The sequence below is a fragment of the Embiotoca jacksoni genome, unplaced genomic scaffold, assembly GCF_022577435.1.
Source record: "Embiotoca jacksoni isolate LCO1_2020_lvr unplaced genomic scaffold, fEmbJac1.0.p SCAF_22, whole genome shotgun sequence".
Lineage (NCBI taxonomy): Eukaryota > Metazoa > Chordata > Actinopteri > Embiotocidae > Embiotoca > Embiotoca jacksoni.
In genome coordinates this window covers 7,876,112-8,012,633 of record NW_027185363.1, presented here as the reverse complement: position 1 = coordinate 8,012,633, position 136,522 = coordinate 7,876,112, and the positions used below count along the sequence as shown (strand labels likewise).

Below are 136,522 nucleotides of genomic sequence, written 5' to 3'. Positions count from 1 at the left end.
GAAAAATAACAGTTGGGTCTCCTACATTTACAGAGAAAGTGATGTCAGCACCTTCAACATTATTACAATCATTGTCATGATTGTTGCTTTACATTTACAGATGAAAATCAGATTCTCTGCAAATATATAAAGCAAATTATAGCTATATAGCTGATAAATGCCTAATTCAATCATGCAAAATGAAACGGATATAGTAACGAAAAAAAGAAATAAGTAGCACCAAAGTAGCCTAGATGTTGGGAGCTTGTCAAAAAGGAGGAATGTGTCAGTTTTTACCTGCACAAATTTTTCCTATGGCGATTTAGATCATGAAATAAATGACAAAACAAAAACCAAAATCTGGCACGCTCAGCTGATCTAAGAAATCACAAATTCAACTTATTCCACTTTGAAAAAAGGAGAAATATTGTATTGTTTTTTTCCTAAAGGAAAGAAGGGCTTGTTTTCCTGCCTTCATCTCCTCATCATCCTTCTCTTCAGGGGTTACTGGAGGTCCCTTTGGGGCCCTCAAACCACCCCATAGCCCCCCATTGCGCTGCGCCACCAGGCCTTATGTGTCCCATCCACTGAGACTCCCACCATGTCAATCTAACTAGCTCGACCAGGCTGCCTGTGTGAATATATGTATGCCGCATCCGTGTGTTCGCGCAGGTTTAAATCCCTCTCGGGGCTTCACATAGAGGCTGGTGAGGAGGGGTGGAGGGAGGAGGGGTGTTTCACGCCCACGGGGGTTCACGGGGCGGCGTGCTGCAGTTTAGCACGGGGTCAAACGTGTACACGCACCCCTACATTCATGCAGCTCATTAAGCTCTGTGGAGAGAGCGAGCGAGAGAAAGAAGTAAAAAGTGAGAGAGAGAGGGAGCATATGGCCCGGCTCTGTGTGGGAGGTGAAGGACAGCAATGGGGGGAGGGAGGGGGGGGGGTGTATATATTGTGCGGAGGTACATTTTCAATCTGAGACGTGGTGTCATAATTAGTGTTTCTATAGGGATGAGTTGCAGAAATGACAACCATCCTCCCTGAAGTTGAGAAAAGTTTGACAGACAAACACAAATTCATCTTTATATATATTTTACTTTGTGATATATTATGGTAATTTATTGTAATCAGGAGCGTTTTCCTGCAATGTCTGAATATCTGAGCACCAGTCAAGAAAAATGAAAATAATGTTCCCCGCCACGTCGGCAAGCATCCTGAAATTTTGTGCCATTCCCAAGCCCCAGATGGTGTGGGATGGGAAACGTTCCCCCATTAAATTCCTAATAATCATTTCTCCTGCGGAATCGGGGGTGGTGGCAGCGGGGATGGAGGAGGGCTGGGTGCGAGTGTGTGTGGTTGTGTGTGTGTGTGTTGGACGAGGGGGGGGTGGCGGGATGAGAAGTGAGGATTGGGTTGGTGGGTGAGGGGAGTAGAGGGATTTGGTGTTTTAATTAGACAGATTTAAGGAGCTGAACCCCCCCCCCCTCTCAAAGAGTGTGTGTGTGTGTGTGTGTGTGTGTGTGTGTGTGTGTGTGTGTGTGTGTGTGTGTGTGTGTGTGTGAGTGAGTGTGAGCGAGAGAGACACTCAGATCCATTTGTGCTTGTATTCTGTGCATGTGGTTGCACATGTGAAAGAAATTACACATGAGGAGAGACGCATGTGTGCGTGGATGTGCGTGTGTGCGCGCGCGCGCGTGTGTGTGTGTGTGTGTGTGTGTGTGTGTGTGTGCGTGTGCGCGCGCTGCAGGTCACGGCAGGGCTGATGCTGCAGCAGAGGAGGCCTGACACTCCAGTACTACGGGCCAGGATCTCATTAACGTGTCAGATTGGTGGATCAGTCTCTCTGGCAGCCGGCCCGGCCTCTCACAGGAAGTACTTTCTCTCTATCTGTGAACTTGGCACTGAAAAAGGTTAGGCAGGGTGGGAGGGAGGGAGATGTGGGGGATATATTGGCCTGGAGGAGAGAGGAGAGGAGAGACAGAGGCATTAATTATAGTATTTGGTCAGATTGGATAAATATTGGGTGAAGGATTGTGGTTTAAGAGCCGCTTTTATCCGTCGGGGAGTGGAACCGCATGAGTTATGAGTAGTAGCGCTGATGATCTCCGCGGAGCAAGAGTGGCAGACCGACGCCGGCAGTTGCACTATTTTGGAGGTGGAGATATGCTAAGCATGTGACAGGAGCATCTGTCACTACATCACCTTTGTGCTTTGTGCTCTTTGTCTAGGGGTACTCTGGCTGGGCGTGTGTCAAGTGTGTGTGTGTGTGTGTGTGTGTGTGTGTGTGTGTGTGTGTGTGTGTGTGTGTGTGTGTGTGTGTGTGTGTGTGTGTGTGTGCGGCTACAATACGACAGAGTGTAGGATGGGTTTCGGAGCAGGTGGGAAACATACAGGGGTGTGATCCTCTGACACCCCAGCAACACCCTATTTCAGGGTAGACACAGAGAGACGGGTGCTACTGGGTGAAGTGGTTTCGATTGCCTCGACTGTGAATGTGAGCATCTGGTGGGCACGACTACAGCGTGATCCGAGATGGAGGGATAAACCAGATAAATTCACGCATAAATGGGCATACAGGCGGCTAATAATAAACATGGATATGTGTGTGTGTGCCCATATATATATATCAAATCTAGCTGTCTTTCTTAACTCTAATGTCGTATCCGTTAAAACTTTTGCACTCCCTGAAAAGAAAACCATGATTCTCAAAACAACATGTGTTTCTCCCAAATTCTTTTGTGGCTTCTTTCACATGACAAAAAAAAAAAAAAAAAAATCATAAATGTATTTTTTTTTTTTAATTTTTTTTTTTAAAGATAATCAAGTAAAGTATTGAGTTGAATCTAGAGGAAAAAAAATTCAGCAGGATGCTCGCCGTTTTAAAACTTGCATGCAAAATACAGCAGCCAACTGTTACACGCAATCAAACATCAATGTTTCATAATAATCTGGTTCTGCCATAAAAAAAAACACTCTTAACTGCTTAAATGTTAGCGAATAAATCTCACATTTCACAAGCAGCTGATCATACGTTGTCAGATTTAACCGAACTGGTAGAGAGCACACACTGTGGCTGAGAGGTTATGACAATGTTTTCTTTCTTTGTTTTAAATTCTCCTTTCAAGGGTAATTTAAAGTGTCATCTACAGTCAAATAAAAGAAGATTACTACATAGAACTATATCAAAAAATGTATTTGTAAAGAAGGCACACGTTCCTGTTTTCTAAATTAAGAACTGGTATCTCTGGCAACTGATGCAGGTCAGCTCCAGAGGCCTTTCTAAAGAGCAGTGTTTGGGAGATATCTATAATCTTGACGTTGTTGAGGATGAATTTCATATGGAAGAAAGCAGTTTTGTTTTTTGGGGTCTGTATGTTGAATTGGCTCTTGAGTGAGGAGACTTATCGTTTGGGAAAGATTAATAGAAAACGCGAGGCAACCTAACAGACAACACTGCACATTTCTTTCAGGAAGAGGACACTCAAATAAACGAATCAGTCAATAGCTTACAGACACAGCTCCCATTCTGTCATTTCAAACACATTTACACAACATGCTGAGTTTTACACTGGCACTGCTCGCTGAGAAAGTGAATCGGGCCGACGTCGGCGAGGGAGAGCAGGCTGCTCAAACAGAGGGGGAGATGTGAAAGTTTGCTGCATGTGATTTGTGTGGTCGAAGCGAGAGGCGGATCAGTTTGTTTGAATGGATGGTCATAATTTCTAAATACTTCCTTATCAACATGAATTTGTTGTATTGAGATGTGTTTTTTTTTTTTTTCCGTACTTTTGTGTTTTCCGTGTGCCACTGTGTTACAATGATCATATGTGCGTGCTGAAAATAGAGGAGACACCGAAGAGGTGAACATCGACAGTGAGACGCCTGTGAAGACACAATGCTGAAGCTGGTGTTTATATGAAATAGTTTTTTCAACATTATTTTAGGGAGATGAAGCTGTCTCTCTAAACTGTTAGTGAGTCGGCGACGGTGCTTTGCTGGACAAATAAAATGTTGCACTACTCAGTATGAAAACTGTAAATTCAGAATCTTAAAGAACACACTGAATTTAAAAGGATTGGATAATTAGAAAACTCAATTATTGCTCTATTTATTGGTAATGATACAATTTGAAAGCTCTTCTTGTTATTGCTGAAGAAAAAAAAGATAATATTCCAGCTGCTTTTACAGCCTACTGAAATGTTGTAAATATAAACAGAGATAGATAATAGAGATAGAGCGATAGATAGATAGATAGATAGATAGATAGATAGATAGATAGATAGATAGATAGATAGATAGATAGATAGATAGATAGATAGATAGATAGATAGATAGATAGATAGATAGATAGATAGATAGATAGATAATGGGGGTGATGTTACACCACCATCTCCCACATTCCCATTTGGAAATGAGAAATCACGAACATTAAACATGTAAGAACAAGTAGGAACTTTCTCGGCTCATCTAGACTAATTATATAGCGCTTTGTGAAGAGTCATTAGGTACATAATTAACTATCTATTAGTATGGAGAAAGAATCCATTCATAATATCTACACTAAAAGGACTTACTGCTCTTTGTTAACTCATAACGTATTGTTTCATAATCACTCCTCCTCGTGATTAATACGAATCTTGATCGACCATCAAATATCACTTGTGTAGATCATTTCAGACGAGGTAAGGACTACGCCGACACCTTTCACTGTATGCAGTGAATGCAAAATGAGTCCAAAAAAAGTCTCATTCTGAAGTAGTTCCCTTCCCTGAACATTCCCTGAATGTATTTGTAAAATAAAATTTGGTACACATGCATCAGCTGGCAAAGAGCATCAACAAACAACAATGTGTATCGGCGAAATCCAATTAAATCGTTTCAAATGAATGAGAACACTCTTATGCATTTTACATCGTAACACATGCAGATGCACAATGGGAGAGGGGGGGTTGGAGGGGGTGTTGTGGAGGTTATGACCATAAAAAATATCCCAACCTATCAGGAGACTCATCTTATCAATGTATGATCTCGCTGCTGTGGAATATCTTTGAGTTTCTTTTTAGTATTCTAGTCCATTCTGCGCCATCACCAATCTGTCCCATACTGCCTTTCAAGCATTTCCTGTGGGACTCATGCTGTGTTCGCAAGGCCTCTCTCTCTCTCTCTCTCTCTCTCTCTCTCTCTCTCTCTCTCTCTCAGACACACACACACACACACACACACACACACGCGCGCGCGCGCACACGCACATACGGTGGTGACTGCAGAGGGAAGTGAGCTGTCTGCGGAGGGTTGGATTCTTGGTGCCGGTCCAAAAATGTGTCACTCGGGACACGCATGGCCTGCTGGAGGCAGGAATTCTGTCGCTAATGGGCCCCGCAGCCGTCGGCACCACCTGGGGATATGGGAGACGGGATGGATGGATGGGGGAGGACTGAGGAGGTTGGGAGGGAGAGGAGAGGAGAGAAGAGGAGAGGAGAGCGAGTGTATGCGGCACAATGTGTTGGTAACAAACAGGAGGACGTGATATTGAGAGAATTCTATCTATCTATCCGTGTCTATCTATCTATCTATCTATCTATCTATCTATCTATCGATCTGTGTCTATCTATCTATCTATCTATCTATCTATCTATCTATCTATCTATCTATCTATCTATCTATCTATCTATCTATCTATCTATCTATCTATCTATCTATCTATCTATCTATCTATCTATCATTTATAACACTTTATTGTTCGGTCAGCTATAAAACCAGCCTGTATATAAAAAATGTTTTCCCAATCTGCAGCAATAAAAAGAAAAGCTTCCTAATTGTATTAGACATCAACCAAGTTGTTCGCCTTCAGTATGTTCTTTGAACTTGTGGAATTAATGTATTTAGAAGGAAAAGTCAACATTTTTTCCCTGCCATGAAAGGCAGCTTATAAAAAATGTGAAGGCATAAACAGGCAGGGCAGGTGTTGACGATGCAAATGAAACGGATGACAGATGGTGAGCCTCGCGATTGCTCGCTGTGCAGATAATGGATGGAGGTAATCAAATTCCTCTGAGGCTTTGGGACTTTCTTCAGAACTTTCCCATCAATTGCACCATCAAACGGCACCATCGTCAAATATAGGCCCCCGCTACCTCAAAAGAAAGGTTACAAACAAGTTACACGATTTTATTTTATGATATTTACTTGGGCAACTTTCGAGTCGAAAGTGGAAAATAGACTTTTCTGTTGATGTTTGCGGAGACCACAGGCAGAAAGACAGAAGATCCACCCGCAAGGTAGATCCTCATCTCTCAACGGCAAACGCTGGGGTCGTTTTATCTTCATCCATGTGGTAAAACGGGAGTGTGTGTGTGTGTGTGTGTGTGTGTGTGTGTGTGCATGTGTGCATGTGTGCGGTCTAGTCGGAGATCAGATGACAAGTTTTCAGAATCCTCTGCTATAGAAAAGCAACACTCGCATCAGCAGGCCAACAAAGCCAGTCTGCAGGGGAGAATCTGCTGTTTCCATCCTTTCATGTTCTGTGATCGAAGCTTTCATAGATGTATTCGCTCGAGTTGTGAGTTGTTCACAAAGGAGGATCATGAAACCAAGCATCTGATCTGTATTTTTCATATTCTCACTGGAGGAAAACAGGCTGCCTTTTCTGTAAACTTGCCCGTCAGTGTGGTGACAGCCATTTGATTTTCATAGGGCGCAGTTTGAAGGTCAGTTTAATGGTCCGTTTGTGTTTTGTATTCGTCTTGCTTCAGTGGAAGCAGCAAAACAAAGAGGGTCAGACAACGCAATAAATGTTTTTTTTTTTTCTTTTTTTAACGAGTAAAACATGTCATTAAAGATGCAGTAAGTCTTTCAATGAGCCTGAAATCTATTTTATCGCACAACTTATTGTCTAAAGAATCTATTAAAGCATTTCTGGAGAAACTAATTTGCAAACTTGGCTTCGCTGTTATCAGTGTGGAAGACAAACAGTGTTGTGTCAGACAAGACTTGAAAATGCCAATTCGGTATCTGAAAATCATTTTCCTGTCACAACACTCAAGAGCAGCATATTACTGCAACAATTCTCTTTCACACTTCCAGCTATGATAACAGCTTCAAGTGTCACACATATGTCTGCAGAAAAAGCGTAGGAGAAAGTATCACAAAGGCAAAAGGAAGAAAGTATGCTGAATATCACAAGTTTTTAATATCAGGTGATGCTGTTTTTTTTTTTTTTCTAAATGTGTTAATTGCGCCTTCAGAACAGCGCACCATATTGATTATGCTTAAAGTTGTAAAGCCATTTGCTTTGCGGTTCCTTTTTTTTTTTATGTTGGCAGGATAATGCTACTGGTACAGCAGTTTTCTGACAGGCTGGTGACGAACATGCTGGGAAGTGTCCGTTTCTAACAGCGTGCAGCGGCTCTTAAAGGAAAAAAAAACAAACAAACAAAAAAAACCACGAGAAAAATCCTGTACAAGCTTCCGTTAAATAAGTTTTCCTTTCGTTCACGGCCCGATTAGATCAAGGGCACCCACAGCCAAGTGAGTGTAATTAACTTTTCCGAACTCATTTGGATAATCTTTCCCTCGGTTACCTTAGCTCGTGTGAAATTCCCAATTAACTATATATCCCGACAAAATCACAAAACAGCGCCATGTGAAATTACTTAATGGATTCCTTTGTCTCTGACTGGCACAGATGAGGCATGAGAAAGGCACATGTACGGCGAGCATATTAGTTAGGCGAGCCCATGTGATGGTGCCCGTTCACGGCTGACGGAGCGTTGGTATCCTCGGGCATGGCTGCCAAGCTGCCAGTCTGTGCCGTCACACCTTGCTGCCTTTAAAGATTGCCCTGCAGAGACGGGGAGGGGGTACGGAGGGCCTCACGTTTTTAACAACGCACAGTCTGGCGACCCAGGAGGGTTTACGACTCGGCATCGGTGCCAAGAACTGCCCACCAGAGAGCGACGGGTTGGGTGGGGGAGGGGGAAGCGAGGCGATATGGGTGTAGACGCACACACACGCGCACACGCACGCACGCGCACACACACACACACACACACACACACACACACACACACACACACACACACACACAAAGTCGGGCCTCTATCAGTCACATTCCCACAAGGTATGCGTGTATGAATATGAACGCTTCTCTATATCGGTGCGTGTTTGTAGTGTGAAGAGAGACAGCTGGGACCAATATTGGGGTGTATAACCAACAAAACTGTATGTCAAATCAATTCATCAAGCTTTCTCTGTGACATGTTAAGAGAAAGAGGAAAGTGTGCGCACATAAGATGTAGCCCTAGCATCAAATACACACACACACACACACACACACTTTGCCTTTTCTCAGTAATCCACACAAATGGCAGTGGATGGCAGAATGTAAATGAGCTGGTTATTACACAGCAACGTTCATCAAGCTGAGCTGGAAAGACTTCAATGGCCCTGATGAATATGCATGCAAATTTGTTAATTAAGTTAATTATTCTGCTGAAAATTCATTTGTCTTCCCAAGGACATTTCTGCGATGATTTTAACATGTTTCCACCATTAGTCATGCACGGTGCTATTGAAAATCACTTCTGTTCACCTTTTGGAAAGTTGCGGCCAAAAAAGGAGGATAGAACACCTACAAATGAGGAGGAGGAGGGACAAGACAGGTAGAGGACAACATATCAGGGGCGTGGAGTTGTGGTCGGAGGTAGACGGCAGCTGGTGCAGCCCGAGGATAAGGAAGGGGAAGCCAAAAAGCATCGTCTGTAGGATATTAGCTCAGTGGGTAGAGCATTGAGGAGTCGGTGCCAGTTCTGGAGGTCCAGTTCTCATCGGGACCATCCAAGATAAAAATGTTTTTATTCCCGCTAATCCAAAGCATTTTGAGGTAAAAGGTACAGCATGTTATGTGATGTTATATGATGCTACGTTGCTTTTCTTAGGGTCTGGACAAAAAAAAAAAAAAAAAAAAAAGATCTTTGATGTGGAAATCGGGGTTTCTGGAGGGCTTTGGTATTCAGTGGTCGCAATGGACGGCAAAGTGGGGAGTGTGGTGGTTTAAAAATGATGCATTTTCACATCATTTTAGACTATTAACATTTAAATATTTGCTCAGCCTTCCACAGTCAGTCTGTATGCCGAAGCCAGCTGGACAGATACAGATGAATTTCTATTCTTATCGTACCCATACTTTTATCGGTCCAATTTTTTTTTTTTTTTAATGCTCTTATTGCTTCTTCTTCTTCTTTACTAAATGGTTGTCATTTTTGAAGACAATATTTATATTTTAAATATGACAACATATTGTTTCCACAGTTAGAGTAGCAACAGTAATGTTTACAACAGCAAAGTCACTAAAAAACTAAAAAAACAAAAAACATTACTTGAAAGAAATCCAAGAAAGTCAGAAAAAATATATACAATATTCTACAATGAAGAAGACAGACATCAGTCACTAGCGAGAGCCAACCGAGCCTGACATCCTCCACCGGTTTGTAAACTGACGTTTTTAAGCTTCGAGTTCGGCATCTTTGGCTGTCGCCATTTTATTATTTTGGAGCGAGAAGTGACCATATTTCGAGGAGCTGGGTAGGAGCGAGCAGCATATCCAACTACATCTGACACTAGGCCTGTCCACCTATACCGGAAACCTAATTACACAACCAGGCATGTCAATCAAACCCGATACAACCCAAAAATAAATTTAGGCACAACCAAAAATAAACCGCATTATGAGCCCTGATAATTAATTAATTATGGAATAATTTTCAGATGAACCACCAGAAGACTAATCAGCAGGAGTACATTTACCAATTAACTGCATAAAGACGGCATAAAGATATACTACTAACTTTATACTCCGCTCCAGTGTCCGGTCAGCTCACACACACACACACACACACACACACACACACACACACACACACACACACACACACACACACTCTCTCTCTCTCGCTCACACACACGCTCTCTCTCTCTCACTCACACACACACACTCTCTCTCCCTCACTCACACACACACACTCTCTCTTGCTCACACACACACACTCTCTCTCCCTCACTCACACACACACTCTCTCTCGCTCACACACACGCTCTCTCTCTCTCTCACTCACTCACACACACACACACACACTCTCTCCCTCACTCACATACACACACACACACACACACACACACTCTCTCTCGCTCACACACACGCTCTCTCTCTCGCTCACACACACACACACACACACACACACACACACACTCTCTCTCCCTCACACACACACACACACACACACACACACACACACACACACACACACACACACACACTCTCTCTCTCCCTCGCTCACACACACACACACACACACACACACACACACACACACACACACACACACACACACACACACACACACACACACACACACGCTCTCTCTCTCTCGCTCACACACACTCTCTCTCTCGCTCACACACACACATGCTCTCTCTCTCGCTCACACACACTCTCTCTCGCTCACTCACACGCTCTCTCGCTCACTCACACTCTGGCTCGCACACACACACACACACTCTCTCTCTCTCTCTCTCTCTCTCTCTCTCCCTCTCTCTCTCTCTCTCTCTCGCCACACAGACAACCTACGCATTTGGCATAGTTTTGCTCTGGTCATTTGGCTTAGGCACTGTGAAAAAACACAGGCGCTGATTATACTCTTTGACATACACTTAATGAGGTAATTAAATACATTTACATGACAATCTTAATTAATGGCCAAACAAAACTGCATACAGTATGTTATGATATGTTATACTCACTATACTAGTTTCCAATCAAAACAAGTACAGATTGAATAAACAACCAAACAAAATCCTCTCCTGGGAATAGAGCTGATTCACCTCCAATATGCGATGTATGAATCATAGGTTATGGGACAATATCCTACATTAGCTCTTGTTATGCTTATTGTTATGTTTTCATACACGAAGCTGCAAAGCAACATTGGACTAAAACATGTCATGTAATACAACTTTTAATAGGGCGCATATCCAAGCTGTAATATGCTATGCTAAGCAAAATGAATAAATAAAAAGACTGCAGTCGGGTGAAATTTCCTGTAAACCAGAGAGAGGCCCTGATGTTTTGTATTATAGCTAACTTCATTCATAAAAAAACAATACTGTCCTGTTTCTCACTTGCATACAAAACTTTGAATGGCCTTGAGTCTCCTTATTAACCGCTAATGAATTGTAACACAAATTATTAGCATACGGTAGGTATACTTGACCCTTCTCTGAAAATCTGCACACTGTAATCAACCCAACCACTACAGCGACATAACGTGTCACTCCTGCAACAAAACCCGCCACTCATATCTACCCATTATGTTTAAATACTTCAAAACAGAAGGAAAAACCAAACATCACACTTGTATCAATTTCAGAAATAATGATCCTCTATTATTTACTTTCGTAAAAGGTATCAATAAGGAAAAGAAATGTCACTTTTTGCGCTTGAAATTTTACTTTTACTTTCCTTGCAATAAGAGTTATAACAATAATCCTCTTCAACTGGGAAACAACACAATCCAAGTTTATCATTCATCAAGAACGCTCATGAACACACACACAAGTCAGCGGATATTAAAATCCAAACCTCCATTGCGGGACTGATTTGACACAAACGAGCTGAAAAAAAAAAAAAAATACCCTGAAATTATTTCATCTTTTCACTCAAAAGAGAAAAGAACATAAAAAAAAGTGTGGGTACCTTGGTTGAGAGTAAATCCAGCCCGCAGCTTGCAGCAGTATGGTGAGGAACAAGATGGCAAACAGCTGTGCCAAGATGGCTGGTCTGTCCAGGCATAGTACAAAGAACTCGCACACTTGACTTGGTCGCTGGTAGACCTCCAGGGTTTCCACATTGAAACAAATGAACTAAAGCCTGTGGTGCTAGCTGGGTTAGCTACACAGTGGCTAAGAGTCCATTCTATTTGCTAATGAATGCCAACAAACCACGCGTGTTGGCAAATGAGCTTACGTACTCGCAAAAGATATGCTGAAGGGGGATTCTGGCAAACGCTCTCGAGCAGATAATCGAGGGCACCAGGTACAGTACATGCTTGAAGGCACTTCCGGTTTTATGCTGCCTACGTTCGCGCCCATCTCCGTCAGCCAATGAATGTCCAGTATTAAACTGCCTCTCAAATACTACTTCCTGTTACCGCCACAATAAAGCGTCACAATAAAAACAACATTAACTGCGTTTTTCTAAACGTAGGCTATTTATTCCACCTCTCCTGAAGTAGCACTTTTAACAATATTTATGATGTATCCTTTAACCTTATTCAACTTTCTTTTAATGTCAACTTTATGACAAAGCATGGTACTTTTAGCCTGGCTTAACAAGTACAGTGGAATTTTTTTTTTTTTTTTTTTTTTAAACACTTTTGAACAAACAACAACAAACTTGATCCTCTTAATGTCCTATAAAACTGACATGAAAAAAAAGATCAGTCACATCATTAAGTAGCCTAACACCCTTTATTGAAACTTTCATTTAAACTTCTGACATCTGGGATATGGTGTGGTCTTTGCTATTTAAGTGTGTTTAAGAGGTTCATAGGCAATACGTTCATTCATCTAATTTATCAATGATTTTTTTTTTAAACATTGTTGCTGCTGTCCAAGGCCCTTGTCTTTGATATTCCATGATATTTCCATACTTTCCACACTTGCTGTTACTTGTGTGATGTTGTGTACACAATTAATGAGATTATACTACACTATCATTACAAACAGTTGGCATGATACTGTATATATTGTACTGGTTTGCTGGGGATACAGTAGGATATCTACTGGTTGATTTTTCAGGCATATTCCAATGTTATGTTTCTGTTGCAAATGTAACATTATGCTATGCAATTCTATGCTAGTTTTACATTACATTAAATACAAAATAAAATGAAATCACTTTAAATGAGCAACATTAAAAAATGAAAGTTGCAAAGTAAAAAAAAAAGTTAATTTAATTTTTGCATGAAACATCATGACACACTATGTAATATACATCAAATAGCCAGCCTTACAAAGGCAGCTAGGCTTAGTGTGAATATCCAGATGTTTGATTTGTTAATTAAGTCTCCATGGTAGTTAATCACTGTGTTTTTCTATCTGACAACAGCAGGTGAGTAGAGGAGGATGACCCTAAAATATAGAGATTTGATGATGTGGGATATGCAGAGACAGGTTGATTTTATTCATTGTGGTTAGAGTTTGAAAACTCACCAGCAGCCAAAAAAGTTGGTCAAAAAACAAAAGAAACAACTATAGGACTTTTTACTTGGGACTAATAACTCTTTGTGAGAGCTGTCTGTTTTTTTTTGTTGTTGTTGTTTTTTGTGGCTGACATTGAAAGTACATCTCATTAAAACTAATAATATGGCACTGTTGTACTATCATGAAACAAGCAGCATGAAGCCAATACCCATATCCCCTCTAGTGGAGAACTGCAGCCTTGCATTGGCAAAATACAGGCCAAGATGATACATGAAAGATGGAAGCCTAACACATGTATATTTTTAAGAGGACTTCAAAATATTTCACCCTTCTGAAATCGTGATTAATTTAAAGTGTGTGTGTGTGTGTGTGTGTGTGTGTGTGTGTGTGTGTGTGTGTGTGTGTGCATTAATTTGTACGGTAAGTGTCTGATAAACAGTGGATCGAATCCTTTTTCTTAGAAAATAGAATATTCCCATGACAAATTTGATCAGGATTAGGTGCATTAGTGAAATGTCATACATGCCACTGTGTTTCATATGAGGATTAAGTCATCTATATTTGTTCACAAAAAACAGTTGTTTGTAATGATAAGGCTGACACACTCAATCGATTTGCACGCATTTCCCTGACAGTCCAGATTAACAAGCAATAAGACTTTATTAGCAATATGCACCAAGTACGCACACATTTAAGCATTTGCAAGGCATCAATTAAATTCACATATGGTTGGAGTAATTATCGTTACAGATAACTGAAATTAAAGGGGAGATATCGATGTGATAAAGGAGGGTGAGTTGCCCTGGAGAAAAGAAGAGCAGAGAGTGAATGTTGGGGCCAGGGAGGGCTAGTAGCAGAGACTACATGAGAAAACAACAACAGCTGTTTCGCTCATGGCTAAAAACAGGATTGAACAACAACATCATTTGCTAAGAAAATGATCTGTGAAAAGAGATTGTATTAACTCAAAGATAAGAAATTGGAAGAGTTAGATTGTCTTTTATTCAGGAGCTTTTTGGGGTACGTTTTGGATTGTATTTTTCTAGTTTGGTTTTTTACTCTGCAGTCTGTGATGACGTTAATTCTGTTGTTTTCTCTGCATATTTAAAAAAAAAAAAATCCACAAGCTGATGCTGCACAAGGTAAATTGTGATCTTTCAGAGGTTTGATCACTTCCTTTTTGGACTGAACAAATTTTGATAAGTTCAAATATTGTTGGAGAACACTCCTGAATGTAGTGCAGGATATTTGCATGTCATACGTGCAATGCGGGTTTGAATCTACTATGTTTATAGGTCACTTATATTACAGACTCAATAAAGCTCATTAGTATTGATGACTTGTACACACAATTTTATCATAAAGCTACAGCATCAATTTATATCTGCTAATGCATACACTCACACTACACACAGATCATATTTCGGCACTAAACCCTCTCCCAGTGTCTGCCAGAAAATGTGTGAGCACGCTCGCGACTGCTCTGCCCTTGACTTGTATCCGTTCATCCAAGCGTGCTGGATGGTTTAGTTAATTAAGCTTAATCTAGCCCCAGAGACAGATATGAGTGCTGTTACAGAGGCCCACTGAGCTGTCCCCGTGCACTCTTCTCTGGACCCCCCGTGGAGCCATCAGGGCTTTGCTACTCAACCATGTTCAAGTACACTGACAGGGCTCTGGAGAAACACATTACATGTAATAAAGTTAAAAGATTTGGAGCACAGCAAAAGGGAGAGATAGTTCCTGTAATATTTTCATTACTGAAATGTAATAGTGTTGGTATTTCTCACGTATGTAATATAAATGAAAAGTAGCCAAAGTGTGATGTTGATTCAGACATACTCAATACAAAATCAATTATGTGTTGTATATTATATCTTACTAACCCTGCAGCTAAGAACTAATTTGCTCGTTTTGTGTCATCTAGACAAGGTCTTTTGAGAGGGAAATACTTTTCTGATATCTTGTCCAGGTTAATATGTAACAAAAAAAAATTATATAAATTAACCACACTCACAATAGCTTAATTTGCAGTTACAGTGGATGCATAGAGGATCATTGCCTCAATGAACTGGTGCTTACACATATGAAGACAGAGAATAAACATAATTGATCAGAAATATAACATTCAATGTGCAAATGATGCTCTTTAATGTTCAATTTTATGAGTAAGAATGTTTTTTACGAATGTATTTGTTTCGCTTTATTAGGCCTGATCTGTAATGTTTGGTCACATAAATGAATATGTGAAACATAAGTAATTTGTTTGTAATTCAAAACAATAGTTTATTCAAACTACAATTATTTTTTAACCATTAGATGGAACATTAGCACCCTTCATCAAATGTTGATATAAATGGGGGCATTTGGGGCATATTAAAAGAGATCTTAATCTGTTTGTGTTCTGTTTGCATTTTATTTAGACATGGATTATGCCTGTAAGATATTTTTTGACTGACATCAAAAGCAGACTGTCTTTCAAAACACTTGCAACTTCAATTATCCACTTACTGAAACACACGTACTAAAACATCAGCAATAATTACATTGACATCAAGACACAATATTAAAATGATTAAACAAAATAACCATAAATCACAGTTTCAGAATTATAATCCTTTTTTACTATCACCGGCATTATCACCATTCATTTTTGTTGCCGCCTTGTGGATTGATTTCTTCAATACAGTTTAATTATTACAACAGTGTGATCGAAAGTATTGATTTCAGTGAGAATAATCACCTCCGAGAACGTACATTTGTTTTCATTGTTTTGGAGTTGTGCTGTTTTTTTATTGCTTGAGACAAAGTTGAACTGTGAAAGTTTTCAACTCAGATGCAGTTCTTCCTTTTTCTTACAAAGCAACATTGCAGTAACCATCAGATATCACCTTTGCTGCTAAACGTGTTTGACTATCTCTAATAAAATCTAGTTCCTTCCCACAAATGATTCATCATTTTTTTTTGTCTCTGTTGCAACTGACAGCTTACTAAAACCGAAACAAGGCACAGAAATTCCTCCACATGTTCAAGTGGTACCCTTTTATCTTTGCAAAAACAAAACAAAAAGTCAGGATGGTTTTCATCAGTGTGATTGTCTGCTTTAATGTGAGCTCCAACTGTGAGCATGTCTAACTACTACAATAGTAACCTCGACTGTGTTAAAGGTCAAGAGAAAATGTAAATGTCTAGACTTCTTTATCACACTCAGGACATTTTTCACCACTCTAAAAACTGGTGAGAGTGGGAAATATCAGCCCTTAAAAAAATATAATTCATAGCAATATCAAGCTCAATTGCTACCCCTCTTACAAGATTCGTCTTCTGATCAAATCTAGAAACAGTCTCCAGTTTAACAAAATCATGGGTCCCAGTTGGAAATAGCATACATAATAGCTAGCGTTTGTCTGAAATCAAGGACACACAGCATGAATTACAGTAACATAACTGTAATAATGGGTTGATAGCTATAGGACTGTAACTGTTGCATCGATCAGAATGCAGAGGCAGATGTGATTCCAATCTTCGTTATTACATATTATTGTGGGTGTGGTTGTTGTGTGTGTAAGTCTGTGTGTGAATAAGAGTGTATAATTGTGTGTGTGTGTGTGTGTGTGTGTGTGTGTGTGTGTGTGTGTGTGTGCAATAATTGTGTGGTTCTACAAGAAAGCAGGAACAAAGAAATATTAGCACACTGGTAATACTTAACAGAAGTAATGAGCAGGGCAATCACATCACTCTAGCGACCATTATGTGCATCCAGATCAGTTCTTACCGAAACATACTTAACACATAAATACACACTTAAAGCACAGAACTTTGTATCACCCGAACATACTTAGTGGTCTCTCAACGCACACGTGTATGATTGACACAGTGAAACTCTGGTGACTCTGTCCTGCCTACCAACTCTCTCTCACCCACCTATCGCTGCAGCAACAACTTAGCCACAACGAGCGCATGCGTTACAGGCATGCCCACAACAAGGGCTTTGATTGGCTGATTCTTTCAGTCCGTGTAACTACTAGTGAAGTCCTTCAATACAATGACAGATATAGCAGTGCAAATTCACTAGATCTCCAGTACAGAAAGCCTCCTCGTGACTTGGCAGGCCCACTCCCCAAAGATCCATCCAGGCTGCAGCAAAGGTTACAAACTGAGTTGCAGTAAGAGGTTAGATGGTCCTCCAAGCTCATTGGAAAAGAAGGAACTGCAACAGGAAGCTTGTTTCCAGACATGCTGATGTAGAAGACCCGGGTGGTGGACACAGCAGTATAGAGAGGAAATGATTGAATGATGACTTGATACTGTCACAGCAACATTTTGGATATCCAGCTTCACATACTATGGCACAAGATTTCGTTAAAAAAAAAGGGGACGTTAAAACAGTTAGAGTTTAACAAAACTTTATTTTCTATATCAAGAGCAAAGCAGTAAAAAATAATCATACAAACTAACTTGCTTGAGTTTTTTTTTTTTTCACATACCCATATTTTACTTGCCATCTTAAAAATAAAAATAATAAGTAAAAACAGATCCACATAATTTTAAAGAAATGTGCAAAATAAATAAAAAATAAATACAAACTATGTGACATGAAATTATTTACAGTCTTTAATTCCATGTTTATCTATTCATTGTGCATCTCTAACATAACAGCAGAGTTTTGTGCTGTAAAAGCTACATTCTGAATAACAGATGTGTTCTGGCCGTTGCCTCTCCCCCCATTCTTCCTACACACATTCTCACAATGTAAAAGGCGCAACAGATATCCCCGCAACTCTTGTGAGAGCATATACAGCAGAGGGTTCATACAGCAGTGAGAATAGGCAAGTATACGAGAAACATTAAGAGTGACGTCCAACCTCTCTTGTGCCTTACAGCCCTCGGGTGTATATAAAGCCATAATGAAAAGCAAAATATTATAGGGTCCCCAGCAGATGAAGAAGGCTGCGACAATACACAACACCACAACTACAGTCCTGTACCTTTTTCTGTTTGAAGCCTGCAAAACTGTCTTGAGGATGGCAGAGTAGCAGAAAATAACAATGGCAAATGGAAGGAAGAAAAGCAGTGACACTTGGAGATAATATCCCAACTCAACATCAGGTTCATCAGGAGGAACACAGTCGGGCGTGTCGAAAACGTTCTCCACCTTTGTTTTGATAGCATCGCTCAGGCATGCAGCAACACTGATGATCCAGGCAGCTATACAGGCACCAATTGCGCACCTCTTCCTCCTGACACAGTTGCTCGGCCAGTTGCGCAGCACCACTGTCATAAAACGATCCACAGTCATGGCGGTCAGGATAATGACACTGCTGTACAAACCAGCAAAGTATGCCGCAGTCACAAATTTGCAGACAAAGTCCCTGAAGACCCAGTGGTGAAGGTGATTGACGGCCCAGAATGGAAGAGTAACAGTGAAGATCAAATCAGAGCAGGCCAGGTTCAGGACGAAGATATTTCTGACATCTTTCAGGTTCGTGTAGATGGCAAGAACACATAAGAGGAGACCATTGCCTATGGCACTGACGATGAAGATCAAGAGGAAGAAGACACCATTGATAGTTGAGAAGTCAGACCAGTGACAAGCATATACCACGTCACCACTGCTGCTCTGTCCTTCATTTGCAGAGTTGTTTGCCATTGTAAATTTTCTGTGAAATATGAGCACAAAACTAAAATTGTCAAAGACTGAATATATTTCTACATAATTACAGGAATTTGTAATTTCTTGTAGGATATCTAAAACATGGAGTAAGAAGTGTAAATGTAGGTATTGAGGAACTTACCACGAGTCTCAGCTGAGGGTGAACTGAATTGTCTTGAACGGTGCAGGAGTGGCTGTGATATATATACAAGAGGTAAAAAAAAAAAAGAGTTCCTCTTTTTGGTTCATATTTGGCAAGATGATGTGTCATTGAAAAATATTCAAAATAAGTTTGTTGACGACCTACTTGTCATGACAAAATCAAAACTAAAAGTGATATGCGAGGGCTGGGTGTGGACCCAAGAGCAGACAATGAGGCGTAGAATGAAATGGAATGTTTGATTGAAAACAGGAGTTGTAGATAAAGCGCGATTGTGAAATCCGCAGACTCTTTTGAAGTGAGGCTGCATAGGCAGGGGAAGACACAGAGGTCCTCCAGGCTGAAGTGAGTCCGAGTGTGTGAGGGTCACTGGGAGCAGTAGGCTCGACATTGACGGTGATCTCCGTGGATGAATGCAGGACTTACAGGTCGGAGTTGACTGTTGACCTCCGTGGGCCGACACAGGACAGCAGGTGAGAGTCAACAGTGGGATCTCCCTGGATCTCCGCAGGACATCAGGCAAGTTGAGGGGACTGAGGGGACAGAGGGAACAGAGCAGACAGACTGCTGGCAGGCTGCTGAGGCAGACAGACAGAAACTGAGGTCAGAACCAGACGAGGAAAAAAATGAGACTCAAAAACCTGCAGTGTAAGCATGGTACCGGTTCTGACAATGCTGGAGTGCAGAATAATTTCCTTCCTGGAGGTGAGGAACAGGATTGACAGCAGCTGTACGGGCTGATCAGGGGAGTGTAGGTGTGAGGTGTCTGGAGGCAGGCAGTGGAGAAATACACACTCTCCACACACAGACCAAGACATAAAGCGTATGGCAGACAACAACAAACAGGGGAATGACAGAACACACAAGGAGAGGAGATCGGAGGGAACCAAAGTTAACACACACAGGGTCAGACAGGGATCCTGACACAAAGTAAATGAAAAGTAATACTTCAATAAATCTAAATATTTTTTCTAATAAAAATAAATACGGTTGAATACTTTGCTATATGGATGTCAGCTTTTTTAGAAACAACAGAGGCTCCACTAATCAACGACAAAGTACATTTTTTACAACGTATTTAATTGTAAAGCATGATGTTATGTGAAAATAACACAATAGCAAAATACTCAGTATAAAGGAAAATATAATGAAAATGAATTTAATGTGAACATATAAAATAACTCATTGAAAAGTGATTCATATAAAAATATAAAACACAGTTAATCAAAGTGAATCACATGCATGTATGTTATATCTAATACAATTTACAGTATAATCAGTTGATAAACATGATTTTAAAACCACACACCTGCTACAGTCACACCCAAATAGAAATAATACAGCAACACAGTTCGATTGGAAAGGAGGCAACTGCACTTAGTTACAAGATGAAAACTGGATAAAATTATGGATTACAAGTCACTTCTTACACTCATTGTAGCAGGTGAACCTTTCCACTAATTGGAAGGACCCCTCTCGGCTCAGCAGTCTAAAAATACCATTTACATGTGGCAGCAGGAATCGAGCACTACTGTCAAGGGTGGTTAATCGATTTACTTTGACCTATTTGCCCGCTTGAGCCAGTCTACATTCTCCTCTTAATGTTTTTTTTTTTTTTTTTTTTGTCTTTTCAGCATTTTACTAAATCAGCACTTTCTGAGACACTCAAACCAGCCAGTGTGGGCCCAAGAAGTGAAAGTCTCAAGTCTCACATGTCTTCCCCATTTTTAGCCTCAACTACTGAACCTCTTGTCTGCATGCCTTGGCTACTGAGTATAGTTTGACAACTATGCAGGCTATTGAGTAATTGTGTGTGTCTGTGAGGCTGCACTTAGGCTTCGAGCTAAATGCCAACACTAACCATTGCAACAATACTAATGTGTTGCAGGTGTAACATTTACTGTGCTCAAAGTATTTATTTGGGATCCTCAGAGGTAGCTACTTTATGTTCAACACAAAATTAGTGAATGTTAACATGTTAAAGTAAAATAGTGAAATCGTAAACGTAGTACGCTACCGGATCTTGGCATGGAAAGTTGAGCATGTTAGAAGGCCAGACACCCACCAAAGGAGGTTTTGATAAACTGGGGGTAAAAAAAAAAAAGGGTACAAAAAGCTACCACAATGACAGTAACATGTAATTTAATCCAATATTAATACTTCTACCAGCTTGTTTGTTTGCATCTGGTTTCACTTGTTAGCAAAGTGTTCCGGGGTGACCTGATGGCTGAGTAGTTTAATGCACAGGCCTGTAGCTACCACACAAGTAGCAGCTGAGGCCTCACCTGCCCTGCTCTCTTCCCTTCATTTCTCTACCGCATTATTGAAATAAAAACAAAAGGCCCAAAAAATTAACAATTCTCCAAATGCACAATACAGAGAAAACAGTTGTTGTACACAATTCTAATTGTTTGACTGCATTACCTGGCTGCTTATAAATACAATTCAAATGGAAGGCTGTAACTTGAATGCAGCATTAGCCACATTGGACCATGGTTGACAGGAAATTATGTCCGTTAATGGTATAAAGATTTCGACAGACAGCTACAACTTTTCGTTTTTAGTTCATTGCACAATTGCACAGGTAAATGTGATTTTAAATGAGGTTTTCCTCTCTACTGCTACCTTTTGCGAACATCGTCTATGTCGAGAACTCTTCACCGTTCATCATTGATGTGATTGTGTTTCGGTTTTGCCTGCTGCGGATGCTGTTGTTGTTGCGGCCCCAGTTCTTCAGCATTTTCTTCAAGTGGGTTTTGAATTTAACCCCCACAAACACGTAAAACACAGGGTTAAGGCAGCAGTGTGAAAAAGCAAGAACTTGGCTAATGTAAAGAGCGTAATCCAGTCTTTTGTGAATTTCACAATTTTCAGCGAACATTCCTGATGAAACTTCTGGTTGGGGCCATAAATACTTTGACTGTAGAAATATTACTATATTGTAAGGTACCCAGCCAACGAAGAAAACAACCATGAGAATAAAAATGAGTTTTATCGTTTTGTTTCTTCTTCTTTGGGCAGTAGGACGCAGCAACCTGTACACGATCTGAGTATAGCAAAAAATGAACACCAGCGAAGTCAGAATAAAGAGGACATTTTGCTGGTAGATTCCCCACAAGCTCCAGTAAGAGTTGGCATATACACAGTAACTTGAGTCCTGGACTTCGGTGAAGACGAAGGCTGGACTGGCAACCAGGATACTCACTACCCAAATGATCACAGATGCTACGACGCTGTGGAGGCCTGCGGTGGACACAATGTCAGACAAAGGATTCATGACAGCTACATAGCGGTGAGCGGTCATCATGATGAGGAGGAAGCCGCTGCTGTAGAAGCCAACGTAGAAGATGAAGCTCACTATTTTGCATGCAGGCTCCCCTAAAGTCCATCCGTGCATATGGTAGTGGGCCCAGAAGGGCAGACCTGCGGTGAAGAAGAGATCCGATACAGCCAGGTTCAGGATGAAAGTGTTGGTGAGGGATTTGAGATTCTCGTACTTGACCAGAATCACAAGGACCAGGATGTTACCAAACAGACTGAGGATCACCACGATGGGGAAAAACACGGGAGTGACGATCGCTTGAAACGGCATGATGCTTGTTTTGTTGCACAGTTCACTTTCATAATCCTCATCATAATCATACATTGTGTCATTGATGAATTCAGGGGTCAATTTAGTTGTGGCCATTTTCCTCCAGCAAGAAGAGCAAATCTAAATATTTAAAAAGACTGTGTTAGACAGATGAATCAAACAGGTCACTTTACACAGTCTTAAACATTGGATGACAATTACATTGCAAAACTTTATTAAAAACAATTTCTATATTATATCCTTTTCCTTGACTCAAACTTAAAACAGACTTATTTTTTGTCAAGACTGGTGCATGGGAGCAGCGTCAGCATTGTTATTGTAACCCTAGAAATACAATCAGAATTTAATAAAAATTTTACCACAGTAAATCCTGAATGATGCTAGAAATACTGTATGCAACTATATTGCAGCAGAAACCTGTTAATTTTACCAGTGAAAATGAACACAGAGAAAACAACAGGGAAAGAAAACTATCATGTGGAGGAACAGTATTACAAGTCAAACCTGTGGGACTCTTTTCACCTGATCCAACAGGAACAGGCTAGAATATGTCTTAAATAGTTCAGGCTAGCTAACAGCTGATGATCTTAGAGTTAGATTTCAGCAGCATTTCATTTTAAAGACAAAAAAATGTAAATGCCATTATTAGGATTTAACTCTGCCCCTTATAACCTTACTGATTTCAGCTTGCTGCTGTGAATACTTTTCAAATGCACAATAAAATAAAATGTATCATGTTAAAAAGATTAGTTTGTTCACTGAATGAGTCCTTCAAGTCTGACAGGATTTAAAGATTTTTGGTCAAAACAGTGATTAATTAGCCTATTTTAGGAAGTCATATGAAACTTAATGACATCTGATGACTGAGTTACTGTTTCATTTGGACTTCCGTCTGTACTGATTTGTCAAACAAAGATAAATATAAATGACAAAAGATTTTTTTTTAAAGATATTTCTTTTTCGCTTAAATTATACTCTCGTTAATTTTGGTTTTATTATATTTTATTAAATAAAAAGTCTACTTTACTCTAAAGGGTTTGTGTGTTCATGTCAGACAACAATGCACAATTATAAAAATAAATGGTATTTATTTGGCTTTTAAACAATTCAACAACAAAAAAATATCTTTCAAAACAGTGTTCCCATTACTCTGGATGATCTACAGGTCTTAATGTAAACAGTTTAGGGACAGTTTTCTTTAACAGCATCCATGAAAAGATATAAAAGTAATCTTTTACAAAATGCTAAACACAGTCAACTTTAACTGCTTAGTTGTCAAAAATGAGAAACCCTAACTTCGACAGATAATTGAGAAACATGGAAGCATACTGTACCTGCACAAAGGTAGGATACACCTCAGTCCTTCACACAAATAACAGTAAAAACTTGGCGAACTGGGATTTCATCTTAAGTATCAACCATAAAGGTGAACAGAAACCCACCATCATTTTCAGTTCATTACAACAGTTGAAGGACAGGGTTTCAGTTAGGATCTGACTTCTCGTCAACTTTTGTTTCATACACTAAGAAATCCATTTTAGAAGAAACCATTTTGTGAGACTATCAGCTGAATATCTATAACTAACTATAAACTATTTTAATTTCTCAGATGTTGTCCTGCAGCATACCTGCAATATGACTTTAGGTTCCAATAAAGATTGGACTATACAATTGGGTTAAGGGCCTTTTGTTAATGATGAAAATGTAGACTATTTGTTTGAATAATTGATTAATCTTTTGGTCAATAAATTATTATAAAAAGGTGAAAAGCACCCAGAATTGAACGTGATGTCTTCTCTGCAATACAAATTTTGTAAACTGGAACGAATGAATATTTGTCACATTTTTTTTCTAAGATATATTCTTATTAATCAACAGCTAGTGAATACATATTACCTAAACATTTCATAAACGTTTCATCTCATGGCAAAAAAAGAGGAACATTATTTAAAAAAAAAAAAAGCATTGGAGGAAAGGATGTAAACACACAAGCAACAAATTTAAAAAAAAATTCACATTAATAATGTGAACAAACAATGTGTGTACAAAAATCTGTAATCCCTCTTGAACATAAACTGTTCACAATATCATTTCATATATTTAACCCACATTTAAACAGGATTTAAAGGCCGAGAATTCCTGCTCTTTCACCAAAATGTCCTGTTTATGAATAAGTAGGAAACAAATAACATGAACAGAGTCAATAATGAAAATTCCTGTGGGCCTGTATATTTTTTTATAATTAAGGTATTTTTGCATTCATTTTGATATTTCTAGCCCCATGACAGTGATGATAAAATCACAAACACCAAAAGCAGCTTTTCCATATCAGTTGCGATTCAGATGTCATGAATAATCTTAAATAGGTTATCTGAGAACTTTTTTTTAAATTTACTATATCTTGATGTTTTAATTTTTTTTATTGTCTTTTTGTTTTATTTAAATATTCAGCTATTCCCAGTTTTAATTATTTAATGCAACTTAATAAGAAATAAAATACTATTCACAAATTATATTAAAACAAAAAACATATAGCCTGCATGGAATAAAAAAAAAAAAAAAAAAAAAAAAAAAAAAAAAAAAAAAAGATAACATAAAAAAATAGTTTTATTAAGGCTGTGAAAAGCTACTGTGTCAAAACCCGTCTGGGAACCAATTGTGGCTTTGACTGAATACAATAAAATAAAGTAATATATTCTAAAACCGTAGTTTAGCTATATAACTACTTGTATTATTTTGTATAAAAGTATAATTATTTTATTTATTCTCTCTCTCTTTTTATTTATTTATAGGTTTACAAAGCAAGACACGTCTCAGCTTTCTGTTTGTTTACCATTTGTCTCTCAGCCAAACTTGGATTGACTTCAGTTTTTGGAAGTGCTTAAGTAGCGGATTGGCTCGTCAATCATACACAGAGCCCGCCTCCCAAGACAGCAAGTTTCTGCTGCATCACCCACAAACAGGACACTCCGGCTAATTTTACACATCAAGTACGTAGATTATGTTGTTATTTATCTAACGTTAAGGTGTTTATCTTCATTTACAACCAACTTGCGATGATTTATTTTTTTTTAACAGAAATGGAGATGAAATAAGCCCAGAAAGCGAAGAGCTAAGAGCAGGTGCAAGTCCTCTAGCGCTCGCAAGCTTTTGACAAATCGGATGTTTACGTCGCGGTTTATTGCCTTTAAAAAAAAAAAAACCATTTAAAAGTGATATGACCGAAGTTCTCTGGTCTGTTATGGAAACGGTAGATAAATATAGATAAACCTCGTGTCTGACAAGGACGCTGTCGCTGCTACAAACGGCGATAAGGATTTCAGCTGTCGTGATGCTGGACCTTCTGTAACAGCACCAGATTTGTCTGCTTTTAATTAGCCTGTCCGGTTTCATCAGTGTGTCATCTTAACTAATTCATAAACTAGTTTGTGTAATATTTAGGTTTATGTGAAAGGATAATGTAAAAGTCTTCTTGGGTTGTGCTGAATGTCACACTGCATTTGTAAGGGACGCTTTTACATCAGGGTGAAACTATTTTAGGGCAGTGCTTGTTTTCGCGTTTACCTCGTTTTGACAGTCACATGCTGTAATTCATTATTTTTGGAGGGTATATTCTTCACACCTCGCTGTTTAAATTACGAGGACATGACCGAAGCATGAAAAATAACCTTCTTGTCTCCTATTTTCTTTTTTATCCTACATGAAGAATATCCTGATTACATCGCCTCCCCCCCCCCTCCACCCCCGTTCTCCACCATGGCCTCCTCCTCTTGCTCCTCAGTTGGAGAAAAACAACTGCAGAGGATAATCAGAGACCTGCACGGTAATTAAGCTGTCCACACAGTCACTACAAGAAATCTCAGAGTGCCCCTAAAAGCTGTGATTAAGGGGCCAAAATTGACAACATTGTGAACATGTATTTACGTTTACAAACTTAGGCCAGTGTTCTAATCCTACATTAAGCCGTCATTTTATTTTCATTTATTTAATTTAATTTGATTTTCCCTTTCTAACACGCACACAAACAGCACTACTGTTCACACTACGCACGCACGTAGCTCTGTTACGAAATCGGGCACAGACCAGGCAATCCTGCACCTGCAGTGATTATGTTTTTCATTTATCTATTGATTTATGCAATATACATATAAGGCTATTAAGAGCTAAATAAAAGCGTAAATAATTAGAATGGTCTCTTACTTTTTCTCACACATACATGTTTTTTTTTTTTTTTAGCCGGTGGGGGCAAAAGTTGCTCCCCAGATACTTTTTATTTTATTTCCTACAGCGTGTGCAAATTTTTGGTTTGCTCCTTGTGTTTATGCAATAATATGATATTTGTGTGTGTATATTAATACTGCTCTTGCTTTGTTCTTGTTCTTTGCTTTAGATGCTGTGCTAGAGTTGAGTAAAGAACACACAGACTGTGCTGAACCCATAACTGACGACAGCGCCAACCTGCACAAGTTCTTCTATAAGCTTGAATACCTGCTGCAGGTATGTTTTCATATCAAAACGAGTAACATTGACTACAACAAAGCTCTATTATGACTATTATTTATAGTTTTATCAGGGTGGTTCAGTTTGAATTTGATGTTTTCTTTTATCCATTAAACTGGGGATTGTTTTCTGCACTAATTGATAAACAGTTGGGTCTATAAAACATCTGAAAACAATGAAAAATGCCTGTGAATGTCCGTGAATTTTTTTCTCGGGATCGATGTGAAATCGCAAAATGTTTTGTTTCGTGCAAAACCAAAACATATTTAGTTGTGGCACAAGACAAGGAAAGCTGGAACTGTAAAATGTTTTTGGTTGATTATCAAAATAAGAATTCTTTGTTGATTGTGAATGGCACCAGCCAGGTCATCTTCTTGTCCACCTCAGCCCCATTTCCAGCCTGACACTTCTTGTCCGGGTGGTGACCCAGGTGCTCTGTGGATTGTCTGATCACAGATTAACCCATGTTGACTGGCTTGGATAGGGTTGAACATTAATCAAATAACCATGCTCACTGGTTTGAAAGAGGTATAATTGCTGCATTTCTTTTTAGTGATCGAATATATGACATGACCAGGGGTTTTGAGTAAGCATTGTTTTGCTGCGCAGGGTGACATGCTAAACGAATCAGGAGTGCTGTAGACCAATCTTTTTGGGTTGTGAACCCTTAAAATGCAAACCCTTGTCACAGGCTAAGTGTATTCATGAGTTACGAGTTGTTCCTTCAAGTAGATTTTCCTCTACTTGGATTGTTCCATTTTTTTGTGACTTACAAGGTAAAACTTTAAGTGGGAAAAAAAGCAAAGATTTGAAAAAGTAAATATAAATTTGCAGAGCAGAATTGTTTTGTTTTTTCCTCTGCTATTAATCTTGAGATTTATCCCGAGGGGTCCTGAGATGAATGACAGCTTTAGCCAGACATAAGTGGCACAAGGATGACATCATAGGAATTATGTTAATTACAAACTGAACCAAAGTCCCAACTATAATAGTTGTAAAGCCGTGTTGTGCAATCCCTGCTACAAAGGACATCGTTTGGTAATACAATGATAAGGTGGTTTGTGTTTCTTAGTTTGACCAGAAAGAGAAGACAACATTTCTTGGCCAGAGGAAAGACTACTGGGATTACTTCTGCGACTGCCTGATTAAGATCAAGGGAGCTAACGATGGCATCCGTTTTGTTAAATCCATCCCTGAGGTAATCCTCCTCTGCATCACACACATGTAGCCCAGCCTCAGTGCCTCGGCCTCGGCCGCCATGGCGTGCCACACACAAATACACAATGACTGGATAACCATGTAACTAATCTCCTGGTGAGTCCGGTACAGTTAGATACAGTGCTGCTAATTCACTTGCTGTCTTACACCTGCACTGACTCGTCCTCACTTTCTATCCTGGGAATTCACAGCGGTGAGCTTCACACCAGAATAACTGTCTTTGATTTAGGCCTACTTTGTACTATATTCCATGTGTTGCTTGTTTAACCTTCAGAGTGCCTGATATTTGAATTTGTTGTGTTTAAAAACATTCAAAGAGTACTCTAGAGGGAGATTTACAAATTAAACATTTTCTGTAGTTTTTGCCTTGTGGGATATTGTCACACACAAAACATGTTGTTCTTTCAAACGTGGCTGCAGCTAGAATTTTTTTTCATTGCCAATGTATCTCCTAATTATTTACTTGATTACATGTTTGGCCTATAAAATCTAAGATAATGTTCAAGAAATGTCTTTGAGAATTTGGCACAAAACAGGCATCTTCAAATTTATTGTTTTGTCAAAATTTGTTGCCCAATTTTTTTTTTAAATCAGCGATTCATGATGTCCGTTATAATTTTGAAGAAGGGACATTTTATTGTTTTGTCCAACCAGCAGTCCAACAGTTAAATGTATTATCATCTGTGACCCAAAAACTTTAAACATCACGTGAGAAGCTGTAACCAGCAGATCTTCAACATTTGTTATTTTAAAAACTGAATCGTTGATCAAGATATTCAATTCATTTCTTTAATAATTACTTTTGATCTATTTGATCAAGGATCTCAACTGCACTGCCACTGTTCCATTCATTATGGAAAACCCTGCGATAAGTAAGCTGTATTTTAGCATGAGAAATTTAATTAATAAGTAAGCCCTGATTCATAAACATAGGAAGTCCACATGTCTCCTTCTATGCTAATTAAGTCTGATTCTTTAGCCAAACATATCTGTGGCTTAAATTTTCTTCGGGGATTTAAAAGTCGGGTTTTCTTCAGAAGTCACGCAGTTTAGTCAATAACATCTAACTGCTAATTAATTGTTGGAGACCTTCGGTATTCTTACTTAAAATATTACTTTTGCTCCTCTTTCACTCCTTTTTGTATCCCGTCCATGGGTCACAGACATGAAGAAGTCTACAGCTGGTGTCCTTATGGTAGATCTGTGTGTGTGTGTGTGTGTGTGTGTGTGTGTGTGTGTGTGTGTGTGTGTGTGTGTGTGTGTGTGTCTGTTGTCTTACTTAAATCCCTCCATCTGTCAATGTGTTGCGGTGTCTGGGTTTAGACGTAGACATCGTACATTTTGTGCTCTACATGTATGCGACACCGGATGCAAAAGGGTCCGAGCGCAAAGCAACTGCCTTTGCTGTTGTCATTTTCCTGTCCGTCGCCTATTTGTTTAAAAAGCGAATGTGCATGCACTCATCTGAGCACCCAGAGGCTTGTTGGTCTGAAAATGAGGTGTGGTGTTGGTGCGTTGCTGCTATTTTGAGGTAGCGATTGCGCGTTTGAACAACAGGAACTTGGTCTTAAGTTAATGCCGCAGTATTTTACCGTTATTTTAAGGGTGCGTTATTAAAATGGTAACATGCAACTACATTGGTACAACGTGCACACTCTGCTTATTTACACACATTACACATATGCAGCAGCGTATAACCACGCAAAAGATGAAGAATAAATGGATAGAAAGAAGTGTCCTTTCTGACTACAGCAAATCCACCATTATCATAACAATCCACCAAGGTGTTAGCACACCTGCTTCTTAAAGGGAATGGAAGATGACACTGATTGATGTTTTTCAACACATCTACGATGAATTACGAGACTCATTACCACCCCTTATAAACCAATCACCTTTCTTTGTGCTCAAATTATCCACCGTTAAACTAGCAGAAGGCGGTTTGGACATGCATTTAGGACATCTAAATGAACGTGAACCATGTTTTTTGGACTGTGCGCTTAGATTGTTCAAATATAGCTCTCTAAATGTGAATAATCTAAAATTAGGAATGGGGAACTATAAAACTGTTCAATCATTTAAGTCATTTCTAAAATTCTTCTGCTGTTACACTCACAGAATGTATGCAGGGAGGATGAACCATATTATGTTAAACAATCTGACCTGTTTAATACTGTAGACTTGAAAAACATGTCAGCGGTAAGACAACATGGCAGTGATGTGTGTCATATCCATGTTAGCGCACACATGAGTGTATTTTTGTGCCTCCTCAGTTGAAGACATCGCTGGGGAAAGGAAGGGCCTTCATCCGCTACTCGCTCGTTCACCAACGTCTTGCCGACACACTGCAGCAGTGTCTTATAAATCAGAAGGTCACAAGGTCAGAGGTCACGTTTATACACCTGATATCTGTTGTTTTGAAGTTGCATAGATGTGTCTTGTGTTTTATGGCAGGGAGGGACTCCACTGTTTATAAGTGTCCTTTCTTTGGAAGTGAGACTCTCTTCCTGATTTATGTTTTATTTCTCTTTTTGTTGAAAACACAACTACTATTTAACCAAACCGTAGATGACTCCCAACACGTCTCACTTCCTGTTTCCTACCAGAGCAAATGCCAGTTTAATTTTGGTTTTATTCTACTTTTATTTAACCGAAGGCGTCTTTTATTGCCATAGCATTTTGAGAAAGTTAACCAACATGGGATAGGAGGTGAAATTACAATACCTTCTGTCCTATACTGTTGGCTTTTGATATTCTTTAAACGTGGTTATGTTATAGACGCTCTGCTCAGGTAAAGCATCACTTGCTGTACATAACCAATCACGCGCAATCTGAGAAACATTAACTACCGGATTTACATTATTTCAATTGAAATATATGTATTTAGAGGTGTCTGTTAACATTTTGATGAATAAGCTTATTTGCTTTCTACCAAACAACCAAAATAAGGCATACATGAAGAGATGTAACCTAACCAGTCAAAATCACGACAAAGTGTTGCAAAAATGACCAATATGAGACAATAAATGATCACAGAGAAACACCAAATGACCAGAAAAACACACAAAGAAATGCAAAATGAGACCAAATGTCCCAAATATGACACAAGAGATGCAACACAACCAAAATGTTAAAAAAAAAAAAAAAAAAAATGCCAATAGAGACGGAAAATGATGCAAGATGCACAGTTATAGTCACAAAAAACTAAAAGATTTGTCGACTTGGCTTTAAGTCTATCTCATATTTTATCCAATTTATGTGTGCGGGGAGCCAACAGGAAGTCAGCCAGTTGAGGTCTCGGATGCACATGCTGTGAAATGACTTAACTTGAGAAAGAATCCAATCGTGCTATTATTTAACTTCTAGATTTATATGAGAATTTACAGTGTCTGCCGTGTAGAGTCTACCTCAGGTTTGTATTTGTGTCCTTTACAGTATTGTGTTCCATGTTTGTTTGCAGTGACTGGTATTATGCCCGTAGTCCCTTTGTCAAGTCTCACCTCACTGCTGACATAATCAACCATCTTTATGAGCTCAACCAGATCCAATTTGATGTGGCGGCCCGAGGTTACGACCTTGATGCGGATTGGCCAACATTTGCAAGGTAACCCACAGTCATCTGTTTACACTTTCACAACTTTTGCAGCTTTCTCAAAAACACAAATAAAAAGTATAATTCTTCCCCCCTTTTGGAAATGATTAGTAAATTGATCTTAAGGAGACCTAATGTAATTAGAAGTAACACACCGCTTTAGTGCAGCTAATGTAAAATGATGGTGAAGAAGTACTGCGTATTTCACAACCTGAGGTAACACTTAATTATCTTATCATCCTGCACATTCACAGCTCTTTTTTTTTTTCCTTCTTCTCTTACATGCGTGTGTATAAATTGTGTGCGCGTGTGTGTGCGCGTGTGTGTGGTTACGTGAGCATGTGTGTGGGTACTGATGGTGTGTGAGTGTTAATCTCAGTTCCTGACCTTTGTGAATGTATCCCTTCTTTCTAATGAATTCTCAGTCACTCCACAGGAAGTAGACCATTATTTCAAAGCACAATGCGTGTTGTGTTGTGTTGTGTTGTGTTGTGTTGTGTTGTGTTGCATCACATTATTTTGACTGTTATGTGAATATATGTAAACAATATAATGCAGTGCAGCAACACATGCGACACCATTAACTATGGCCTGACAAAAGTTGAATGAATTTGTCCAAAGAGGATTTAAGTTTTAAAAGCAGTTTTTCTTTTAGATATCATTGAACAGGATCATATCAGACAGTAAACCTCTGTACATTTTGCAGTTTCTTTTTAGCAAGTGCTTCAAAGGAAATATTTGTTCTGCCTGTCATTTCTCAGAAGTAGCCTGAAATTATGTCCACACACGCACACACACACACACACACACACACACACACACACACACACACACACACGCATGCAGCAAATCTTCCAGACATAGGTTTACTCAGAACACAAGTTGCCAACTAATATTTCAGAGAAGTCTGCAGAAGTAGATTGAATCATTGCTGTATATGTCGTTTATTTTATAATTTAGTCTTAATTTCAACTAATAAAACTCTTTACTCCTTTTAGCTGTTTGAAAAGATAGATTAAAGGTGATTAATCACTTCTTATAAGGTCATTTTGCAATGCTTTCTTTGAGGAAAAACGTTCACATGACTGTATTGATAACATTTTAGTTTTGGTCTCATTAAAAAAATTCCCCTCGGGGATTAATAAAGTAACTACCGAACCTAACCTAACCTAACCTAGCTTCCTAATAATCTTTTAAAGAGGCTTTTTTTTTTTTTACATTGTCTTTATAAGTTCTAATGAAAGTTTAAAGTGCGTCTATGTAGTTTGGTGCCATAATAAAGGAAAGGCAGTCATTGCACATGCAGAAATGTAAACATGTCTATCTGTGCAGTTGTAAATTACAGGCAAGGATCTGTGTAAATTACATTTTTATTACTGAGGTCATCATGGATTTCATTGTATTGAGAAGTGTTTGTAATTTTCTCTTCCCCTTCTATGTACATGAGGGGGCAGACAATTAGAAACACCATCTAAATATAATGCAGTGCAGAACACCACCGCACTGCTAAAACACAATTAAATTAACTCCTCTGAGAGTGTTAACATCAACATTACTGGCATCATAAACTTGTCCTCTTTGGCCAGACAATTGGATTGGATTGTTTTTGGCTGTACAGTTGTAGCTAATAAGATGGCTACAGAGTGAACTGTAGCTTTCTAACAAACAGATGGATATTTACAGTACTTTTAAAATGAATTGTCAGCAGTGTTTCTAATCAAGGAAGTTATTCTAGAAATCAACCACAATGAAACATCACTCTGTTACATTCTGAAATATTGCATCATTTAAAAAAAATCTTTCCTCATAACTGTGAAGCGGTTTGTATTTGTACATTTTGGACATGATCTTGGTTTCCCTGCAAGTCTTACCAAACTACTGTTTTCTTTAAAATGATGAAGACATTATTGCTTTGAAATAAAGTAGAGACTCTTTCATAGTCTAACCCAGGTTTTATTTTCTGTGTAGATTGGTGGCTAAATGTTGACCTTTATCTTCTTTATCTTGGTTTGTGACCCTGATATTTGGTATTTCTTCATGTCAAAGGCGAACATTAGGAAGTGGCTCACCGGCTTACCTGTGGAAGCCTCCCAGTCGTTGCTCCAGCATCAACAGCCTGGTTAGCAGCTATTCCCACTCTCAGGTACAGAAATACTGCTATACATATTCTGTAAAGATAATCTGAATGTGACTGATACAGTATTTACAGCACCTGACCGGACCTCTCTTTCTACGCATTGACCAGGCACAGGAGTTTCTCCCAATCCCGGACTTGAGTCACAGTCTGCTTGGTGAACTGGGAGAACTGGAGGAACCTTCTCCCTGCAGCATTGCAGAGAATCTGCGCATCGAGCTCGACCAGTCGGAGCTCAGACAGCGGGAGCTTTTGGTACGGGTTCAGGAGTTGGGCAAAGAGGCTGCTGAGCTGAAAGGTGTCGTTAAGGACCTTCAAGGCCAGTTGTTAAGTCAGAAGTCTGGTAGTGCGACATCTACAGCAGCCCAAAGTAACCAAGAAACAGGCAATGAGGAGAAAATAAATCGCCATCATACCTGCAGGGAAACAACAAGCAGTGAACTTCAAGACAGACTTGCAGCTGCTGAGAACAAAAATATGGAGCTTCTCTCCAAGTTAGACGAGGCTCTTAAAGAAAAGGGGCAACAAACGGCGAGCTACTGCGACTCAGCCTGGAAAATCCAGGAACTCCTGGATAAACTCAAGACTGCAGAGGAGGAGCGGTTGGAGGCAAAACGAGAGGCTGAGGACAGAGCCAGGCACTCCGAACGTCTGTCACAGGAACTAAAACTCAGGGAAGAAGAGCTGAGGAGCAGCGAGGAGAAGCTGGTGGAAGTAAAAGCCGGAGCCCATGACGAACAGGAGGAGGCGCTCGGGAAGTTGGAGGAGCTCCAAACTGCAGTCGGACGAATTCAGGGAGCGCTGACATTAAAAGAGAAGGAGACGGGGAACTTGAGAGCCCAGCTTCAGGGTCTACAGGCCTCTCTGGAGTGCAGGGAACGGCAGGCAGAGGAACTGAGGAAAAGACTGCAAGAAAAGAGGGAGGAGGTGGAGCAGCGTTGGAGCACGAGTAGTAGCCAGAATGAGGAGCTCGAGAGCCTGATTTTGGATTTAAGAAAAAGTCTGAAAAGCAGCGAGAAAGAGCAAGCGGCGAGTTCAGAAAGAATCAAACATTTAGAAGAGCAGATTGAGAAGCTACATGTTGCGAAAGAAACTCTGAGCTCTCAACTCAATGACGACGTCAATTCCTGCGATGAAACCGAGAACGTCGAGGACTCCAAAACCCAATGCAACAATCTCATGGAAATAAACACAAAACTGCTCCAATCGGTTGAGAAGAGTGAGGCGAGCATTACAGAGCTGACTGAGAGCAGGGCTGTCTTGTTAGAGCAGCTAGCTTCTTTGAGGGCCTCCGAGAAGCACTTGAAAGGGATAGTAGAGGCTGCAAAGATGTCTGTGGAAGACCGGGAGAAGAAGCTTGTGGATGAAAACCTACATTTGGAAGAGATTTACCAGAGGGCGCTTCTTCAGAAGGAAGAATCAGATGCTCAGTTAAAGAAGCTCGAGCATGAAAATGGGAAGCTTCTAGACGTTCAGTCCTCGTTGAAGAAACAGTTGGTCACAACTCGACAAGATTTGGACTCACTCACTACCAAAGCTGAAAAGTTGGACACGAGCCTCACAGCGTCCCAGAGAAGCCAAGCGGAGTTACTTGAAAAGCTGCAGGAAACTGAAGAGAAGCTGAGAGAGCAGACTGTAAAATGTGGTCGGCTTCAGGCTCAAGCAGACGAGCTGGAGAGCAGGACAGGAGAGATGCATGATGAAAAAGGAGCCGCAGAGAGCAACGAAAAGATGCAGAAGCTTCACGATGAACATCAGACTTCCTCAGTGGAGACCAAAGAGGCCCCGATCAGGCTGGTTATTGCCGAGGCTCAGCTGGAGCTCAACCTGAGGGAGGCAACCAGGCTCCGGGAAGAGCTGGTGGAGCTCCGGGCTCAGCTCCTGGCAGGGACTGAGGAGAGGATGAAAGTTCAGGCCCTGCAGGAGGTGACGGAGGCCTCCAGAGAGGACCTGCGCGTTTTAGCAGAGCAACTGAAGGCCCAGGTGGAGGAGCTGAACCGCCGGCACGTGGACGAGATTCTGCGATCTCGGGAGCGCGAGGAGGCTCTTGTCCGCGAGCGTGACGGTGAGGCGCAGGCGCGAGCGGGTCTGGCTGCGGAGGTGACGACCTCCAGAGAGGAACTCGATAAACTTAAGCGTAGATATGAAGCCTTGTGTCTGGAGCAGAGTGATTCGAGGGAGGCGCTTCACAGAGCCCACACGGAGACGGCGGAACTCGGTGTCCACGTGTGCATGCTGAACGCTGAGAACGAGGAGGCTCGCCTGCGCTGGGAGGGCCTGTCAACTAAGCTGCAGGAGCTGGAGGAGGAGGCGGCGCAGGAGGCAGACCGGCTGAATACCTGCATGGAGCAGCTGCGTCAGGAGAACCAGGAACTCCGCTGTCAGCTCCGTGACGACGAGGGTCTGTTGGCATCCAAGAATAAACTGCAGAAAGAGCTGAGCAAAGCCCACCAGGAGGCCGAAGCTGTGCAGGAGACGAGCGAGGAGGAGATTCAGGGACTCGGGTTCCAGCTCAGCAGCCAAGCCCTGAGCCACGGAAACCAACTACAGGTCAGACATTAACAGCTCAGCTAAACAAATGTGGCGTGTTTACATACACTTCAGCATGTTCCCTTTGTCTTCCTGCCCTAACCAGTTTCTTTTACTTCTCTGGTTACTTCAGTGCATATAAACATATACTGCTTAATTGCATCACTTTCCTCTTTTTTTTTTTTTTTTAAATACTCAAACTGTTGATTTGTAAATTTGCTACAATGTCTGATTTTTAATCATGTACTCAAAGTGCGATAAATTTATGATGAATTTTTTTTTCAACCAGAGCGTGAATCAGGAGTTGGAGGGAGTGAAGATGCAGCTGGTGAGCGAGCAGGAGAAAGTTGTCGGGCTGGAGAACAAACTCAAACAGCTTGAGGTGAGAATATAAGTCGCTGCGTAAAAAGTTTGGTACACTGACACAGGCGGGTACGTCGACCCCTCTGTCTACATGAATCTGCACAGATTCCTATTACAAGACTTTGAAGTCAGCTATAAGGAGGTTTTGTGGTCCAAAAATTTGCTTAAAAAGAAACGAGACCCTTTTTAACTGTCGGTGTCATCTCGGCTCGGCTCGACTCTACTCACCTTCTCTGGGTTTCCTTTGGGTAAAAGTTATGTAAAAGTACTTGGTAGTCTTTTTGCCATCATCTCTGTGGAAGTTCCAAGCTGAGCTGATATTAAAAAGTGAGATGAAAACACTGCAGATTGACCAGACGTCAGCATGAAGTCACTGCATCACTACATGCCATTGTAAACTCGCCAAGCTACTGGAGCAGCTGCAATTTTTAAGCAAAGACGTTCCCCTTTCTATGTCTAACGGCTACATACCGAGAATTAAGAACAGTATCCCCTCCATATCCACTATTGCCTCTGCGTGCAGTGTTGAAGATGACATTACGGCAGTTTCATGTGACATCAATATAGTAACACGAGGTTACTATCTGCAGTGGAAAACAAAATCTAGAAAAAGTACCTGGGACCAAAAGTGAGTAGAGCTGGTACTGTCAGAGGTGCTAATGAGGCCAAACTTAAATTCAAAGCTAACAGGCATGGTTTAAAATCGACAAGTTACTGTCCCAGAGTGGCCACGTCCACGTCCACGTCAACATCTCAGACCGACTATAAATTTGCGACTCACTGTCTGATCCAGATTGTTCTCTGACAGACTGAGGAGTTTTGCATAAAATAATTTAGTGTCCAAATGCGAAACGCTGATTGACAGACTGAAGATTGTAATTGCTGCTAAAGGTATGTCACTCACTTCAAAGGCCGTTTTGTAAAGATCTGTTTTCTAATTATCAGTAAAGGGACTTTCTTTCTGTTGATCAGCATCCCAAAACCAAAGTGTTGAGGCGGTCACTTACTTTACGTCCAACGTGGTTTTGTACGAGGAATGAAACCTGTTAGCTGTTAAACATTGGCCGCACTGCAGACAACATTGGAAGGCGATGCCGTGACAAAACGCACGTAGAGTATGTGCAGCTCCATCCGCATTGTCGTGTCTGGGATTTGATAAACGAAAACACAAATTCCAGTTCCATTGTGTATATTGGCAATTGAAGTAATCATAATGTTATGGTCACAAGCATAATTCACAAAGAACCAGAAATAATGTCCTGATTTGCTGTACTGATTGCAGGCTGAGAATCAGAGATATTGCCAACAGATTGAGGAGAAAAACATCCAGATGGCCGAGTCTGAAAATCTCATTCAGCAGAAAGAAGACGAGATAATCCATCTGATAGGGAATTTATCAAGGTGAGATACTGTATTCATAATCACACATTCTGGACTAAATGAAAGCTCTGTGATGAAACTTTCTTAATCTTGTGTTCTTCAGATAAGAAAAAAAATACAAATTCTTTTTCTACAATTTTGGCATTTGTTTTCTTGTTTTTAAATATCTGGCCCAAAAAAATATTTGCATGGAAACAATCAAAGCCACCTGAGATTCTCCATGTTTTTTTGGACGTATAATGTATTGGCTGGTGTTTTGTCCGATTTGCAGGACTGAGGAAGGTCTCGCAGTGGCTCAGCGGGCCTGTCATGAGATGGGTGAAAACCTACGGAAAGTCACACAGGACAAACAGAGCTTCGATCTTAAGACAGCTGCTGAACTCGACGATCTTTACCGTACCAAAATCAATTTGGAGGAGAGGCTTGTGGAGCTCATCAGGTACAAACAGCCTTCCTGTTTCCACCGATTTTCCCAGATCTGTTCAAATTCATTTGCTTTGCACCTTTTTTGTCTGTTTTTCTTGGTATTTGTTGCAGTAAATGGTATTTGTACCTCCCGAGCAAGATGGAGACACATTGTTTTTGCCACTGCCTAAAGTCCTCAATTGTTTTCTCTACGGTGTGATTTTGAGGGTTATATACTATTACACTAGTTTGTGCTTTCTGCAGGGAGAAAGATGCACTTTGGCAAAAGTCAGATGCCCTGGAGTTTGAGCAGAAACTGCGGGACGAGGAGACGGAGCGAGACGTCAACTACTGCCTGGGCTGTCGCACCGAGTTCAGCTGGTGGTTCCGCAAGAACACCTGCAGGTCAGATTATCTTCTGTTTAATGAGCAAAAATACATATCAACCAATAAAACTGCTCTTAATGCTTCTACTCGCCACTTTTTCAGATTGCTAGAGCTCATTCTTTGAACTTCTGTTGTTGTTTGTTAGAGTCCGAGAGCAGCCGGTTTACACTCTGCAACACAACACTTACTTACTTTATTCTGTAAATTGTTGCCACATATGCAAAACACGTTGAGAGAAATGAAGTCAAGACTGTTGTCAAAACAAAAACCAACTTGACATGCAGTCAGATAAATGTCTAAGGAACTGTGACACTGATGTTTTTAATCCTTAATTTCACTTCTCATTTACACTTCACGTTAAATAAGGCAGCCTGCCCTCTGTTTTTATATTTATATTTGGAAGGGTTCAACAGTTAGTTTAAATATTTTGTTTGTTTACCCTGTAAGTTTGCTGTTGTACACGTCTGCAGTTTTAATAATAAACGGTGCAATCAATTTGAACTTGGTGCTTCACTGCATCATTTATGTGTTTACATTGAGTGTGAAAGCAAGAAAATCTGCTGAGGATATGAGAATTTTACAACATTTTGAGAACGGTTATTGACAAAAGCTGCTAGACAAAGGAAAAGAAACAACTAAAACAACAGAATATTAAGTCTGTTCACAAAAACAAGACATTGATGCATCATTACAGTAATTTACTCCTGTCAAATTTATTTGTGATTTTACTTTCGCTTCTCTACTTTTACATACTTACTTTCACATTTGCTTCTCTACTTACAGTCTGAGACACGGTACCCCGTAACACTGTTTAAAGACTCTTAGAGCAGAGATGTCGAGATATACCTCAAGGTCAAAGCTGGAAACTAAAGTACTTTTGCTGTTTAGGTCTTTTTTGCTTTGGTGCCAATTTCAAAATGTACCACCAATGGAAAAAACTTCCGAAATGGACTTTTTTTACACGGGCCATTTAACATAAAATGCCACTTTTTTATTTTGTGCATGTGTTCATGGTTTACCTAAACATGAACAGCTACTATTCGTACTAAGTCATCTTCTCTACACTCCACTGCGATATATTAAGTCATTTTTACCCACACTGTCAATCTCAATCATGTTTTGTCTTCTCCCAGACTGTGTGGGCGTCCCTTCTGCTACTACTGCTGCAGCAACACAGTGAGCACCCTGCAGGGCGGCAACAGGGAGCGCTGCTGCAAGGACTGCTACAACCAGCACAGTGCAGTCATTGAGCGCCACCCGCAGGAGGAAGTGACTAACAGCACACCCGGGACTCCGTTCAGCCGCTTGCTGCAGGCTGGCAGAGCTGTGACGGGTGTTTCAGGTTGATGCACAATGTTACACGCACACACACACTCTCTGACACTAATGTGTCAAAGGTTTAGGTATTTGCTGTAAATTGGGGATGTGTTGGCACACGCAGTCCTGTAGGAGTGGAATATAAGGTCCAGTCATGAACATGTGGCTGATGTTTATTTTCCAGGAGCAGATGAAGGCGAGAAGCAGGACGATGGTGTTTTTGACATCATCACAGAGGAGGAAGTGAGCGGCGTCTATGACAGCGACTCCCTTTCTTTTGCCACCGCCAGCTCTCCCGGCCTCGGACAGCAGGGGGCAGCACAACTGTACGTATCTCGTGCCGTCACTGATGGAAAAATTGAAACTGACACAGACACAGCAAAGAGCAGAGATTATAAACCACAACACGGCAGATTAATTGCAGCCACCAAAACAGATTTGTTGTTAACACGTTTCCTTTACAACGTGCTACGTCTGAAACTGTTTAGTCTGTTCCAGTTGAACTCTGGCGAACTTAAGCTGTCACAAATCTGGCAATCTGTGCAACAGAGGGAAGAAATTCAGGAGCATGATCATTAGAAACATCAAGGAAAATTACATTTTTAAATTCAAATGAAAACGAAGTTACATTTTTTTATCTTCAAACGGCGTCTTGCGTACATTGGCTTTTACAAAATGGAGAAGTAAGTACTCTTAACGCATGCTGATATTTGCAGTTTTGCAGTACATATGTTTTCATTGGATGTGTATTGTTTTTTTTAAATCAGATATCTATAGATTAGTAAATGATCCATAAATGTAAAACATCTGTCATTGTGGTCAGAACCAGCAGTGCCAGTGCAGGTGACATCACAGCGGAGGACGCCGAGGACCTCGGTGCTGCGGTGCAGGATGCAGAGATCTGCCTGCTGAAGTCCGGAGAACTCACGTGAGTTTCACATCCAGCAAAAGTCACACTGGAAAAAAAAAAACACACACAAGTGTTTCAGAGGTTTTGTTGACAAGGTCACGAGATTCAGCTTTAAGGTTTCCTGTAGTCTTGTGGTGAAAGCATTGAAATCTCAGTGGGAAGTGAAAATTGACACTAGTAGGTGTGTTAACAGCTCCTCTAAATGTTAGGTGGTAAGTGTTGCAAAAGCTCTTGTTTCACTTCTCTTGTAACGTGGAGGAGGTTTGTTTAGTAAGTGTGGAAAAAGCTTTAAGGCCTAATGTCAGCAGCCATCTGCCTCAAATGAAGAGCTGCTGAGCAACGAGCTAAATCCTTTCACCAAAAATAAAATATACAGCGTTGACCCCGGACTGTAGTTTTTAACTGGTGGTGCCGTGTTGTTAAGTCGTGATCTTTTGAAGACAATCATGTCAAATATAATTTTCATCAAACGGTTGCAGTATGGAGCCCTGGATTTTGGATTGTCAAAAAGAAACGCCATTGACTTTCAAAAATGTCGTCTATTTATAGGCTTCAGGCACTATGACTTTATATGTGAAAAAAATAACACATTCAATATTCGTCTCCGTGGCTCCAGAGGAAGCAGCATGAAATTAGTTTGAGTCAGTTGAGCCTGAAGTTTCAAAATAAAAGAAATGTGAAGTTGGAAAGAAGTAAACTTCAGACCTCTGAAGTCCACTCATCTATGCTTGAGGCCTGCAGGTCAAGGCTCCTTATTAGCTGCAAAGTAAGGTGTAATTACTGTCATTATAAATGAATCTGACGGTTAGATCGTTTGGTCTGGTCAGAATATACTGAAATATTCTAATCACAGTTTTCCTGCTCATCAGAGCAATAAGCAGCAATAAGATATGAAATAGAAATGGCTACTTGATTCCATCCGCTTACTTTAAAACAGCAGCATGTTTTGGAGAAACGTCTGGTTTCCTGCCCTTTGCTTTCTGTAAAATCAGTCACTAAACAGAAAAATAATTCACAACTATATGTACAACTACATTTTTCATTTAATCCACTTTTAAAAGAATTATTCCCCAAAATGTTCCTGTTTCAGCTTCTCAGATATGAGTTTAATGTTTTTCTCAGGCTCACATGACAGTTAACTCAATACTTTGTGATTTTGGACTTTTGGTTGGATAAAACAAGCAAATATGAAAATGTCAACTTGATTTAATTGTGATTTTCTATCCAAAAAGTATCCCATTATTCTATGATAAAATGAATTGTAATCTGGAGGGCTTCGGTAGTGTGAACTGTCTTGGCTTATTTCCTGTGCTGCAGGCTCTGTATCCACTTCACGGTGGACGACATCTCCGAGTTTGGCGACAGCTCTCGAGAGCTCTTCATCAAGTCGAGCTGCTACAGCATCATCCCCATCACCATGAGCAGTCCTGGTCCCACTGTCTGCTGGACCTTCACCTCTGAGCCAAAGAGCATCTCCTTCAGCGTGGTGTACAGGGAGAGCGGCGACACTCCCCTGGAGCAGGCCAAGGTGAGTCGCCAGCATGCGTGGGAAGGGAACATGGATATAGAACACACACATTTTACAGACAAACATAAGCTGACAAAAGGGCTGCGCAAAATTCAATAGAATCCAAAACAAATTAGATTTGAAACAATCAAACCATTAGATTCAAATAAAGCAAAATTGAGTATGCAGACATCTGCGAAGAAGAACACACACTAACGGCTAATTGCGGCTGTAAATCAGCTGCGGTTTAAGACTGACTGACAGAATGATGGATAGATCACATGATTGATTTCATGATCAGTAATAATAAACAATGTGAACACAATGTGAAAGGTGTCGCAGAGGAACGATCACCCCAATCTGCAGCTGCCTTCGCCGCGCAGCTTCACGGCTCATTGTTTAGCCGCCCGGGGTAAAGTTTACACATCTGGTTTCCTCTCACTGCTCTGCTGTCGTTGAGGAGCCGGTGGACACGGTGGAGTGTGTAGCACATACGGACAAAATCAGATATCGCCATATTTTGGACCAAATACATCAATGTATTAATATCGCAACGATCCTGTAGGGATGGACTGTTGGTGCTTTCCCCAAAATATTTAACCAGATGTTTGATTATCCGTAATGCGGGTATAATGACTCAATGGGTATAATAAAACAGCTAGAACAGACAAAATGACATCATTTTACTATAATGTAGCCTTTAAAATCTGAAAAACACAACACTTATGCCGTATCGCTATATTACAATATCCAAAATCTAAGACTAAATGTAATAGTGGCTAAAGAGCCAGACGTTTCCCTGAGGAGTTGATGGAACACCAAAAACGGCGTGCACGCAAACATCTCTCCAATTGGATGATTATTTGGCTCCAGGGCTGCTGGGGTTAATATTGTTAACATATAATAATAGTGTGAACTGCCACCGCCACCTGGTGGTAAAAACAATCGGTGATCGCAGAGTGTCAATACACATACATGACAAGGATTCAAGGATGTAAGTCACGTGCTTACATATGCATCTTTTCCTCCTCCGTCATGTCATGAGAAGGACGAGTGCTCAGTCTCAGCCTGCCGCCGGTGGCACTCTGAATTCTGTGACTTGCTAATGTAAAATGCAGTATGCATACACAAAAAGCTGAATTATTCAGCTGATATTTCCTGAATGATAAAGTAGGCATAATATATAAATAATAATGTTGCTTTCACTCATGCAGCCGTAGCGCAGCCCTCCAGTGAGGAGCGAACACCGTTTTCCCCATCAGGACGATGACTCAGGACGGGGTTAATGAACGTCACACAGCGGGGGGTTGGGGGGAGTCCTTCGGGCGAAGGACTCTCTCAGCGCAGCAGGATCTCCATCGTTCATCAGGATTTAGATTCCATGAGCAGATTCAGATTTGATCAAACGTTATGTAATCCATTCCCTGCCTTCTGGTCCCGTCACTCGTTCAAATCCGCACCCGAAGCGTACAGAAATACTTCTCTGCCGTTACAACAAATGTCAGCCAGGATTTCTTTCCTGTGCAGGTTTTGATCCCGCTGACCCGCTGTAATTCCCACAAGGAGACGATGCAGGGGGAGCTGAAAGTCAGAAACCCCGGAGAATACACACTCATCTTTGACAACTCCTTCTCCAGGTCAGCCGTCCGACGCGCCGACTGTTTATCTCGTGTCCACTGTTCAGAATAACCACCGTTTCTGCTTTGAGATCAAACCTGGAGTGAAATGCTTCTCTGTCTTTGCCGTTGATCAGGTTCATCTCGAAGAAAGTGCTGTATCATCTGAGTCTAGACAAGCCTGTGGTCTACGATGGAACTGACCTCCTCTGAACGGGGCCGCGCGAGCGGGTGTAAATCTGACTTCTGGGTAGAAAATGTTCAGGGTGTTTGAGCCCTGACGGAGAAGCGAGCTCAGTGGAAAGCTGCGGCGTTATTAAAAATGTCTCTCGGCTTTCGGCTCGCTCGCGAGGTTATTAAACTAAACGTCGGGTGAATTGTAGGTGCTGAACGAAGGCTGAAAAGGATGAAGGAAAGCAAAGTTTATCTATTGAATGTGAGCATGCGCTACCTTTTTTTTTTTTTTTAATAAAAGCTGGTTTAAATGTAGCATTGAGGGTATCCAACGTCACTCCGAGCTGATGGGCGCGTTGTTGCATTTCTGAACGTGATAAGCTTGTGTGTGCAGGTACGGATGTGTCGGCACCTACGGACGGTTCTTCTGTACGCGTCTTTGCAGGAGGAAAACTGTGTTTCTGCTTTACCCTGGGGCGGAATTGTTTGTCGTCCTGATTTCATTCGTCTCCTAAAAGAAGAGGGTGTCAAACGGGCAATCTGCCCAGTGATAAAAGTCTACGTCGCACCATTAAGGTCCGATACGGTTAAAATCTCTTGTTGCGGTGTGGGAAATTTCTGTTGTAATATCCGTATTTCTTGTGATTTAATCATTATCCTTTAAAAAAAAAAAAAAAAAACTTATTAGAATTGGATAAGAGAAGCAGACAGGAATGTCTTATTTCCAGTAAGCAAGTGGATTAAATCCTCATCAAATCAAGATCTGCTATTGCAAAAATATACATATTCAACTCTGTTCCCAGTGACCCGATAGGTGCAGAGATGTTAAAGGAAGCGCTACTGTTGTTTTAGAAGGTTTAACAACCGTCTGACTGCTGACAAACAAATGTGGAAAAAAAACGCTGGACGCGAGAGCGACGTGGAAACTCATGTTTGTTAACAACTTCAGATTAAATTCAGTCGAACGCTTTCAGTTTGTTGCCTGAACTGGTGTAAGATGAAGAATTTCACAAATTTAACTTTGTTACTTGCTTAAACCTTCCGTTAACCAACCGTTACCGGAGTAAGCGACTCTTTTAAGCGTGCATTTGTTGTGAATGCCGTGGTAGAACGAGCCTTCACCTTATATCCGTAACATGAACACATGCATGTTATCATCTATATAACCGTTGCCTTTTCTGCCTGTCAGAAATGAGAGGAAACAGATTCGTTGCATTGCAATCATGACACGGCGGGGCTTCTGTAAAAGTCCTGACACGGCGTTTTGTTTTGGTTATCTTCAGCAAACAGGCTTTAATTCAGCGCATTGTTTCTGATGGTTACGACAGAGGAGAATGTGGCCACTTGGTTTCTATGCATGCAAAACACTAAGAATGTGCAAAGGCCTCCCCAACTCTAATCCCGGGGGGGCTGAAAAGGATGTAGCACAGATCAAAACGGACATTTCAGTGCTTTAAATGTTTCGAGTTTCATTTGAATTATCTCTCCTGATGGTTTTAAATTAAATTTAGTGAAGATATTATGATTGTTTTTTTTTTAAATAAGATACAGAGAACTCGTAGGTGAAGAAACGGTGTTTGTTTTGTAAAAACAAACAAAACAATATGCTTATTCATAGAAATATTTTAATGATAGAAACAGATGGGTTTTTTTTCTTCTATGCTGTCGCTGTGTAATGTTCTGAATACGTTATTTGGGGTGTGAAATGTGCACAACCTGCAGTGTGTCAAAAAGAAAAATATAAATCTTAGCCTTCAAATAATACAAATCCAAAAATGATATATAATTTTTTATACTTGACGTTTTCCAATACAAACCATATAATTTTTCAATCAATAATCCTTTGAGTGTCTTAGAAGTGATCGTTTGATTTTACTGACTTGAAATAACTGAATCACTACTTTGCTGTTCAACAGAGAATTTGCTAAAATGTCTTCCATCAGTTGAAACTCATTTTGTGACGTGATGTGAACAAAACTGACACGAGGAAGAACATCAGGAAAAATGACACCTTTTTATACATATCTGAAGAAAAAGAGTGATGCATTGCCAAATATATTGTAGAAATATATTTGTCTATTTTAACTGTTCTTAAATGGGAGCTTCTATTTAAAGACACTTCAACATGACTGCTGTATATTGCACTTTTGAAAGGGCTTTCTTGTTGGTCTGTATCCCATGAGCCTTTGTGCCAGTTGATGAATGTGTTTTCTTTTCCTTTCTATGTAGTAAGTGTGTGATTGGTAGATGTTTACTGCTGGATTTGCCAGAGGGAAGCTTTAACTCTCTGACTTAACCTGTAAATGATTGTGGACAATGTTTATTGAAATATAATTTACATACTAAAAATTTATATTAGAAATGATTTAAGATTACAGATTAATAAATTCATTGTGTGATAAATCTGTGATTGCTGGCTATTGTGATTGTTGTACAAGATAAATTGTAGGAATTTGTTTCGGGTCAACGTTTTTCCACATTCTTTTTTTAGCACCGACACAAACCGGCTGTAAACCAAGACGGGTTAAAGTGCCTGTAACCTATTTTGTTAGATTAAAAATAAGCATATTTACAAAAGGCATAGGGTGTGAGGGGGGAATGGCGTCAGTTGTGAGTGGAACATGGATGAGTGACGAATGAGGAAAACGGGTCACACCAGGGCCAAAACCAGGAGCTGTCAAGCCTACGAGAGAGACGGAGAGACAATGACCCTGCAGGCTGGTATTTATAGGCCCAATCCCAATATCCACCCTGAACCCAGAACCATAAACCCTGAACCCTGAACCCAGAACCCTGAACCCTGAACCCTGACCCTCCATCCTGACATCACACCCAGCGTGCATCGCCATTGGAAAGGAAGAAACGCTTCCCCCCCAAAATAAGAATGATTAAATTAATTAATAAAAATATTATATACATATATATATATGAATAACCACAGCGGAGAGCAGCCCGGTGCTGTCACCTTACATCACGAAAATATGAGCAGGACAACGAGAAGGGTCCAGCTGAGGTGGAAGACGACCACGCTTAATACGTGGCGAGTTTTGCTACGAACTGTGGGTAATTCCCTGAGCCGAAGTGTGCAGAAATGCGGACTTGCGGAAAGGGTGCTTAAAGGGCTCAAAATATCCACCAGAGAGTGCTCGCAGACGCGGTGGGACAGCCCCAGACCCCTCGCGGACTTACCCGGGGACGCCCCTCCACGCGTGCGAGGGTGGACGTCGGGATCGGGCCGCAGCCCGTGATCGAGGCCTCCGCAGGTGCCGCCACTTTAACTTAGCGACCCTCCCTGACAAGAAAAGGAAGCAGCATGTAGTGTTTAAATTGTATTCTCAAACTAACAGGTAGTCATGCTAAACGCAGTCGATATTTAAGTGTGCTGTCGACGCACACTATTCTCCCACAATGCAACGCACAAAGGAAAAGGAAGAGCAGCTCGCAGATAGAAGAAGAAAAAAGTGAGGGGTTTTGGGGAAACGGCTCCAGTAACCAACCCAAAACAAGTATTAAATATTTGGGAAACTAGTTTGAAAAAGGAAAACTATAAAAAAAAATAATAATAATAAATGTTCCTGTCTCTGTAAACTTGAATGGGCAGAAAGTAAGTTACAGTTTGTTGTAGCTACTGTCATTTCCTGTTAATGTTTAAGTAGATAATTTGAGTTAAATACATCATTTTCTTTAACTGCTTTAACAATTGACAGTAAAAATTATGCAGATAAGTTTAGCCTCAAGGCTGGTAGCACGGATGTACACTCTTACAGTGTGTCCCAATTGCAGAAGGTCCCGTGCACCAATTGTCCGAGTGAACTGTTTTTTTTAGTTATTGAATACAAACATATCCAGTTACATTTTACGGGCGAGGAAATGTCACAGTTCAAAAGCAGACGGATGTCTTTAGACAAGTTAGTTTCTGAGCTGCGTCTTCAGTGTCTGTAACTTATTTAAATGTTTTGCTTCTGTGGGTAGCTTCTCCGTTTATATTTGGAATTGCATTTGGGATGGTTGCATTATTTAAATATTTTGATAATGGGGATTTACTTTGCAGGCAGACTTTTTTTTAAATTTTTATTTTTTTTATTTCCGTAGGCTTATTTGTATTTGGTCACATCTTCAGTGTGAACATTAAACATCCTCAACCTGTTCGTATGTCGTGTTTCGGTCATAGCTTCTGCCTTGTTGTTTTAAGGATCGCAGGACGTGAATGTGCTCACTTTTTCATGAGCATTCACGAGGTATTGTTCTTAGAAAGTGTCCGTCTGAGAGATAGTGTTTATGTCGCAGAGGCCATTCTGTTTCTCAAGGTTAATGATCTCATTGTAAATCATGTCACATCCACCTTCCTCCTCCTCTTCCTCGTCCTCGACTCCCCTATCTCTCCTGCCGCCGTCACCGAATCTGTGATTTGCAGTGTGTGTGTGTGCGTGTGCATGTGCGTGTGTGTGTGTGTTGGGGCTGGTTGTTTATAAGAGCACATGTTTGTATGTGTGCCGAATGCTAATCCGGCACAATGTATTCACATAAATGCACTCGGTTCATGGATGGGGACATTCATGCATTTAGGAATGCAAAGGGAAAATGAATTCTTGCACATGCATAAATAAAAGGTATGTTTTTAAAAACACTCTCCACCTTAAGCAATATTCATGACATTTCCTGACACTATGTGCTATATCTCCTTTACAACCTCCTACTCAACTCTGGATATCGTAAATATGATGGTTTTGTAGAAATTCGCTGTTCTTCTAAAACGTCCGTCAGCGTTCAACTTCCTTTTTCCAGTTAAAAAAAAAAAAAGGAAGCACTTTTATTATCTCCCACAGCTCAAACACAGGATGCAAGATATGTCTCAACCTGTTTCCATGGAGAATCAAACAGTGCAAAGTGCCAGCCATGTTGCATTTGTCAGTGCTGCCTGAAAAGTATCTTAAATCATTTGTCTGAAGTGCTCTTATGTGAAACACTGGGCTCTTCACAGTTTAACCCCTTAAACAGATAATATGTCTGTCAATGCCTGAAGGGCACTTAGTGAGATAATTACACACAAAAAGACAGGTTCAAATTTATGTTCCCTTTTTAGATTCCCATAAGAAACTGCAGTTAGTAGAGAAAGGGGGCTGAATCTATAATATCTTGATATTTCATAATTTTATTAACATCTTATTTTTAAGTAGTTTGAAGTTATCGGACAAGTGAAGTAATTGATCCAATATACTGTGATAAACAGAAAAGCACCAGTGATGACTAAATGAATTATAATGCATTTCGAGTCAAGGCAATTAAGCTTTTCCGAGCTTATATTTATGATAATGGTAAACCCACAACCTCTGCTGTTTCATGTTCCCTTTTTAAAGTTCAAAATTAAAGCACGTTTCCTGTCCAAATAATTTTCAAACACTCAAAGTAACATGTGATGTGAAAGAGAAAAGTGTTCAAAGGATGTGATAACATGTTCTAAGTGACTTGGGTCATTTGGTGCACCAGCTGTTCAAGATTGCGATCAAAACAAGCCCCGTTGCCATGGCAACTTTGGGGTGCTGGGTTAAAAACTAGCTACTGGGTTCCTAAAACAAAATCCACATTTTGGTTTTCTTTTAATGTGCAAAGTACAGCTTTTATATTCAATTAAAACATTTTAAAGAGTGCCTCTTGGAGCTTCGCGTGAATTTGCACTAAACAGATATTAGTGGCACGGTATGTGATTAAAAAGAATCTACTTAATAGTACATGTTTTCTTTACTTTTATCTGACATGATACCAGTGTTGGTATTTACCTATTGAAAGTTGAGTACAGTTGTAATGAGGGAGTTGGATGTGGCCGTGAGAATGTGATTGTTTACTCCTGAGAAAGAAAGGCTGTGTGGTCACTTCCTTGACGGAGCAGTGTGTGTTAAGTTTGTTTAGTTTTTAAAAATGTATTTCACTATTTGTGTGAAGATCTTCGACATTGTAAGTGTACGGAGTGGAAATTACCGACTATTAGATGTGCCTGAAGTCGGCCTATGTGGACTCGTAGAGAAAGCAGCTTCGAGAAATGGCCAGCAAAGTGTTTTTGCAGAGCATTTTGATGTAACGGTGTGGTTGACCTCTGACCCTTTTGTACATAAAATGTCATCACTTCATCATTTCATGAAGTTTTGTCATAATTAGGGAAGGGATTCTCGAGTTATGGCTACAGACATGTTTTGTGAGGTCACAGCGATCCTCGAGTCCAAGTGAACGTTTGTGCCAAATTTGAAGAGATTCCCTCTTGGCACTCCCTCTACCTCACATTCACAATAGGGGGATGGACCAATGACCACAAAACATAATGCCACTGACACTGAAGCATGACAAAGAACAATAATTTGATTTGAGGCAGTTCTGTTTTACTGCTCCTTATAACTTAGAGTACAGTAGACTTAAGCATCTCCGAATCACAGCAGATAGAAGTGCAGTGGCCACAGTACCACTCCTGTTTGGAGAGCTCTCATCCTCTATTGAAGCCTTCCCCTCAGACACCTTAACATAATCTGTACCTGTGTGACTCTGCATTATCATAACTGAATAAAGATGGTTCTGAGCCTGTGTGTGTGTGTGTGTGTGTGTGTGTGTGTGTGTGTGTGTGTGTGTGTGTGTGTATCAGAGAGCACAGCACTGATATGAACTTGCCTCGGTGTCCCTGCAGCCTGTGCGTGTCTGTGTGCATGAGTTTCCCCACACATACACACTGGTGTGTGTTTGTGAGTGTACCTCCATCTGTTCGCTGACCAAGCATGTGTGTGTGTGTTCCTTCTTGTTTCTTCTCTTAACAGTTTCTCTGCTCAGGCTCCGCAGCCCCCTGTAGTGCTAATGGCAGGTCATGTTGGCCCCTTCTCAGACAGTTTGCTCCTGTCAAACATAGTTTCACCCAAACAGTTTCAGCTCCTGCTGGACTGGGACCCTCCATCACAAGCCGCAGGCCTGTCAGGTACTTTCCCCACACAGCAGCAGATCTTGTTTCCTCTGCTGGACTCCCCTTTTTATCCTTTTATTTATTTTTTTTTTACTTTCTGTACCCTCTATTTATACCTGATTCTTGGGTTCTTATTGTTTCGTGCTTGAACTGTGCATGATACGAAAACACAACAAGCAAGAACTAACTCTCTTTGACCTCATTAAGTTTTTCAGTCAACCAACTGAAATTATGCTGACCTACGATTGTAAGAACAATTATATACTAAAGTAAAAATGTCTGTACAACAATATCAAAATGCTCCAATTCAACTAAAAATCCTGCAGTAAGTGCAAATATTGTCAAGAAAATAGACTGTACTTTTAGATTTTGGGAAACATGCTCATTGGCTTTCTGAGCGTTAGAAAAGACGATTGATACTGCTTTCATTTCTGTATGCGAAATATGAAGCTACAGCCACCAGACTGTTGGATTAGTTTAGCTTGGCTTAGCATAAACACATAAAAAAAGGGGAGAACAGCATGGATCTGTCCAAAGGTAACAAAATACCAGCATCTCTAAAGCTCACGAATGATCACATTACATCTGGCTTGTTTAAGCCGCGCAAAAGTGTAAAACTAAAGGAAAAAAAATCCACATTATATTTTGGGTTTATGACTATTTCTTGGTAAGGACCAGTAACTTCCTAAACTCAACAGTGCAACACATAAACTCCTGAAATCTGTGATTCATGGTGTTTATTACAAACTTCTCGAAAGTACTCTGCAACTCATGTTTGATTATTATTATTTTTAATACTGATGCAGCTGTTTGTAAGCAGCATTTTGCTGTTGGAGGGGGGGAGATGGATGTTTGTTTGTTTTTTGTTTAAAGCTAGTTTATGCCAGCGTGTTTCTACCTGAAGGTTGGCGCTCCTCCACCGGAGGGACGCAAGATAAATCTGAGAGGTCGGGAAAAATGAATCAGATATAGGAAAAGAAAAAGAAAATGTTTTACTAAATTTGTCTGTTTTTTTTTTACTTTCATCTTTTCTCCATCTTTTTTTTTTTGTTTTTGGTCAAATATTGGATAGCGTTATTTAAAGGAAACTACTTCAGCAGTTTAGAGGGGAAATTTCTTTTTTTTGAAGAAATTGCTAACAACTCAGACTTTTTTGTAAGGGGCTCACATGGTAATCGTTTGAAAACTGGTTCAAGCTAAGGCAAAAAAAAATTATTTTCTAATCTTATCATATCTGCGGTTGTCAAATAAATACAATAGAGTTAAAAGTACGCACTTTTCCTCTGTGACGTAGTGAAATAGAAGTTTAAAGTTATGTAAAAGAACATTCATAGAATACCAGTCAGAAAGAAAAAAAAAAAAAAAAAAAGGTGTAAATACTGATGATGACCTCATCGCTGCATTTACCCTGCAGCCGTTGTTGGCCGAAGCGTCGTTACTGCAGGTTGTTTTTTTTCCCGAGCAGTACAACCAAACCGGCTTCTATGTCATCTGAATCTGTGGTTCTTTCACTGCAGGTATCAGATGAAGTGGCGATGTTTTTTTTTTTTTTATCCCCCTCTGGCTCTGTATGATCCATCGTGTCTGGAGTTTTGTTTCTCTATTTACTACCCTGCGGCTTCTGAGCTGTTATGATGAATGTGTAAGAGTTAGAGGAGGCGTGGGAAATAGATCCAGCAGGGTGATCATGAACAGAAACAGATTCAGGAACAAAACGAATATAAATGCCGCATATGTATATGTATCTGTGTGCTTTGTGTGCAGTATCATTATGAGTGAGTGCCTGCCCGAGAGCCATATTTATTTGTTTTTCCAATCGTACATTGATCCACCCACAAATCCCCACCATCTTAAATCATATATAGATGCATAAGAGCGTAGGGGAGGGGGGAGGGAGAAAGAAAGAAAGAGGAGAGGGGGAGGGGGGGGCAGTTGTTCATTACAGCTTTTCTTCTATCTAGAGGTAGGTAGTGAAATGGTAGCTTGATGGCCACTGTTTCCATGGCAACGCTGTGAGAGCAACCTCTGCCCACAATATCTCAAAAGATCAGCGATGTTATTTTTAAAGTAACATAAGACAAGATGGTGTCTGAAGTTTGAGGGTAGAGGAAAAAAAAAAAAGGCATCAGCATCACAAGTGCAAACATAGAGAAAGCATCCGCTGGATGAAATACAGTGCAGAGGCCACAACATCCATGTCTTTGTGGGGGACTTTAACAGAAGCAGTGTTACTGTACTTAACGGGCTGTAGAGAAAAAAGGAAAATGTTGGTATTCTGTGTCTGTAGTGATGTTGTTTCAAGAGTTTGACTTTCCAAAATATCTAAACTGCTTTTTCAGAGTCAGCTGATGAATCAAATTAAAACACGTAAATCTAACTGCACACTCTTTTCATCTGTCTTTGTTTGCAGTATTTCTTAGACCTTACCAGCATTAAATTAAATATACGAGCTGACTTAAGACTTGGAGGCCTCAAGTGGCACAAAGTGATAACTGTATTTTTTCCAAACACTGAACTTGTTAGACTCTGATTTGTTCCTCCTCAGTCGAGGTGAAGATGTGGGGAAATTGGGAAATGTGTGCTTTAATGCAGCCGGTTCAAATACAAGTGGTCGCTTACATTTTTGAGTGGAAAAAGAAAATGCTGGCTATTGTTTCGCAAATGTCTCTGGATTTGACTTTAAATGTCCCATTTGTCACCCGGAATACTTCCTGCAAGTGCTGAACACCCTAAATTCAGCAATAGGTCTCCCTGTTGCTCCAGAGTTGTGATAGCAGGGGTGCATTGAAATACGAAGGAAAAAAATCATTACAAAATACATGGATTAGAAATGAAAGAGCTTTTCCTCTGAGGTCTACTAAAAGAGTGCTCAATGAAGTCTTCTGACACACCTGTGTGATGTCTATAAAAGTGTAATGTCGCTCTCATTATTATCTGTTGAATGTGAAGAAAAATAAGGACTCCCGCTAGACGATCCTTAAAATGGAAGATTGTATCGAAGCAATCACTTGGTGCTGGTGATTGAAGTTAATACACGTTAATGTGTCCACAGGGTGACATAATAACCTCAAGCAGAAAAGAAAAAAAAAATAGCCATACAGGTAAAGGTAATCCCATGTATACACAGTAAATACCGTTATAAACTCAAGATCCTGAGGCCATTCAAATTCCAAATGAAATGTTTTTAGCTTACAATTAAAGTTCAAAGATGTTTTACTGCTGTGTTCAAATGCTCCAACAGGGTGTCCCTAATCCTGAAATATTAAATTTAAACATCACTAGACAGAACAATCATGCCACAAGGTCTAGACGTTCCATTTATTTGGAGCGCTTCATGGTCTTCTTGTCCATACAGGCCCTTTTGTTTGTTTTGCCACCCTGACAGTTTCGCTGCTCATGTCTCCCCCAATTGTTTTTCTCTCATCTACCAGATAAATCTCGGTTGATGTGGACCATGTTTAATTGCAGTAGGGATGTGGGATTCTACATCGTGTGCTGAGACACAGCAGGACTTGGCTGAGACAATAAGAGTCTCCCGCTCTGTTTTCTTTTCTATGTCTGGGGCTGATTTTCACACCCCCCCCCCCCCCCCCCCCCCCCCACACACACACACCTCCCCCCCCTCTCCCTGTGAAGGACTTCAGATGAGTGTATACAGCAATTCCAATGTAGCACTGCAGGCTCCTCAATGGACTCGCTTGCCAGCATGTGTTTCCATGGAGACACAATTTGTTCACGCGTCCCTGCAGCTTGTGTCATTGACTTCAATTAGTGCAGAAGGCCGTCTTGCCTAAGCACATACTTACGCAGAGAGCCAGCCTCAAAGGGTTGGGGAAAATTGTCAGAGGAGATCTGAGAGCGCCGGATACGTCAGAGAGGACTTCAGGGCTGCAGGATGGCTTTATGGTGTCATGGCATTCGTTTAATGTGTCAAAACAATCAGTGTCATTTAAATTTAAGACCACTTTATGACATCACTGAGATAAGCTGTAGATCTGCAACAACAACAAAAAAAAAGTGAACTTTCCAGGCAATCACATCATATTTAGAGCACAACTTATTGTGCAAAAACCCTGCGGATTTATGTTGCTGCAGCTGAGAAGCTGTTAACCTCCCCGTTGTGAATATAAGTAGTTGTTTCTCTACCGCTAAATGCTGACGAGGCTTAGACAGGTGCGAACCAGACCCATCATCACTACGTGATTTTCAACCCGTGAATATGGGTCTGGTCGCCATCCATAGGGAATCGTTTGCAGTTGTTCCATCGTACGAGGCGCAGACCTCAGGTTCATTTTAACCAATCCGCATGCGCAAAAGCCAGCTGACACTCTGCCACGGCTGGAACTACCTGCATCCTGTGTCCACCAAAGTGTGTTTTCGTGAATACAGCATACTTTTAAAATTGTTTTAATGAGGTGCTGAGAGTTTATTCTGAACGTTCAGCGATTTTTATTTTTCATTTTGTATTTTTATTTTTTTTCCAGTCGGCGAGAGTTGAAAAATCGACTAACGCGTCACTTGTCACCGTCACCAGCCGTCCAATCACAGTAAAGGCGGGGCGGGACAAACGCGGTTAACCACCGACACTGGTCGCTGATTTGTCTGCCCTTCAGAGGGGCTGTGCAAACGCTAATACCAGCCAAGTTACCAGACTGCTATTCACAGCAAAGAAACTGAAGCTGTGAGCGACAGTTGGTGCATCCAGGCTAGACAAAGCTTTATTTTAGGATAAAATTACAGACTTCATCTCTATTTAATTGAACCATGGAAGTTCTCTTCTATGAGGGAAAGTGAGGGAAAGAGAAAGAGGGAAAGTAGTCTTTCTTTACAAGCCAAGTTCAGCTGATTTGCTTCTACCTCCACAGGCCACTAAAAATGAGGCCATTATATGTGTATATATAACTATAGCATGTTTGCCTTATAGTCAGCTGCATTTTTCCTGTTTGTCTTTGATCTGCTTTTATCAAAAGCATCAAAGATGTGCTGTGTATATTAGCTAGTGTTCAAGCCGATTTAAAAAAAAAACCAAACCACAAAAAGCATTGTCCGTGTTAATCAAGTTTTGTTCTCACAATCGGCCGTCCCATTAAGCAACCTCCACCCTCCCTGTGCTTCTATCAGAAATGAGATATGAAAATGTGTTTTGGTTTGTTCTGTTCAGTGCCCCAAACTATGAGCTCTGAAAAGTTATGAAACTTTGAAAATGTGTAATTCCCAATAAAAGAAGCATCGATACAATAAATCACCTCTGGTCAAATCCATCACAGAACAATAACACTGTTGGTTGTTTGTTTGCTTGTTTGTTTAAATCTTTACACTATTGTTTAGCTAGTTTAATTTAACATTATTCTATTTATTGTATATATTGTGCATTTTTATATTTAATATTTTTACTGTTATTTTTATTGTTGTCTGTATCTGTAATGCTGCTGTAGTGAAAAAATGTCCCCTTGCGGGATTAATAAAGTATCTATCTATCTATCTATCTATCTATCTATCTATCTATCTATCTATCTATCTATCTATCTATCTATCTATCTATCTATCTATCTATCTATCTATCTATCTATCTATCTATCTATCTATCTAACACCACAGGTGATTATCTTTTTTCTGCTCTGTTCGCCCCTTCTTTTCTTTCTCTTAATGCAAGGCTATTTGCATAATGTCTGTATTTTTGCATTCTTCAAGAAGTTTCTCATTTCACGTGGTGTGCTGCAGGAGAGATTGTGTCTTTACCCACATTTCCTCTCCACTTTCTTTCTGTCTTTCTTTATTCTTTATTCTTTGACCTCATTTCTTTCTTCAGCAGCTTTGGATTTCATGTGTCAACATCACTATATATCTAGATAAATAAAGGTTTGGTGATTTCACCAAAGCCATCAGAATAGACCAAAGCTTGTACCAGTCCATCTAACATACAAAGTATATCATAGAATTTATAAAAGTTTGACCTGCTGGTAAAGTCAATGTTAACAGAAAACAAAAGTCTGTGTGTTTTGTTCTCTAGAGACCATTAGTGTCTATCAAATTTCATGGTAACCAATCCGGACCCACCAACCAAAAACTAACACTCAACAGGTTTAGGACGTGATCCAGCTTTAAAATGTAAAAACCAACAGAGCGACCAGTGAATCTGTTCCAGACTTTGTTTGCAGGATGATAACTTCAATTTCCATGCAGACAGACAATAACATTGCTGGCTAAGTGGTGGGATGCGCCTTTAAAGTGATTCAACCTTGACTATCCCAACTCATTACGAGCACACTCCCAGGCTGCATCTGTAATTACTGTGAACAGGTGCATCACTCAGCCGCATCGCCACGGAGTTAGAGATTTAATTTAGAGATGCTGCCCGGGATATTAACCCCGCTAATTACAACAGCGAGCTCCACGTTCAACCACGGGGATGAAACACCGTGGACCTCAGGGCGCAGAAAAGCACACAATTACTTTCACTTTTATTCTGAGGGGAGTACAGGTGGGGGGATGACGTGGTGTTTACACAGAGGAGGCCTCCAAATTGAGCTCTTGTGTGCAAATTGTGTGAACACATCGTGGAGAATGGCTTTTTCTTTTGTGAGCGTGGATTCATGTTTTGGAGTTTGAGTGGAAAATTCAAACATACAATACGTCAGCTAAAGATTGATTTGGCCTTTATTGCACCATAACATGTTGACATTGGATTAGCTGGTCTGTGCTTGTACTGCAAAAGCCGATGGACACGGTAACAAAAAGTGCATCTCTAAAGATGACCCCAGACGTGTCCACTAAACAAAATACCTCTGGACACTGTCACATTATCACTTTACAGATGCTCCAAGTGATATTTTTTTTGATAAAACAAGTGCTGTCTGACAGTTATTTATGATATCGAGTGTTTGGTCAGTTACATGAGTCTCCCAGTCCCTCTGCAGAAGAAAAAAAATGAGAAAAAAAACAAAAACACATTTATATCAATGTGGCCTTTGTTTAGCGGACAACCCTAAAGGTTTTGAAGGGTTTGAGAAGCGAGACTCAGCTAACCACGCTCCTTCTGGACAGCTAAGCTGTATCTTACACTGCAACAGCTGTATGGATATTTCTTTAGCCTGCTAAGTTTGTTGGTGTTTTTTTTCCCCTGGTAGCTAATGTTACTCTATAACTGCCTGGACACATCAATTGTGTCAGACTTCTGCTTGGTTTGTTATGTTTAACAGCAGCAAAGCTTTTTTTGTTGTTGTTTTAACTCGCTAGGCGTAGTTGTATGTTGCAGCTTACAAATGTTTACCGTGGTCACGAGTACAGTTCCCATGAACACGCCTCTCTGGTGATATTCACGACCTCAGACCTTGGAATTTTCTGAAAGTCCTAAGTTCCCGATTTGTGACGTTTTTGTTGACATTTACAGAAATGACGCAGGGAAGTTCATTTGTTGTTGGACGGTAATATATTGCAATATATTTGAGGTTTATTTTGTAATTTCATTATACGGCTAACGAAAATGTTGATGTATCTGATGGCCTCATCTCATTACTCTGTCATTATGTCTTTGCATTTCTTGCATTACGTTACCTGCCTGCCAGCATTGATTGAAATAGCCTCTTTTTTTTAACTGCTAAATTTAGCTTTTAGTTTTGTGTATGTGCAACTTAAACATGTTTTCATAATACTAAAAACAGCAACAAACTCAGCTGGCTTCACACTACATGTGGTAGCACTTTTTTTCTTACTATAGTATAGAATTCATAAAGTAGTTGAAACAAGCAGAACAAAATTAAATCAGTGATTGTTAAACTTTTGCATTTGTTGTTGAAGAAGGTTTCCCTGTGACCATTAAAGTTCCAATTGACATTTGTTGAGAATAAGATGGAAAAAGTGAGTGATTAGCGTCAAGAGTATTATGATGTGTACTGTGACAGACCTGAATGAGGAAAGAGCTCAATTCATTTCCAATATTCACATTTTCAAGTCAGATTTTGTCAACAGAAAGTCCAAGTACGACCTGTCACAGAGGCCACTGACTGCTTTCCAATTGATCTGTGGACAATAGCAGCTAAGCACCACAGATGCCGAAATTCAACAAAGAAGTCACCACAGTTTTTAAGCTTTTCTGCCCAAAGAACATTTAAAGAATCCTTTGAGGTATTTTGGTGGTTTTTTTTTAGTTTTTTTTTAAACTGCACACATTCCGTTTCTTGCTCTCATGTAACCTTTTCCTCTCTCACACAGTCACGGGGCACTGTAGCCTTTTTCATTTCATGTACATCTGCGTCAGAAATATTCTTTCATTGGAAAACAGAATAGGTTGGTAGCTAGCCTGTGATCTTTTATTCATCCATTCGTCCTCTTCTCCTCCTCACTCCCCGCCTCCGCATCAGGGAGCTGAGCATCACCGAAAACCACCAGCTGGAGTGACAACAAGAGGAGAGGAGGAGGACGTAGGCAAAACCAAAATGAAAGGAGAGGAAGTGTGTATCTGTGTGTGTGTGTGTGTGTGTGTGTGTGTGTGTGTGTGTGATAAGGACAGGAGGGCAGTCGGGGGCACAATGTGCTGACAGCTGCCCGGCCCTCAGAGCACAGCAGATGGTTAGGACAGGACTGGCTGTGCCTCCAGATCAAAACTTCACCTCTCAAAAGTCACGAGCCTTGAATAAAACAAACTTTCAGGTTTCAGTTAACTTTGTCCTGTTTTAGTTTTGACCCCATTTTGCAGTGCCCCTCCTGAGAATCTGAAACTCAGGAATGATATATATATATATTTTTTTTTACTTTCTAGGGTCAGATATTGAAATTACAAAACACTTAAAACACCTCGACGTGCTCATTGTTTCATTTCCGTAGGCTTGCTGATGCACTGCAAAGGACTCCGTTGCTGATTTCCCAAGTTTGACACGACATTTGATGTATGTAGCAGATGTTATCTACGTCCTGCACAGAGCCAACAGCACAACTTTTGAGGAGCGTGACATCGGTTTGAAAGGGTGTTAATGAGCACATGTTAGCATGCTGGCCTTAGCATTTAGCCCAGGGCAACACTGTGCATCAGTACAGCTTTGCAGAGCTGCTGGCACAGAGACAGTTACACTGTGAAGTTGTTTTTATATAGCAATATCAAAAGCTGTTAGAACCCAGAGATATTATGCGAAACTAGAGTGAACCAAGCCATACAGATGAGGATAAAAAAAAAAGACTGTTGTTGAGTAGGAAAATGATGTTAAATTTATCGGAACACACCTCAGCCGTACTCAGAGAAGAAACCACCTGTCTGTTCTTCTGTCTGATTTTTTTTTTTTTTTACTTTCCTGATCCACGTAACCTACATCTGTCTCTTTTCACTTTTCTGACTTTGTGTCTCTTCTCATCTTTCTTTCATTCCCAGCATCTCTGCTTGCCCTTGTTCCTTCCCAGATTCTCAGTCAACCTTCACAAATCAGGTGAGAGCTCTGCTTTTTTTCATCAGGTATTCCGTGTCAGTGAAATGATGAAGGCCAGTAACATCAGATATTTCTAACATTTTCCTTTGCGCGCGCACACACACACACACACACACACACACACGCACGCATGCACACGCACACACACACACACACTTGGAGCCCCAAGTTGCCATGACAATCTGATGATAAGGAGTTATGATTGAATGGCTGAGGCAGAATTGTACATGCGCTTTGGTTTGATTGCTGTAGATTGTAATGATTTCAACTTTCACTTCACAGTTATTTTTTTTGTGATGAGTCCTAAACCAGTTTAAACTTACTGAAAAGTGTGGCAACTCTCAGATTCCAGTTTCAATGTTTCTCAGAGTGTTTTAGGAAATAAACAAGAATAAATGTGAATATTTCTAAAGGATGAGTGAGTTAGTGAGTAAAAAGAGACGGAATAAAGGATACAGTAAGTGGTGTATTTGATTTGATTGTTTAAAAAAAGAAAATTAAATTGTTCTAATTCTTTACATTTGTCCATATCTTAAATTATTGGCTGCGTCTTTCCTTCTCCTTTTTACAACTTTTAGTTCCTTTTTCGGCTACAAGAAATGTCTACTGATTTTACCTACAACATTTTGGATTTTTCTAAGAGTTATAATACTCGTATTGGGTACGAAAAGCTCTTAGCACTTTAGTTGCAAAATACTACACAATGCTGCATTTAGAGTGGAACTTTCTATTTAAGATACATAATCCTGTTGCAGCTTTTCAGCTTGAGCGGACACCCATCCTCCTGTAAATTTTTCTGATATCGAAATCGATGTTACGCTAGGTTTTGGTAGTAACCATGGTAACGGAGGGGGAAAGAAAGCTAAGTAGGTTGAGCTGCAGAGCCAAAAAAAAAATACATGACACATCCCTTGATTTGGGATGGGGTCAGATTTAGGGTCAGGGGTGTACTGTGTAGTGAAGTGGGTGTGCTATTTAGAATACATTAGTGCAGCCCATTTACAATTTTATTAAAAAGAAAATATCATTAGGCTGGTCAGGCTTGAGAAAAGTACTATAAAAAAAAGACTTTATTCAAAGCGATAACATTCCTTCACCTTTCACTGGCTTGTTTCTTTTGATTTGTAAGCGTGTCAATTTTATACCAAAAAGGTCCCATAATGCAATGAACAGAGGGCATAAAGCATCTGGTCACACCTGCAAAAGATTAAATCAGATTATGGATGGTGATGAGACAGCTGCATCTGTATTATTTCAATTTCTCGTACAAACCCCTTTGATAATTGCACAGCCATGTTGTTTAGGATGCTACCTCTCCTCATTAAATCGCATATCCTCTCACACACACACACACACACACACACACACACACACACACACACACACACACACACACACACACACACACACACAGAAAAGCTGAACTTTAAGCCCACATTCACTGTTTACTCCTCAATATTGGCACATTGACTAAAGATCAGGCCACAACACTAAATATTTAGGATTGACACAGTGAGCAGCTGTGAGAAACATTCTTTTGATGTTTGTTCTTGTCCACAATAACAGAAAGAACTGTACGATTGGTCAGGTCCCCACTGACTTGGAGTAACTATACATATATTTTTTAGCATTCACATACAATATTTCCTTAAAGCTAAGTTTGCTTTTAGGCATTTAAGAAAATTATGAAAATAAAAAAAAAACTTTAACTGGACATTAATTGATCAATTAGTTCACAAAATGCCATATTGATGAAATATCTTTTGTTATCATTATGTATGGAGGGGGAATCACCCTTTTTCTTTTGCATTGCTGACTGACGTTGAAGCATCAATATTTGCAAGAAAAGACCTACTATGTGTTGACTGTTTTGTGTATTTATCACATCCACTTTGGCTCACTCTCAAAAGATACTGTGGCCTGAGCTCATTAAATAATATTTTCCCAAGTGACCTCTGTTATTGAAATAGACGCATCACAGTGTGAGCACTGCGTGGGCTCATTAGGCCCAAGTTTAAGATTTAATGAAGTATGTGTATGCAGTGACAATACATGTAAAGTAAACTGGGAACCACAGAGTTTCATAAGGTCAGGGACGCACACACAAACACACACTTCTGTTCATATAAAATGTACACAGCACAGTTTTAAATGCAATACGTATGTACTTCTGTGCATACATAATGCTAACAGTCTCCCCAAATGGATTGATTTGCTGCATTTAAACAGAAAAAATACATTCTCTCATCATATATATATAAGAGTATCGTGACAATAATTGTATCCCACAAGCTCCTGAAATATGCATTTAAAGGAAAAAGGGCCACCACTGATTTGACTAACTGGTGCCAAGAGTTCCAATCCAAAGCTATATCTAGCATTACTCGATGTAAACTAAATGATAAAAGCCTGTCTGCATCTTGGCATCGTACACATGAGGTTAAGGAGGGAGAAAAAAATAATCACTTTTGGGCTTTGTGCAAACGCTCAGCTGGAAACAAAATAACAAACCAAGACAAACAAAAGATAAATTTGACTAACTTGGCAACAACTGGCAACTTCTGGCAAATCGAACCACACATGTTTACTTGAATCATGATTTTACCTGGACATCATCAATTATTCCCAAGTTTGTGGGTTGTAAAGCTATTTTAAGCGATGCAGTGTTGACGTTAAACATACAGCATGTGCCCAAGTGTGTACATTAGTATCTGCACATGTTTTTACTGTCTTTTCTTGAAAGATCTAAACACAAGATGTAAAATGAAAACTGTTTATTTACCGTGTTTCCTGGTTTACCACAAACTATTTGTATCCCCTTAACATTTGGAGTCCATGCAATGCATACTGAGAGGATTGTATATATATACACCCCAGTGCTCCTTCAGTCTGTTTGCCTGGAGCCTTCAGAAGAGCTGTATGTGTTCTGTAATAAAGTTCTTGTTTTTCTTTTATTTACATCAACTAAACCCTGTTTGCCAAGAAGACATTTTACTTTAAATAACCACTTTATCCTCCATTTGCACGTTAATTAACATATTGTAATGCCACCTTTCTAATTTAAATATAAATGGACACATTCTGTTTAAATGTGGGTTACATTTGGGGGAGAAGGACTGTGTCTTAAACAGAGAAAGTCCTTGTTGACCGGTAGGCGATTTGAAAGTTCAGCACCCTCTAGTTGAAACTGCAGAATGTAATATGTATATACTGTATATGTTTATGTAAAAGCTTATCAACAGTGCTGCATTTAGGCACTGTACATAAATGCCTTTACCCACTTCCAACAGTTGAGTACGCTTCACAGAAAGCACTTTTAAAATATGCAAATGTAATATAAAAAAAATGGCCAATCTGCTTTTAGTGTAAGCTTTAAAACCCCAACACACCCATACTCCGCCCACACAGGTGCATTCATCTATGAGGATTAGTCTCTGTTGGTGTGTTTCCAAAGTGCATGTTCAATTTGCATGTTAAAAGAATTGAGTGAAAACACCAAAGTTATTTATTTATTTAGTTTACAACGGCATCTGATACCAAAGATTCAACATCACTCCTCTATACTGCCTGCGCTCATTTTAACTGCCACTACATAACAAGCTGCACACCAGCATGGCCGAAACAGGGTGAAGCCAGAGATATGAGTACATACTGTGCATTCCAATATCCATACTACCATGCTATTTAGCATGACAATACAAATATTTAGTATGTCTCAATATTTAGCATGTTAAACGTAGGATGCCAAAAGTACCAGGATGTCCTACATCCGGTCGTATTTTGCAGTATGCAGTCCAGCATGCTACTCGAGCTGTTCTGACCCACAATCCTCTGCACGGTGGAAGATATGTCACATGGACTGAGCCGCCGAGAGAGTTGGTGGCGCTAATGCTTGCCCGCTAAAGGAAAAAAGGAGAAGAAGAAGAAGTGGAGGCATTAAAAGGAAGCGTACTCAACAGATATGACCAAGCGGGTCAAAGTTCAAAGCGCATTTTTATGATGAAGGAGTATGTCCCAATTGTATACCTACTACTTGCGATAGTACATACTTTTTTAACGGTAGCTGCAGTAGGTAAAAAGAAAATGCTCCGCCCCCTCCTCAACCTGACTTGAGGTGTCATCAGCTTCTGATGGAAAACACCTGTGTGGGTGAGCAGGGCATTTAAACAGGAGCCAGAGCTAGACTGAACTTCCATGAGGATGTCAGTTTTGGAAGGATTTTGTATAAAACACAGTGATAACTGCTGACTGTGATACATTTTTAACATTACAAAACAGTAATGTTGCACCTAATACCTTTTTTTTTTTTTGTGACTTTTTATTTTTACTGCCTACCTGTATATACCTGTCTATGACTGATCCACAGCAGGTAAGGACAGGACAGACAGTCTGAATGCCCTAGAGACTCTCCCTATAATGTAAATGTAAATGTGTATGTTTACCTCCCGCACTACATTAGCCCAGAGCACACTTCCCATGCTTTTAAAATGACACAGCCTGCACTGCTTTCTGATGTTGAACTCAACATAACTGATCTTTATAAGACTCTTTTTGATTCACTTCTTCTTTGCTGTGCCTTCAACTCACCGGACTCGCTAGCTGCCAACATTTCATGCTTGTTCGCATCACTAAGCTTTAGAGTCACACGGCATGTCTTTTCTTCGGCTATCCAAACCCAAACATCTGTGTGTGCGTGTCTGAGCATGTAGGAAGGAAATTACATGTGCTGTCTTACAGTCCGATGACTTCTGTGGTACATTTCTTTGTCTTAAAAAAAAAGAAAAAAAGATAGTGTCATGGCTAATATTGTGTTCACATGCAATACATGTGTGAGCCAAAGACATTATAGCCTCTGTTATTGTTGTCTTTGTTGTAGAATATACGAAATATCATGGCACCTAAATTTTTATATTTGGCCGGAGTTCTGGCAATGCTCAACATATTTGAAGCTCCAATGTGGTCAAATGAGCACATTTCTTCTGCTTGTGTCATGCTGCCCACTGCCCATGCTCTCCATCAGCTCAATTAATATAAATTACCAGATTATGTAATGGCTTGATTAAAGCAATGACCTGACCACTGGGAATTAAACGCACACAGGAAATTTGATCCACATGTTTACATGGTTCAATGTAACTTCATTTCCCCGTCCACAGCATATTACATGTTGTTAATGTCCAAAAGGAAGCAAGTGGGACAATGATGTAGAGGAATAAAGAGCCCTGTTAGGTTTCATGCTCCTGTTGATATGTAATGCTGTCCAGATTTTCATGCTTATTTTTAAAGAACTGGTTCCAAGGAAAGTAGAAGCAGTGTGTGATGAATGTGAAGCTATTTGTAGAGTTGTTTATCCACGCAGCTCTACCTGCAGGCATGTTTTTCTTTTTTAAACTTGGGCTGAAAGTCGTCTGCACAGTTATGCCACATTGACTTATATTTGTACATAGTGATTTCACAGAGCTCACTGTTTAGTGATATCACCACTTTAGCACTCCCTTCTGTGCTCGTGACAAAACAACCTTTTTGTAATTAGCTGTGATGCTATTATGTATTGTAGAGTGTCTCTTTCGCAGGATGCCGACCTCTTGCATGTAGGAAAAGCCATAACTTCTATTTTACCACGGAAATCTTCACAGTAGCAAAGATTTATGCTCCGTCATTTATCTACAATTGTACAAGTGTATTGTTTGTGAACATCAGGGTATGTTGTCCTGTCTTCACCATCTTTTCTTGACAGAAGAGCCTGACATTTCAAATCTGAAAATAACCAACAAATACTGTGTATATATAAAGCCCTTGAGACTCTTTTGTCTCCATGACAACTGGAACGTTTTGTTCCTAGATTTTTCTGATGCTGTGGGAGTCACATCCATACAGTACAGTATGTAACTGAGTACTGCTCAGTGACTGCGTTGTTGTGCCTTTATTTTTTTTTTAAGATTTCCACTTTGACTGTATCTGAGACAGATGCATGCAGCTGACATGGACTGTGGGTGCAACACTGAATTCATTAGTCATAGTAATGAACTCAAAAAGAGGTCCTACAGAGTAAAGATGAACAAATACAGGATGCAGCACTTATCCTATGATTATTAAAACAAAAAAACAGTTTCATAATTTTAAAATTTGAAAAAAACACAATATTTGACACATTTTCTCAGTTTTAGTTCCACTTGATGTGATTTTTTTTCATGCTGGCACTAATTTGAAAAAGACCTAGGGTAGAAATACCAAGGAATGTCTATTTCAGTAGGCTATATAAATGCCATTTTAAAGGGACAAGACAGGCATGTTTGAAGAGAAACTTGTGGCTTGAAGACTACCACTGTTGGCACAGGCTCACTTTCAAAGAATTCATATTGTAGCTTCTCGGCTACACCCACATATAAACCAAACAAATAGATAGTATTTCAACATTCCTACTTGAAATAATGGTTACTAAGTAAGCACACGGAAAATATTCAATAATACTTACCCTTTAAACATGTCCCTCCATACCATCTCCATGGCCCACAAAAAAAATACTTATTAATAATATATGTTTCTACTTTTCTTTTTGAAGAAATAATAAACTATTGGGTTAGTTTTGCATAAATAATTACTGTTTTCTGAAACCATAAATAGATCAAAGATATCCAGAGGAATCAGACTCATTTGCTTTCCACTGCATTCAGCTTTTACTTCAGTTTGTTAATTTACCAGGAGGCTGGTCATTTGCTCTTTGTATGCTGAGTACAAATGAAAGAATACGGTCAAATATGGACAAATAAGAATTTATCCCACAAATAAAACTGCAGAATCAAAATTCAGATGCCTGATAAGGAAGTAATTGATGTCTGGGATTAAAATTGGATGAGAATGCCTTAAAACGACAGCCTTACAGTCAGAAACAAATGCATCCACCAGGTCAACATCCATGTCTCAAAAGCAGAAATGAGCTTTTTGTATAAAGTCGTTTGGCCTTCGAAGTCTGCGAGCCCTCTGATTAAATGTACCATGTTAAAAGACTCCATTAGGTTTTTAAAATTAAGGGGTTAATAACATCAATAGACATAAATATTAAAGTCACCAAGAATATGTACCTTTTATAATAAAAAGACAAAACCTCACATATGTATTCAAATCAATATGATGAGGTCTGTATGTTAGACACAAAGAAAAGGAAGTGAAAAATCAAATGGTGTAACCAACTCAAAAGACACTAATGAATAACGACCTCCTCCTCAGAAGCTCAGGCAAGCTGAAAATGTAAGAAATCCACAGGGGTCAAGAAGATTGACTCTGCTGGAGTTGTTAACAGAAAAAATAAGAGTCTGTGCTTATTAGCTCTGTAAGACTGTGTGCAGCTTAGCTAAATGCTAATGTCAGCAAGCTTACATGCACAATGACAATGGGAACACGATGTGTTAGCAGTTATTCTTTTGACATGTTCACCATCTTAGTTTGAAATATTAGCTTTGGCATTTGCTAAATAAAACAAAAGTAAAGCGGAGGCTGGTGGGAATGTCAGTAGTTTTTAAGGTGTTTCATCATAAACCAAAGTGTGGATCGAATTTTGAGTTGATGATTTCAGACCCCTTGACTTTACTGAATGGATAAAACTATGATTGTGGTTAAGTTCATCTTGTTTGCTGTAATGGTACTTGATGTGTCTAGAACGTGATTTTACCTGCGACAAACTGAATGGATTGGCCATAGTGTACACACACACCTGTATGAGGTCCCATATGTCACACTGCATGTCAGGAGAAAAACCCAAACCATCAAGTCCAAGGAACACTGTAGATCTCAGACCAAATCTGAAGTGTTCCCAGGAGCACAGTGGATTGAAAGAAGTTTAGAACCGCCCGAAGTCTCCCTGAAAGTGATTTAGTCAAACAGAGTAACACACTGGAAGGCCCCTGATCACAGAGTTGACTAAATAACCCAACATTCACCAAAACAGAGCTTTAGAAACCCTCTGCAGAGATGGGAGACCCTGCAGGAAGGAACACCATCTCAGCAACACTCCATCAACCAAGCCTTTATGGTCGAGAAATATTTTGGAGTGAAAAACTACATTTTTGGGGCAGAACTGTTAGAACTACATCTGCCAATCACCGGGTACTCCTCATCACCTGCTAACGCCATCCTTAGTTAAAAATGGTGGTGGCAGCATCGTGCTATGGGGAATAGGATAAACTGTATAAAACGAGGTATTATTGCTGCCAAAAGAGGCCTCTACAAAGTTTTTAAACTGATTCTGAATATTTTTAATGAATCTGATTTATTTAAAAATATGTTTTCCTTTTGTCATCATGGGTCAGCAAAGGGTAAATCTGCTACATAAACGTGTTCTTAAAATGGCAGATCCAAAATAAGTGCCTCGAGGGCAAAACTTCCTGAAATCAGTCTCTTTTTTTAGAAATCTCAGGAATTAATATTCAGGGATCACCAACAAGTAGCCCTCTAATAATTCTGTAATCTAGCCTCGTGAGATTCATGAGATCTCAGTCATCAGAAGAGGCCAAATGGTCATTGTAGGGTATTGAAAGCTCCAGCTGCTTGAACAAAGCCTGCAGGTCATGCAGCTGGCTTCCACTCACCTTATAATTAGTTATCTAAAGCAGAATGACCGTGATTACTATGTTACACATGGCAACCATTACTCAACTGAGCAACTGCATCGTGATCAATGTGGCAGATCTTTGCTCATAGACCTGTTTACAGTCTGAGGGTATTCAGGGTAAATGTTCAGGATGACTAGTAGCAGGTAAAGCTGGATAAAAAATACCTTTCTATTCCCAGTGGTGAAACTCCAACATACTGAACCTTGCCGCAAAAAAAAATAAAAATTATAGATTTCCTCACAGTGGCTCTCATCATCATTTTTTAACTATGTCCTGATTAATATGCATTTAGTATGACTATTCACTGGCTGAAGCTTGGAGTTACCCTTAATTGTCTCTCTCAACTTTAATGTGTGCAGCAGTTGCATAATTTTCTATACACACCATTAAATTTAGACAAAACCTGTGAAATGCCATTTGGAAGCATTTACACTGCCGTCGCCTGCCATCATTAGTGAGGCTGTGACTAAGAAATAGAAGTCAGTGGTAAAAACAAAGACATCAATGCCACAGTGTTTTACAATAAATAGTCACACTGTATGCAAAATTAGAGCCAAACTGTTTTCACGTCTGCTGAGTCTTGCTCTGATTCTCTGTCTTAGAATCCTTTTTTTATATATGGATAAATAGGAATTTATTATTTCTCTATAAAACTATACATGTCCTTATTTCTTACCCATGTTTTACCACTAAAACCTGTATCCTAGAATACAGAAGCACCAACACAAGAAACAGTTCATTTATGTGTATTATGCACTAAATTTCCGTGCAGTATTTTCTGGCATATCAAAGACACGATCAAGCATCACCCCATTCATCTCTTTGATGGTCCTCATAATGTTGAAAATAACAAGAGGGCACAGAAGCAGAACCTCGATGCAATTGATCCCTCGTGTTGTAGTTTATGTATTCTGGCTTTCAAGACCCAAGTTTGTTTATTTTTTAAGAACTTGAAAAAACATAACTCGTGAGTTTCTATACTGTAGATGTATATGAAGCCAGAAATTTAAGCTTTCTTTTAGCAACAATTAATGTGGCGGAACTGAAAGGCTGATCATGAATGTTTAAAAAAATTATGATTTAGGCATGTTAGCACATACAAGAGAGAAAGCACAAGCATTGAGGGGAAACACACTGGAGCTCCAGAAATGTAACACATAAACAGGAAAAAAAGTGCGAAAAGGAAAATGTTACAAAAAGAATTCACACCAGAAGTGCTCCAGGGTGTTGAGAAGAGTGATGTCTTCTTATTGAAGTTAGGGTTGCCTTTGCATATTCATATTACAGCAGCAAAACAGACGTCTTACATTACATGTTCCACATTGGTTGCATGATATTTACTAACAGTAAATAAGTAACAGTGGAGCTGAGGTGGGCCAACTGTTATCTGATCGATGAAACTATAGTGCCATGGAGAGTCTCTGTCGCTATGGCTCTGGCTGGGAGTCCATGGCGGATACCTGACAACAACAACTGTGACTGTACCAATATGTCACTCAAAGCAGCTCCGCCCTATATGTAACTTATAGGCTTAATACAAGATAGATGGGGATGTTATATACAAATTCACACCCTGTATAGTTGTCATGTCTAAAAAGGATTTGTACCAGGTTGTATAAATGTTTTTTTGCTTTTGTTTTTTTTTTGCTGTAAAGTTTTGGCATTTTAACATTAGGGTCGATAATGATTGCCTCATTTTTGGAGCAAGCCTCAAGTGGCCATTTGAAGAACTGCAGGTTTGGCTCTTCAATGTTGGCTTAATTTTTCAGCCCCAGAGGTTGCCAGCTGAAGTACAACCCTAGTCGCTCACAGTTATTTCTGCCTAATTGCCATTCAAATCCAACCCATCAAGCTCAGGAATTTAGCTAGCATTCCTGCCACGCCATCTCTTTTTCCTTCATGCCACGAGCAACTGCAAAGTAATTTCCTGCAGTGCATCGTGTTCATGGCAGGTCTCTGTAAAAGGGTTAGGGTTAGGCTGTGTTGACAGGTGTTTCAGCCTGTCGCCAACAGCTCTCCATCTATTACTTCCCTGCAATATTTAAAACTGATCTACTGTCAAAAAAAAAAAAAAAAAATTGGAAAATGAACATTGTCTTCTTTTGAAAAAGCATTTTCGTCACTTCTCCCTTTGTCATTTTCCACCCCCATGACAACTGCATTTCCTGTGACTATCTTGCACTCTGTTTCTTCATTTGAATACTTTTAAACTGACCAAGCAACTTTTATATTGGCAGTAATAGAGATTTTTTTTTTTTTATAAAGGGCCTCGTTGTGGTCATCTTGCCAAACAGAATGATATTATAAACTAGATCAATTAAAAACAATAATGTTAAGTGTATACGTTCAGCATTTTTTGTAAATTCCACTTAGGTAAGCTATTTGAATCTTTCGCAAGAGTGCTGACTCTGCTGACCAGCAAAAATTATAACTTTATGAAGCAGTAATCACAGAATAAAAATACACTGAATGCCTATCCTTAAAAAAAAAATGCAGAATCAAACTATCAAAAACTGTGTGTTATGAAAATCTGGTCATGATAGCTTTAAATGGGTAATCTGTGAGGTGCTTAAAATGCTCAAAATCGGACTAAACCTATCCACACCATGTGTAGCAGTATCAATGTTTTGAGATATCTACTGAAGTTAGCATGCTAACCAGCCAGCGCCAGTCCGTCCTGTCTCATAATACCACTTTGTACCACAAGGCACCTAATAGTATAACGTCAACCGTGTTCTGACTATCGGTCATACGGGGATAAATCCCAGTGTGCTGTTGCTACAGTGGGGGGTGAACCGTCAAATATTCCTTTCAATCTTTTATGACTTTTCTGTCTCTTTAACTGTGGACTTCTGAGAGTGTCTGTTATTCAAAGTGCACATGAAAGCTGTTGGGGCGGACCGGTGTTGTACAGGTATGTGTAGTATAAGTTCACACTGAGTTTCTTTCCTTATACATCTCTGTGTAAGATTACAGCGCTAATCAGTAAGAATAGCTGTGTGTGACTCGAACAATTCTCTGAGGTAATTTTATGTAGCAGACAAACCAGGCATACCGACCTTGATTGGACAATTCAAAACTTGTATGCAGTTGAAAAGACAACACAAACCGCACTGACAAATATTGTAAATGCAAGTCAACAAGTAGTTTTTCAGTGATAAGCAGGCTTAATGGATCACCATTTTTTTGTCTGTCCACTACTAGGTCCATACAATCTAACTTTACAATCGTCATTTATGAATATGTAAATTCTACCAAACTGCAGAAACTCTTAGAGCTGGTGTTACACTCAAAGCCTTCCCCCATCAGATCGTGTGACCTTCCCTGATATTCTTATCCTCACTCTCCATGCCTAAACCTGATTAACCTAACCAAGACGGCGGGTCATAGATTCTGAACACCAAACTGAGGGCATAGTGCCTGGATGTTACAAAATGGAATTAAAAAAAGTTGATTCAATTCTTACAAGTTATTCCCTTAAGGGCAGCGGTTTGGACCAACACAAGATCTCACTGGTTAAGATAATTAACAGATTGGAACAGGGGCATATTTCTGTTCCACAAAATTATGTTATTTCATTTTTTGGTAAATTATAAATTAGTTTCTGCCGTTTCAGGCCTTTTAGCAATTATTCAAAACAACGTGCCCTCGGCTGAACCACGCAACCGGTGATGTGGTGTCACAAGTACACATTTCTTTTTTTAAGGGGTCATAAAGCAAAAAGGTTGAAAACCATAGTCAAAGAGGAATAGGGTTTATTTGCACGGAAGAATCAGTAACATCTAGATATACTCTGGCTTTGAAAATAGAAAAAGAGGTCAAAGAGGATGTCTATCCTTTTTTTTTTTTTTATTTGTCTTCATATGTGTAGACTTCTGCATTATGCTTTTGTTTCTAGGCGATCGCTTTTGGAAATACCTGAACACAGTAGCTCACTGTTAACACAATAGAAACACACGCTCTCAAACGAACACACAAATGCACTGAAATCTGTCCTACTGAGACCGCTAATGTGCGATTTGTCATTCTCCTCTCCCACACCAGCGAGAGGACCTTGTGACGACATGTGTCATCCATTACAGAACATTTCGTTGAGCTGCTTTTCTCTTTCTCTGACAACCTGCAATTATACCAACATGCTCAGGGAAGTCAGTCCACTCCACCAGCCTCACATTAAAGGCAATCAAAAGCTTTTGAACAGACTCGTCAGGAACAAAATGGTCCAGGCCTCGTACTATCATACTGACACTGATGGCTTCAGAACAAGCTTCGGAAAGACATTTAAACATCAGGAACGCCCCCTGTGTGTTAAATATGTACCTCAATCATTCTCAAATTACTGTTTATAATCTGGAAAACAGTTGTTAGAATAATCTGGTCACAAAGATCAGATAATTTACATGAAAAAGATATCTATTTTATAGATTTTTGTTGGTGGCAAAAAGGCCCAAAAATATCTTGAAAGACATTTAAAAACTTATTTATGACATAAAAAAGGACCAAATCAGAAAATATTCAATGCAGCTCATTTCACATTTTTTTGTTACTCACGTGGTACAAAATTAAGGACACATTCAAGCCATGTTTCTTATCGTGCTCCCTCCAACTTCCTGGCACTTCTCTGCATGCATTTGTTGTTAAAAGCAAGAAAAGGGGTGAGAACTCACAACTGAGAACTAAGAGTTTTTCATCAGCCTTTTGCTCATCTCACCATCTGCCGTTGCGAGAAAACATTAGCTCCTTCTGTGCTGGAAGACCAGCAGCCCTCCTCCTCTTCTTCCTCCTTCTTTCCTAGTTTTTTTTTTTTGTGTGTGCCGTAAATCAACCCAGCGGACTTCGTATGAAAATTCAAATAAAATGTAAATGTCGAAGTAAAGTCAATTGAAGCTGCCAGCCGCTTTGGTGACTGTCTCTTTGCGTGCCTTTTCGGGACTCCATTTGCACCCTGAGGACACTTTTCATTATAACATATCTAATATTAGAAAACTGAGATGATATTTTTTTTATTTAAAAATGTATTTAAGTTAACTTTTTGTCAAGTTTCAGATCATCTGTGTAGGAACTGATTGGTCCACATCTCAAACAGGCTCCAAGGTGGAGGTGAGACTTTCACTTATGGATGTTCTGACCACATTGTATGATCTAATATTTATTTTGGTTCTGTTTTTATTTTTTCCTTCATTACATAACTTACTGAGAAAATTCTAGGCCTGAATCGATTTGAATGAAGAAAATGTTAAGAAAACTAACTTCAGAGAACTTCAGATTCCAAGTTCTGAAGTTTACATATTTGTTTTATATTTTCCCTTCGCACATTTTAGTATTGCATTTTTGGTACTGAGCCACAGTCAGACTTTTTCCTTCTTTGCCCTTTTCTCATGTGCATAACTGATTGATTAATCAACAAGTGAGAATCTCGGTGGGAGGCCGATATGTGGGAGGAGAATGAAGATGGGATGGGAGTTAGGACGAGGTCTTGCCTGGTCCCCCACAGTGTCCTCTTGGAGACGAGGTGGGCAGGTGGGCTTTGCACTCGACCACTTGATGCTTCCCTCCCACATGCTGTCGAAGATGAGTCTCCATGGCAATCCAACGGTCTGATTGGTGCGCGATGGCAGACAGAGTGAGAGATATGTCCTGTGGAGAGCCTCATTGAGTGGTGGCGCAATGGAGCATATACACTTTGAAAAGACTGTGTGTTATATCGATAAAGCAACTAGAAGAAGCAAACTGTTTTCAGGCATGTCCTCTAATCCCAGCAAAATCTATTTGTAGCTGCACAGAGCATAACGCAGTTGTATTTTATTGTACACGTGTGACATATAATACTTGGTAAATATTAGTGGTTTGCATCAATTCATTGAGTTAGCTGGTATGTCATAGAATACCGGGCCTCTGATCATCACTTAAGACTTCCATTTTAGGTGAAGATTTAGATATTGGACTGTAGAACCGCTGACATGCAGTCTATTATATGCCGGTCTTATTTCCCTGCTAGCAGCAGCACAGCTCCATGGAAGCCCTTGTCAAGCAGTCCACTGAAGTATCTTGATTGGCGTAACATTTTATGGAGACTTTCATGGTCTCCTTAGGATGAATCCTACTGACTTGACCCCATGTTGTTTTCTCTAAAAAAAAAAACAACCCCGGAGAGTTCATGTTTTTATGCCCAGAGGCATTATGTTTTCGGGTTGTTCGGCTGTCCAATGCTTGTGAACGTGATATCTCAGTAACGCCTTGAAGGAGCTTCTTCAAATTTGGCACAAACATTCACTTGGACTTATGGATGAACTGATGAGATTTTAGTAGTAAAAGGTCACCGTGACCTCCCTCTTTTGAACACATTATCTCAGGAACGCCTTGACGGACTTTCTTTAAGTTTGACACAGACTTCCACTCCGACTCAAGAATGAACTGGTTATATTTTAGCGGTCAAAGGTCAATGTCTCTACACAAAACACATTTGTAGCCATAACTCAATAATTCATACTTGAATTGTGTCAAAATTTCATACAAATGACTAATTTGATAAAAGGATGACGTGATGTCTTCTAGTATCCAAAAGATATAAGCTCTATACCATAACTCGGGAACAGAAAGGGAGATTGTGACCAGAGCTTCTGTGCTGTTGATTTAAAGATCGGTGTGAAACATCCGCTTTAAGAATTTATAGTTTCTTTGCAGCAACATTAATATTTGAAGCATTGTCTACTGTCCCGCCTACAACTTTGGGTTCTATTACAATCCGAATTATAGGCCAAGCATGAGAACACACAAGGCTTCCTTCAAAGTCATCACGACTATTTTCATATTATTAGTCTGAACAGATATAGATGTTAGCTGTAACTTGACTGCTTGGTAGTGGTGCACAACCGTGAGGCATTAATTCTGATTTGTCTTGAGTGAAATATGTCTCCAACTACAGGAGTAACTTTGATACAGACACTCATGTGCCCCTTGAGATTATTGTTAATAACTTTGGCGATTCCTTAACATTTAATTTTCAGCTAATATCTTGAGTTATGACCAAATGCCTACCAAAACAATGACAGTCCCATCAGCGTTAGAACAATTTGTGTTTAGTGGTAATTAGTAAATGTTAGCATGCTTAATTGCTAAGCTAAGATGATTGGCGAGGTAAAGATTATACATGCTGTACATTGGCATTTAGTTCCACCGTACAACTTCACAGAGCTGCTAGCATGGCTCTAAACTTTTGTTTGTTTTCTGGTCATTACTTTCTTCATATCTAAAAGAAGTTAAAGGCTTGAAATTTGAAACTTACAGTGGTGTCTTTTTACACCTTATTTCTGTAAGAGAGAAAAACTGTGCTTTTTAAATACTTTTTAAGCTCCTTTGACTGAAAATTTCCTTCACAGATTTTGAAAAAATACTTTGAATCCATGTTTTTCTTGAAATTGTCCATATATAATATAAATAAGAAAAAAGTCAAATCTTCCTTTACCAACCCACTGTCCTGCTGAAGGTTTTGATTAGAGCATATGTTGCAGGATCTGGCTGAAATGAACACCTGCCTCACACAACACACAGATTATGTCTTGGTGTTGCAGTCATGAGGCAATTTAATAGCTCGAGGGTTGCTGGTTTGACCCTTGACACTCACAGATATTTCCATTATAGTGGCCACCATCAGTGTCACTGTGTCCTTGAGCAAATGCCTGAAACTCTAAATTGATTATTTTGTACTGTGACCACAATAAAGACACTGTCAGTGGAGATATTTCAGAAAAATCCATGTTAAAACATAATATTATAACAGTTTTTTGTGCTTCCACTCTTGATATTCTGCTCACACACCGTTGTAATTATCTCAGCACTATGATTATGTCTTTGCGTCACCGCTTGGTCTGAACTTAATAGAGAATTGGAAAGCCAAAACATTGGAAGCCACTGGAAGTTGCAGCTGAGTGTTTGCCATGGAAACAAGGCTCAAACCATTGTCTTACCTGCTGTTATGCTACAAAAATAGTCTAGAAACTGCTGACTGCAATAACAGAATTTTTTTTTCAATTTGTCTCAATGGGAGCATTTCCGTGTATGTCCTTGAGGCAGGTCCAGTAACAGTGTTAAAATGTTCCAGGAACAGCGAGAGACATGCGTCACCATTCTTCATGGACTCCACCCCCAACCCAATTTCATAGCCTACATTTTGATAGGATTAGTATCTTCAGGGCAGTTCATGTGGCCTTTCCTATTTCCTGTTTTCTACCCTGGGTTTAATACTTGTTATGCCTCATTGATTTATAGCCAACCCTTTAAAAGACCTCAGCTGCGTGATCAATCACATCTGTGTCGTGCTTCACTCCATACACTGGCCAGCATATAGTCGCTTCTGGAAACTGTCTCATCTGGTTCAAGGGGCAGTTTTAGAAACTGGCGGGGCCTGGTTGCCCTTCCACACCGCCTTGTTGTTTTGCATCTCTACATTTTGTATTTATTTGTAGCCATTTTGAATCCCTTTTCATCTTTTTATGATCTTGCTTAGTTTGCATGTGTTTATGCTCGCTTTGCAGCTCTATGATTTATGATTGTGTTTTTTTTTGCCTGTGTTCGTTTGTAGAACTATCGCATCTCTGAAGGGTTGTTTTGCATCTTTTAATGCTCATTCCACATGTGCTTCTCTTCTGTTTTGTATCTCGTTTTATCCCTGTGGTCATTCTGTGTCTGATTTTAGGTGTTTTGTGTTTGTTGTTGTTTTGCATTTCTTGAAGGTCATGTTGTGCCTCTTTATATTTGTTTTGCATCTCTTGGTGGTTGTTTTCCATGTTTTTGTAGCCGTTTGCATGGTTTTCCAAAAGAGTCCTTTCACACTGGTATTCTGGTCCAGGGGCCTCTGAAGCTTTACCTGGTAGGTATGCTTGGTACTCCACCCCCTCTAATCCCTGTCCTGTCTGGATCACAACATCTCTGTTGAGATTTGATTAATATTCAGCCAGAAGTGTTGTTTATTTGCAGATAAAATGTTGTTGGTTAACCTGAGGCTTTGAGCTCATTTGTGCCCGGAGGCGATTGTTTGGTCGCTGTCCGTGGTGCTGAAAGTAAACAGGCTTGCCAGCTGCCACTGTGGCCTCTGCAGATCGCCTCTGTTGGAATAAAGCTGCTTTTGGAGCACAGTTCGCAGTGCAGCTGGACTAACATGCAGTTCTGGATTCCTGTGGAACAAACGCAGGAATTCAGATGTTAAACTTTTGACTAAATGTGAGTCACTCACATCACGCTGCCGACTCAGTGCCTCACAAATTGCACCCAGCAGGGGACCGGACCTTGTGCCTTCTGGAGCGTCTGAGACGCGCAGGCGCAAATGTCAGAGTTTTATGAATAGTTTCTTTTTTGGAACGAAGTCCCACGCATGCGACGCAGAGGATATTTCCTTTCACTTCAACATCCCAGTGTTGAGGCTTAGAAAAATCGATCTCCTCCTCCGGCTGTATCTCTGCCTTTATAGACTAAACAGTTGTCTCACGGTTGCCTCTGCTTCTAACGAGGTGCGAGCCCTGAAGGAACTGACACCCCCTCTTCCTCCTCCCCTTCCTCCTCCTCCTCTTCCAGCTCGTCGTGGTGCCGCAGCAGCCAACGTGGTGAGTGCGTCCTGCAGCAGCAGCAGCAGTAACGGAACCTGTCCTTTTCAAGACTGGTTAATAACTGTTTTATGAGTAACACAAGCTAGATACACCGCGGGGGGATCTGTGAATACCGATGGCTGCATGTGTACATATTTGTGCCTCTGAAAATTACGCATCGGTAAGTTCCTTCGACTTGTTTTCCACGGCGAGTGCTGCGCGCTTTTACTCACAATGTTGTCTTTCGCTGCGGCTGATTGATTAAAAAAAAACATTCACTGAGATCTATGTGGTTTTTTTTAAAAGCCTTTGGAAACGTCAGGAGGCAGGCTAGGAATTCATCTCGAGCGAGTGGCTGCAGTAAATAAGCGGCAGGGAGACGCTTTTTTCTCGCTGATGTTTTCCATGTGCAAGCGAAGGTCACCCACATGCATGATGAATTAAAGATTTGCGGAATAAAGAAAAAAAAAAAAAGGCAGGACACAATTAGCCTATTGATTCTGTACCACCAAGGGAAAAAGAACATTTGGCACTTATTAATTATAATTAAGGCTGTTTTGCGTTTTTCTTCTCCCTCCGTTATGAAACAAATCGCCTGACATTTAACGAGCTGTAATTCAAATGACAAGAAAAGACTCTGTGTCAGTATAATGTGGGCTATATGATTCCTTTGTGAACATTAACTGAACGTATTTACAAAGCTGCCAAAGCCTAATGATTTTGAATGGCTGCATTACTGCACACTGACAGACACCACGTTTACAGCATTGCATCTGGGTTAATTGGAAGCGTTCTTTTGTCTAGATCGTTTTAAACTGCAACTGAATATTTAATGCATCACAATTTTCAGAGGAATTCAACACACAGGAGGAGAAGGCTGATATGTTGAGAGGGATCTTTAAAATTCCCTTTTACAATAGGCATAAATCATTAAGGAGGCTGCACAGACTTGAAGCCCACTCGGTTCTTCTGTCTCTTGTTTTTCTCTGCAGACACACACGTATTGTGTGTCATGTATATGACCGACAACCTGGTACTAATTTTAGTGAATGTGTTTCCCAGTCTTCTCATCACAGGCTGGCCATGTTTTTGTATGTTCCTTGTCAGTTTTTGGTCAAACAGATGAATATTTGTGACTGACAGCTGTTAAATCAAATGTCATGTTCTCCTGAAACACGTCCATGTAATAAGTGTCGCTGCATAGTCTCCATGGCTGTAAACCTTCACAGATTTCCAAGTGACTCACATGTATCCAGTGCTAATGCAAATCAGAAGCTCTCCTGGCTGTTTTGGCCTCAGGATAGTTTGATGTTCAGCCTGTCTGCTGTTTTCAGCACCAGTGCTTTCTCAATACCAAAACCATTTGGATTTGTTCTACATAAGAACTTAATTTTTGAGCATCCAGCAACATGGCTGCTGTGGCGTTTCGGGAGAGAAATAAAGGCAGCTGATCCCATGTCTGTCTGTCTGTCTGTCTGTCTGTCTGTCTGTCTGTCTCTACTTGTGTACGTTGTTGTTTAAATGTTCATCCTGACAGTTTGGGTTTAGCCCTGCTTGACACATGCCATCCTCCTCTACATCTGCAGGTTTTTCCTCTGAGCACGGTCCGTTCTATTACTTGATAAAGCATCCGAGAGATGCTTTAGAGGTAATTGGATTCAGTACTAGAGGGAAGGGACACAGAGCAGAATTTGTGTGTGTGTGTGTGTGTGTGTGTGTGTGTGTGTGTGTGTGTGTGTGTGTGTGTGTGTGTGTGTGTGTGTACGTATACGTACTGCTGTTTCAATGATTTGTGTGTGTGTGTGTGTGTGTGTGTGTGTGTGTGTGTGTGTGTGTGTGTGTGTGTGTTATGTAGTGTCTCTGCTGGTGCTGGCTAGTGTGTTTTGTGTTTGCAGTGAATCATTGTGTTTTCAGGAAGCTGTACAGATGAGTAAGACATGAAGGGAGGGGAGGTCGGGGAGGGGGTTGTTTTAAAGTCTGACCCGAGGTACATCAATTTTAAAGGAAATGTATGCAATCCTTCCAGATTTCCTGCCTTTGGTCCTTCAAAAACCCACAGTTTTGTTTCAATTTAATTTTAATTTAGAGTCTAGGTGATGACATACCTTTTGGCTGTATATTAACTCAGTAAAAAACAAGAAATGTTGCCTCTGTGATTTGAGTGAGGTTTTTTTTATGAGTGTACTATTCTGTGGGGATAAGATATGAAATGATCCATACCCTCTCTGTTTGTTTATGTGTGATTGCCTAGTATGCTGAGTCAACTGTAATCTAGAGTATATATATATCAGGGTCTCTTGTTTGTTTTTATGTAATGAAATTTATTTTTTAGAACAGAAATCCAGCATTTGATTGCAAACAATGCAGAGATAGTGTTTTGCAGGTTTGCAACTGTTTTTTTTTTTTTTTTAATTTATTTTGAATGAATAATCTCTGGATTAATCAATTAACTGTTTGATCTATATAGTGTCATAAAACAGTAAAACAAAAATCAAATATTGTTGTTTTGTTAGTCTAATGCTATAAAACCCCCAAAATAAAGCAAATTCTGTCACTTAAGACAAAGCATGGAGAACCTTTTTTAATAGACTGTAGCTTGTTTTTCAGTAGTTTCTACCAGTTTAACATTTTATATAAAAAAAAACAATGATGTAAAGGTTAAAATATGATCAATAAAGATACCAAAAAGCACCAGGGTGCCACAAGACCCAATGAATCGGAACAATTTACTCCATTGTGTTCCACATGCCATGTGCAGTCTTTACACCGGCTTCCTGTCCAACAAAGAATTGACTTTAAAATCCTACTGTTGGTTTATAAAGCACTGAATGGTTTAGGGCCAAAATACATTTCCGATCTGCTGCTACCTTATGAACCCTCCAGACCCCTCAGCTCGTCTGGGACGAGTCTCCTTCCTGTTCCCAGAGTCAGAACTAAACATGGAGAAGCACCGTTCACTTTTTCTGCTCCACATATCTGGAACAAACTCCCAGAAACCTGCAGGTCTGCTGACACTCTCAGCTGCTTCAAATCAAGATTGAAGACTTTTCTGTTTGCTGCTGCCTTCAATCGAACCAGACTCAAGGATGTTGATCAATTTCCTGCATTTCTGCATTTTATTACTGTATTTTATTTCTTAAACTGCACTGCAACTTTCATTCTATTTTTTATCTTGTTTAATGTTTTAATGACTGTTTTTAATGTTTCGATCAATGTTCTTAATTGTTTTTAAATTTGCTTTTCCTTTGCCTGATGTTTTGATGCTTTTAATGCTTTTATGTGAAGCACTTTGAATTGCCCTGTTGTTGAAATGTGCTGTACAAATAAACTTGCCTTGCCTTGCAGTTAGGAAAGGCAACTTTATTTGTGTAGCAAATCAAGCCATTTAAAGTGCTGCGTGTGAGACATCAAAAGGCATTAGGATGATAAAAAAAAGATAAAAGAAACACAGGGCAATATATAAAAAAATACATATAAACAGGGTTTTAAAGCACAAAGAGAAGATACAAATATGATCAAATTGAATAAAATAGGAGGAGAAATTTATAATTAAATGAAACATGAAGTCATTTATGGAGTTGCTTTGAGAAATACCCAGAAATCTGCTTTTTTTTTTTCCTTAGACATAAAACTTACGTAAGGATGAATTATGTGCAACTGTATGTACAAACGAAATGGCTCTGTCAAATTGAATGCCTTTTTGGGAAGAGGTTATTCTTTAAAATATAACTACTATATGAATGAATGGGTTAAGTAACATTTCAGTGCAATTTTCGAAAGATTTTGAACACATTTTTTTTACAGCCTGCAACAGTACAACAGGACTCTTCTCTCTTTTCCAAAATGCCACTATAGTGAGTTCATTTTGGGTAAAAACAATGAGTTTAATGTGAAAATTTTAAAATTATGAATAAAGTTACCGGTGATTATGCCATTCTGTCTTATTTTGACAGATTAATTAACTCAAAGCTACTGGCAGTGACGTCACTAGAAGTGAAGGAGCAGCTTCAAAAATGAACCATTTTAATTGCTATTGTTGCTGCACAGATAATACTATTTTCTAATAATGGTGTTAAAATCAGATATATCGGCTTTTTCTTATTGTGAGTCTACCAACTTAATACAGATGATGATGATGATGATGATGATGATGTGGCCTCGCATGCTGACGCTGCTCTGGTGTTGCTGTTTGTTCTCTTACGTTTTTTTCCCCCTCTGTGTGTTGTATTTCAGAGTCCTTGATGCAGTAGTGTGGTGACGCTGAGGGGAGCAATTTCAGTGCATCCCTGTCAATAAACACACACACACACACACACACACACACACACACACACACACACACACACACACACACACACACACACACAAACAGACAGGGAGGCATATTGTGGAGCCTTCTGGATAAAAGAGCTTCACAGGAGACAATGAGAGGCTACCTGCTGACTGCAATCTTTCTGCTGCCCTTGGTGAGTAGTTTGTGTGCATGCATCTGTGTGCTGATCTCATGTGTAGGTGGGTGTGTGTGTTGAGGGTTGGTGTTCAGCAGCACAGGAATGTATATTACCACATGTTAGGGTGCATGTATGTTCCCACGTCTCCGTCATCTGCCTCCTCGTTCTCGGCTTCGGTTTATTTTTATACGCACATTTTTGCGGCAGCGTTTGTAACGAGCGCTGGAAGGATGAAAAAAAAAAAAAAAAAAATCACCATATGCCGCATCAGCACATCAGCATACGTTACAGGTCCTGGAACAGTTCTGCGTTCAGGTGGCTGGCCGCCTTTTGCAACAATAACAGATGGCCTGACTGACCAAAGAGCTGCCTATCCATCTGCTGTGACTCACTTTTATTCGCGGTCTCATTGAAATAAAAAGCAGAATGGAAGAGTTGTGCAAGATGTGTGGGAGGAATTATATCTGGCACACTGATGTGCCACAGCAGCCCTTTCCTCGGCTCAGCCACACAGAGATATAAATTGCTTTTGGTTATATTAAAGTTCATGTCCTTCCTTTACCTGATGACTATGTCTTTATGCCATGTCAAAAAAAAAAAAAAATAGGAACAGAACCACAAAGGAGACTAAAATTCATTCATAACGCGATCTTGCAGTCAAAAACATCTTCAGCCTTTAATTTACTGGCTCTAACATACATGAAGTATCCCTCCAGCTGACGTCTTTGCACAGTGCAGTCTCAAGCTGACCTTCAGCGGCTGATGTGGCAGATACGTCTGTTGTGATGTACTTATTGTGTGTCAAATGGGTCTGTATGAGGACCAGTGGTCTGCGATGTCAAATGGGAGTTTTATTATCTGTGCTGCGCGGTGCTCTGGGAGCCACTCAGCTATCTGGCCCTCGAAAATAGCCTTGGGGCGGGAAACTGTGTTCTGCGGCCTCAGAATTGACAGACATCTGTTTCAGAGGAGAGGAGTGATTGGGAGAAGAGCATAAGGAGCACACTTTGAAAATATGTCATTGATCTATCTTCTTGTTCCCTGCTATGGTCATGGTGCCTGTTTAAGGTTGGGGCTTTTAAAAACCTCAGCAGTCCTCAGTTAACCTGCTTCGTTGGCACCAGCTCTTTGTGTTTGTGTGTGAAGGCCTAAATTCTTAATATCTGCCAACCAGTTTTACAATAGTGATTTCACCATTGTACCAAAATTTAAGCTGCTGTTATTGACACTTTTTTTTTTTTTTTAATAACAATGGATCAGATTAATAGCCTATATGTAATGTGGAAAGAGTCGTGTGTAGTTTGTGTGTTTGTTTACTTATTTGGATTCTGATTAGTCTTGCTGGGACTTGAAATACATAATAAAAACAGTTAAGTGTCTTATTTATCAACAACTGAATAATATACATGTTAACTAACTACCGCTCGCCATCATATCTGGGTGTGCTTTTTATTGTGTATTTTAAGGCATTGCTGTGGTTTTACAGCCCACTGATGTAAAGTTTTGATTCAATCTTAATCCAATTGGAGCATCAGGTCACGGCAGGAAGCAGTTTTCAGTAAAAAAAAAAGACTTTGGAAACCCAGGCTATGCTAAAGTTAGCAACTGGCTGGTGAAGCACTTAGCCAGTAAGGAGGCAGATTTTTCCTTCGAACGTTGACGGGAACCAAAACAAAGCTAAAAGGACAGTGAATGTAACAATAGTTCTTAATATGTCTGAGTTGTGTTCACAGCCCCAAATTGACCAAAAAAAAAAAAAAAAAAAAAAAATCATTATTTAAATATTTAGCTTGTCAAACTTTTATAATGTAAATATTTATTGCCAGGGAACATTTGCAGTGTTGTCCAATCAAAAGCAATCCATTGTGTAAACAGGAAGTTCCTGACACATCACAAGCTGTCACAGATGTTCAGTATATACACTAAGATACCGCATATAGACTTGAGATGTGTTTTTTCGCTGAAAGTTAATACTACTCTAAATTACGTTTTATGTGAAGAAAAATGCTTTAGATTTTTTAAAATGTGTCATTTAACTGGTGCTTTTATTGTCACTTGGACAAAACTCTGCGCATAACCGCAAACTGCAACTCTGCACACCGCTACTGATGTTGCATAACTATTTTTTGTAATTAAGTAAATTACAAGCAGAATTTATATATGTATATATTCAAATATATATTATCATTGGACTTTAGTATTTGTTGTAATTATTGTATGTTTTTTTAATAATTCAGTCTTTTAAGAAAACATTATTTATAGAATAAATTTTAAATGAAGTAGTTACTTTGTTATATATGGAGAAATGTGTTTCGAAGTAAGATTTGTAAAAATACCACCCTGTTAATCAACACTACGTAATCACTTAGTCTGATGTTATTCACAAAATGTTGTTATTTCTGTGAAATGTAATGGTTTTCAGCATCATTAAACAGCATTTTAATTAAAAGTAAGGTCATATATGTTGACGATATTTAAATGGATCAAATATTAGCAGCTAATTTTAGATCTACTAAAGAACTGGTGCAACCGGTTGCAATAGAAACAAACGTTAAAAAAAACGATTGTAATTATAGCTAATTTTATAATGCAGCTCAGTAAAAAGCATAACCTGCTATCCAAGACTCTGTATTAATACATTAATGATTTACACATGTCATACTGTCATCTTGCAGGCCTCTTTGCATTCATGCCAAACAGATATTTGTCATCTGCATTCCTATTATTTTTCATTTCTGGGAAGCTTTGCCTACAATATGCGTTGGCTCCTGGCTGGTTACCTGCTGCTTAGCAACATGGATGCTCGCCAAGGATACAACGGGGTCTGTCTTTCAAATAATGCCAGCCTGGTTTTATTAAACAATATCAAACACCTCTGACAACATGAAGAAGTGAGGTGTTTTTGTTTATCCATCACGGAGCGGAGGAGAAGAAGCTGTTGTCGTCCAGTGTATTAAACAAGTCTGGAAGTGGTAACGCACCAGAAAGCAGATAGCTCTAATGATGTTCCACGTAATTCATACCGTGTTTTAAAATTCTGCCCACGTGCAGCGAGATAAAGAAAGGATGTGGATCCCAGGACATCTTCACAGTCGGTTGATGCCCTATCTTATCTAGGCAGCGAGGCCTGAAGTGAATTCATATCGGAGGGCAGAGAGATAGAGTGATGAGTCAGCCGTGGCTCAGAGGGCTGGGATATATTACACCTATCATTTCACTGTGAGAGCGAAGGAGGGGTTGCAAGAAAGCTAAGGGTGCAGAACGGAGATCGGCCCTGAGAGAGCGAGTGGGAGCGTCAGCAGAGAAGTCAGACGCTGTGCAGACGTACAGTAACTCCACTACCTCTGGGTAAATAGTTCCCCTCAGTGCACCGCAGGAACCAGTTGCCTGTAGCTCCCTCGGGACAGTTACAGTCTCCTGTTCCCAAGGCTGTCTCCTCCTGAATGAAAATAAACAGAAAAAAGTGGTTAACCAATCCATGTTTATCAATTATGTTCTGGTAATACCTCAGTTTGAAGCTGGAGACCGTTCACTTCTCAATCAAAGCGTGGCACAACAGCATTGAAGAAACCTGAGTCCGAAGAAAATGTCAATAAGTTACCACTTTTATATTATATTCAGCTTAGTCCACTAAACCACATTATTTAGCAGACTTTAATTTCTTTAATGAATGTTAATATACTGAAGTCCTGAAGTCCCCTTTGTTAGAAACACCAGTACTGACAATATGTTATTATATCACTCAGAGTCACCTGCTAGTTGTTAAATCATATTATAAACTAGATTATATAATATTTCTGAGTGGGCATGATTGTAGCGCAGCCGAAAAGACTTGCACTACATTAAGTTCAGTTTTTACGTGTTTTTCTGTTTGATCTGTGGTTTCTTCTTTGTCCACTTTGTCCCCATCAGGTTTGAGCAACATTTTTTTTTTTTTTTTTCAAATTTAAATCAAATCCAATTCAAAAGTAATCCTGATTTGGGTGTTACTGCTGGAACCAATCGTCAGTCATTACTTACTCAAATCAATGAAATTGAATGGAAAAAATTACACAAATGACTTGCTAATCACACTAACCACTGAAAGACAAAACAAAATATAATAACAAGTCTGGAAAACTGAACTTAAGCAATAGCGCATAGCTCAACAGTAGCACTAGCTAATGGTATTTGCAACATGTTAAGAGTAAAACAGTCGTGGTTGTTTAAAGTGCGCCACCCAACAACAGAAAAACAGCATTTGATGCAGAGAACAAGAAGAGTTAACAAGAAAAGTCTTCCCATTCCTTGCAAGTCTACTCTCGTATATTGCGTCCACTTGGTCGAAACACTTCCGACTCCTTTGGTTCAAACCCCTCCAGCCATCATGGTTCTTTATGAATCGGTAGTCACTCTTAAGTTTTTCTAAGTTTTCCCTACAATGTTGGAATATCCTTCGGTAGCTGTGTAGTGTGCGACCATCAGTTTCTCATCACGAGTTGCTCCATCCAGGTCTTGCTGGATCCTTTTGTCAGCACACACCGAAAACACTTCAGGAACAACCAAATCGTCCCTCTTTACATCGCTGTTCTTGTATCGCTAAATTCTGGTGGTAAATCCCCGACACCTCAAAGTAGAGAGAAACAAAACGCACAAATACGGAAACCTTCACTGTCTTTAGCAGATGTTCCTGGGTTTTAGTTGAACCCCTAAACAAGCAGCTGTCTAAAATAAAAGCAGGTTTTCAAGGTGTTTAATGGTTCTCAGCGGTGCAGTGTATCAGTGTCTGTGCTTTATGTGTGTTTTCTCCAGGTGGCCTCAGAGTCTGGGCACTGTATAATAAAGCGAGAACATGAGAAGTGCATGGAGAGCATCGCAATGCACAACCCAGATGGCGCTGAATTCGGTAAGTGAGGACGTGTCCACGAGTGTGGGTACGCTTGTGTGTGTTCTCGCATCCTTCTGAGTGCATAATTTGGCATGAATCCCTCGCTTTGCAAGGCTCTGCTGCCGTGATTGAATTGTCTACGTCTTGGGTGGGCCAGAAGACACAGAACTGCTGATGAAAGTCGTGCATCAACTTAAATTTCTGAGAATTAATAGAAAACAGGCTTGTTTTTACACTCAATTATCTGTTTAGGTTTTTTTTTTTTTTTTTTTTTTAGGTTTGAAAAGGTTAAAGAGAGACTTGCGAGGAGGGAAAATGAGTTGAGCTTTATATCATCTTCCAGACTGCAATAAAGCACAAGCTACCATCTAGTCATCCACAGGTCTCTAACCAAATGTCTGCCTGTAATGTCACGCTGAGCTGCTTTCGCAATTTTCCCACGTCATTCTTCCAAAACACAGAAAAGTTGTTGTGTGGTTCCTGGAAGCAATTATTTTCTTGGCTATAGATTGTGGTTTTCAGTAGTGACTGCTGCAGGTCTCCCGCTGCTCGGAATTTGCCCAAACAGACTGCAACTCCCAGACTGCACTGTGACTCACAGCTTTGCCGACAGCCACCGGAGCCTTGAAAAACACAATAAAACATGAGACGTAAAAGATAACAAGATTAAAGAGGAGAGGAGCTGTAAGTCCAGCTCATTTTTCATCTGTCGATTTTAAAGGTCACCCTGCAGTCTTCCTATGTGCTGCACAGCAAGCTGCGTGTGACTCCTTATTGTGTTTTTATCTAAGAGTTTTGTATTTCATGTGTTTTTTTTAATTAAAAAAAGAATAAAAAAAATATGCTTGATTTATATTCATTTCACAATTTTATTTATGGTTAAAATCAGGCATCCTGTTGTTTATTTTACTCTTACTCCTCTGCTACATAGTCAGCTTGTTTATGTCTGTATTCGACTATCCATGTCCGGACCATAGAGACACATGTCGGCTAGCCTTGACCCTTTAACTGATCCCCGTCTCCTCCCGTCCCTTTAAAAGAAGCCGTTCGGCTCCTTTCTGCTGACAGCAAATCGTTGCTGAGGAAATAAAAACGCCCTGTTTGCAGAAATCCAATTCGAAGGCTTGAGAAAAAGGAGAAAAGAGAGAAATGAGCACAAGGAAACTATATGTCAGAGAAAAGATAAAGAAATTGATAGTGGCCAGATTTTGTTTTTGGTCCTGATTTATCAAAATCCAATTCCAAAATCATATCTCAAGATTTGTTTTTTAATTGCAGTGCTGTGGCCTCAGATGATTCTGCCGGCTGTGAAATTGCTAAAAGATCATGCTGTCTGATTTCTGCCTGGTGCTGCAGTCATCCCCCAGCTGAATTTACCATCTACAAAACTAATCATGGTCATAAAATGGCCTGAAAAACTTGATTTATTTCAAAACTAAATCATCTCCATTCAACAGTTTCCCCAAAGATAAATGAGAATGCATTCAATTGAAATTGATGTTATTCGTGGTTGGATTGTGACACCTGACCGTGACTGTTACCCTGCAGATAAGCAAATGTTATTATCTGTGTCTTCAATTTTATAGCTACAAAAATAATTCAGTGGACAGAGATTGCACCTCATTTTTCAGGCAAAAACACAAAACAGAACAGTTTTGGTTGAACTACACAAGCTTTTGATATGATTGAAAAAATTAATCATTAAATTAGATAATATTCATCAAGCTCTTTCCAGGAGCACCACGACATGTTTTTTTCTTTTCAAATCAATGTCTGAATTCCAATAAACATGAATCTTCTTTAGCATGCGGCCATATGGAATAGCTTAAATGTGATCAATATTCTGCTTCAGTTGCACTCCATGACTCATTCTGTCCCCAGTCAGATCAGCTCTGAGAAAGAAATAACGTTTATCATGTGACTCCATCCCTCTGTATTTGTGCACATGTGCTCCCTACACAAAGCATATGCTGTATGGGTGCTGTGTGTACGCTGGATCTTTGCAGTCCACTGAAGATTCAGTATATTGTGGGATCTTTTGTGAGATAGCCAGTGATGCAGACAGAGTGCTTTATTAAGCCGGTTACCTCTGTAGCTCAGTGCGGCTCATTTGGCTCCGATGTGCCCTTTAAAAGGTAATTGGCTTCGTGTCCGGCTCACCAGACAGAACCAAAACAGATTAGAGAGCCAAGCAGAGTAGAAAAAGGTCTTCGAACACACACGTATGTCCAGGAACACATGCGTGAACACATACATAGACGCACCCACTGTCACAAACACACAATTACACACAAATCAGACTTCTACCTGCTTCAGCAGCACTATAAACCGCCCAACAATAAACAACCAGATAAACCGGGAGAGACAGAGAAAGATGAAGGGAACGGGTGGAGAGGTGCTGAAGATGGAGCACACATAAAAGAAAGTTATGATAGTTGTACTTAAAATAAAGAATTTATAGAGTCAAGTAAGGATTGTGGCAGAAGAACAGAAGGAGGTAAAAACAAAATCTTTTTTTCTTTTTTTTTAGGGTTAGTTTCAGGCTGGAAAAACCAGATGGTTGGATCACATCAGATTATATAGATAAAAAAAACAGATGAATTCCAATGTCAGATTCTGTACAATGATTTGCTAAACATTCAAATACTTACCAACACTGGTTGTTTCCAGTTTAATAGGTACAGCTGGTAAAACCCATCACAGTTAAAGAACCAGATATTCTCTCGGGAGGTGGTAGAGACCAAAAACAGAGCTAGAAGAGAAAATGTAACTTTCATTTGCCAAGAATCCAAAAATACGACTGCTAATGAATGATAATGTTTCTGTAAGAAATATTCCTGCACTTTTTGTCTCATGTTTGTCCAGTGCAAACACTAGGTAGCTAAAATTAAGTGTTAAAATAATCAGATTTAGATTAAGCCCTTCCACCCTGTACCAGGACCAAGCCATGTCTGTTGAAGGTTGTAGAGCACATCACATTTACTGGTACTTCTATGACTGGATGGATTCTAACTGTCCTGGTGATGACGATAAGGAGACTTATTGTCTTTAAGAATTCTCCCAAGTGTCTTTCATACTTGGAGCCCAAAGTTGCTCATTTTGGCCTCATAGTTTTGAAGCTGTTGCTAATTAAATTTGGGGACGTTTTTTCAAGTGGACATTTTAAAACACAGCCAAGGGCTTAAGCGGTTAAAAGAGATAATAAGATCTGAAACCTGCTCCCATGTTAGCAATAATTTGGTCACAAAAATGCCAGATATCTATGGGAAATTAAACGCTATTACTTCCAAATTAATTGCCTCAGATTCAGTTTTGTTCATTAGTGTCAGTGTCATTTCCTCAGAATTATAACACACTGACCACTTGTGTTTCTTCTTCTTTTTTTTCTCGTCCTCTGCCCGTCAGCGTGTGAGTGGCTGTGGGACAACCTGACCTGCTGGCAGGCGGCCACCATCGGTGAGGTAGTGGTGGTCAACTGTCCGGAGCTCTTTCATGACTTCATGGGCCCTGATGATGGTGGGTGGCGCCACGAGATTAACCGTGTCTGATCTGAACTGATGTCATTTCAATTTGCTCAGGAATATTTTTTTACTTTCAGAAATGGGGAAGGTCAGTCGTAACTGTACCGAGGACGGCTGGTCTGAGCCTTTCCCTCACTACGTGGACGTCTGCTTCTTTTACGACAACACTACCAAACCTGTACGGCTCTTCTTTTTTTTTTACCTCCATCTGAATATACACACATCACATGTATTACCAAGATATGTACTCATTCACTGTCTCATCATTAGGACATGTACTACGCGTCAGTCAAAGCCCTGTACACAGTTGGGTACAGCACATCGCTGGTGTCTCTGACCACAGCCATGGTCATTCTCTGCAGATTCAGGTGAGTTTTGCCAAAATGATTCCAAGATGTGAACGTTTGTTCACTGAATTTTCTTTCGTCATTTGAATACTCAAACTCAAATAAGAAAAACAATGAAAAAAATGTGGGAAAACGAACGTGTTTTTTTTTTTATCAGTACATTAAATGTCCAAAATAGTTCCTTAATCATATTAGGCAGTCAACAGAAAATGAATTGTTTTATTTTTGATGATCAATTTATTGTTATTTTTTAAGCTGAGCAGTGTTCTGTTTTCAGATTTTATGTGTTTTGCATTGATCTGTTTTACGTGAATCTTTTGGCTCTGAACTGTTTGTATGAACAAATTAGGCAATTTGAAAAAGCCACCATGGGCTTTTTTTTTTTTTCACATTTTCCTAAAACAACGAGTTATTTGATACATTTAGAAAAGGAACTACTGCGGCTACTATTCATCAAATTTGGTAGAGTTGCAGTTGTGAAATTTTAAAACAGGTTCATTAACATCAGAGTTTACTGGTTTATTGTTATAAGCACGTTATTCGCTTTCTATTTCGTGGTTTCTATCAGGGGAAATGTACATTTTTGAGTTTTGAAAATCTTCCTCTGACTAAATTTAGAAATATAAGTTTTTTTGAGTGTGAAAACAAGATTTATGTCTTCTCTCGTCTCTCCAGGAAGCTCCACTGCACCAGGAACTTCATTCACATGAATTTGTTTGTGTCCTTCATGCTGAGAGCCATCTCAGTCTTCATCAAGGATGGTGTGCTGTACGCGCAGGAAGACAGCGACCACTGCTTCGTACACACAGTCAGTAACCACAGCTATTATTATATACTGTAGAGGCCATAACACAAACTTCATCTGAGTCTGCTGGTTTTCATCCCCAGGAAGGAAAACAACTATAACTGATTGTTTGGTTATTAATAGAACAAAATCCTCACTTTCAAATCACATGGTTAATTATTTCATTCACTTGAAGCAGATAATTGCTACAAGGCAGTTATTATTCTAAATGATCCATTCTGACGTTTGAAGTTTGTAGACTATTGGCTGTAGATTATTGATCTATCACTTCCAGAGAGCCGTATTCAGCGATTTCAAACGATTCATAGACGTAAACATGCATGTGCAATATGATCAGGCCTGTTCTGTTTGACATATGAAGAGCTTGAAACACGTCTCCTTCACGTCTTTCCTGTTTGATATTTACCTTTGAAGGAACTTCAATCTCATGCAAATTTTACAAAAAGCAAACACACTATTAGATGACTAATACTCCCTGATTACAGATGCAGAACAAGCTCTTAGCCTTTGTGTGGTAACAACACATTGCTCACTGTTGTTAAGCAGGCATGATAAATAAACCTAATTAGGAACACTAATGGCTTCAGCAAGGCCAGTGGAAATCTTCTACTAGATCATTAACATATCAATGGTTACTTTGTCCCTATTTCTTTTTTTCCTTTTTCTTTTTCTAAATGTGCTGCTTTACTGCTGTTGCCATGGCAATCACAGGTCATCACCATGGTGGTACCGAGAATCAGATCAGTGCCGTAATTGGTTGACCCCCGCTCTGAATATGGACTCTAATCATTAACATGATGTCATGAGATTACACTTCACCTGACATGCTGCTGCCTCATCTCTGTTGTCGTTTGCATATTCACTCATTGTCCCTTGTTTAATTTTTAGGTTAATTACAGTATGATGCACTGTTTCAGCCCTATGACAACAACCTCTGTTTACTCTGAGATTTACAGGAATAAGGACATTTGTCACTGTGACTTTTAAGGTGTTGAGCTTTTAAAAGACAGACATTTCAAAGCTGAAACAAATTGTGTTTACTGTAGAGAAAAAAAAAAAACACCAAAGCTTATTTAAAATATCATCTAAATATACAACAGTTTCGAAGATATCACATTTCTTCTTTACGATAATGATGTTGAAGAATTGGTTCCTTCAGTCTTACAGATATAAGATCACGAATAAAAACCGGAATCCCTCTGCCTGTTGCTGCACTAATGCATCTCCCCGGTGTCTCCACATGCAGGTGGCGTGTAAAGCAGTGATGGTTTTCTTCCATTACTGTGTCATGTCCAACTATTTCTGGCTCTTCATTGAAGGTCTGTATCTCTTCACTCTGCTGGTGGAGACTTTCTTTCCCGAGAGACGCTACTTCTACTGGTACACCATCGTAGGATGGGGTCAGTAGCCATTTCTTACTCAACATCATCAGTGGTGCAACGTGGCAACCGATTTAGTTGCTCTTTGTATTGTTAATTTTAAAATATTTGCAATAGCTTAAGCTTTTCAAAATAAGTTTATTTCACCTTTCTGCTCATAAATTGTATTTTAGAATCAATTTATACATTTTAAAGGAATAAACAGACAGCAGTACATAATTTAGAATAATACTGATATCCCATATCTTTTTAAATATGAGATAAAAAATAAACAACACCCTGTTTTTGAAATCCTGGAGGAGTCATTAAAGCAGTTTTGCATTTGTTTGTTTGCCAAAGCCTTTGAGATTTCTGTGTTTTGAATTAAATTAAGACACAGATAAAGAAGAAATACTGTCTTGATAAAAAAAATGTTAATGGTATTTTGTGCTAATTATGATTACAGCCTGTAACATACATTTTATATTGTGATATTTATATAGATGAATACAACATAAACAGAGTTGCAACTGCAAATAAATGAATCTGTTATCCCAGTATATGTTGTAATTTCCAGAAACAAGATTTGACTAATGAGAAGTACTAGAATTATGACAAGCATACCCTGTTTTTATCTTTGAGTTTATTGATTACTGTGTGATTCCTGTTTTTATTCCTGATTACAGGAACTCCCACCATTTGTGTGACTGTCTGGGCAGTTCTGAGGCTCCACTTTCATGACACCGGGTACGTCCCAACTTTAGATTTGAGTGGTGGAAAATAAGGTACATGTACTCAAGTACTTGTACTTTACATAAGTATCCTAATTTTCTGCGTTTTACACTCCTACTCCACTATGATTCAAACAAGTATTGTTCTTTCATTCCACTACATGTATTTGATATTTGAGTTACGATAACTTTTCAGAGTGATAATACAAAAATGATCAAATTAAATAAATTCTGATGTTATATTACACCTTAAGATAAGACATTATTGACACTTCACAAGCTACCCATCTTTATATAAAGTAATTAGTATTCGTACCAGCTGCATCAGTAATCTGATGTAGACTTTAGTGAATCAACTTTTCTGACTCTTTAATGGTTTGTGAGGATGCTGGAGTCTACAATTTGTTTACATGTTAAACAAGTTGCTTATCAACCAAAACTAAGGACTATGTCACACAGGTACATGTCTCACAACTATTAGCAATTCATAATTTCCAAAGATGCAACATTAGAAGTGCGTATAGCGTTTTGTAATGAATAATAAATACAGCTTGCTACAAGTTCCACAACTGTTTGGTGGTCCTTGTTGATTTCTCTTTCTTTGCTTCCATTTTTTATCCATCTTTCTGATCATTCTCTATATGTGTGTATGAAAACAACATTTAGAAGTATCAGACTGTTAATTCATCTGATCGTTCCCCCCTTTTACTTTGCAAAGATCCCCTTGCTTGTCGTTCTGTATTGTGTTCTGTATCTCCTGATGTCCAGAGAATGTGAAGGCGTGTGTGATGAACGATTATTGAAATTCACGGTTCTCCTCCGCCTCCAGATGCTGGGATACAAATGAGAACACTGCCCTCTGGTGGGTGATCAAAGGACCAGTTGTGGCCTCCATAATGGTATGACATGCTCACGGTATTTTTTCAACCAGTTTGTCTTGTTTCATAAACTTATTTAGACAAAAAGGCGAAAGCAAACATGTGGCTTGAATCAAAAGGGGTCATGATTTATTTAGCTGTTTGCATAAGTAAATCAAGATTATATAAAACAAAAAATGATTCCAAATCTGATGAATCAGAGATGTAGGTGGGGGCCTGGATCAGTGCACAATGTGGTTGGAAATTTAACAAAGACAACCAAACAACTAAAAATGATTTTGGGGGCGTTGAGTGCGAGTGTGTGGGGCTTTAACGGCTTCCTGTTCAGATGAGCCTCCTCTCACCAAAACTGGCCACTTCCTGAAAGGAAAGGAACTTAAATAAGAGCAGAGCAGTGAAACAGCCAACTAATGCTTGACCGACTGCAAAAATAAGTTTAGGAAAAATTATGCAGATAAATCACATGATGTTTGTCTTTGTTGTCAGATAAATTTCGTCCTCTTCATTGGAATTATTATCATCCTGGTCCAGAAGCTGCAGTCGCCTGATATCGGAGGGAACGAATCAAGCATTTACCTGTAAGTTACAATAAATGAGTTCAGTAACATCGAACTATCCCTTTCTATATCTGAGTGTAAATGTTAAAACTGTGTGTGAAGATTAATCAGTGAAGTAGATTGCTATGGGTTAAAGAAATGTGATTCACATTTGGTTCAAGGACAAGACTGGAGATATTCTGTATTTTTCTAATTGTCAACAAATCCCATGAAAATACCAAAAGTAATAATGAGCTGATCCTACAAGCAAATATTTCCTGTGTATCCAGAGTATATCCTGATGTAGATAATACTTTGTGCATTGGATCTGTTGTCAAAACATTACAAAACCTACATCAGAGAGCCACACTGTTGCACAGGGTGACATGCTCCCATTTTGAATTTAATTGCTGTAAATTCTCACTAGCGCACCGAATATATATTTTCCTGAGGGTCAGTTTACATTGTTATTTAACCAGCGCTAAAAAAAAAAGCTAAACATGCCTTTAGTCGTGCCTTTAGAAACTAAATTCTGTATAAAATGCTGTGTAATGACTTCTCATGTGTTGGCCTAGACTGTATTTTCAGATTCATATGTCGTACCTGTTGGCAGGAAGCTTGAGCCTCATTATGGAGTTGTACTGTAGCCAGACACACTCCTGCTCTGCTCCCACAGGACTGTGTCTTCTGAGGCCCTGCAGATAATGCCATTCTCATTTGCTGCTTAGACCTGTGCGTGCGTGACCGAGTGTGAAGACCTGCGTGTGTGTGTGTGTGAGACTGTGTGTCTGTGTCCCTAAAGACGTTGTCTTTGTTGTATTGTGTGTTGTCTTTGTGCTGTGTAGCAGCTGTGCTCAGAAATGCTTCAGTGAGCCCACACAGGCTGTTCAGCATTCGTGCAGGATGTCAGAGTTATCCACCATCACACTGTAAGTGTGTGTGTGTGTGTGCGCATGTGTGTGTGTGTGTGTGTGTGTGTGTGTGTGTGTGTGTGTGTGTGTGTCCGCACAGATGTTTGTGTGTGTCTGTCTTGTGTTGACCGTACGTGTGTATGTGTGTTACACCAGGGGCTTTCTTAAACTTTTTTTAATGGTCCGTGCTCCCGAATGAAAAATCACACTCACAAACACACTTGAGACAAATTTTTAAATAATTAGTTACTAAATTATTAGGTTTTTGGATTTGGTTTTGCAATGTCTACTGCTGGTTGCTACAGTTTGATCACAGTAGTTGTACACTTTCTCACTTTACAATGAAAGACTTATTTTGACGTTTTGGGAAATACAATTACAAGTAAATGCTGTCCTGCTCAGAGTTAGATGATGAGAATATGCAGTATAATCACATAGCTCCCTGTAAAACCATTAAATTGCCACAGACACTCTTTGTTTTTTGTACAGATGAATTAAAGTAATAGTTTTAAAAGTGATGGCAAATCTTTAGTTAGGACTTTGTTACATTTGGACAGAGCCAGACCAGCCCTTTCCCTCTTGCCACTGTAGCTAAGCTAAGCTAAACTACCTTCATAATACATGAACAGATATCACGTTAGGAGGTTGGTCTTCTCATCTAAATCACGGCTAGTAAGTGGGTCAAACTATCACTGTCAAATTATTCCATGAGGCCCTCAGGGGGCCACTAGACTGCACAGTAGAAAACATTGTTTTTCTCAGTTTTGTCCTCCAATTCATCAGGTGTTTGTTGTGTGTCCTCTTGTATGCCCGGCTGGTATGTCAGCAACTGTTGTTGGATGTCTGATACAGACACTAAATAAATAACTAGCTAGATAAAATCTACATAAATACACAGATGTAGCTCTTTGTAAAGCACCTCACACACAGCAACAGTTATGTGTTTCATGCAGGTCTCGCTCCAAATCTTTAAAAAAAAAAATTTGACCTGAAATGAACCAGTGCAGTAAAATAAACCTCCGTGGTAAATAATAAGTATACAAGTCTGGTGTTGTTCTATGTTTTTCCTATTGTCAACAAATCTAATTTATGAGTCCATCACTCAATATTTTCTACCTTCACCACTCTGGCTATTGCAAATTTGTTTCTGTAAGATAATTAAAAGGCTAATTAAACAGCAAGGCACTGTAGATCTTAGCAGACATCACTGAAACAGATGTAAAGTGCTTTTGTTACACAATCATTAACATGATGATGGATCTGGGATTTACTCAAAATAAACTACCGTGACCCATTTGGATTAAATGATGGAGCATGTACCACTCGGTGCAACAACATCGCTCACTGATCTTGTTTGAATAGATTATAGACAACAATGGAGCTCTTAAGACAAAATGTGTTGGCAGCCTCAATTTATTGTTGACAAAAAGAAAAACCGAGACTATCACCAGCCTTATCCTTCAATCTTAACACTAAAAACCAATAGAGAACTATGATAAAGCCTCTTTCTTTAACAAAACTGATTAAACTCGAGACATTTTAAACCTGATAAAAGAAGTGAGAAAATGTCGTGTCGTTGCATCAACAGTGCACCTCTTGCATCACCTGAAGTCAACCAGCAGGAGCAAATCCACATTCAAATGTCTTTGATTTGAGTTTCAGTCACACCTGGATCGTATTAAACTGTTTATTTTGTGCATGTGTGTGTGTGTTCAGGCGTCTGGCGCGCTCCACCCTCCTGCTCATCCCCCTGTTTGGTATTCACTACACCGTGTTCGCCTTCTCACCTGAAGATGTCAGCAAGAGGGAGAGACTGGTCTTTGAGCTGGGGCTTGGATCCTTCCAGGTATAATCTCTCACTGCTCCGCCAACATCCGGTTTCAATTAAAGAGAAATGCCAGGTGATAAATAACAGAACCCAATAGGATAATAAATCATTGCAGTATACAAGATACAAACAGGCTCTTGAGGAGAGTGCTGGTGTCTTCTGCTGTCATTAAACATTAAACACAGTTGTGCAGAGAGAAGAAGAGCTAGATGTGTTTCCAATAAAGCAACTGTGAACCGTTAAAACAATATTGGACGACGTAGTAAATGATAGATTAAAAATACATAAAGTAAAGTACAGTTAAATCAAAGCTGTTGGTAAAATGAATTGGTTCAGCAACAATGAAACTGGATTCATAAAAGTATAGACCGTCGTGTATCGTACCTGGTGTCAGGAAGAAACTAGTGACACCAGCCAACCATCAACATTAGTGACAGTAAGAAAATAATAACAGACTTAAATCTTGTGTTCCTGTGACACTTCTGCAGCTGGAGACAATGATAAGTAAAATCATTAGGAGAAAATAGGTGCAAGTGGACGCTACGTCTTCTTTCAAACATGACGCAACCTGCAGTTTCCTGATGATGTATTACAATGATGTTGTATTGTGTCTCTTTCTGCACCCAACAATTTGTAGTAAAGCTTTTAATAGCGATTGTATCTGACTTTGGCCTTTAATGAGGAAGTTTATTTTTGAGATGTAAGCACATTTCCATCTCATGCAGATTTTCTCTTATTTGTTGTCTCCATCCTACTCCTCAGGGCTTTGTTGTTGCTGTCCTCTACTGTTTCCTCAATGGAGAGGTAAGATTTTGTCTTTTTTTCTTTCATGAACACATTCAACTTGTGTTTCCCTTTTTTTGTTATTTTTTTTTTTACATAAAAGCACAGTGATGTAATGATGTGACATAAGCAGATTTCTGGATAGACGTCTCTGTTCTTAATAATTTGTGCTGATAATTCCCCAAGCCATGATATAACTTTACTTTAATCCACATTAATTAGCTTTTTTTTTTTAAAGTATAAATATTTGATTAATATTGTATAATACACTATTAAAGTTGTAAGCATCTGAAAGTGTTGCACAAACAATCAATGAATGATTTATAAAACATTAACATTATTTATACAATATGTGGATCTATAGCTTAATATTACCAATTATATTTAGTACAATACAATCAATACATGTATAAGTTTAATGTAACGCATTCGGAGGAAAATAATGGGTTTATGGATCAAATAATTGGCCTCTTTACTTTCATAGCTTATGCCAAAACTTTAAAAATGTTTATCACATATCTACAACAAGGAAATAAATACAAAGCTCATCTAAATCATGATAATCATGATCTTTAAACTCACTTTAATTAAATGACTCGAGTAACCGTTGATAATGAACACATTTTTATTATTTTTGGCTCACTGACTATTGACATAATGTAAGACCTCACTTACTAATGTAAAAAAGAATGGCGAATGATCTCAAATAAATTAAAAGAAATAAGCAAATCATGTTGAAAACATGCTGTTTACGTAGACAGTATATGGTGCCTTTTAAAATGTTGCCATCCCAATTAGCAATGCTAAAAGAAAACCTGGCCCATTATCAAACATAATTGCTGACTCTGAAGTAGTATATTCAGTCTTATTTTATGTGAGTACAGCCTAGGTATAGTTTTAGTCATAGTTTATACACTGCCTACGAATGTTCGCAAATAAACATTTTCCCACCTACTTTAATTGTACTGTACCTTTTCGCGGAGCTGGTGCAGCTTAAAGTACATTAAAAATGACCTTGTGAAGTTTCTCCCTGAAGGTGCAGTCGGAGATCAAGAGGAAATGGCGCAGCTGGACGGTGAACCGGTACTTTGCTGTGGACCTGAAGCAGCAGAGGCACCCTTCGTTGGCCAGCAGTGGAGTGAACGGCGGGACTCAGCTGTCGATCCTCAGCAAGAGCAGCTCCCAGATCCGCATGTCCAGCCCTCTGGCGGAGAACGCCAACATCAGCCTCCCGACCTGAGCGTCTGACCGGCCGGAGTCAACGTCAAGGTGCCGTTCCCCTTGTGTACATCAGACCAACCAGAGCAGACCAAAGTGGCCCCTCACACCTCTTATATTTTGTAGTTTGGCCTTTAGAAAATGAATATTTCTGAAATCATTTAATAGAGATTTAGTAGAGGTGCACAGCCGGCGTTCATTTAATTTGATCGCAATATAATTTAATTTATTTTCACTGTTTCAGTGCTGCAGTTGACTCTGCAGGTTTCAAACTTTTATGATTAATAACACATTTAATGTGTTTAGACAAGTCAAATTCCACTTGATTTAAACTCCCTCTCTAAAATGGTTTTATTTTAGATTTTGCCCTTTTATTGTTTCATTTATAAATAATATCAAAGAAGAGTTGGTGCCAAAACAAACACTACTAGTTGTAAAAAAAAAAAATGTAGGGGTCATATTTGGCTGTTGGTGTCAAGTAAATGTGCTTCAAAGTGCCATACAGGTTGCCTGACTGGATCTCATTACAGTCCAAAGTTAAATATGAACCAAACGTTCGCCTTGCTTGTACAAATGCTCATTGTTTAAATGTTCCATCTTGAATTTAAACATTTTTCTACAATCAGCCGTAAGTACAGAGTATGTCAAAATATATAAATATAAAAAAATTTAAAAAAAACTCATGGATTGTGTAAATAGTTACATTTTGTTGTCTAGATCCAAATTTATTTCTTTAGCATAACTCAGTATTGTAATGACCTTTTCAAACAAAAGGAACTGGAGCCCAAATCTGTAGACTTCATCACATATCCCGAGGACCCAGAGGATCCTGCCCTCTCTATTCTGGACTCTTTAGTTGTACAAACAATAAACAAAAATATAAACACATTCAGAATATATAAAATCGGAAATGAATGTGCACCATAGAGCAGCGTTTCCCAACCTGGGAGTCACGGGATTAATCGAAGGGGGTCGTGAGATGTTACATACAAGGTGGACATTTGCTTCTTTTTTCTTTTTTTCTTGTAAAATAAAAGATAGTTTCACATCCTCAGCCCTAAATTAAACAACTTGAGAAGGTAAAATTAGGTTTCGCTTCGAGTCCTCGGAGCTTTGTTTGCAGGGCCGTGAGTTGACTTCTGTTTTAAATGGTCGCAAACCAAAAAGGGTTAGCAAATACTGCTGTGGAGGATTTCATAATACACATGAGAAAGAAGAAGAAAAACAAAACTCCCAGCGAGAGGCTTTAGCTGCACGACAGCAGTTTCCTCCAGCTGGTTTTTCCTTTTTGCGGACCTTTCAGACACGTTTTTGTACAGACTTGTGAACATAAATGTGCCATTTCATGGATGCTTTTGCTCGAAGCGCGTCGTCGTGCCATGAGCTCATTTGTGCAGTGTTTTACCGTCGGCACTGAGATTCACGCCGTCAAAATGCTCTTTAAAGATAACAGGACTCTTTGTCTTGTTCTCTTTCCTATGAGCTTTAGCCCAGTGTGCCATATTGAACTGCTCTTCATATTAATTTTTTTTTTTTTTAAATGAACCATCTTCTACACTCATATTCCAAAGTGCCTAGTCAGTCACAAATAGCTATCATTTTTATTTACAGTACAGTGAGCAGATAATGCAAAGATGTAGTGACAGTCATTTCCTGGGAAGAATGTACAGATTGGTGTGTATAATTGTGGATGATACAAAAAAAAAATTTAAAAAAAAAAAGCTTTTTCATTGTGTGCGACCAAACTTTATCGGTGAAATTGTGCTTTTTCTCATTTTAATAACTTCCTCATAATGTGAAGACTCCCCTTTATTTATTTTTTCTTTTATTGTGATGTCAATGAGTTGAGTAATAGTTTTACATAATTGCTGCTTTATTTAGCTTTTTGCTTACAACTATCACCCATTAAAAATAGTCAATTCAGCATTAACCTCAAACACATCGATGGCTTCAAAACCGTAACAATAAGTCTAACATTCAAAAGAAAAATGCTTTGATGTGACGGCTCCTGACAATCGCAGTGTTGCTCATTTTTCTCTTTTTGTTTGTGCAAGCTAACAAACAATAAGTGTACAGGTGGGAAAATTGTTTATTAAGACGAAATGTGAAATGATGTGTACAGGAGAACTTTTCCACCGTATGTACTTCAGATATTTATTTTTTTGTACTGTCACCTGCGTGGATTATAAGAATGTAGTATCCTAAAAATAATGACTTGAGGATACTCTCGAACAAATAAGGATGTATATTTATTAACTTTCCATGAAATGGTGCAATGTGAAATGATTAAATGTAAAGTATACGTGCATTTTTTTTTTTTTTTTTTTTTTTTTTTTTTTTGTAACATAATTGTACGATTGCTTTGTGATTTAATTACATTGATTGATGTTGACTTTCTTGGTTAAAGCGCTATAAATGTTCGTGATGACGGCCTCACTGGCACTGAAACATAGACACGATCTTTGAAAAAAAAAAGCAAGACGATACGCTGTGTTTTATGCATCCTCGGTCAAAACAGTGATTGAGCGTTGCACTAGATTCTATCGAGTAGAACGAGCTCAAGAAGTTGATTTGATTTAAATAGGAAGGTTGTGAAAGGTGGAACAACTGCAACAGATAAAACACAAAGTGTGTCCAAGGGTGTGATTTAAAAACCCACTCTGCTGTTGGTTACGTGTTTCTATCACCAGCTGTCAGTCTGAGTCTGAACCAGCTCAGATGGAAAACGACCATGTCTCAAAGCTGTTACTGTCTGTGAAAAAAAAAAAAAAGAAGAGTAGTAAACTCTTTACTTGATCATGTCTGTGTTGTGTATTTGTCCACCACACGGTGGCAGCAAAGTTTGACAGTTTAATAGCGAGGAGGGAGTTTTGGCTGGTATTTATTTGTTGTTGTTTTTTTTTTCGCCTTGTATTTTAAATTTTGAATGGAATGGGTGTAGGCCGGGGCATTGATGCACGCTATAGTCTTATCATTGTTTACATATATTTTTGTGACTTTATTTCACATGAATCAGCAGACCGGCCGACAACTTGCTTTTTCAGATAGCGACCACTGAAAAAGCTGAGGAAGCTGGTGATGTTTGTCATTTCTCAAAGCAACCAAAAATTTATTTCTCTTTACTGAAATTTCAAAACAAACTGTGAACCGTCTGAGTTTCCAAGCATTTACTGAGATGGAATGAAATTTGGAGAATTGGTTGCACTTTTTAGCACTATAGCAAAATCAAGCGGTGTAGCTTTGAACTACATTTTGACTAAAAGAGACCACACATCTCTTTACAACATTTTTTTTCTTGCACTTATTTCAGCATCACAGTTAGAACCTTTCAGAAATAGATTCACTTTCTTGCTGAGAGTTTGATGAGAAGATTTATACCATTCTTGTGTCTGAATGCTTAATATGGCGCTACAGCTGGCAGCTTAGCATTGCAGAAAGACTGGGGGAAGACATAACTACCCTGGCTTCCTCTAATGCAACCTCCTCTAATGTTTATTTAATTAGGTATTAAAATATGATATCTCATTTTACAATCCCTTTTTTCCAGAGTTAAAAAAAAAAAAACATAAGTACTTTTTAAATAAGTTAAGATGTATTAGTAGTTTCCCCCTAGCTGGTGGTGGCTATTGACTAGCTTTTAATTTCCACCTGGAAAGTAAATTCCCACCAAGTGACTGTTTACCAGCTAGTAGACTCCCCTAACTAGTCAGCTGGTTCTCCCTATCTTGCAGATAACAGAGCTGTGTGTTTCCAGTCTTTATGATAACAATCATCTCATCAAAGTCTCAGCATAAAAAAAAAATGAATGAGTGTATTTCCAAAGGTTTCCAACTTGTTTTAGATGTAACTATTCTCTGTGCGGCATATCTTAGTGTTTAGATGCCGTTTTTTTTGTTGGTTTTTGTTGTGTTGTTGTTGGGTTTTTTTGGCGGTTTTGCCTGTTGAGCTAGTTTTAGCGTGAGTGTGTGTGAGCTCAATTGATTGCCAATGAATTTTTGAATGTACCGTTGTTGCTCAGCTGCTCTTAAATGTTGCCTGCTATCGATTTGCCATGGTGTACAAATGATGTCTTTTCTTTATCATATATGTATATTTTTGGCACACAGGTGGACCTCTTGACTAAGACTTGTAATGTTTGTGACTGTGTTTTTGTACATTAATGTTTATGTACCAGTGTGTGTGTGTGCGTGCGTGAGCGTGTGAGTTTGAAAGTTGGAGAGTGTACCGTGTATGCATGTGTATGTATTGACAAGCATTTGTGGGGATATAAGTAACTTAAATGTTTAAAAAAAATATGTATAAACTTTCATCCCGTTTTTGTTCTACCTGTGACAATGCGTTCAAATGTGTAACAAGCATTCGAGTGTCCAACATTCATGTCTACGGTTGTGTTAAATTAACTGCAAAATAAATCTATATGTGGCAAGTTGTTGCAAAGACTGTGATTCATTTTACAAACAAATGTAGTCAAAGTATAGATATAGCTGTAAATTAAAGCTAATTACTGTATTTTACTTATAAAATGAATTTTAAGGAACACTTCTCTCAAAACAATCCTTTTTTTTTTTTTTTTAAACATACCAGCTTTAATGTGTGAAACCCAAGCTTGCAATATGTTGATAAAACTTAGTAAGGAAACAATTTAGTCAAACACATTTAAACCACAAATTGTTAATTTATTACTTTGCGTTTTTTCTACCATACAGTATGCCAACCGTCACTAGATCCACAAGAACAGCAACTCAAATACAGAACGTTCAAAGTAAAGTGCAAAATTTAAATATATTGTGTAATGGCAATGACAAATAAAGTGCAGTGCATTATACTTTGTTTATTAAAAAATTCTCAGCAGAGATTTTCTTTTTGTCAAGTCATCTTTTTTTTTTGTAAAATTTAAAATCTATAAAACTCTCAGCGTTGAATTAAGTTAGGTGAATTAAGTTAAGCCACAATGCAAGGCCATTACTCTGCTTTTATTTTTATTCATCAAGTAACAAAAATGTTTGAAATTGTAAAGTCATGATGTCGAATAGCATCATAATTATCTTCATACATAAGTGTTGTATACAACGCTGCAGATGAATGAAGCAAAACGGAAGATTAATTGTGAATCGTAAAGTGGACCGATACCCAGTCTATTTAATAAGGCCAGCTTCAGTCATAATACAGGTTAACTGAATACATATATTTTGACTGCACTTTAGACAAGATCATTCGACTTGAGACAGACTCAAAACATCCCTTACAATAGCTGTTTACTTTGGTCATATAGTGATATGGCTATGAAGAGGAGTTTAACGTTTTTAGCAAGAGTTAGATGAGAAGATTGATACCACATCTCTCGCTACAGATTCAACAAACCAGATGCAACCTGTTATTTATCTTCAATTGTGCTGGTAGGAGGATTTTTTTTTGCCTTTGAGCAGTGCTGAGCCAGCTGTTTCCTGTTTTTATACGAGTGGTGGCAATCTTCTCATCTTGCTCTTGGCAAAAAAGAGCACCTTTTTAAAACAATGTCTTTTCTTTCAAGAAATGCTTATATGAATGACAATGTGCAATAGTCAACAAAAATGGCAATAAAACCTGACTGCTGCTAGTGTTTTAGCTATTTTCACTTTTTTGCTGTAAATTTGTACCATCATCAAAATATGGGTAACTCTCAAATGAGTGAAATCTTCAGCATTAAAAAGAATTGATGTCAGCCTATGATATATCCTAAGACTATGTCAGTCTAGTTAAACAGAACAGATGCCGTTTTACCATGTAAATGCTTAGCAGCCGTTTTTTTTTATTATTAAGTGCAACTATGTGTCAAAAAGTTATAATAGTAATCACATTTGGCAATAGCATAGAAAATTGGAAAACAAACAAATAAATATTCACAAATACTGTTCATCAAAACAGTCTTTTAAGACACATTGCACCGATGTATGGCAGCTAAACACACAAACGAATAACTTTAAATACTTGTTCAGGTCCCTCTGGGTCTTGAACATTTCTCTGAGGCAGTCGGTGAAAATGCTGAGTGAGTGAACACATTCACATTCAGACCAACATGTTTTTCAGCCCGGACTGAAATAGTGTAACTGCCTCTGTTCAGGGCGGCACAGAAAAATCAAACATGTTTTCAGCCAAGATCAATCATATATTGTTTTCACAGCTGTCTCTGTATAATCTCTCAACGTTTGCTTATTTTTGTACTGGTGTGGTCCGAACTGTAAACACAACCATGTGAAATCGTCCTCCCACGAGCTCCGTCTCTGCTGCGGTTTCCATCCCCACTGTGGCACCGCGACGTCCTCACAAATCAAGCACTCGTGTTAATGAGACGAGATGGAGCACACTGTCATTCAGATTACAAGTTTGTGCTGCACCATCCTCAGACTTAGAGCTGCTGCTGACACTGATTTAATGCATCCTGACACATTTCCAGAATCACTCACCAGTGTCCATCACGGTCTCGTGTTCTCACAGAGAGGTTGTATAAGTGTCATCAGCATGTTGAGCTATGAGAACTGCCTGCGGTTTATATTTCTTGACATTTTCGCGACAGTTTTGTTTTCTCTCTCTCTCAGATATTCTCTGAAATCATACAGAAGAGATGTTGCCGCTCGGAGGAGGCAGCCCGAGTCCCCCGCGGGTTGGAATTATGATCTGAGTGATACTTCTCTTGGCTGGAGTGAGATGATTTTGACTGTGGCACTTCCACAGCCACCTCCGCAGCTCTGTTTGGACCTGCGGAAACAACATGTGGGATATGCAACTTGCAGAAAATTGGAGAAGTCTGAAAAGTCACCAGTCAATGAGCCACTGCTATGTTGCTGCCACTCAACCATGCCATGCACACGTGAAAATATGCCTTTGAATCATCAGCCACAGAAGATGAAGATTGTTCCTCCACAGCAGCTGTGTATGATAAACGATTGTATGATTTTTATATCATAAAAGCATCTCTCCTTCATTCACCTACCTCTCCATTCATGAAACAGTAAAGGAGTGCCACCACAAACCCCTGCAACACAACAGACAGCTGTTTTAAAATCAAAGAATAACAGTAGGTGCTGATTGTAGATATAATCAGCTGTGAGATAAAAGTAAAGAAAAGTCCAGTGTGTAGCAAACACTGAACTGCACAAAATGTCATGCCAGCTGTAGAAAAAAAAAAAACACAACTGCATACGGATAAGAGCTTTAACCTCAGAAGAGGGCAAACTATTGCCAAAACATTGGCTTATGAAAAAAAATCCGGTGCTGCATAACTGTCAAAGTGGCCTTGCCTTTTTGCAAGTTTTTGTTTCCTGTAGTCTGACAAAAATCATTGGTACCAAAGCAGCTCTGAGGTGCTAATTTCTGTTTATTTTTTTTATCTTCGGTCTGAGCGCTGGAATACCTGAACTGACTTGCAACCATCCACATGATAGTCAACAGATTAATTACCCATGTAAAAAAAACGGCATGAGGGCCCAAATAAACCAACCGAACAACAGCTTGAACGTGTCGGGGAATAGGTCAGCGTGTATCCTTAATGTAGTCAGCAAAAAAGCTGTTTTAACTATTTAAAAAACGATTTGAAAAAGTTGCAGAGAGCTTGGCTGTGACTCAAATTGCGTACTTGTGTACTTTTACTTGCTACTTTGAGTGAGTGGGTGTGTTCGCACTGTGACGTATGGAAACATGCAGTGCACTAAGTCATCAGTCATAACGGTCCAAAAATTGAGTACAAAACGCTGGACACTTTTCACCGTCCAGTATTTTTAAATTGCAGCATCTGAGGAAGCTGCAGCTGCTGTGGAACAGAATAGTTATTTTTCAGCCAGCAGATATGTTGGCGGGTGATGCTTTCAAAGTTCCTGTTACAGAACAGGAATGAGCGACTTGAGACAACATTACCATGATGAAATTCAAGTACTGCACAAGTTAAAAGTCCTAACATGTAAGAGCACTATATGTGATTGTACTGAGGGAAGAGAGCTATTTGAGACACGGCTTCGGATTCGGTCATCCATTCATAACGCTCTCTTTTAATTTCCTTTCCTTTCTCTATTGTTAACTTGTTGATTTTTTTTTTCTTTAAAAAGGCAAATAATAATTCAACCAAACATAAAAGGTTAAGTGTTAAAGATTCCAACACTCCCATTCACAGCAAGAAAATTACAGTTGTAAATAACGCAGAGCCATCGTTAATGTGATGAGTAACAGCTGTGCTTCTCCCACTGCAGCCACAATGAAAGCTGCCTCTCCTGAGATCTGTAAGTAAGTCATTTTTAATCACTTTTTGTGATCTGTCTTAACAGACTTTGTGTGTCTGTACTCTCTCTTTTGTTTTATACCTGAAAGGAGCCCAGTCCCAGCTCAATGTAGAGTCTGGCTGCTACTCCAGTGGTCTCCGGAAGGAAGGCAAATACAGTGTAGTGCATCCCGAACAGAGGAATGAGGAAGAGTGTGGATTTAGCCAGCCTCCTGAGAGAAGCAAAGACAAAGGAATGAAAGACGGAATAAAGACTCGACATAAATCCAGATTATGATGTAATGTCTGTTTAAAGCTTGAAATATTACAGCATACTGAAAACAACCAGTCCCAGTCCTGTCAGAGTTACATGTAAAGTTTTAAATGCCAGACACAAAGCACTGTTCAAGTTTCATCAAGGCTAAATTACTGGTGTCAAATCTTCATTTTGCTGACCTTTAAAACGGCTCTGTCATCAGGCCAATCAGTGGAGGAGATTAAAATGTCAAAAAAACAAAAAACAAACATGCATTGTGCTCAAAGCTTAGTTCAAGTCAGATGTCTGATGTCTGAATATCATGTAAATGTTGCCATTTACTTTTTTTGTTTTGTTGTTTGTGACAACTTGCTGCAAGTAATCCGCATCTGCGTCATCAACAACAAAAAACAACCCGAGATACGCATCCTTATTTGTTCTCTTAATCTTCCTTTTCTTGTCTTTTTTTGTCATTGCGATCGTAACTTAACTTGGCACGGCTCTATCTAAAGTATCCAGTCTATCAAAGATTAATGAAAAGATGTGAAATTAACCCCTGACAGAGATGGCTGCACGAGTTTGTTTTGCTGTCTGATGATTTTACTACATCAGATTCACAGCGTCTCAGTCAAGTTGCTACACAATGACATTGCAATGTAGTTTTACTCATCTGGATATTCAAAACTAACCAAAATCACTGTGATCAGAAATAACATCACATCCAGGACCGATTAAAAAGGAATAAAAAAAAAAAACCATCAGATTATTTCAAGCCCATAATAGGATTTTGCTTGTCTTTTGTCATACCTAGGATCCGAGCTTTTGTGTTAACGTCACAGTTCCGCCTGAATCAGATTGAAGTTAGTGAGATAGAGATGAAGCTTTAGAACGTGTGAAACATTCATTGAACTGGTGGAACAATCCTGTCGCACAGCGATGAAGGAAACATCTATTTCTGGCACCAGGTGCTATTTTTATGTGCTCTCACCCTAAATTAATTCATCCGAGCAGGAATCTGCAACAGCCAAACATCAACAGGAGGAAAGATTCATTCAGGTAAAGCAGGATTTCACGGCAGAATCAGAAGATTTCATCAGCTCCCTTTAATTTCTGGCATTTTAATGTCTCATTCAGCAGTTTCACCTCAACACTGAGCAGTACGTTTGTATTGTAACTTAAGAGTGTTGTATGGAGTTTAGGTCTAATGTAAACAAATGTGACCTTGCCTTGTGAAAGTATCAGTGACAGAAAGCTGGGCTTCATCACTGAATACTTGCAGAACCTTCTTTTCTCCATATCTTATATTTTTGACCAGCAGACATGTTGGCAGTAGGTTATAAGCACAGTTCTCAACAGTATCCACATTATTAGTATTTTAACCGCTCTGAGAGGCAAAAGCACAGATTGTACAAAAAAAATGGACGACATGTCAGCTACCCAGAAATAAAGCCAAAATATCTCAGTCGCAAATCTAACAAATAACAAGTTTGTCATATTACGTATTCATAACATATGTTGTTTAAGTGTTCATTTTTCTAACAAGTTTGTTTTTGATTAATTATTTAATGCTATAAAAAGATTGTACTTCGACATAATGGATTCGTTGTGATTGACGGCTTTTCTGAATAAACGTCCACGGACTGATTCTTTCCTCGCCATGGGATTTCATCATAAATCGCAAATTAGAATTTTTACTTGATGGAGCTACATAAAAGGTCAAAGAATGACTGAAGTCTGCAGGATTCTTCCTCTGGAGATAAAAAAAATGTAAACGGTAAAGGTTAGATTCAAGTTCAATTAGTTGTATTAGTAAGTTGTGACTTACATAAAATGTCCGGTGTCGTTGTTCCCAGCCATGGCTGAAGATTTAAGTTTTTGAACCAAAATCCGGATGACATTGATGAAGATGACTATGTTGACCTGGTAGAGACACATATGTATAATTTACCAAATGCAAAATACCACACACATTGGTTAAAAGAAAGAAAGTACATACAAATTGTAAATGCATTATAATCTATTTGAATTTGCCTTTATAAGCCAAAGTTTATTACATTTTTAAACACATTAAGTTCCAATAAAATAAGAAAAGATATATGACACGATTTTCATACATTTTATAGGACTAGGTGTATGGTGAGGATTCTGACTTTTGTGCCTGGAACATGTAGCTTTAGCTTCAGTCTTTCAGTAGAATATTTAAGACACTTTTTTATTACAGGGTTCTCATTTTAATAGTCAATTGGAATAATTCACAATATCGGCAAGAGATTTTTGCTGTGCTACCATTAGCCTATTTAGCTAGCTCGTTGCAGCTAACACGAGTTGCCAATGACAATTGTCATTTCGGTTAGCAAAGCTCGCGAGTGCAGGCAAGAAATTAGAACTTGGTTTTATTTATCGCTGCCTCTTACTTATTAATGTGAGCATACATGTAACCATCAGTTTCCCTGCGTGATACGCCACAGGCGATGAAAGAAAAAGCCAAACGGTCATGCAGAAATACATGTTACTGTTCTGATGGTGTTTTTGGCTGACACTCTTTTAACTATCTGGATGGAAAAGTTTTCCATCTGCTGAAAGCGAAGGTACGTTTTTAATCCATTCCCAATGTTACATCTCTGTTTCCAGATCAAAACAAAGATGGTGTGACTGGATGGCTTGATGATTCTTGGAGGATGCTGAAGAGACAGTCGGCAGTAAGCTTTATACGTTTTAATGAACAGCCCTGTGTGATTTTCAGACGTTACTGATTAATTATTTGCTAATTAATGGTAACCCTCAGGAGAGGCACAAACTACACCTCTGCCTGAAAATAAGAACCCATCGTTCAAATAATTACTCTTAATTTCCTCAACGGAACAGACAGCTCACAGGTATATCAATAAGTGAACAAAAGGTCATTTAAACTGGTGTTTCATTGCTCTCCACTCACCAGCAGTGAGGCTGTTATTGGTCCTTTGATAATCCACCAAATGCCAACATTGTCTGTGTCGTCCCAGCAACTGCAATTAAAGCCAGATTAAATTCAAATGAGTGTTGAAATCACAGTACGGTTGCTTTCCCTGTTAAACATGCAGTGAGAAGCTTTGTTACATATAGAATACAGTAATATAATAAAATGTGTCATACCCTCTGTCATCATAGAAGAATCTGGTCAAAACCCAGAGTATGAGAACTGTAGACGGGAGCCCTATAATATAAGAGATTAATTATGCATGCTCTGTTTATCCGTCAAGTGAAATTAATCTGAACGACACTCAAGACACAGATCACTGCTGCATTTTTTATGGAATTGTTGTCAGGCGCATAAAACAGGGGGTATATTCTGTGTATCAAATTTCTCTTGTGTCCCACTTGCATTTCAATGCCAAAAGAATACACAGACACTGGATAGAAGCAGGAGGCAGGAGAGAGGAGGATAGTAAAGCCGGAAAGAAGCTGATAAGACACATCAGAGTCACCCGGGATACTGACTGAGCGTATGTGCACAAACACACTTGTAAGGTTGAAAAAAATCATAGTTGTGACGGAGATTTTTATCCCCTCATATTCCAGCAACAAGTGCGTAGTATTTTATATGTCTTTAGTATGGCTTTGAGTTAGAGTACATTATCATAACTGAAGCCAATGTACCTTTTACAGTGTGTTCAACATCATCCATTCAACCCTAAATTCAGCATTTGTGGTGTCACTTACTCCGTATAAAATCTGACACTTACAAGCTCATCTATTGAAGATTGAAGATGTCAGAGTTTAGTAAGGTGAACGTCCCCATGTGACAACAAGACTCGCGAAATATGAGTCTAATCCAGGATGTATTGTATTTACAAGAAATGAAAGAAATTGTAGACCTTATTGTAATTATGATGTAATATCTCGTGAGTATATCATCTTCTAAAAGGTAAACATGGTTCTTAATCATTGCTATACTTAGAGGAGCGAAGGCTCTACCTGATACTACTGTACATGATGAATATGAGCTTGAAAATTTGTAGAAGTGTTTATTCTATCTTTTTTGTGATTGTCCTAGTTATTTGTATTCTATTAATCTTTTGGTCTTTTCTACTGCGAGATCTCGTAATTACAAATGCAGTGCTCTTCCCTACTAACATACTGACAATGACAGTGATAGTTTACCATGCTCACCCTTTCAGTTTATTATGTTAAAATGAAAACATTTGCTGATTAGAATTGAAAAAATAAAGTGCATCTGAAGCATTAGATTTAAAGGTTTTGATTATTATCGAAATTTTGATTTGATGATGGCACTGGAGGAAATATTTAAGGGATGGCTGTCGTTATTAGGATTCATTGTCTTTGAATGATTTTATGCCGAGTCGTCTTTTGCATGCGTCAGTAGGATTCATCCTCTGGGATGAATTTCATGACAATCCATCGAATAGTTGCTGAGATATCACAGTTCGAAAGACGCTGACCAGAACAGTCTTCAGTGCTGCTCTGAACAGAGCTGGTGGACGGCTGCTCGACTCAGTGAGGCTGGATTGTACTGTAACATGTTGATAACTGGGCTTAAACAACATCAACAAAAGTTAACTTCCCTTAAAAACACTTGAGAGTACAGGCTTAACCAGGAAAATAGAGAGCCCACAGGAAACAAACAAAAGACAATGGATTGGGAATAGGAAGACAATGGGAAGCAGTTGTCAGGGGAACATAGGATAACACAAAGCAAAAGCACATAAAGCATCCATAAAAAGCTAAAGGAAACAAAAGAACAAGGAGAAAACAAAGAGAGAACCCAGGAAAACAAGCACGCTCCAGTCACTGCTGAGGCTGAGCTGCTTTTCGGAACTGATTTGTTGTCTAAAAATAGATTCCACAAATAACACAGGCACCTTACAATATAATTCAGTATACTATAATACAGCACTGCAACTGACAGCTAGTTAGAACAGTATATCAGAACAGTAGAACAGTGCAACAAAATGATATGATTAAAAAAAGCACCTTTAAAATTAAAATTAAAATAAAAAAAATCCTCTTCAAATGAATACAAGATCTCATCGATTTAGGTTTCTACAGCACTTTGATGCATTTTAATTTTATCACCTTAGCTACGCATGAAAACTTTCCGTACATTATATTTCTGGATCTTACAAATGTCAATGTTAGCTTCTTTAATGGAAAATGCACATGAAAACAGGTTGAGCACACCTACAAGACAATTGAGACTGAAGGCTGCTATTAATAAAGAATATAAAGAAAAACATATCAAGAAAAGAAAAGCCAGAACACATTAAAACAAGCATATAATTTGAAGCCTGGTTAATGACTAGGAATTGCCAGTACAAGACAAAACAAAAAAAAACTTTGTTACATAACTATAAAAACAACTATGCAAATTATCTGATACGGAAACCTTCATCCACTTGTGTAATGTATGTTTCTGACATTGTAAATTTTTCTCCATTTTCGAATACAAAGTAAATGAAAATGACACCATTTGACGCAAATTTGCCAGGTCACAGAAAGTTCACAGAAAGGCGAGTTGACTTTAACATATTCCGGGACTTCATTAAACAAGCAGAGATGAGAGACTGGAGGGAAATAATCAGTGAGCACATTATCTGAGCTATTATAACCTATTTGGGTTGAATAAACACAACATTCAGAGGTCGACTTTGTAGGAATGAACCAAGGTGAATATTTGCTTTGTTTTCCGCCTGAACTCACTGTCAGGACAAGCAATGTTTCCCCTCTTTACATCCAAGACTGAACTAAATCATAAGCATTTCTGAAAAATGTACCATTTAATTCACGGCTTTATTTGGTGTTTTTAGTGTTTTTGTAAAATGAATAAAAATGGTATGTGTATTTGCAACCATCATCCAGTCTGATGTGTTTTTTTTGCCCCAGCCAACCCCGTCAGTCATTCTCACTCACCCCATCCAATCAGGATGTACCACCAGAAGTATTTCCTCTGCGAGACGAAGGTGAGAGCCAGCAGGGTCTGCAGATACATGCCCTCCACCAGCAACCAAAAATAATTGGCCAGGATGCTGAACTGGAAGAAAGCCACAGCTGACTTGCACGCTGTCTAAAGAGAAGACAACAAAACAACGTTATTTGTGTTCGATGTGGGTTATTGTTTAACACACATCGAATTGAGACGTAGAGATGAAAATAGTTTTGAATCATCTTTCTGGTCTGCACAGCAGAATACTCATTCATGATATTCTCTAATGATACATTTAAAATATTCCTTTCAAATTCGCTCACGTCAGCTTGGAGCTCAGAGAGTAAAGTCTTCTTTGGAGATTGGAAACAAAGCATTTTTCAGATACTTCACTTCGAACAAACTACAACATAGACAAAACAAACAACTGCAAAGAGACACAAAATAACCACAAAACACTCAACAAGAACAAGCACCAAATAACCAAAAACAAAACACGAAACATAAGCGAAATGAAAAATAAAAAAAAGATATCAAAAAGCATCTACAAAAAGGCATTAAACAAGAGATGCAAGGCGATGGAAAAAAATATATAACTTAAAGAGATGCATAATGACAAGTCTGTTCCCACGGGCCTGTTGTCTCACTGCAGCAGCTGCAATATAAAGGTGAGCATGTGGTCTGAAAGGCTGTGATAAAGGATTTGGTGAGGTGAAATGGCTGAAATGTGTTTGCAGGCAAGAAAATATTTTTTTGACAAGTGTCTCTCGCCCAAAAGTGTTTCTCAGTGATGTTCATTTTTCACACAAACTAATTCTATAACACAAGAGCCCAAATGTTTGTCTACAAATTGAAATTATTTTATACAAAAACTCAGAAAATATCAAAAATTGTGTGACTCAAGTTCACACATCTTGTAGCTGATCAAAAAGGCAAAGCTTATTTTGATTCCATGTGTTCCAGAGAGGTTTAGTCGTCTTGGCTGTTCTGATTTCTGTTTATATATATTTTAACTTACAAAGTAAAAGAAAAATGGATTATTTTGTAGGAAAATGTTGAACATTGCTTTTTCAGACCCCTATTGGTAGAAAATGCAGCTGAAGAGACATGCAGGTTAAATAGGTTGGTTGTTTATTTATTGATTACATTTTCTTCTTTTTCTGTGGTTTCACACAAAAAGCATTTTCAGCCTTTTTGATTATGGATTCAGAATATTTGTGGTTTTTACGTCACTGCCAACAGTGGGCCATTTAACAACCTCAGAAATGCACTGTCACGAGAAATCATGACTATGTTCTGAATATATTTGAGCCTGATATATACAAGCAAATTAATATAGTTTATGTGAGAACTGTATTGTGATTTATAGCTTAAAATAACACTAAATATATATATTTTTTTAAATTTAAAAAAAAAGGAATAAGGCGGAGACCACCAGCAAATTTTTCCTTCTAACAGCCTCGTCAGTTCAAAGAAAAGAAAACAACTGATTAGAAATTTAAAAAATCTCGGACACTTTAGTTTTGCACTGTTAATTTCTGCATTGATTGCTGTTTATCTTGTGACGCTCCTGTACCAGACAAATGGGGCAGTTACAGTAATTTAGAGTATTATTTCATGTCAGAAAGTCCTATCATCACTGTGCTTACTACGATTAAAGTTTATTTCGATTTATTTACCTAACTTATTTGTTCCTTGGTTGAGGAGGGGAAGCCTACACTTATGAGTTAATATGAAGAAATGATACCTTATAAAAGCCTCCGGCGGTCACCGGCACTGAGGCATAACAAATAACTACAAAGAAACAACTAAGTGCTATTGTAATATAATACAATGAGTCTTTGTAGTAAAAGATATAAGCTGTTTACCTTACAATCACTTTATCCACAAAATTCAAAGGGGACATACCTGACATGTTCTTTTCCACAATAAAAAATGTAGTTAAACTCAATTGTTGCTAAAAGAATTCCTCACTCTTGTCATCTAATGAGAGGATTCAACATTCATTAATTTACCCATCAGTTTACCACGTGTCCGCCTCGTCTTTCCTGTCTCTTTCCGTTGTTAACTCGATCATATAGCAGATGTGGGAATACATATTTCATGATGGAAACATCACTGAATAACTAGCGATCTCACCGTGGACATGGAGCAGTGGTCCAAGGTCTCATCAGCAAACAGCACCGCATCTTTAATGAAAACAGCGCTAGCTCTCAGGACAAAGGAGGAGAACAGGTTGATGTGGATGTAGTTTCTGGTGCAGCGGAACTTCCTGTGTAACAATAAAATGCAGAGTTGTCAACTGAACAACTTCTCGTATATGTACTACACTCTATATGCCAATCGACATTTCCCAAGACAGAATCAAGTAAACAACTGCATGAAAGTGCATGTGTTACATGAATCACAAGCCCCTCTGCCACAAAGATTCGATGAGGCTTCATCATCTGATTATGTGGATATTCAGGTTAAAACTGTAAGATGCTGTTCTGCCACTCTAAACATGAAACTTTAACTTAACTATGCAAATATTGAGTAAATGAGCAGTTTTCCCTTTTACTGCCCTCCCTCTCTCTCTCTCTCTCTCTCTCTGTGTGTGTGTGTGTGTGTGTGTGTGTGTGTGTGTGTGTGTGTGTGTGTGTGTGTGTGTGTGTGTGTGTGTGTGTGTGTGTGTGTGTGTGTGTGTGTGTGTGTGTGTGTGTGTGTTGACAGTGTGTGCTGCTCCAGTCTCACCTGAAGGCTGCGAACACCACTATAGCTGTAATGAGGGAGATGAGCGAGGTGGCATATCCGACAGTGTAAACTTGTCTGAGCGTATACAGGTAACTCGTCTGGAGACACAGAGACAGAGTAAAAATTTAAAAAAATACATTGCCAAGAGAAAAATAGTGAGTAAATTGCGATGCAGTCAAATGTAGGAATGAGAAATGGCTTGATTAGTGAAATATCTGTCTGAAATTGTAAAGCTGACATGGATCATGGTGTGCGTCCATTATTACACACATGAATGATCAATCATATAAAAAAAACTCTAGAAATTAAAAGGTGATTTAAAGTTAACTGAAATATGAATACAAAAATGCATACCATCGATTGTGCTGTAATTAGTTTTACTAAAAGATGTGAAAAAAACAAAACAGAAACCATATAACTTTGCTTAATAAACTGATATGATTAAAACACGTCTGCATACCTCAGATTCAGACTCGCTGTCATCACTGAAAACACAGGCCTCCTCGTATGGTGGATACATTTCAGACCAACCGTCAACCGTGCAGTTCCTGTAAACATAACCTAACAGCAGGGACGCAAAGACAAATTCAGACGCTCAGTAAACCTTTTTTTTTCACGTTTCTTTCTGTCTTAGTTTTTACACATGTACATATATTTTAATGGAAGCAGCAAAGCTGGGCAACACTCAAATTCATAAAATTCTCAACAGTATGAGTAAAAATGCTGGTTATAAATGTCCAAATGTCCAACATTGTCTGCCTATGTGTCTATTTATATATTTGAGTGCTTGTGTGCTTTCATGTCACTGTTGAAGTCCATTGACATTTACTCCAGGTAAATGTCCATTTGAAAACAGCTGGTATCAGGAGGAAGCTTTCAGCTGGATAGCTCCCCAAAAAGCTGAATTTTTGGGGTTCTACTGTACATCTAAATGTGTATTTCACAGACATCATACACAGATCTTAGCTTGACTATTGTGTATCTGTGTGTTTGAACAAATATGCACAAAAAATGTATGGCATGAGTTGTTGTTTTTTTCTCTATTTCCTTTGAGCAAACAGGATCTAACAGGAAATACTGAAAACTCCACTGCTGAAAGCAAAGAATCTGGTTTGTTTGTCTGAAATTCTAATCATAATGCACCATGATTTCTATCAAGATAAAGGAGACAAGAACATTACTCGTTAATGATCCTGACCTTACCTCCTGTAATGATCTAATTAGAATGACAAGACCAGTATTCTTATTATCTACAATGTCTGTATGCACTACGACTAGAAGATAGATGTTCTTATATTTGAATATTTACTAGCAATCCTCTAAAACACTAACTTGCAGGTTTAAAGTAAAGTTGCATATCATTTCACTATTATGAAAAATAAATTACTTTTGAATGAGTGAATAAACACCTAAATACTATCAGTGTTTCAAAAAGTAAAAATAAAACCACTTTTTTCCCTTAAGCTGAAGGTTTTTTTTTTTTTTAAACTTTCCCCTGAAAAACAGTCCCTAAATTCAATCAGTAACAGCTGCACAAAATAAACAACCTTGGGCTCTGTGGGTAAGAATTTTGAAATGCAAAAAGTGTCCTTGTCTTTATCTCCGGGCCAGTGTGCAATTGAAAAAAATTCAAGCAAAAATGTATGTTTGTTTACTTCTAAGATAAGATAAAATTGACTTTATTAATCCCACAGTGGGGAAATTCGGCAATTCTGCCTGATCAAAATTGTAAAGTAGAGTGAAAAACAGTCAGTAAGCGTGCTGATGTTTTTGAACCTGTAAAAACGACAACTCCACCAAATTTTATGCAACACAAATTAAGTACAACAATGTTAAATCCATTTTGGTCATAGTTGTTCTTGGCGGCCTTTTCAGTGAATGTGGCACTCTAGGAAACCCTCAAAAACTGTTGCCGGTTGTGTTCTTTCAACCGATATCGTTTGGCCCCAGAACATGGACCTCGAGGGTGAAAAGGGATTAAAGTCAACAACACTTTTACCCTCATGACGAGATAATTGTAATACAAGAATTTGGTGTCATCTTCACTTTCTTTGTGGAGACAGCAACAGCCTGAGAAGATGTCAGATTGTCATCTCTTCTGCCAGAAACATCACAGAGCATATATATAATATTGCCAGAAAGACATACATGAATAATTCATACTGCACTCCTCTATCAGTGACTCCAGTCTGCATTAGTGCTGCAAATTATACAGTACAGATAATTAGACTTAAATATAGACTTAGATTTAGAAATTGACAGTGCACCAGGACAGAATGGGATGCTCCATTACTTTCTCTTTTTCAATAATTCTATGGCTTAGATGATTAGATTACCAACCTTGATTTCTGGAGAAATGCTGGAAGACTTCGGAGCAGGATACATTGACCACCTGCCCAACTACAGCTCTCAGCCAGCATCCCACCTCGTCCCACTCTGTTTTACATCCTACAAACACAAACAGAGGGAAGAGCATCACGACTGGTCAGTTAATATCAATACACAAGTAAAGAGTATTTCCATTTTATGCCGACTAATACTCTGACTCCACTACAATTCATAACTAATAATTCAAGTACTTTTTATTTCACAATATTTATTTGAGAGCTTTAGTTAATACTTAATTTTCAGATTGCGATTTTTGCATACAAAGAATATCCTGGGTTTGTAAAAATCTGATGCACAAATAAACAACAGAATATAAAACAGTAAATGCTGCAGCTACAGGCGGAAAAGAAAACTACTGACACATTACAGACACTTTTCTACTTCATAAAATATTCTTCCTTTTGATACTTGTCATAATAATTACTTTTGCTTAGTAATATTTTCAATGCCAGACTTCAACTTGTAATATATTAATTTCACAGTGTGGTTTGGCTACTTCTTCTTGGGTAAATGATGTGAATACCCCTTCCACTACTGATCCTAATAAACAGGCGTTTCAATCATAGACCCTGCTGACTTTCTGTCCATGTCACTACTTCCATACTTCTATGTGTGTGTCAGAAAACATGAATTCTGATGGCCTTTATTTACTGATTCTATTTCTGTTTTTGTCTGGACAGCGCCACTCTTTCATCACACCCATAGCTTTGAGGGATGTTCTTGTCACATTACAAATTACATTAGTGTAAACACTTTATTTACTGTTTGCACGGTTATTCATGTTTGCTTTTTCAAAAATATTTAATTCCTCCAGAGTTCATGCTTTTGGTCAGTTCTGTGTCATCACATTGATAGCTGGTGATAAGTCCTGTCTGTTGAACTGACACAAATCTAGAAATGTGGCAGCGAGCGTTATCAAATTCTCTCTGTTCTTTGGGGCCCAGATTTACAGGGAGAAACTTCTTTAGTGAGCTCTGAAATCCTTTTCGGATATTTTTATATTCTTAGCAACGCGAGCAGCGTCAGTCTTACAGTTGGTCGACCACTTTGATCCCTGACACAAATACCTCAACAACTATTAGATTAATTTTCATAAAACAACCATTCATGTTCCCCAGAGGATATAACCTACTGACTTTGGTGTTCCCCTGATGCAGCACATTGCAAATAGGCCTATCTCGACAACTACTGGATGGATTGCCATGAAATTGGTTTTAGACATTCATGTTCCCCATAGGATAAACTGTAATACCTGTGGTGATCCACCTTTTCATCTAGCTCAAGTGTCTCCAATCAGGAGCTACTGGTTGAGTATGTTTGTGTTGAGTATCAATTTGTAACTGATCACATAAAATAAGCTTATTCAGCTGGTTTGGTGGAGCTCAGTTAACTAAAGTAAACTTTAATTTTGTCAAAGTGGCTCTCAGAAAAGAAAGTTGGGGACCCCTGATCTCGATCCATCATCATCATTTTACAACTCTGGTTTTTGGCCAAATACCTGTAAAAGTAATGACAGTCCCAAACAGTCTCAGCTACTCTGCATTTGATGCCATTTAGCAAGTATTTGCATGCTAACATTATACCAGCTGAACATAAAGAACTTGCATCATCGTGCATGTTAGCATTTAGCTCAAATGACCCATCACCGTTCAACCTAGCTGCTAGCATGGCTGCAGACTCAAGTGTTGGTATTGCATTCCAGGATACCCCCTGCATGATCAAAAGACAATTTTCTCCTTATAATTTGTGCCGGTGTATCCCTTCACATAAGCGACTTAAACCGACATCTGTTTTTCTTACAGTAGCCTATCTTATAGCGACAACATTATCGTGTGCCTGTAAACGTAACCAAATACCACAAAGGAAAAGAGGATTCAGTACCGTTTGTTCATCAGTCAAAAGCCTCAGCTTCTCACAACATTTTTGACAGTAAATTTCAGTAAATTTAAAAAGTCCCTGAACATCAGCAAAAGAATAATGATGCCTGACAGCGTCACTTATATTTATGGAGAACTGGGTACATTCATTTCAGTCAACCTCAGGCCTTTAACAGCTTAAATATCCTCCACAGCAAACACAGTACATACAGGTGACCTGTTTACCTCATCACATACTCGCGTGAAGAAACAAGGGTATTTGTATGAATCCTGAAAATAAGTCAAAAGTGATGTATAAAACCATCAGACATCTAATGTGCAGACCAACCTCATCTTGTCATTGTAAATTAATTGCGGTAAAAGCCTCTGCTTTATGCAATCCATGCCCGTTTTTTATCCCTCTACTGTCTCCTGCTCTCCAGATTCGAGATAAACCTGGGATTACATATCGGTAGCCTATATAACGGACCAATTTGCATATCAGTGCGGTGAAAGAACTGAAAGGAGTAACTGAATGAATGATGGAGTAACTCCCCTCCGATAGACGTGTGTGCTGTGGCAAACATTGCGGCAAGTTATTCCCATCCATGTTGGATAAATGTCAACGGCGGTGATTAATTCAAAAAAGTTTTTTTGTTTTGTTTGTTTTGTCATTTTTCCCCAAAGTGAGACCAAAATAGATGTCAAAAATGTTTTCAGTAGGAAATCAATTTACTTAAAAAAAAAAAAAAAAAAAAAAAAAAAAAGTAATTCCTCTGGCACTAAGTTTCGTGGAACGTGAAAGTGTTTCAGAGTGCCTGGAGAAAACGTGAACACAGCCGAACTGAATCTTAAATGATGATTCCTACTCTTCACTCAGCAGGATGTCCGTGAACCAGATTTTGTGGCGAGGCTGTTTCTTCCATACAGTCAACATGTTCTTAACTGGTGTTTAGCAAAGGGCAACATGGATGTTAAGGGTAGAAAATAAGCAATTTATTAATTTCCTGGTATTTATTTAAACTTGATCGAAATGCTGTGGAAGGTAACACTGGAAGGTAGTTTAGGAAGGAAGATTTTGTGAGACAAAGCCATGTTAGCAAGAAAGGTCTTAGGCTTTTCTATCAGAAGGGTTTACCAATTGGTGATCATAAAAGGGGAAGTACTGTTTCATTTATAAGTGTGATATATTGTATACGTGGGATGTATAGAGGGATGTCTCTATTTTAAACCATACCAGCAGCATGGCTCTATCGATGGTAACATTGACTGTCTGTGAAGATTTTCAGTCATCCTAATCGTCTAAGTGTTATCCGAAGGCAACTGGAAGTGCTTGAGAATCTCTGAGGCATTTCATCTCTCATCCGAAAGGCTTCTTCGCTTCTGTTCTACAGTTGCCAGTGACGATCCCTCTGGGTAATTTGAACCATCACCATGGCTGCTGACATTAATCTGAGACAGACTAGAGATTTATAGGCAGCAGCAATCTGTCTGGAAGAAATTTGCATTTTCTCTCTTATTTCATTTGTACAAAGCCACTGTATCAAATCCATTAGGTGCTCTTTCTGCGGTGTTTCTCTGTGTCACAAATGCAACCACTTGCATTCAGTCGGGTGGTCTGACGAAAATGATGTCACTTTCAATGTAAGCCTGGGACATGATAGTGGGGCTGCTGGGGTGTGGGATTATTCACCGAGGCCCTGGATGATTCACCTCTGCGTGTCCTGCACTGCTGTCAGGCTGACTCAGACTGATATTCCTGAAGTCGAGGATCCACAGGGGACAGAAGGATTGTGCCAAACTGCTCTTTCAGATCGTCTGTCATCTCACTGAGTGTTTGCTCATTGAGTTATTGTCTCAGGGGCAGCGTTATGAATTGTCGGTTTTTTTTTTTTTTTTTTTTTTTTTACGTAGCAGGTGACGACCAAACACGCCACCACATGTTTAACAATTCATGTCCTCATCTACAGCCTACATTATGAATGCCATTGCCATTATGTGAGTCTATCTCGGGGCTGAAATAACTCAAATTCGACTGGATGATTTGTCATGACATTTTGTACTGACACTTATAGTTTCCAAATGACATATCTGTTTTATCTTCTTCTGACACATTTGTGGTTTTGAGTGAAATATCTCAACAACTATTGGCTTGTTGCCATGAAATTTGTTTTGGGAAATCATGCTCCCCCTCAGGATGGTCACACTATTCCACTGATCAACAGGCAGTGTTCATGCACCAAGAAATGCAGTAATGTGCCAGAAAATGCAGCAAAGAGGTTTTGGTCTTTCTTCTTTTCTGTTATCGAGTTTGATCCCTGTATTACTCCCTCCACCCACCAGAGGTCCCCAGTCTCTCCCTGTATTGCTCTCTATGGCCAATCTCCTGCCTGCCAAACTCCCCTCACCTGTTACCACCACCTTAATCTTCTCACCTGCAGCCACTCTGCCAACCTAGTGTTTCCAGAGTACAGGTTTTCTGAGATTTCTGTTTCTCTGTCAATGTCTTTTCAGCGTTGGACCCTGCCTGGATGTTTGCTCCTATTTTCCTTCCGTACTATGTTCACCTGCCTGGCCTTTGTATTTTCAACAATTATTTGAAAGTTAAGTTCTCTGTTTGCTTCACACTTGCCTCAGTGTTTTGTGTTTGGGTCCTTTCCTCTTGTGACAGAAGTTTGTGGATTCAAACCTTCAAGAAGGTGGGGCATTCATCATGTTCAAGGATACATACAATGTGCTTTGGTGAGTAACATCAAATCTATAACTTTTTGCTAGTTTACCAGAAATTCCACAGATCATGAGGTGGGATCATTATGATTCAAGCGTCCTCAGGTTTAAATTGTCACGAACATTGTTTATATCACTGCACCGAGGGTTTTACATAGGTTTTCTTTACAGTGTTTATGGGTTTTATGCTTTCCTTATCAGTCCAGCTAAATTCTTGGTTTTGGCGATTACCCAAGCAGTGATGATAATTTTCTATCACCAACTGTCTAAAGGCCAAAACTCTGCAGAAGAAAAACCACTTAGCTTCAGTCAGAAGTCAAGACCTGATTCTATTCCTGCTTGTTTCCAGTTTGTTGCACAAATACAATATGCAATATCTTGGCTGAGGTAAAATGTAATTTCATTTGGTGGACTCGGTGCAGAGTGGAATTGAAGTATAAAATATTTACAGATATATATTGGCTGACCACAAGCCATTTTTAGCAAAGACAAGAATCTGTGTCCACGGAGAGCTTGATAACAGCTGACATTTAGATGCGTTATGTGGGAAAAGCACTGGCCTACTTGCTGGTGATAACATGAATAATGACTGCATTAAATTAAGGTCAATCAGTTTTAAGACAATACTCACTGGTTTACTGGGACACTTAAAAGCAATAGAGCAATTGTTAATGTTATACCTGCACCTTTTATATCTACTATTTACAAGAAACAACTTATTTTCTCTAATGTAATAAAATATTTTCTCCCCTGCTTTGAGGGTTTCCATCTACACGAAGATACCTATTTAGGAACAAAAAATTGGAAAACAGCAACGCTTTTCAAACCACTCTCTGTCGAGCACATCTTGTTGTAAAAGGAGGAAATCCATTGCAGATAAGGCGATTTAAAAACTGGCAGCTTGTGCTGGATGGAAAATAAATGATGTGGTTACAAGCTTGCAGTTAACTGTGTATTGGGGGTTAACTGGAAACAGGAAAAAACTGAAAATTTACAGGCACTGAATTGGTATTGGGGATTAAGAGATTTCCTTCTCCAATGTTGTGGTTATTCCGCAGGGTTAATGTTTTAAATTTGATATGGGGGAGGTGTCTTTTTAAGCACGCAATATGTGGGAGGATCATCTTCAGGTTTACACAGATAAAGTAGGTCTAATCCTAATAGAACAGAGGCAGCAGCTTCTGCATAGTAATTTCATGGCAAATATGGTGCCACATTTTTGGCACTTTGGTGAAAGGAAGAAACAAAACCAAGATTCAGCTGCAGCATTAATGGCACTGTAGAACAGCAGCGCTGAAGGTAGGCTGGATTTAATTACTGAATTTCATGTGTTGCTTTGCAAAAATTACCTGGCAGGTTGTTTGGGTGAATTAAAGTCACCTGCTACAACAAAGCAGCAGATGAATTCATCAAAAGTCAGAAAGGTCTAATGTGAAGGTGCATTATTTGCCATCAGTTGCACCTGTCACGGATTCTCTACACACACAGTGAAGCAGTCAGTGACCAGGAAGCCAAACCAGGAAGAAAATGTGTTAAAACTGCTGCTTCTCTGGGGAGCTGATGCACACTGACAGTCTGAATTAGGACAGTGGTACATCTTGACATAATGACAGCATGTGGGCTCACAAAGAAAACAATAGATGTGGGTGTTTTGAAGTGCATCCAATTCTGCCTGTAGATTACCATGAATTTACAAGAACAAAACTGGTTAGTTTGGATTTTTTTTTTTTTTTTGGTACTTCACATGAGCAATATCAAAATTAGGTGGAAGGTTTTTTTACTTGCTCCTGTTGCTGAAGAGAGGATGATTATAGTTGGTTTGTCTATCCTTTCGCTCTAGATTAAAACATCACAACAGCTGTTAGATGGATTATCATGAAATTAGGTTCAGGGTGGATGTAACAAAGTAAACTTACTGAAGTACAGATTTGAGGTGCATGAATATTTTATTTGCATGACACATTTTACAAACGAAACACAGAATAGCTTTTAAAATGTTGGGTTTTTAACAAATTTGTTGTCAATTAATAGCAAATCAGTTGCAGCTCTTTTGTTAACCATTTGTAAGTGATCTTTCATGGTTCCAGCTTCTCATCGGTTTTTTGTGACCACTGGTACGTGTGCATTTGCAGTTTCACCATTGACTTGAAACTTGATCAGAGCACACTTCAGATTTTGTGACAAAGTTTTGGGGACCAGTAAAACTTCAGATGCAATTAAAACCAGTGAGTAAGAGTGGTGGGGAGCGATGACTGTGGGAGAGTAACCTTTTGCGTTTTGAATACACTGCGAGCGAGTTGTTTGTTATAGTTGTTGTTCTTGTTGTTTGCACTGTATTTCTTTCCCTCAGATGCCTCACAGTAGAACTCGGTGTTGACAGTCTGACCCCGGGGGGTGAATTCACAGTGCACAACTGTCAAAGAAAGCCCACCTGGTTGCACTCCTGACCTGATGCAGCTTCTTCTGCCGCTCTTGAAACGTGAACGTCACTTAAGACACCTCACCTGGTTTATTGCTGGATTGCTGTACATTTCCCGAGTTCGATGTAAAATTGAATGCGCTCTCTGCTCAAGTTTCAGGTCCATGGTGAAATCCCAAATGCACACGTACAACTGGTCACAAAAACTAATTGAACTCGGGTGCTGATGTTGATTAAGCAATGAAAGTTGGAATATTTACTCAAGAAGGTACTTGCTTTCACCTGCACCGTGCACATCACTGTGCTGCTCTCCGTTCACGAACAGGATCTGTCTCTGAACTTTATGATCGCCACTTCAATATAAGCCACTTGTTTAGGCATGACCCTGGCTGTAGCAGTAGCTTACAATGTGCTGTATGCTTATACTCGTTCGTCAACTTATTAGATACACTTGTCCAGTCTATTATAACTGAATACAACAGCTCACTTATGAATTCTACCTTAATGGGGTTGTTGCATGTTAGCATATAGCTGTTTGAAACCTCAGAGTTGTTAGCACGGCTGTGGACTCTTCATCCTGTTTCCCCAAAGCCTCACGGACAGGTCAAGTGATTTGCTCTGAACCAAATATAAACCAAAGTTTATATTAGGTTAGGTTGTTTACCTTTTAAGGTGTTTTTGTTGGATTGCATTACAGATTAGATTGCATCGGTGTTTAACTTAAACTTTTACCATCTGTCAAGTGGTTGAACAATATTCCCATAAGGGAGCTCCCACTTCAAGCTGCTTAGATCTTAGATCTCTGGATTTTAATCATACAGATGCTGAGAAAGATGAGACTACTGTGATGTGCTGATTATGAAAATCTTAAAAAAATTTTAGATTAGAGATGCCAAAGGAAGAGGCACAATTATATGATCTATGTTAAGAGAAGTATTTGTCCTCATTCATCCACATAACAAAAGCCAGAGTGAATGGAGCGGAAACCATAAATTATGGAAACTTACACTGTCTCACTGGGCCTGACATCCTTGTGTGCAATCATAGGGGGAAATGTGAACAATTGTGTTGGGGAAACTGTCATGTTTTATTCCCTGGTGCGTCTAATTGTCACAGTTCACAATTAACTGACATGTCAAGAGGTTGATTATTTCATTTTAAACATTTCTTTTCAGATCAAAAGAGTTTCTTTCCACACAGAGCAGGACTCTATTCTTAGGCTTTGATGAACAGAGAGCTCTTGAAGCTATACACTAGCCACTTGAATGTCACCTCATTTAGGATTAACAATGACAAATGAAATGACTTCGGACACGGAGTGAGTGCTTCCGCAGCATCGCTGAGGGAGGAACTGGATGATGTCTTCATTTATTGGGCAGTGCAATGTATTGTAAGCGTATTAACTAATGTGTTGTTTTTTTTTATGTAACCCACATAACATCCATAATCAGATCCTCGTGAACAAATAACAATATAATAAAATTTAGATGTAACGATAAAGTGTTACTATAAGGAGTCAATATAATAAAACTGCATATGAATAAATATTTAAAATATCATCTAGTAATAACTACATTTTAATGTATCATTTAAATTTATGAGTGAACAGGTGTAACTTGTATGAATTAAATTGCATTTTTTTTAGTATCACTTTGTACACCAGGAGATGATAGTGAGAGTGAATCAACAGCAAACTAAACATATTTATACTGTCAGTCACATTATACAGAGGTGTGCTGTGTATAAAATTTCAACCCTGGACACATCAGCTGGACGGGGTCGCTCGCAGCAGCTCTCACGAACACTGAATCACCGACACACAGAGACAGATCGAGTCAGCAAAAGCGTAATGGCTTTTTTTTTTTACAGATCACCGCCCCGGAGATTTGTCAGCTCACTGGGGTTTGTCCCCGTATAACCGATGGTTAGAACAGCCCCGTCATTACACTATTAGGTGCCTTTCGTTAACATTAGCAGCTGTTTACTCACCAGAAATGCAATGAGTTCAGCATCAGACTTCATTCCCTCACTTGTCAGGAGCAGCTGTTTCTCCAGCGGTGGGAAACAACACTAATATTAACTCTTGTTCTGCTTCTGTATTGCAGAGAATTTCAGTCATCGTTAGGTTTACTGTCACTTGGTTGACGCTACAGTGACTCGCTATCATCTTGTGCTACAAAGCGGTATTACAAGATATAGGACTGACTGACGATAGCTGGTTTGCATGCTAACTTCAGTAGATATCACTGCTATACAAATACTCAAACATTTCAAACATCGACTCTGCGATCTCTATACACACTGTGGAGAGGTTTACTCCGTTTTTGAAAGTTTTAAACTAAACACTTCACAGTTATGCCCCCTCGAATACGTTGCTCAAGTAACTAACATTTATTTATTATTCACTGTGTGTCCGCTGGGTGTCGTTGTACTAACATCTAGAGCTCATTGGAAGATCACTGTTGTCGTCAGGTGGTTAAACCCGGAAGTGACGCTGTAGCGCTAAAGTTTGTATGTCGTGCACAAAGTTGTGTGTTAATTAAAAGATGTAAAACCTGGACATTTATGCACTCTGGAAACGATAGACATGGATTGTGACTCTGCAAATGAAGGAACAGTGAGCAGAGTCTTTATTCAACACAGGGCTCGAGGCAACTGGTAATTCATGGGAACATCAAACAGAAGACAGCCAGGTAAGTCCTTGCTCAGACAACTATTTAGACTTGCCATTGCCACCAGTTTAAAATGATTAATAAGAAAAGGTGTCTGCAGCCATGCTGTCGGTGCTGTGAAGTCGTGATCAGTCAGTCAGATTTGCTCACGGTGACAAGGTGCTGATGGTTAAAAGGCATGTTTACCATCTTGGCTTATTGCATTATTATGCTATCATTTGCTGTGCAGGTGTTTGAACAAATACACACTATGTCCTGATAATGGCGCTAAAAGTCAGATCATCACTGAAATGATTACATGTCATCCTGCTGGGGAGATCTTAATCCATCCAGTACAATAATGTCACAATATTTCACTTGAAAGTGTTTCTGCATAAAGGTTTTCTGTTTTTCTCTTTCATTTCAAACTGATGATCTTTCTTTGGTTTTGAGTTGTTGATCAGAGTAAACAAGTAATTTGAAGACATCACTTTGGGCTCTCTGAACTGCTGATAGGTATTTTTCACTATTTATTTTTTGGCCTTAGTGACTCATCATTTAATTGGCAAAATGTGGATTGTTAATGAAAATAGCTGTTATTTTCAGCCCTAAATTGAATCAAACAAATACATTTTTATCTAATTCTTAGCCAGTGGCACCAAATGTTAAACCAGTAGCTATAGATCGAATGATATCTACTTCGGCCCAGCTGGAGTCAATCCCTGATGATGCCTTTTCTTTCACAAAGGTGAGATATCTACACTGCATGACTCTCCAGCTCTCCATGATTACACGTCACCTGCACAGTTGGTGTCACCCTGATGGACGCACAAACACACCTACTTTGACAGTGAAATCAATCAGCAGACATTTATCTGTGTAATGAGCAGCGGATGACAACTTTGCACCAAAGTGTTGTGTCGCCTCGGCGTTAATTAAAGATCATATTTGTCTGGAAATGTTAAAGTTCATCACTCTCGCAGAAGGGAGCTGCTATTGTTGTTGTTCTGGGGTAGTTTCTGACAAAGTGCATGTCATGGACACATTACAGCCCACTGGGAGATGCCAGGTTCATTCATTTATAATAAAGTCAGGAGTCAGACTGTGAGGATGAGCAGGTGAGGCCTCATCAGGAGGAAGAACAGGTGTCAGTGTGGGTATTAAATCAGTATGACCCAGAAAACATGGTATAATAACACACCTCAGCCATGCTCTGCATACCCCGCCTTTCAAAATAACTTCAAGTGAAATCAAAGCTGTCACCTACTTGTACTGCTGCTACAAATGCACTGACCTCAGTTTTCAGCTGCTATCACAAGACAGACAACCAACATGTTAAGTAAGTTGAGTTACTTGAGTAAAAGTAGCGATACCAATTAAATACGCGATTACAAGCAAAATTCTGTAAAATCTATTATTAAAGCGCACCTTATGTAGAAGCCAGTTTAAGCATAGCCTAACCATGATGTGATTTCTAATAATCAGTGGTTGAAATGATAAATGAAACCACTTAAAATCTTTGAATACGAGACAGTTAATTGTAGTTATGTTCCTGGTCGGATTTATATTCATATTTTTTTCTATACAGGTGATTTTTGTTGTGTATGGGTGGAGCTTAAGTTATACAGGTCACAAAGCACACACAGGTGTGCATTCAGTTTTTCATCTTGGTCAATATGGAAGGTTGCCAGGTGTCTTGCCAAAGGGTTTTGTGTAATCACCCTCCTTTGATTAAAAAAGGTGTATGCACATTCACAGATTCTGGATTTTTTTTTTTTTTTTTTGTGGACAAACAAACATCATTTGCAATTTAGTGTTGTTCTTTTTTGACTGCATGGGTCAACTGAATATTTTGGGATTTCCAATGGCTGGTTGGGTCATTTGAAAAGACTATGGGCTCTAAAGATGTAACCTATTTCTTCACTTACATATTTTACAGACAAACTGAAAATGAATGATAAATCAGCTGTAGTTCTACCTTCTATAAGAAATCCAGGTACAATGCAATGGAAGCTAAAACATATGGGAAGTTCAAATTAATTTCCGGTGTACATGTATTTAACTTTTGTGATGTTTAGGGGTTTTATCCTGTATGGTTCACACCTTGAAGTAGCAAGAGGGTATTTATGGTTATGCCTTAATATCTCCTGTATGTCATGATGAAAACTAGTTCATACAAAGCTGCAAATATCTCACCAGGAAAAAAAAAATGTAATAAAGCAGCCTCACCAGCTAAAACTGCTGACTCTTTGACCTCCACCAGTTCCCTCCCTACATGTTTTCGGATGCATTATGTTACATCTTTTCATCCTCAGCACATTACAAAACTACTTGTTTCATTCATGTCTTTTAAAATCCTCTCTCTGTGAGCAAAGGTTTCTCAGTTATGTCGGAGTGTGTGTTTGTGTGCAGAAACACAAAGCAGCAGCAGCATCATCACACGTGAACCCACCGCTGTGGTCGGTCTGGTTTTGCGTCTCGCTCCTCCTCGTCTGGCTACAGATCTCCCGAGCCCTCAGGTGTTGAGAAATGATGGCGCAGTCCGGATGAATTGCTTCAACCTGAAAACACGAGCCAACTAAGTTATCTACAATAAAGCAGACATATGCAGAACAAGCTGGGGCTTTTCTTCGCTTGAAGCTCGGAGGAGTCAAGACGCGTGAGTGGGTGCAGCTTGACACGCACAGCAGTATATTAAACAAACATCAATGGGCACACTTTTAGGACAATACTTTCAAGCGAGGAGGGAAAAATACATTTTTACTTCCCTGATAATTAGAAGTTGGCTCAAGTTCATAGGCTATAATATCCCAAAACTTACAAGAATTGGAAGTAATTTTTGTCTCCATGCCTTTTGTGAATTATTGCTCAAACCTATAATCTGCACCAGTAAAACCCTTTTTTTCGTGTTTCCCTGCAGATTTAGTCTTTAATTTATACTAGACGCGCCGCGGTGATGGAGGCAGGTAGAAAGCCTTGATCCGTTAATTAGTGCTAGCAGGTTAATGAGGACATTTGTTGTCAAAGCTTGGCGCACTCCCCAAAGAGACAGAGAAGGACACGGGACAATGAGGGTAACCGCATTATAAGAACGACGTAATTAAGGTATAATTAAGTAAAGCGTTTCCTAATTAGAAGGATCTCTGCGTGTTAAATAAACGGGGCAACTTTTGATGCACTTTGAGTTGCTTTGAATCGGCGTATGGATGATAGGACGATTTTGCAGTGTGCCTTCATAAATCAAATGATCTACATGTCACTTACCACGGGCCTGGACCACAGCTGGAGGTAAAAGATGAGGAGCATGAATTTCTCTTGTCCTTTTAGCCCCTTAAACATTTCCATGCTCTTCTTTATATCCCAAAATCGGATGATGCTGTGAGCGCAAATCCAGGTTTATTTGTTCCTCTGTGACTCTCAAAGAATGACTTCTTTGTTGGCTCGGTGTAAAAAATGTGCTAAGATAGATGCAGCCCGGTCTCCCACTGCGAGCTGCAAACTTGAAGGAAAGGAGAGCTGCTGTCGCACATCTCTCTCTCTCTCTCTCTCTCTCTCTCTCAGCAGAGTAAAATCAGTTGAGTGAATATCTTCATTCTGAGACGTGACAGTGGAGGCGCGTCATAAAGCAAACGGCCAATAACCTAGCTTCAAACACAAAGTATTTTGCATATGTTAATGACTGCAAGTAATTTAAATGTCTGAGACAAACCGTGCATTTTTTTTTAGGTGAAGAATAAAACTAGAAACACTTCCGTGTAGAGCTTTCACAAGTAAATATAATACATTTTAGTCATATTTGTTGACGCAAGTACACGACTATATATGAGTATAAGCACCAAAATGTACTTAATATAGCACGCTGGAGTGTGAAAATGTGTCCCCTAAAATAAAAACAGAATGCCAAATATTTGTTGGTTCAAGGTTCAAAACTGTTACGATTTGCTGCACAAAAAAAATATTCATTAGTTACGGTTCAAATCTCTCTTTTTTTTTTAGCATTTTGATTAACTGTAAAACAAAATTCATATCCTTCAGGTGGGCCCTGCTTTATTATCTTTTATTGTGATTGCTTTGATGGAAAATTAACAAAGCAAGGATGAAGCTGGTAAATCTAGACTTTTTTTTCTTATCATCAATCTTTGAATCAGAGCTTTACACAGCAAAGTTAATTTAGATACTTTAAAAGGTGCTTTAGATGCTTTAGAAGAAGTTCCCACATTGGTGCCTTTGAACGAGGAGCATGTTTCCATGTTGCTCCACTGAAGGGGGCGTCTGGTGAATAGTTTAAAATGGGGTCACTTCACACAGTTTGCAGGTGTGAATGTGGAACAGCGCAGTCCTAAAAAAGCCAAATCCTTCCCTACAGAATAGGTTCCCAAGAAAAAGAACATAGGATTCAACCTTCAAGCACTCTCCTCGAGCTACTAAGTGATTAATTTACGGAACATTTCACCACAGGTGTTTGACGAGAGCTCCTTTCAAAAAAATAGAGTACATTTGTTCTCATCACTCTTCAGGTGTGACACATTGTGCCTGTAGCTTCAGAATAAATACAAACAAATCTCTCTATAAAATGTAGCATGTTATCAGGTCATAATGTCCCATAAAGGTAATCCTAAAAAACATTCCCTGTTTACAAACACGGGCCAATAAATGGTTTTTTTTGGTATAGGATGCCATTTGGCTAATGGCTTCTTCTTAAATTTGTATAGTTTGTTTGCATTTGATCAAGACTTCGCTTTGCGTGTTTGATCACTGGTTTCAATTCTGTACAGCAGGAAGACGGATGTGTCGGCTGTTACGATGTCGTAAAACAGCTCGGGGCTTGAGCCCCATAAGAGGCCGATTTCATATTCAAATCTGTTTTACCAAAATACTCGGACCAATTTTAATGTAAGAAACTTTGAATAAAGTGAAGGTTTAAAATGAAAATATCCTGAACTGAAGAAGGGAACGTCAGGTGAAGGCAGAGTACAAACTCGTGCTAATTTTCTTGATTGTTGTTTCAAGGGGTCTGTGACAAGGGCAAACAACATGAAACTTAAAGGGCAAGCCTGGCGTGTCAACCACTGATTGAGTTGTATAAATCCTGACAGAAGCTTCAGGGGATGTGGACAAAACTCTTGTCCAAGTAATGAATTTTGAACCAAAGCCAAATTTATTTAGAGCGTAAAAAAGATATTTCCACTCCACTCAATCAAATCTGCATCCGATCAGATATAGTGGCCTCAGAGGAGGTGGCGACAAAAGGAATTATGACACTAAATAATCATTGACAGTTAAAGGATGGGGGTCTTTTGTTAATGAATCCTGTTTGAGAGAGAGTTGATGCGAGCACTGTTTCGACGTGCCCAGAGGTTTGGCTAGAATTTCATTAGCGACCTTTTTTTCTGGAATAAGAATTCCTGGAATAGTTGCCTGAATGAGATTCTGTGAAAAAGTACTGTTTACAAATGCTTCATTGGACCTATCAATCACAATAGAAGTCTTCAACAGTGATCGGTTGCTCTAGTTTGTTAACCAGATCTTGGATGACTAAAGGCACAGCAAGGACATAGAAGAAAACACGACTGATTAACTCATGAGCAAACAATTTATGGGCTTTGTCCCCTTGTTCATAGTAAGTGCTCTGTTTGCTAAGGTAAATATTTATTATAAATATCTGTTGGTGAAATGGCAGAAATGGCATTTAATTAGAAAATACAGCATGTTAACACAGATAGCATATCTTTAAAAAAAATAATAATAATAATTCCATGCGCAGGAAATAATTTCACCCCTGAAATGCGCTTTCACAGTTATCTAGAGAGATTTTCTGACATTGCAAGTAGTTTGGTTATCATACAAATTGTGGACCTGTGTGTGACTGACAATCACAATCATACTCTTCTGCTA

At 39.2% G+C, this 136,522-nt stretch overlaps 5 protein-coding genes across 9 annotated transcripts; 2 read left to right on the top strand and 3 right to left on the bottom strand.

The window, feature by feature from the left end:
• Positions 1-17,703: 17,703 nt before the first annotated feature.
• LOC138203106 (chemokine XC receptor 1-like) lies at positions 17,704-19,889 on the bottom strand. Its single transcript, XM_069157706.1, has 3 exons — positions 19,476-19,889; positions 19,032-19,083; positions 17,704-18,896 (listed from the first exon to the last, which is right to left on the bottom strand). The coding sequence occupies exon 3, from the start codon at positions 18,884-18,886 to the stop codon at positions 17,867-17,869; it is 1,020 nt and encodes a 339-aa protein (XP_069013807.1). The 5' UTR covers positions 18,887-18,896; positions 19,032-19,083; positions 19,476-19,889; the 3' UTR covers positions 17,704-17,866.
• A 233-nt stretch (positions 19,890-20,122) lies between these two features.
• LOC138203104 (chemokine XC receptor 1-like) lies at positions 20,123-24,002 on the bottom strand. The gene is made up of 2 exons (XM_069157705.1): positions 23,976-24,002; positions 20,123-22,761 (listed from the first exon to the last, which is right to left on the bottom strand). The coding sequence occupies exon 2, from the start codon at positions 22,735-22,737 to the stop codon at positions 21,691-21,693; it is 1,047 nt and encodes a 348-aa protein (XP_069013806.1). The 5' UTR covers positions 22,738-22,761; positions 23,976-24,002; the 3' UTR covers positions 20,123-21,690.
• Positions 24,003-25,416: 1,414 nt separating this feature from the next.
• On the top strand, positions 25,417-47,076 carry fyco1b (FYVE and coiled-coil domain autophagy adaptor 1b). Its single transcript, XM_069157704.1, has 18 exons — positions 25,417-25,631; positions 26,348-26,464; positions 27,032-27,138; positions 28,214-28,339; positions 30,633-30,739; positions 31,820-31,963; positions 33,998-34,094; positions 34,197-36,635; positions 36,904-36,996; positions 38,260-38,378; positions 38,629-38,796; positions 39,027-39,167; positions 40,283-40,491; positions 40,651-40,792; positions 41,290-41,394; positions 42,694-42,904; positions 44,411-44,520; positions 44,637-47,076. Exons 2-18 carry the CDS (start codon positions 26,398-26,400, stop codon positions 44,710-44,712), a joined length of 4,461 nt encoding a protein of 1,486 aa, XP_069013805.1. The 5' UTR covers positions 25,417-25,631; positions 26,348-26,397; the 3' UTR covers positions 44,713-47,076.
• A 31,899-nt stretch (positions 47,077-78,975) lies between these two features.
• LOC138203102 (pituitary adenylate cyclase-activating polypeptide type I receptor-like) lies at positions 78,976-105,876 on the top strand. 5 transcript variants are annotated; one of them, XM_069157700.1, is made up of 15 exons: positions 78,976-79,234; positions 83,450-83,682; positions 88,459-88,552; positions 91,940-92,050; positions 92,133-92,233; positions 92,326-92,423; positions 93,078-93,210; positions 94,454-94,607; positions 95,252-95,312; positions 96,126-96,195; positions 96,661-96,752; positions 97,556-97,639; positions 99,338-99,467; positions 100,212-100,253; positions 101,256-105,876. In XM_069157700.1, the coding sequence occupies exons 2-15, from the start codon at positions 83,641-83,643 to the stop codon at positions 101,478-101,480; spliced, it is 1,437 nt and encodes a 478-aa protein (XP_069013801.1). In that variant the 5' UTR covers positions 78,976-79,234; positions 83,450-83,640; the 3' UTR covers positions 101,481-105,876. The 5 variants fall into 5 exon arrangements, with proteins under 5 accessions (XP_069013801.1, XP_069013802.1, XP_069013800.1 ...); XM_069157701.1 differs by lacking the exon at positions 78,976-79,234 and adding an exon at positions 79,241-79,397 and having other exon boundaries at positions 101,269-105,876; XM_069157699.1 differs by lacking the exon at positions 78,976-79,234 and adding an exon at positions 79,241-79,397.
• Positions 105,877-106,108: 232 nt separating this feature from the next.
• Positions 106,109-134,105, bottom strand: ghrhra (growth hormone releasing hormone receptor a). Its single transcript, XM_069157698.1, has 13 exons — positions 133,892-134,105; positions 133,080-133,188; positions 120,927-121,034; positions 119,047-119,147; positions 118,587-118,684; positions 117,993-118,125; positions 115,841-115,994; positions 113,066-113,126; positions 112,869-112,938; positions 111,759-111,853; positions 109,781-109,910; positions 108,421-108,462; positions 106,109-108,185 (listed from the first exon to the last, which is right to left on the bottom strand). Exons 1-13 carry the CDS (start codon positions 133,970-133,972, stop codon positions 108,039-108,041), a joined length of 1,329 nt encoding a protein of 442 aa, XP_069013799.1. The 5' UTR covers positions 133,973-134,105; the 3' UTR covers positions 106,109-108,038.
• Between the last annotated feature and the right edge of the window lie 2,417 nt (positions 134,106-136,522).

What these genes read in the sequence shown, in the direction of transcription:
- LOC138203102 (XM_069157700.1), top strand. Translation starts at nt 83,641, where the DNA reads ATGAGAGGCTACCTGCTGACTGCAATCTTTCTGCTGCCCTTG. An exon ending in CCCAGATGGCGCTGAATTCG is followed by an intron (nt 88,553 to 91,939) that starts GTAAGTGAGGAC and finishes TCTGCCCGTCAG; the next exon opens with CGTGTGAGTGGCTGTGGGAC. An exon ending in ACTGTTTCCTCAATGGAGAG is followed by an intron (nt 100,254 to 101,255) that starts GTAAGATTTTGT and finishes GACCTTGTGAAG; the next exon opens with TTTCTCCCTGAAGGTGCAGT.
- fyco1b (XM_069157704.1), top strand. Translation starts at nt 26,398, where the DNA reads ATGGCCTCCTCCTCTTGCTCCTCAGTTGGAGAAAAACAACTGCAGAGG. An exon ending in AGCTTGAATACCTGCTGCAG is followed by an intron (nt 27,139 to 28,213) that starts GTATGTTTTCAT and finishes TGTGTTTCTTAG; the next exon opens with TTTGACCAGAAAGAGAAGAC. An exon ending in GCCACGGAAACCAACTACAG is followed by an intron (nt 36,636 to 36,903) that starts GTCAGACATTAA and finishes TTTTTCAACCAG; the next exon opens with AGCGTGAATCAGGAGTTGGA.
- LOC138203106 (XM_069157706.1), bottom strand. Translation starts at nt 18,886, where the DNA reads ATGGCAAACAACTCTGCAAATGAAGGACAGAGCAGCAGTGGTGACGTG.
- LOC138203104 (XM_069157705.1), bottom strand. Translation starts at nt 22,737, where the DNA reads ATGGCCACAACTAAATTGACCCCTGAATTCATCAATGACACAATGTAT.
- ghrhra (XM_069157698.1), bottom strand. Translation starts at nt 133,972, where the DNA reads ATGGAAATGTTTAAGGGGCTAAAAGGACAAGAGAAATTCATGCTCCTC. An exon ending in GTGGTGTTCGCAGCCTTCAG is followed by an intron (nt 118,126 to 118,586) that starts GTGAGACTGGAG and finishes ATTGTTACACAG; the next exon opens with GAAGTTCCGCTGCACCAGAA. An exon ending in GTACATCCTGATTGGATGGG is followed by an intron (nt 113,127 to 115,840) that starts GTGAGTGAGAAT and finishes CTTATATTATAG; the next exon opens with GGCTCCCGTCTACAGTTCTC.